The 144,179-nt window shown below is 43.8% G+C and overlaps 2 protein-coding genes across 10 annotated transcripts in view; both read left to right on the top strand.

Moving 5' to 3' along the window:
* Positions 1-18,428, top strand: part of LOC138649071 (F-BAR domain only protein 1-like) — a 227,733-nt gene extending 209,305 nt beyond the window's left edge. For 5 of the 8 annotated variants that reach the window (XM_069739189.1, XM_069739199.1, XM_069739225.1 and 2 more), the window contains 3 exons: positions 7,428-7,486; positions 7,656-7,820; positions 17,781-18,342. In XM_069739189.1, coding sequence (XP_069595290.1) covers positions 7,428-7,486; positions 7,656-7,820; positions 17,781-17,800 — 244 coding nt within the window. In that variant the 3' untranslated portion in view covers positions 17,801-18,342. Of the gene's footprint in view, positions 1-7,427; positions 7,487-7,655; positions 7,821-17,780 lie in introns of all 8 variants that reach the window. The other 3 variants (XM_069739216.1, XM_069739178.1, XM_069739206.1) reach the window with 1 other exon arrangement.
* A 7,994-nt stretch (positions 18,429-26,422) lies between these two features.
* USE1 (unconventional SNARE in the ER 1) lies at positions 26,423-115,282 on the top strand. Of its 2 annotated transcripts, none has more exons than XM_069739162.1 (8): positions 26,423-26,572; positions 31,909-31,958; positions 71,281-71,359; positions 80,681-80,833; positions 86,605-86,623; positions 94,492-94,522; positions 110,839-111,001; positions 111,112-115,282. In XM_069739162.1, exons 1-8 carry the CDS (start codon positions 26,471-26,473, stop codon positions 111,292-111,294), a joined length of 780 nt encoding a protein of 259 aa, XP_069595263.1. In that variant the 5' UTR covers positions 26,423-26,470; the 3' UTR covers positions 111,295-115,282. The 2 variants fall into 2 exon arrangements, with proteins under 2 accessions (XP_069595263.1, XP_069595271.1); XM_069739170.1 differs by having other exon boundaries at positions 26,458-26,572; positions 31,909-32,170.
* Positions 115,283-144,179: the final 28,897 nt, after the last annotated feature.

Here is a 144,179-nt window from a genome sequence, read left to right as displayed (position 1 = left end):
GAAAAAAAATGCTTCACCTTACAAAACAGTTTCTATTGAACCAAAATAATTTCATATGCAAAATAGAAACCAAAATATGAGCAGAAATTAAAAGTGCTTGACATTAGACTGTCGTGGACACGATTTTTCAGGGTTGTCCCTATATAACATCCAACGGTAAGCTTCCATCACGGAGTCATTCCAAAAACCCTGGTAGTGGTGTTCCATTACTTTAATGTCCTGGTAAAACCGCACACCTTGTTCATCGCTTACATCCCCAAGATTTTGAGGGAAGAAATCCAAATGTGAATGCAAAAAGTGCATTTTCAGAGACATGTGACATCCAAGACACTGGTATGCATTTAGCAGTTTTGACGCAGCTTCTTTCCTGCCAAGATGATCAGGTTTTGCTGCAGAAAAAAATACGCAGCAAAAACATCCTGTGTGAACTTACCCTTAGAGTTCCTTCAAACACATTAACTCTCATAAGCTCTCTGATCTGAGGACCAACAAATACCTGTGGAATTTCTGTGAAATGTACTGGAACCCTTGTGAATTTGTCTTTGCTATGGCTTTCACAAACTTTTTACTCAATCCCATCTTTATATGTAGTGGCGGTAGAAAGATTTTTGTTGGAGCAACTAAAGGATTATGCTGAACATTGTCTCTACCTGGAGCATAAATGTTTCTGTCCCCAATCACGATGAACATAATGCTATACTGTATTTCTACCATCCCATGAACACAAGAAGCAACAATATTTTGTGAAACCTCCTTACATTCCCATTAGCAGACCAATCGCTTTCAAATCTCCACAGATATTCCATTGATTATGCTTAATCAGAGGCGCAGCTACGGTTGTGGTTCAGGGGGGGCGAAGCTTCTGAGTGGGCCCCTAACCAGGTAACCTTGATTACAATTCGGTGACGCGCCATAATAGTGGAGGAGGACCTCAGCAGATGACCGCGCTGTTACTGAAGATAATCTCTATATAAAGACCAACATGGATATTACCGCCATATGGTCAGTGGTAGATACCAGCCCTACAGAACATATAAGAGATAACTGCACAGTTATAGATGGTGACTTACCGTTGACTTCCTTTCTGATGGAATCGTTCATTTTTCCCCGTCTTTTCCATCTGGCCCAGACCAACATGACAACTTCTTCCAGCTACAACTCGTCTGCAGAGAGTACAACAAAGACACATTTGACTTGTCATATTCCAGCCCCATCACCATCTATTACCAACCTGCACAAACTCCTTATCCTGCCGATACCCCAATACTGAGCCACTGCTGCCGTATGTGTCCCTATTATTGCCCCTGATACCCCAATACTGAGCCGCTGCTGCCGTATGTGTCCGTATTACGGCACCGGATATCCCAATACTGAGCCGCTGCTGCTGTATGTGTTTCTACTACTGCCCCTGATACCCAATACTGAGCCGCTGCTGCCGTATGTGACCCTATTACTGCCCCTGATACCCCAATACTGAGCCACTGCTGCCGTATGTATCCCTATTACTGCCCCTGCTGTGTGGTTCTCTGTGCCCTCTAAATTCTAAAGCACCCCTCTATAATATAGTAATGCCGGATGCAAGTGCCCTAGAAAACAGTGCCAATATTTGCCACCTAGAAAGTAATAATGGCCTGTGTGCCCTTTTGATAGCTACAGTAACCATGAGTTCCACTATAACAATAAGTGCCCACTTTACATTTAATAATGTCCCGAGTCTCCCCCCCTGTACAGCTCCCCTATACACAGTATGATGCTCTCTTATACACAGTATAATGCCCCCTCACTGTATAGTACCACCCACACAGTATACTGACCCCTTAGTAGCCTCCAAACTGTTTGATGGCTCCAACAATGTATAATGACCCCCACACTGTATGATGGCCCCCTACATAGCCTCCATATACAGTAGCATAATGCACCAAATAGTCCACAATATGGTATAATGCGCTCCCCATTGGTAGACTATAGCATAAGGCAGCCCCCATAGTGAGACCCTGTAATAAGGCAGCCCCCATAGTCAGACCCTGTAATAAGTCAGCACCCCCATAGTCAGACCCTGTAATAAGGCAGCACCCCTATAGTCAGACCGTGTAATAAGGCGGTTGAAACCCATGGGCAGACCCTGTAATAAGGCGGCAGATCCCCATAGGCAGACCCTGTAATAAGGCGGCAGATCCCCATGGGCAGACCCTGTAATAAGGCGGCAGATCCCTATAGGCAGACCCTGTAATAAGGCGGCAGATCCCCATAGGCAGACCCTGTAATAAGGCAGCAGCACCCATATAAAATAAATAAATACCTCTCTTCTTCCTGGTTCCTGCGCTGCTCCCGCTGATCTCCTGACAGCGGGCGCCGGGCAGTGACGTCATCGCGCCCGCTGTCAGTGTCGGCTACGTCAGACACTGACACTGACAGGGGGATGATGGGAGAAAGAGCGCAGCGATCTACTCCCATCAATGCGAGCAGCTGTATCGGCTTAATGCCGGTACAGATGATCTTCCGATGATGGCGGGGGGCCCACTGCTGGCATCGGGCCCCTCCGCCTGCTCAGGGGCCCCATAGCGGCAGAGCAGGGAGATCGATTCTCCCTGCTCTGCCGCAGAATGTAACTGTATGGGCGCGCGCAGCGCGCCGATACTGTTGTAGCGTAGCTCCGGGTGGGCCCCCTCAGAGCAACGGGCCCGGGGCGCCCGCACCCTCTGCCCCTCCTCCCCCCCGGACGTTACGCTACTGCTTATAATATATAGCATCCAAAACAACCGACAGATTTTCATAACTTTCCTTTTAGATGACATGAGTGAGCAATAGGGTTTGATGGTTTTATTTCAAACTTCTCTGGGATGAGTCAATAAACAATTGCCAATCTGCAACAAAATACACTTGATTCAGTTCTTCAAAAGAGGCCATTCACATTGTTACAGTACACCATTGGTCCATCAACTGTGAAAAATTGTGTTAGTGTTACTTCTGTTTCAGTAGTAACACACTTTGACATCATCATGAAGAAGATTCTTCTGTTTCAACCTAGATGCAAGAAGTACAGCTTTATCTTTTGACAATGAAAGGTCTCTGATGAGATAATTTATTTCCTGTTGAGTAAAGCGTTCTGGCTGCTCCAGCAGGTACATACTCATCTTGACTTGAAGTCTCCATGTCTTCGCCAGTAGCTTAAGCTCCACAAGTTTCATATTCTACTTCATTTTCATCCAATCCAGACAACGGGGGTACAGGAACTGGCAAGGTACCATCATGTGGAACTGGCCTAATCGCAGATTCAAGTTCAGGGTAATTAATCTTATGCTTGTTCATTGTAGAAAAGCCCTTCAGTTTGACAAAAGTGGCAGTCATCGCTATGATTTTTGTGTTCTCTCCAAATCATGGGAACAGCAAATGGCATAGCCACTTTCCTCATATTCAGCCAGTCACGAAGACCATTTGAACAACTTGAGCATATAAGAATCTGTTTGGATGATTGATACACTGTTGGGGCATTTTTCTCCTTTAAATCAGATCAAACAGTAGAGTAAGTTCAGGTCAATGGTGGTGACAAACTCAAAAAAAAAAAATGCGATGAGCCGACCGACTATAAGTAGATATTTCCCCAGAGATGATAGAGGCAGCTTGTATTTAGAACTGATTTTACTGGAGGTAATCTGGTAGATACCTATATACAGTTGTGAGGTAAACGGGTCAGCCTATTCCTTACAGATGAACATTTGCAGACTGACAGTTTCTCAGTGTGATATTGGCTGCTTTCAGGTTCTCTCTCTGTGGAGACCCTCACTCAGTTACACCTCTGTGGCTGAGCTGTTTTCTACCCTCTGAGGTAACTTGCCCTCCCGGAAATGCAGTGAGAATCCTCTCACAATGGCGGCTGTCCGTTGCCTTCCCTTCTATCTCCCTGTGGCAGGGCTCAGATCCCTGCAGAGGCCAGTCTCCTGTCAGAGTCTCACATACCAGCCCTTGCTGCCATCACATCCTTCTCTGACTGACTCAAATCTTACCGCCTAATAAGTTAGCTCCTCCCCTTAACATGTGACTTTCCGAAAAGCAGTCATTGGTTGTCTGCACTGTCAATACTCCATAAAACCTTTACTGATGTTGTCCCTGTAAGAAAATTCATAATTAAGACAAGCAAAGAAATTGGAATTACATAGGAAAAACCACATACATTGAAAATGCAGAAATAGCGTAATAACAAAAATACTTATATCTCAGAAACCTTATGTGATAGAGCAAAACTAAGCATATTTTTTGAATCCGCACATCAAACTCCATAAAACATACAGACATATTACCTTTGCTGATGTTTTTTTGTGTTGACGTGTGAATTGACTTGTAAAATTGCTGCTTCCAACAGGCGGCGCTATAAAGTCTAGTGATGAGCGAATGTAAACAGATAACGTCTGATCCAAGAAAGCTTGGGTGTTGTCAGAGCATTTTAGAGTGCTCATATATTATATTCGAGTCTCTGATGTTGCATGATGCAGCTGTTAGACAGCCTCAACACATGTGGAGATTCCCTAACAAATCATGCGGCCGACAGGGACTATAACATAATATAGGAGCTCTGCCAGATGCTCGGATAACACCCGAGCGTGCTCGGATAAGAAGTTATCCGAGCACGTTAGTTCATCACTGTTCAAGTCCTCTTCCCCTCTGAAGAGGTAATTTGCATATTAAATTGCCCAGAGGAGCATTGCACGTGAATAAGCCTCCTCACCTTGGCATACCAGAGCCGGTATGTCACTCTCCACAAGGAGATACATTACCCCTTTGCATAGTACTGACACTGAATTTTATGGTGAGGACACAGTTGAGGTTTTCTTCTGATGACTTTTCCATGAAAGCCATATTTGTGCAGATGTATAATGTACCATAACGCTAAATCTTTCTAAAGATCTTTTGCTGTCAAGCAGGGTTTCTTATTTGCCGCTATAGCAATCCTATGAGTAGCTCTTGCTGAAATATTGGTTTGTCTTCCAGACCTTATCTTGACCTCCACTGTTCCCTGTTCCTATTAACTGTCATTTCTTAATTGCCCTTTCCTCAGTTTGAAATGTAACTTGAAAACGCTTTGCTATCTTCTTATGGCCTTCTCCTGCTTTGTGGGCCTTCACCATTTTCCTTTTCAGAGTGCTAGACAGGTGCTTAGAAGAACCCGTGGCTACTTTTTAGTAATAAGCGAGCGTGCTCAGGTATGGTGTTATCGGAGCATGCTCGATTGCTGAAAGAGCATCTTTCTTCTGTGTGCTGTAATACTATGTTTGTGTCGCCATGGCTGTTCGACAGCCGCAGCACATGCAGGGATTTCCTGTTAGACAATCCTTGCATGTGTTACCGATGTCGACCAGCCACTGCGACTCAAACATGGTATTAGAGCACACAGAAGATGCTCTTTCAGCATATGAGCATGCTCTGAAAACACCTTATCCGAGCATGCTCGCTTATCTCTATTGCTGTTTTTTGGCACAAGGTTGGGTTTTTATAAAGCTGGGAAATTTGCATCACCTGGCCTTTCCTAATGATGATGGTGAACAAGCCATAACCCTAACGGGCTAATTAAGGTCTGAAACTTGGGTCAAAGATATGTGAGCACTAGTGATGAGTGAACGTGCTCAGATAACATCTTATCTGAGCACGCTCTGGGGTCATCAGAGCATCTGGCCGTGCTCATATATTATGTTCAAGTCTCTGTGGCTGCATGATTTGCAGCTCTTCGACAGCCTCCACACATGTGGGGATTGTGAAACAAACAGGCAATCCTCACGTGTTGTTGCTGTGTAATCTCCTAAGGGTGCCCAAGTTTTGCATTGGCCCATTTTCCTTTTTGTAAATTTTAAAATGTAAAAAATGACAATCTATGTATTTTTGCCTAAAATACGCAAATTATGAAAATTGTCTCTTCAGAGAAGAAGAAGCTAGAACTCTAGTGCCACCTATTGGAAGGTAGCAATCCTACAAGTCAATGTTGACCCTTTAACGAGCCTTGTCACATGCCTGAAATACAAATGAAATGTCATCTTTAACTCTTTTAGAGATCATTTCACCTTCAGCTTGCTTAACAGTTTCCCAATAACAGTGTGGTAATACAGCATACAGATAAAAATATGTATGTCAGCCACCCAGGGTGGGGAAAAAATTCTGTGTTAAAAAAAAAAATAAAAAAATTGCGCTAATAATAATTAAAGAAAAACACATTGGGACTGATTCATCTAAGTGTTTCCTCCAGAAAACTGGACCAAATCTGGACCAAAAGTCACAAGATTCTTGGGCATCTCAGAGTTGTCCCAAAACTTTGCGACATTTGACATATTCACACTACAGGTAGTTCAGGCAAAATGAGCGGAGCTGGGTTTGGGGTTTGACAGTGTTAAACCAGAAATGTTGCTACAGTCCCTGACAAGGGGCACGTCACTGATGAAGTGCAGTGAATTTATTAAAGGGAACCTGTCACCCCGTTTTTTGAGATTGAGCTATAAATACTGTTAAATAGGGCCTGCGCTGTGTGTTCCTATAGTGTATGTAGTGTACCCCGATTCCCCATGTATGCTGAGAAATAACTTACCAAAGTCGCCGTTTTCGCCTGTCAATCAGGCTGGTCAGGTCGGGAGGGCGTGGTGACATCGCTGGTTCTTCCTCAGCTTTACGTTAGTGGCGTAGTGGTGAACAAGCAGCGCGCGATCTGCGCTGTCATCCCTTTCGTCGGTGGGGGCGGCCATCTTCTTGGGGCCGCGCGTGCGCAGATCGAGTGCTCTGCTGCACGGGGCTTCAGGAAAATGGCCGCGGGATGCCGCACATGCGCATTAGAGATCGCGGCGGCCATTTTCCCAAAGCCGAGATGCAAACTCGGCTTTGGGAAAATGGCCGCCGCGATCTCTAATGCGCACGCGCGGCATCTCGCGGCCATTTTCCTGAAGCCCCGTGCAGCAGAGCACTCGATCTGCGCACGCGCGGCCCCAGGAAGATGGCCGCCCCCACCGACGAAAGGGATGACAGCGCAGATCGCGCGCTGCTTGTTCACCACTACGCCACCAACGTAAAGCTGAGGAAGAACCAGCGATGTCACCACGCCCTCCCGACCTGACCAGCCTGATTGACAGGCGAAAACGGCGACTTTGGTAAGTTATTAATCTGCATACATGGGGAATCGGGGTACACTACATACACTATAGGAACACACAGCGCAGGCCCTATTTAACAGTATTTATAGCTCAATCTCAAAAAACGGGGTGACAGGTTCCCTTTAAGTTGTGTGCATTTCTTAGTTTGGCACCACTTATTCCTGCACACTCATAATTAGGTAATAACTGTTAGTGAATCTGGGCCATTGAAAGGTGCAGAGGTCTAAATCTGCATCCGTGTCCTGGCAAAGTAATGTAACATGTATCTGGCAACAAACAAATTAGTTTTCTTTGTTTTCCCAGCTCGGAGAGAAGACTGCTGTGGCAAATACCCAACCCGTCACCTGGCAAGGAAAAAGATGGTAAAGGGATATTAAACAGACAATACGTAAAATAATGGGGCATTTGGGTAACTTTTATACAGTTATCCGCTCTGCTAGTTTGCCGTGAACATGTGCATTTTTTGTAAAATACTTCCTGAAAAAACCCTGTATTTGGTACATGTGTGTGTTGACCTTGCTCAATCTTCAGGCTTCGGGAAGCTGTATGCCCGCTGGCAGCCTCATCGTAGTTGCAGCACTCCCTCTCCGGCTGCGGCACAGTTCACATGTGAGGGTCGCACATTGTCTGGGGTGGACATAGAGCTTGTTGGATCAGGGTATAGGATGTCACTGGTCAAGAAAAGGTTTGCAGCAGGTAATGATTTTTTTCAGCATTTTGCACTTTGAAGTTTCCTAAAATTTCTTCTTGATTTCGTGCACTAAATAGTTAACAAAGAATATAGATATGATTGCTGTTATATTCTATGCTTCCTTAAAAGGTATATATGGAATATTCCATCCTCAATATATAAAAAAAAATGCTGCAGACCAACATATGGCTAGCTCATGGCAACAGAAAAGGATGCAATGTATTTTGTATGGGCTACTCCTATTTTTCCTTATGTCTTTTATACATTTTATTTTATTATATTATTTTTTTACATTTTATGACTTTCCTCATATTAGTCAAGCACAAAAAACTGGATTGTTAGATGGTGTACACTGGGGGTATACAGAATGTAAGGTGGACAGAGGTGTATGCCAAAGATAACCTTGTAAATGGACGACCATTTCTAATAACGTTATCCTGATATGACCAGCCATGAGTCTCTTTTTTTAAATGGAGTGGCCAGCTTCATGGGCAGTTGTGTTTTTCCATTACAATTCTAAACCAATTGGCTTCTATAATCTCTGCATCAGTCAGTGAGCTCATTCTGACATTAGTTTGTAACTCTTGTCTCATATCTACTGAGCTCCTCTATCTCATATCAATACATCAAAAGTGAGCTTAATGGCCACTCACCTGAAAGGAATCTCACATTTGGCTTCTCTGTGGGCTTATAAAAAAATGGCCAGCAATAGAGAAGCTATGGTTAGCGCCTATTCATGCAAACTCCTATTAATGGTCTGGCCGGTTACTTATGATGTCTACTCCGCTTCTGGGACCAATGCAGGTTACTAGAGATATCTGGCTCGCCTACAGAAGATGTTTTAATCTTTCATCTCTGAATTTCCCTATGGCATCATTCATCTACCAACCCTTATTACCAAATAGCTTAGAATTCTCAATGGTTCCCCTGTGGATTTCAGCCGGTCTGTTAAGGTTTGCGGATATGGTCGATGGGAACTCATTGGCGATTGACTCATTTCAACATATGAAACCTCATTTTGCTGTTACCAACCGTGAATTTTTCCCATGCATACAGATCAATCATTTAGCAACATCTATCTTTGGCTTCTTTAAAGTTTCATCCCAAACTGAGTTTGAACTGATATACAAGAGGCCCGTCCACTAAGTTGAGATCTGATATTTCTAGGATAATGAACTTATCTCAAGGGGCCTCATTTGTCAAACATTCCTATATGACTAGATGGCAGTCCTCCTTTGGTAGAGAACTGACACCCCAGCTTTGGCAGACTATTTGGACTATAATATTCCCATGTCATGGTACCACTCCTCCATAACTTCTTAATAAGAGGAATCCCCAAATTCTGGGTACCTGCTGGGTCTTCAGTGGGTTCTCTATTACATGACCAGAAGATATTTAATTGTCTTCATTTTGGGTGATAGTCAAGTCAGATTTCAGGCGGTGTTATTAAGTGGTTCCCTTAGGCCCATCAGTCTATCTCCTCAACATTTCTCTTAGACGCATGGGTAGAATTTCGTTCATCCTTCTCTTGCATTTATTAATGGCTGCCAGGTGTTTGATAGTTTGTTGCTGGAGGCAGGTATTCCCTTCCTCTCGCCAAGAGATCTCAGAAGAATTTGCAATATTTTCACATGGAACACGACTCGTATAGTGAAACAGGAAAGAAATATATCTTGGTACTGTGTTAGCCAGTAGATAGAAAAATATTTAGAATTGAGAGTCCTCAGTGGTTGATACCATCTTTTCAGTTAGTCATTAAAAAGGTAACAAACTGCAAGCTTTCAAGACTACACAGGTCTCTTCATCAGGCATAGACTAAAATAAATTCTGAAGAATCACATATTTATGCACAACATAGCACAGAAAAAAAAAACACGGATAAGACAGGTGACATGAAGCAGAATTACCATGAGTGATAAACAATTATGTCCATATGTCATCACAACAGAACCAGACCCCAATCAGAGGACAATAAAACATTCCTTATCTAAGAATTGGTCCAATATTTATGGACATAACTGTTTATCACTCATGGTAATTCTGCTTCATGTCACCTGTCTTATCCGTGCTTTTTTTTTCTGTGCTATGTTGTGCATAAAAATGTGATTCTCCAGAATTTGTTTTAGTCTTTGCCTGATGAAGAGACCTGTCTGGTCTCGAAAGTTTGCAGTTTGTTACCATCTTTTCAGTTAGCCATTAAAAGGTATCAACCACTGAGGACTCTCAATTCGAAATATTTTTGCATATTGAATGCATTTGAGACAATTTTGGCACCTTGGGACCATTTCTGGGCACAACAAGACTTCTTGTTCGTTTTTTTTTTTTTTACCTCCCTCTCAGTCCTCTTGTGTCTTGGTCCTTTGTATTGTGTACTGTTAGCAGTGTATGTCAATACCACAAAACTGAAGTAGAGTAGCTCCTTTTATAGGAGACCATACGGTGCGAGGGGCAAAGTAAAGAGAGGAAGCCAGGGAGAAAGTAGTTTAGGATGGATGCGATGTGGATTGTATATTTTGTTATAATGAACAAAGAAGGCTTTAAACTCAAGGTGTCCATATTTTAAGGAACTGGATTGGTGTAAAAAAAAACACCGAGAGGGCTATAGCAAATGAATATTGTTTATCCAAGAGATTCACTGCTGGGCATGCACATAAAGTGCAGCACAGATTCATCTCGGCTAAAAGCAGAGATCCTCCGATCCAGAACAGAACAAACATATATAGGACAGTTCATAACTTTCCCAAATTACTATGAAAAAATATTCAGCACTTACTGCATTGTGTGACTGTACCCAATTTATTATATACTAGATGGTGGCCCGATTCTAACGCATCGGGTATTCTAGAATATGCATGTCCACGTAGTATATTGCCCAGCCACGTAGTATATTGCCCAGCCACGTAGTATATTGCCCAGCCACGTAGTATATTGCCCAGCCACGTACTATATTGCCCAGCCACGTACTATATTTCCCAGCCACGTACTATATTGCCCAGTCATGTATGTAACAGGTTAAAAAATAAAAAATAAACATATACTCACCTTCCGAGGGAGCCCTTGTAGTCATGTCGCCTGTGTGCGGTGCACTCTGCAGCTTCCGGTCCCAGGGTTGGTAGCGCAGGACTCGTGATGACGTCGCAGTCACATGACCGTGACGTCATGGCAGGTCCTTGTCACATACCATCCTTGAACCTGGAACCCGGAACCTGCCGCTTGCATGGAGCGGTTACCGGAGTGTCGCGAGAAGCGGGAAAGGCGGCGGAAGGTGAGTATATAATTATTTTTTATTATTTTTTACATTAGATCCTTTTACTATTGACGCTGCATAGGCAGCATCAATAGTATAAACTTGGTCACACAGGGTTAATAGCGGCAGTAACGGAGTGAGTTACCCGCGGCATAACGCGGTCCGTTACCGCTGGCATTAACCCTGTGTGAGCGGTGACTGCGGGGAGTATGGAGCGGGCACTGACTGCAGGGAGGAAGGAGCGGCAATGTTGCCGCCGGACTGCGCCCGTCGCTGATTGGTCGTGGCAAGACGCCCACGACCAACCAGTGACTTGGATTTCCATGACAGACAGAGGCCGTGACCAATGAATATCCGTGACAGAAGGACGGACAGACAGACGGAAGTGACCCTTAGACAATTATATAGTAGATTTTAGGAGTCTGAGTCTATCCATATTATATCGACTGCACCAAAATGGACACTGACTCCCGATTTCACAGCATTGGTGCATAGCTAGATCGGCTCTGGCAGTGATGCATAGCAAAGGGGCTGCTTTCCCTTGTAACTGTGGCTCCTGCGGATGCCCCACTTAGGCTACGTGCCCACAATCAGGATTGGTAGCGTTTTGAACTCCACGTGTTTTTGCTGCATCCGCTCTTGTTTGATAGTACATGCAGATTTACTGCATGTAATGACATTCTATTGGTCAAAATACACGGCAGAGACTACCATCTCCGCTACAGAAATTGACATCCTGCGGATCACAAACCTGCACTGTGTTTACGCAGCGTTAAATAGACTCGGCGCAAATGCATTGCGTCTTAGGGTACCGTCACACTATATGATTTACCAACGATCACGACCAGCGATACGACCTGGCCGTGATCGTTGATAAGTCGTAGTGTGGTCGCTGGAGAGCTGTCACACAGACAGCTCTCCAGCGACCAACGATGCCGAGGTCCCCGGGTAACCAGGGTAAACATCGGGTTACTAAGCACAGGACCGCGCTTAGTAACCCGATGTTTACCCTGATTACCAGCGTAAAAAAAAACAAACAGTACATACCTACATTCCGGTGTCTGTCCCTTGCCGTCTGCTTCCCGCACTCACTGACTGCCGGCCGTAAAGTGAAAGCACAGCACAGCGGTGACGTCACCGCTGTGCTCTGCTTTCACTTTACGGCCAGCAGACGGCAAGGGACCTGACGGACACCGGAATGTAAGTATGTACTGTTTGGTTTTTTTTTTACATTTACGCTGGTAACCAGGGTAAACATCGGGTTACTAAGCGCGGTCCTGCGCTTAGTAACCCGATGTTTACCCTGGTTACAAGCGAACGCATCGCTAGATCGGTGTCACACACACCGATCTAGTGATGACAGCGGGAGATCCAGCGACGAAAGAATGTTCCAAACGATCTGCTACGACGTACGATTCTCAGCAGAATCCCTGATCGCTGCTGCGTGTCAGACACAGCGATATCGTATGGATATCGCTGGAACGTCACGAATCGTACCGTCGTAGCGACAAAAGTGCCACTGTGTGACGGTACCCTAACACGCTACTATTTGATTGTGGGAACGCAGCCTTACAGTGGGAAACGAGCACAACAAAGAAAAAATGTTCACTAGAGATCTTTAATGTAGGAGGAGTTGAGTCGGGTATTGATGTCCATGGCTAATGGGAAGGCGCCTGGGGTCGATGGGCTACCCGCTGAGATCTATAAAGGGTTGGCAGAAGTGTTGATTCGTAGATTAAAAATGGTACTGGAGGAAGCTAGGTCCTGTGGGTGTTTGCCAGCCTCTATGAGAGAGGCCATAATAGTGGTTATTCCAAAGAAGGATAAGGACTTGGGGAAACCGGAGTCGTACCGCCCAATTTCTTTACTAACAATTGATGTCAAGCTTTTGGCCAAGGTGTTGGCTCTCCGACTCTCTAGTGTTATTGCGAGTCTGGTGCATTCGGACCAATCTGGCTTTATGCCTGACAGATGCACGGCGATCAATTTGCGCAGGTTGTATGTAAATTTGCAGGTAGAGTCTGATAACGGTGGTCGTAGAGTGATTGTATCGCTGGATGCACATAAGGCGTTTGACAGTGTCGAATGGGGATACCTCTGGCAGGTGCTGGAATGTATGGGGTTTGGTCCGCAGTTTGTGGCCTGGATACAGCTGCTGTATTCATCACCGTCGGCTAGAATTAGAGTGAACGGGGAGCTGTCTCGACCTATAGGGCTGGCTAGGGGTACTAGGCAGGGATGCCCGCTCTCACCCCTCCTGTTCGCGCTGGCTGTAGAACCTCTTGCCGCTAAGATTCGGCAGTCTGATAGGGTCCCTGGGTTTAGGTATGGGAAAATAGAGGAAAAAATAGCGCTATACGCGGATGATGTTTTGCTGTTCCTGGCGGATCCAGACGATTCACTAAGAGGGGCCATTGAAATTGTTGAGAGATTTGGTGCTGTGTCAGGATTGACAATTAATTGGGATAAGTCGTTTCTTTTTAAGGTGGATGACGTAGGTGAGAATGTAAGTGAGGATGTTGGTGATGAAAGGCTACAGGTGGTTTCCAAATTTAAATACCTTGGAATATATGTCTCGGTGCCAATTGCGGAGTACCTACAAAGAAATTTGGCTCCTGTTATGGGGGTACTCAAGGCGAAGGTAGATGCCTGGAATAAATTACATCTATCGGTCGTCGGTAGAGTAAACCTTATTAAAATGGTCCTGATGCCTAAAATCCTATATGTTTTACATAACGCACCAATTTGGATCCCTAGGGGGAAGTTCAGGCAGATTAATGCCCTCTTTAGAAGTTTGATATGGGGTAGACAATATCCACGTATTAGCCTGGAGACGCTTCAGCGACCCAAGGAGGATGGTGGTTTGGCTTTGCCCAACCCGGAAATATACTTCCTTGCGGCCCAGAGCCAGCATTTGAAGGGCTGGGCGCGAGGGGCGTCATCCAGTGCAGTACAACATCTAATGGAAGAGGTGACGGACCGACGACCGATGGTCAGGTGTTTGGAGGATGGCTCTTTGGGGAAAGTATACCCAACCCTGTTCCTGATTCGAAAATTATGGAATAGACTAAGGCAGATTCATGGGGTTACAGGGTTGACTAAATTCACACCGATATGGTCTAATAACAATTTAAAGGAATTCGAGGCTTTGGGAGGACTGATGGAATGGCAGAATAAGGGAATTTGTTTTGTTCACCAGATAACTCAGCAGCAAGCATTGAAGTCCTTTTCTCAATTGCAGGAAGAATTTGGGCTGCGATCCACAGGGGTATATCAGTATGCGCAGATGAGGCATGCCTTTAGAGCTCAGAAGAAGAAGGTGGATTTCAGAATTCAGGATGATATTGTGTTGGAGTATGTGTGTGGTGACGGGACTACAAGGGGAGTTATTTCCACTCTGTATAAGGACCTAATGCACACGTTTTTACTAGATTTCCCTATAAAGGCGAGAGCTAAGTGGGAGAGGGACGTAGGACTGATGGAGAAGGAAACCTGGGAATCGGTGATGGAGTGGATTCCGCGATTATCCTTGAGTGAACCATATAGACTCTCGCAGTTATATATTCTGCATAGAGTATATAAATCTCCGGAAGTGCTATACAGAGCGGGATTGCGTGCCAATTCTGAGTGTCCGAGGTGTGCGAGTGAGAATGCTGGAATATATCACATGATGTGGACGTGTCCTAGGCTGGCTGCTTTTTGGGTGGTGGTTTTGAGCCGGGTTGAAGTAGCGTATAAGTGCAGAGTTCTTAGAGACCCGATGGTATGCGTGCTGGGATATGTGGAAGAAATTGGAGTTGATAATACTTGGAAGGTTGCAATTGCTAGGCTACTCTACATGGCAAGGAAAGTGATAGCACGAAATTGGATTAATGTGGAACCACCTACGAGAAGGGAATTTCTCCAATATGTTCAAAATGGTTTAAAATTGGAAAAGGGGTGTACAAAAAAAGGGGGAAAATAGATATGTATAATAAGATGTGGTCTCCTTGGCTTGAATTGGAATGAGGAGTATAGACGTCGAGTTTCTTAAGATCTGGATTAGGATAAACTACACGAGGCAGATAATACCTCAGTGGGGTATAGATTGGGAATGAGCTGTCTTAGGGGGGTGGGAGGTAGTTGGGGTAATGTTGGGGTGTATTGAAATAAGAAAACGTGCATGTGATATAATGCAATGTAAATGACATCCGGATGTTCTTTATTTTGTTAATAAAAATTTATTTAAATAAATAAAAAAAAAAAAAAAAAGAGATCTTTAATGTATAATATGATTATTGAAATTGCAACACCAAAAAGGAAAAGTCATGGAATTATAGAAATTACAGGATGAATGGACATGGTAATAAGCAAATCAAGAAAACAAATGGAAATAACCTTTTTAAAACATCTCAATTCATTCAGTAATGAGTATGATCACCATGCTCAGCACACGCGCTTGCACACATCTTGGCATGCTATCAACGAGGTTTTTAAATGGTTGCCTGAGGATTTTACCAGCAGGGGATCTTCATAATTTGCCTGCCCAAGTACATTCAGCGTGGCAGTAGATTCCTCACACAACGATTAATGCACTCATTGATTAGCAAAATTAGGATTATTTAGTCTAGAAAAAAGACTGAGGGGCGATCTAATAACAATGTATAAGTATATAAGGGGACAATACAAATATCTCGCTGAGGATCTGTTTATACCAAGGAAGGTGATGGTCACAAGCGGGCTTTCTCTGCGTCTGGAGGAGAGAAGATTTTTCCACCAACATAGAAGAGGATTCTTTACTGTTAGGGCAGTGAGAATCTGGAATTCCTTCCATGAGGAGGTGGTGATGGTGAACTCAGTCGAGGGGTTCAAGAGAGGCCTGGATGTCTTCGTGGAGTGTAACAATATTGTATCTTACAGTTATTAGGTTCTTTAGAAGGACGTAGATCTGGGGATTTATTCTGACGGAATATAGACTGAACTGGATGACAAATGTATTTTTTCGGCCTTGCTAACTATGTTATTATGATAGTATGCCAAGGTATGTAAATGCATGTGCTTCTTAATGTGGCGCATCTTTTCATGTAGTAACACTAACTACCGTATATACTTGAGTATAAGCCGAGATTTTCAGCCCAAATTTTTGGGCTGAAAGTGCCCCTCTCGTCTTATACTCGAGTCACGGTAGCGGTGGGGTCGGCGGGTGAGGGGGTGAGGGCGCTGAGGCATACTTACCTAGTCCCAGCGATCCTCGCGCTGTCCCTGCTGTCCCACGGTCTTCTGTGCTGCAGCTTCTTCCCCTCTTCAGCGGTCACGTGGGACCGCTCATTAGAGAAATGAATAGGCGGCTCCACATCCCATAGGGGTGGAGCCGTCTATTCATTTCTCTAATCAGCGGTAACTGTGACCGCTGATAGAGAAAGAAGCTGCAGCACCGAAGACAGCTGTGACAGGCGGGGAGCGCCAGGATCGCTGGGACTAGGTAAGTATGTCATATTCACCTGTCCGCGTTCTAGCCGCCGGGCGCCGCTCCATCTTCCCAGCGTCGCCGCTCTGACTGTGCAGGTCAGAGGGCGCGATGACACATATAGTGTGCGCGGCGCCCTCTGCCTGATCAGTCAGTGCAGAGACGCCGGGACCGGACGCTGGGAGCTGCAAGCAAGAGAGGTGAGTATGGCTTTTTTTTTGTTTATTGCAGCAGCAGCGGCCATGGCACAGATTTATGTGGAGCATCTATGGGGAAATATGAACGCTGCAGAGCACTATATGGGGCACAGCTATGGGGAGATATGAACGCTGCAGAGCACTATATGGCACAGCCAAGGGGGAATATGAACAGTGCAGAGCACTATATGGGGCACAGCTATGGGGAGATATGAACGGCGCAGAGCACTATATGGCACAGCTATGGGGAAATAATGATCTATTTTTATTTTTGAAATTCACCGGTAGCTGCTGCATTTCCACCCTAGGCTTATACTCAAGTCAATAGGTTTTCCCAGTTTTTTGTGGCAAAATTAGGGGGGTCGGCTTATACTCGGGTCGGCTTATACTCGAGTATATATACGGTACTTTACATTGCATGAAAGTGTCATCTTCAATGTACAACTGTGTAAATTTTGTGTGTCCTCTAAGTAACTTCACACACAGCCATTAATGTCTAAACTACCCCTAAGTGACAATGGCCAAATTGTGCCCAAAGTGACAATACTTTGTGTAGCCACTCTTATTTTCAAGCACTGCCTTAACTCTCTTGTGCATGGAGGTCACTAGAGCTTCACAGGTTGCCACTGGAATCCTCTTCCACTCCTCCATGGCGACATCATGGAGCTGGTGGATGTTAGAGACCTTGCGCTCCTCCACCTTCCGTTTGAGGATGCAGCACAGATGCTCTACAGGGTTTAGGTTGGAGACATGCTTGCCCAGTCCAGTGCCTTTACCCTCAGTCTCTTTAGCAAGGTATTGGTAGTCTTGGAGGTATGTTTGGGGTCGTTATCATGTTGGAATACTGTCCTGCGGCCCAGTTTACAAAGTGAGGGGATCATACTCTGCTTCAGTATGTCACACTACATGTTGGCATTCATGGTCCCCTCAATGAACTGTAGCAGAAGGATTGGTGAAGAGCATTCTAAAATCAGCTGATCATTATTGGGGGAGTCATGTACGGTGTGTGTGCATTTTCAGAGGTGACAAATTATTTTTCCTTATTACGGAGTTATATTTTTGTGTTTTATTTTAGGTAAATATCTTGTTTGCTGAGACCAGATCAAGTTTACTTGGGAAACTGCAGTTTCCAGTCTTTACTGGAGAGTGGCTGTGCTCAGAAGATGGTGGAAGATTCACATAAAGGGATGTTGCCTGTAAACGTAGTATGGATTGTACAAGCACTTTAGAATTTTTAAGGAGATTGTTCGATATTTTTGTGGCATTTGGCACTGGTGTGAGCAGTTCTACTCGGACTGCACAAGAGCGCGTTCCAGGGCACTTCTGAAATCATCATTTAATTAGTATTTGCAGTTTGATCATTTTCATCAGAGGTTTAGTAGTCCCCTAGTTCAGTTACAGGGGTTATACAGTATTTTCTTATGTCTGCTGAAGCTAATGCATTGTGTATGTGAGAATGATGCCTAGAAACTCTACATTTATAAGAATACATTGCACATGCGCACTGTATGTACATATTTGTACTGTTTCCACCATTTAGTTTTGTCTTTCTGAAAGGTTATGTATTAGAAAAAATATATTATAAAGGTATATATATTGTGTGTACATATCCAATAAAAATGATGGTTGTCAAGATAGAGAAGTGGTGCTGATTTGTTCGAGATCGAAGCAAAAGTGAATGGTGTTTCTTGGTGTATGTAACTTTTTTCCTTTTTTAAAATTTAAACACAAAATAAAGAAAAAATCAAACCAATAAATATATACTGTATAGTTATGTACAAATAAAATAATCAACAAGCACGTACTCATATGAATGGCCGAGAGCATATTCGATAATTTTAGCTCTCCCAAACGTAAAAAAGAATATATGTACATAGGTGCACTACTCCAAATTTAGAACATTGAAAACCAGCGAAAGGAATTATACACACCAAATTATAATAAAATATAAACTTTAATTCTGATATTAAAAATATAATACAAAAAAGTTTTTTACACATGACAGAATATATAAAAAAAAATCCGACATGAAAAAACCAACCGATACACTAGAGGTAGGACATAGGTCCACAGTATGACCAGGGTGAGTAAGCAGAACTGCTTAAATATCATTAGTCACAAAGCAATGCTCCATCTATCAAACACCGTGAATCCATATTGCAATCTGATCTCATATATCCCATGTTCACATATGTTGATTGAAAAGTATATGCTCACTCATAGTTGGTCCGGACTACTATGTGGCCTTCCCACAGCCCCTGACGCGCGTTTCGCCTGATCGCTTTCTCAAAGGCTTTGCAATATGGGTTCACGGTGTTTGATAGATGGAGCATTGCTTTGTCAGGTGAAACCAAAATAGAACTTTTTGGTATCAACTCCACTCTCCCTATTTGGAGGAAGGAGGAGGATGAGTACAACCCTAAGGGTATGTGCACACGTAGAATGATCCTCTGCGGATTTTTCCACGGCGGATTTAATAAATCTAACCCCTTAATGACCACCGATACACTTTTTAACGGCAGCAGTTAAGGGTACTTATTCCTCAGCGTCACTTTTTAACGGCGCTGAGAAATATGGTTATAGTGCCCCCCAGCGTCAGAAATTCTCTGGGGTCTCAGCTACGGGGGTAGCTGAGATTCTGGAGAACATGATTCGGGTTGGTTTTTACCGACCCCAGTGTTGCGATCAGTTATTCACGGAATAACAGCGACCGCAAAAAAAGGTCTGATTTTCCATTTAGTTTCTCTTTCCTATGATATGATCAGAGGCACATCAGAGAGATCTAGCACATCAGAGGAGAGAGAAACAGGGGTCCCGCAAGCTCGCCCCCCCCCCCCCCCCCCCCGGTATCCCCCTATCCTGTCACCCAGCCGTAGGGCTTCTTCAGGGAAGAAAATAGTGGCCGCATGGGCAATGTGCCCGCCGAGATCAGCCGGCCGGCACCTGGCAACAATAAGAAATTTTGCCTATTGGTTCATTTTGATCACGATGATAGGGTCTATCATAGTGATCAAAATAAAAAAAATAGCAAGTCAAACTCCCCTTTATCACCCCCTTAGTTAGGTAAAAATAATAAAATAAAAAAAATTGATTTCCATGTTTACATTAGGTTTGGGGCTAGAGCTACGGTTAGGGCTCTTTTCCATTTGCGAGAAACACGTCCGAGTCTCGCATGTGAAAACCAAGCTCTGGCGCCGGCACTCCTGAGCGAGCGTGCGGCCGCATAGCAATACATGGAGCCGCACGCTCCGCTCCCAAGTGCCGGCGCCAGAGCTTGGTTTTCACATGTGAGACTCGGACGTGTTTCTCGCAAATGGAAAAGAGCCCTTAGGGTTGTGGCTACGGTTAGGGTTGGGCCTAGGGTTAGGGCTGGGATTAGGGTTGGGGTTGGAGTCAGAATTGGGGGGGGGTTCCACTCTTTAGGTACATCAGGGGCTCTCCAAACGCGACATAGCACCCGCCATTCATTCCAGACAATTTTGCGTTCAAAAAGTCAATCGGTGCTCCCTCCCTTCTGAGCCCTGCCAAGCACACAGTGGCTTTCCCCCACATGCGAAGTATTGGTGTACTCAGGAGAAATTGCACAACAAATTTTGTGGTCTATTTTCTCCTGTTACCCTTGTGAAAATAAAAAAAATTTGGTTCCAAAGTAAATTTTTTGTGAAAAAAGTTAAATGTTCATTTTTTTTTTCCTTCCACATTGCTTTAGTTCTCGTGAAGCACCTGAAGGGTTAATAAACTTCTTGAATGTGGTTTTGCGTACCTTAATAGGTGCCGTTTTTAGAATGGTGTCACTTTGGGGGGACAATATAACAGAAAATACCCAAACCTAACTTCAAATGTGAGGTGGTCCATAAAAAAAATGGTTTTTGTAAATTTTTTGGCGTGGGACAGAATGAGGGATATGGTTGCTTTTATTTTTGTTTTATTACAGGAGACGAGGGATTCAATTGAATGGACGTTTGGTGAATATAACTGTGTGTTTTATTTTTAAATAAAAAAGGAAAACTGTGTTTAGTCTTATTTCTAATACAGGACTTTATTCTGGCTGTGTCTTTATTTACCATATAACTATAGGATCAGTAATGGATAGGTATATTGTAGACGCCTCTCCATTACTAAGCTGTGGGCTTGATGTCACTGAACACTACAACCATACAGACGTCAGCCCCACCGCCACAGGGCAAGTGGAAAGAGTTGGTCAAAGTGCCATAATTGGTGCACCTAATAGTTGTGCCTTTTCTGGGTGGCTGCGGGCTGCTATTTTTAGGCTGGGGGGGGGGGGGGGGGGAAACGCTAATATCCATGGCCCCTTACCAGCCTGAGAATACCAGCCCCCAGCTGTCTGCTTTAGCAAGGTTGTTGTCAAAAATGGGGAGGACCCCGAGACGGGTTTTAAATTTGTTTAACCCTTTCATGACCATAGGGATATTCGGTTTCGTTTTTTGCTCCCCTTCTTCCCAGAGCCATAAGGCTATGTGTACATGTTGCTAAATAGTGTGTGGATTTTTCCGCACTGATTTTGGTAAATTTGCAGGAAATCCGCACTGCGGATTCCTGTTATGGAGCAGGTGTAAACCGCTGCGGAATCTGTACAAAGAATTGACATGCTGCAGAATAAACGCAGCATTTCCGTGCGGTTTCTTCTGCAGCATGTGCACTGTGGATTTTATTTTCCATACGTTTACTTGGTACTGTAAAGCATGGAAAACTGCCAACCCGCTGCAGATCTGCAGCAAAATCTGCAGCGTGTGCACATACCTTTACTTTTTAGTCAAAATGGCCATGTGATTTTTTTTGCGGGACAAGTTGCACTTTTGAAAGACACCATTGGTTTTAACATATCATGTACTGGAAAACAGGGATGGGGGGGGTGGGGGGGATTCCAAGTGCGATGAAACTGCAAAAAAGTGCATTTCCACAGTTATTTTTGGGTTTATTTTTACCATGTTCACTAAATGCTAAAACTGACCTGCCACTATGATTCTCCAGGTCATTATGAGTTCACACACAGCAGAAACATTTGCTAGATCCGTTTTATTTCACAAAATGACGCATTGTGACGGAAAAAGCATACCTCCCAACCGTCCTGGATCTAGCGGGACTGTCCCGATTTTGACAGTCAGCCCCGCGATCCCGAGTGGGACATTAATTGTCTCGCACTAGTTGGGAGGTGTGTATATCACCCAGTCAGCTCCCTAAGTCCCTGCAACCGCAGAGCAGCACACCACATATTGGCTGCTCTGTGCGCACAGGACCTGTGATGAGGTCACAGGATGGGAGGAGTCAGGGGGTCACATGATCGGGAGGACCTCCGTGTACAGGACTCTGCTGTTTGCCATGGCGCCGGACGAGGGTAAGCGTATGTGTGAGGTCAGGAGGTGTTTACAGTGTGGATGTAGCAGAGCCGTGTGTGTACGAAGTGTATTGATCGGAGCAGCATGTGAAAGGTGTATGGAGCGGTGTCGTGTGTAAGAGGTGTACGGAGCCGTGTGCATAAGGTGTACGGAGCGCAGCCGCATGTGTACGAAGTCTACGGATTGGAGCAGTATGTGAAAGGTGTACGAGGTGTACGGAGCAGAGCTGTGTGTGTGTGAGGTGTGCGGATCGGAGCAGTGTGTGAAAGGTGTATGGAGTGGAGCCGTGTACGAGCAGAGCCGTGTGTGTGAGGTGTGCAGATCGGAGCAGAGTGAAAGGTGTATGGAGCTGAGTCGTGTGTGTACGAGGTGGGTGGAGCAGAGCCATGTGTGTACAAGGTATATGGAGCAGCATGTGCAATGTGTATGGTGCCGTGTGTGTACGAGATCTATGGAGAGGAGCCATGTGTGTGCAAGGTATACGGAGCAGAGCAGCGTGTGCAAAGTGTATGGAGCAGTGCTGAGTGTACGGAGTGGAGCCGTGTGTGTATATGAGGTGTACGGAGCGGAGCCGCATGTGCAAGGTGTATGGAGCGCAGTCGTGTGTGTACGAGGTGTATGGAGTGGAGCCATAGGTGTATGAGGTGTACGGAGTGATGCCATGTGTGTACGAGGTGCATGGAGCAGACGCTGGCTGCGTTGGATCAGAGCAGATATTGCTCCTTGCTCTGACACTGACTGGCACAGGAGACACGGCGAGGTCTTTATCAGTGGCGTATTACAGCTGCAGCGACGTGAGCAGTCAGTGGTGCAGCTGGATGACACCATTCTGTGCCGTGGAAGCTGTTGGCTGCTGCGAGGGTGCGTGGTGAAAGGGGTGTGTGAGTACAGTGATGGAGGGGGTGGGGGTAACCATGTGTGGCCATTATACTGTACCCAGCATTGTGTGGGGCCATTGTACTGTATGGACCATCACGTGGGGCAAGTATAATGTACGCAGCCTCATGTGGGGCCATTATACAGTATGGAGTATTATGTTTGGCCATTATACAGTATGGGGCACTGTGTGGCCATTATACAGTATGGAGCATCATGTGGAGCCATTATACAGTAAGGAGCATCATGTGTGCCCATTATACAGTACGAAGTATCATGTTGGGCTATTATACAGTATGGAGCATAATGTGGCCATTATACAGTATGGAGCATCACGTGGGGCCAATACACTGTACGCAACATCATTTGGGGCCATTATACAGTATGGAGCATCACGTGGGGCCAGTACACTGTACGCATCATTTGGGGCCATTATACAGTATGGAGCGTCATGTGTGGCCATTATGCAGTATGGAGCATCACGTGGGGCCAGTACACTGTATGCAGCATCATTTGTGGCCATTATACAGTATGGAGCGTCATGTGTGGCCATTATACAGTATGAAGCATCACGTGGGGCCAGTACACTGTACGCAGCATCATTTGTGGCCAGTACACTGTATGCAGCATCATGTGTGGCCATTATACAGTTTGCAGCATCATGTGTGGCCATTATACAGTATGGAGCATCATGTGTGGCCATTATACAGTATGGAGCATCATGTGTGGCCATTATACAGTATGGAGCATCATGTGTGGCCATTATACAGTATGGAGCATCATGTGCGGCCATTATACAGTATGGGGCATCATGTGTGGTCATTATACAGTATGGAGCATCGATTGTGGCCCGATTCTAACGCATCGGGTATTCTAGAATATGCATGTCCCCGTAGTATATGGACAATGATGATTCCAGAATTCGCGGCAGACTGTGCCCGTTGCTGATTGGTCGAGGCAACCTTTATGACATCATCGTCGCCATGGCAACCATTATGACATCTACGTCGATACTGTGCAGGTCGCTGAATCAGAAACGTGGGATTTCTACGTCCTTTATGACATCATCGTCGCTGTGCCCTTTGCTGATTGGTCGAGGCCGCCAGGCCTCGACCAGTCAGAGACGCGGGATTTCTACGTCGATACTGTGCCCGTCTCTGATTGGTCGAGGCTGCCAGGGATTTCCAGGACAGACAGAAAGACAGAGACGGAAAAACCCTTAGGCAATTATATATAGATGGAGCATCATGTGCGGCCATTATACAGTATGGAGCATCATGTGCGGCCATTATACAGTATGGAGCGTCATGTGGGGCCATTATACAGTATGGAGCATCATGTGAGGTCATTATACAGTATGGAGCATCATGTGTAGCCATTATACAGTATGTAGCATCATGTGTAGCCATTATACAGTATGGAGCATCATGTGTGGCCATTATACAGTATTGAGCATCATGTGCGGCCATTATACAGTATGGAGCATCATGTGCGGCCATTATACAGTATGGAGCATCATGTGGGGCCATTATACAGTATGGAGCATCATGTGAGGTCATTATACAGTATGGAGCATCATGTGGGGCCATTATACAGTATGGAGCATCATGTGCGATCATTATAAAGTATGGAGCATCATGTGTGGCCATTATACAGTATTGAGCATCATGTGCGGCCATTATACAGTATGGAGCATCATGTGTGCGGCCATTATACAGTATGGAGCATCATGTGGGGCCATTATACAGTATGGAGCATCATGTGAGGTCATTATACAGTATGGAGCATCATGTGGGGCCATTATACAGTATGGAGCATCATGTGAGGTCATTATACAGTATGGAGCATCATGTGTAGCCATTATACAGTATGTAGCATCATGTGTGGCCATTATACAGTATGGAGCATCATGTGTGGCCATTATACAGTATTGAGCATCATGTGCGGCCATTATACAGTATGGAGCATCATGTGCGGCCATTATACAGTATGGAGCATCATGTGGGGCCATTATACAGTATGGAGCATCATGTGAGGTCATTATACAGTATGGAGCATCATGTGGGGCCATTATACAGTATGGAGCATCATGTGCGATCATTATAAAGTATGGAGCATCATGTGTGGCCATTATACAGTATTGAGCATCATGTGCGGCCATTATACAGTATGGAGCATCATGTGCGGCCATTATACAGTATGGAGCATCATGTGGGGCCATTATACAGTATGGAGCATCATGTGAGGTCATTATACAGTATGGAGCATCATGTGGGGCCATTATACAGTATGGAGCATCATGTACGATCATTATAAAGTATGGAGCATCATGTGTGGCCATTATACAGTATGGAGCATCATGTGTGGCTATTATACAGTATGGAGCATCATGTGTGGCCATTATACAGTATGTAGCATCATGTGTGGCCATTATACAGTATGGAGCATCATGTGTGGCCATTTTACAGTATGGAGCATCATGTGTGGCCATTATACAGTATGGAGCATCATGTGTGGCTATTATACAGTATGTAGCATCATGTGTGGCCATTATACAGTATTGAGCATCATGTGTGGCCATTATACAGTATGGAGCATCATGTGTGGCCATTATACAGTATGTAGCATCATGTGTGGCCATTATACAGTATGGAGCATCATGTGAGGTCATTATACAGTATTGAGCATCATGTGTGGCCATTATACAGTATGGAGCATCATGTGTGGCCATTATACAGTATGGAGCATCATGTGTGGCCATTATACAGTATGGAGCATCATGTGTGGCCATTTTACAGTATGGAGCATCATGTGTGGCCATTTTACAGTATTGAGCATCATGTGGAGCCAGTACACTGTATGGAGCACTGTGTGGCCATATTTTTTTTTTGTTTATAATTATTGTTTACGAAACATTGAGATCGGAAGTGCTAAATGGGTGTGGTTGGGGCGTCACTAGTTGTGAAATGGGTGTGGTCGGAGGTGTGGCTTAAAATATGCCATAACTTTGTCCCTCTTTCCCTTCCTCAAAAGTTGGGAGGTATGAAAAAGGAAAGACGGAGGTGTGAAAGAGGCCTTAACTGAAAAATACTCTAGACATGTCTGGTGTCTATGAACTCTTACTGATCTGGAGAGTCAGTTTTAGCATTTGGTGACAATGGTGAAAAAAATTTTTTTTGTAGAATTCCATTGCTTTTTGCAATTTCACCACACTGAATGTTTGAGGTTTGCTGACCTTTTGACTGCCATCATCTGTTCTCCTATAGTCAGACATCAATGCAGCTAAAGTCGCTCTCTCAGATAAATATTAACTGTAATGTCGCATAACACAAAGCCCATTCGCCGACATGGCAGCCGTGTACCCTGCTTCACCCAGTACGTGACGTGACGACGGCGGCGGTAGAGACGCAAGCTGCGAAGTGGATGAAATCACGTGAGCGTCTCGGGCAGCTCTGCTAAATGCCGCCTCCTCCAACATGGCCGCCTCCTCAGGCCATGACGTGGCTTTCTACTTCCGGTACAGCTCACAGCTATGGCGAAGTCCAGGCTGGAGCTGAATTTTGTGCGGCTTCTGTCTCGCTGCGAGAGTATGGCGTCTGAGCGCAGGGAGCAGGGGGAGTGGAGGCTGGAGAAGGTGAGAGGGCGGTGCGGGGATATGCTGCGGGGGCGGCCGGCAGTGCTGCCACAGAGGGGCTTCTCCACACTGCTGCCAAGAAAGCGGCTCCTAAGAAAAGTGCTTCACAATCCACTGCTGGACACGCCTTATTGTATGATCTCTGCTGTCAGTAAACGGGGTATCTGATGGAGGATGCACCTTACACGTCAGGACAACTGTGTCACCCGTGGGTGTAACCCTGACTGACCTCAACCATCACTTGTGGTAGGAATGTCATTAATCACAAAGCGGAAGCCTTCCCGCCCCCCCGCGTGGACTCCCATCCACGGTACAAGCCCCTGTCCCCCGCGCGGCCATGTTAAAGGGAACCTGTCACCCCCAAAATCAATGGTGAGCTAAGCCCACCGGCATCCGGGGCTTATCTCCAGCATTCTGTAATGCATTCTGTAATGCTGTAGATAAGCCCCCGATGTATCCTGAAAGAGGAGAAAAAGAGGTTAGATTATACTCACCCAGGGGCGGTCCAGTCCGATGGGCGTCGCGGTCCGGTCCCTCCCATCTTCTGACGATCACGTCCTCTTCTTGTCTTCATGCTACAGCTCCGGCGCAGGCGTACTTCGTCTGCCATGTTGAGGGCAGAGCAATGTACTGCAATGCACAGGCGCTGGGAAAGATCAGAGAGGCCTGGTGCCTGCACACTGCAGTACTTTGCTCTGCCCTCAACAGGGCAAAGTACGCCTGCGCCAGAGCCGCAGCGTGAACACAAGACGAGGACGTCATCCTGCAAAGAGTTTGTATGTTCTTTCCGTGTTTGTGTGGGTTTCCTCCGGGTTCTCTGGTTTCCTCCCACATTCCAAAGACATACAGATGGGAAATATAGATTGTGAGCCCCAACGGGGACAGTGATGATAATGTGTGTAAAGCGCTGCGGAATATGTTAGCGCTATATAAAAATAAAGATTATTATCCTATGAAGATGGGAGTCCCCGGACCGCGACGAATACAAAATACTGTAGATAAGCCACTGATGCCGGTGGGCTTACCTCACCCGCAATTTTGACAGGTTCCCTTTAAGGATGAGCAAATATACTTGCTGGATACTGAAGTCATCCATGCCCTCCGCTCTGATTAGTTGGCCCAGTGCGTGTCTCACCAGAGCAGTAGTGTGCCGGCCTCCTAATCGGAAGAGATACCAGCAGGCAGTCGAAGGTTCTGGCCCAGTGACCACTACTGCCATAGATGATATGGCTGCTGGACCAGCTTCTTTCAAGTCTGCCTACTGGACATGTTGGGGGTAGGTGTACACAGTTCAGAGTTGCTGTGGGTTAAACGCAATGTACTTGTGCAGCATCCAGATATTACAGCATAGTGGATGGGATTCCTAGAAATCCCATACCCACTATGTGTCCAGAGACACCACGGCTCACCCATGGAGACGGACATGCAACACGTCTTTCCAGACTGCAGCACGTCAATTTCTCTTGGGGAGATGCAATCCTCCACATGAGTTGTCACCAATAGAATGTATTGGACGCGGTGACTCCGCACGGTTCAGTAAGTACACACAGATTTACCTTAATCCAAAACGCTGCTAGTTCCGGATGGTGGGCACCCAGCCTTAGGCAGTTATCTTCATACCACCCCCTGGTTGGCTTACTGTACACCTCTATTTTGTGCCAAAGTAATAGCGCACACCATTAAAGGCATGTTCCGAAGCCATAAGTGATTTTCATACTAAGTAATGTAGTAATCTCACTTTTCTAATAAACTTCAATTAAAGATTCCCTACTGTTCCCTCTCTGCCCCGGTGCGTACTGGGATATTTTCATCAGGATGTCATTAGGGGGCTGGCGTTGTGGTTCCTGCACCAGCTGCTGTCGCCACCCTGAAATGAAGCGTCATTGGTGACATATGTTTCATGGTCTGGGCTAGTCAGCGGCGGAGTTATCCTTGGTGCAACCTGTGCGGCTTACAGGGGCCCAACAGGTAAGGGGGCCCACTTCTACCTCCAAAGCAGATGCAGTTTTCCATTTTTAGGAGCTCTTGGGCTGTAAAGTGCCCACCATGGACCCCTTTTTGGTCTGTGCCAATGGGCTAGTCCTTGCTCTACTGGACGTGTGATGAGCTAGCAAGAGAGCTCCCCTTCCGTCTCAGGGTAGTGACTTCTGTTTTGGGGGCAGGTGTCAGTTCTCTCTTCTTGCCATATTCTCTTTTTTTCAGGGCGTAGTGTCAGTTTCTTGGTGGCTTGTCACAAGAGACAGCGAGGGAGCACAGTGTCTGCTCACTCTGGAATATAGCACAAGGTGAGCTTGTGTTACAGGTGACAACCTGCACATGTTCAGTAGAGCAGGGACTAGCCCAGACCTAGAAATGGACGTCAATGATGGCGCCTTATTTTCAGGGTGGGAACGGCTACTGCGGCAGTGACCGTAGCCTCTTTCCGCAGATGAAGTCCTATTTCAGTAATATAGCATGTACTGGGCATTCTTAAAGGAAACGTCATCGAAAAAAACCAAAAAGCGGAAGTTACGGTAGAGCGGGAACAGCAGGAGGTTTTTAATGTACGTGTATTAGAAAAGTGGTTAGAATATTACATTAATTAGGCATTTACTGTTAATATCACCTTTGGTTTCGGACAACTCTTTTAACCCCTTTCTGCTCCGTGATATAATAGTAGTCATAGGGAAATATAACCCTTCTTGACATTGCCAATTTCTGCTTTCATTTTTTCTCCATCTTGTTCAAAGACCTATAACTTACAGTATTTTTTTTTTTTTTTTTTACTTTTCTGTCCACATAGACATATGAGGAATGAGGGCTTGTTTTTTTTTTATGCAGGACGAGTGGTACTTTTGAATGATACCATTTATTTTAATGCATAGTGTACTGGAAAACGGGGGAAAAAATTCCAAGTGTGTTTCAAATTGCATTTTTGGGGGGAATTGTTTTCACAAGGTACTTTTTGTTGTAAAAATGCCTTGGCAATATAATTCTCCTCATTAGTATGTGATACCAAACATGTCCTGTTGTTTTTTTTATTGTATTAGTGGTGGGGGGAAAAAATTAAATTTGTAAAAAAAAAATTTCGGTCAGTAGAGCTGCAGGGCGAAATAACATTTTTATTGATAACCTTTTTAGGATATACAGTATATGTGATATTTTGGTTCCTTCTTACAAAAACACATTTGATGTTTTTATTTATTTTTTATTTTTTCTGTTTACGGTGTCTACCGATCAGGATAATTTTTGTATTTTGATAGATCGGACTTTTATGTATGTGGCAATATCACCTGCATTTTTATCTTTATAATTTTTTTTCATATTTTTAAAAACTTATTTTTTTTTCTGTTTTTATTAGACCCCTTAGGGGGCTTGAACCTGTGATCCTCTGATCGCTTGTGCTATGTACAGACAGCGCTGCCGCAGTATTGCTGAATATAGTAGTAATCATGGTGTCCTTTGAAGACCAGCCACAGGCAGGGTATCACAAGAGCTACATGATGACGGCAAACAAAGCCCCAGCTGGCATAACAGAATTTGTGCCCCACGATCATGTCACTGGGTGCCCATGGATGCCCCCTTGCCGGTGCTCTGTTACTACAGCTGTCAGAGCATTTACTGTTTTTGATGCTTCCTGGTATTGTTCTTCAGATATACTATGGTGCGGAAAACATACGTTAATGTCTAATGCATTGGGAAATGTCCGGAAAAAAACGCAAAAAATGCGTCAAAACCGCGCAAAAAAACGCAGGCGGATTTCATACGGAAATCTGGCAGAAATGTCCGGATTTTCACAGGAATTTTCTGCATGAATTCCTGAACGTGTGCACATAGCCTAAGACGCTGCGTTTTTGACACTGCAAAGATGTCACCCCTAAGTGGGGAGAAATCTGCACCATGCGCTACTGCATTTCTCCTGCCAAGAGATCCACACATAGTGTTTTTGATGTGTTTTTTTTTTTTTTTTTTTTCTGAAGTCAAAACCTGCTCTCTTGGCTGTAAAAAAAAAAAAAAAAAAAACTTGCCTCAAAAAGCCGGTTTTGCTTAGTTTTTGTTGCGTTTCTTTCCTGAGTTGTTTCAGGGTACATTTCTCTCTTGTGCATGCTGATAGTTTAGTGGGAAAAAAAAAATCTGCCTGTACTTCATCGGGTTTTGGCACAAAAAATGATACCTGTGTTTTTTCAGCACTTTTTTCACCACCCATTGCTTTCATTCGGTGAAAAGTGCTGAAAGATGCTTCATTCTGCAAAAACCAAGGTTTTGCACAAAATACAGAGGACCAAAAAAAAAACAAGCTATGTGCATGAGATTTCTGAAATATCGTCCGCTTTGCTGGTACTGTAAAACACAGGTAAAAATTTGCATTAAAAAACGCAGCATGTGAGCATAGCTTACGAGTCAGGTGCTGCCTGTAGCGCGCAGCCGTTACCTGCCGGGTATGGGGCGAACGTACTCCGTGAGCCCACTCCATACACCCACTACCTACTGGCACTGTACATTTATGGCAGATGTCGGTAACACTTTTTGACCACAGAACTTTCTTATATGTGCCTTTGATTTCCCCTCCCTTTCTGCAGAGAGCCATAAGTTGTTTTTATATTTCCATTAGCATAGTCATATGAGGGCTTATTTTTTTTTTTTTTATGTATTTACACTGGAAAACAATCATGCAGACATTGTTACATCTCTCCAGCCCTAAATCTGCTGCCTGTCTTTACTGCAGCCACCACTAGGAGGAGCTCGGTGCATATTCATTTATGTAGTTACTCTTGGACACAATGGGAAATTAAAGCACCACTCCGCTTTTATTTATTTTAGCATTGTAGTGCTGCTAGTAATAGACGTTCACTGCACTGAGTCTTATACTCACCAGCCACCATCTTTACATCTTCCCGGCGCCACTCCAGTCCAACACCACCATCTTGTAGCCGCAAAATTTGACCGACCAGAAGGCAGGGGTAATGGTCACAAGCTCTCAGTGTAAGTCTAGGACAGAGGTCCCCAATGTTTCTGACCTTGAGAGCCACATTCGGCTCCGAGAGAGGGTCTGGAGCCACATCCAGCCTTGAGAGAGGGTCGCGAGCCACATTCAGCTCCCGCCCCCCTCACAATAGTGACAACCAAAGCCCCCATTACAGACATAATGGTAACCAAAGCTTGAGAATTTTAGAGCCAGATCCACTTGTTTATATGTGCCCCATAGCAGTTGCATGATTTGACTTTGTGTATAAATGCTACTTTTATTTGCCTGGGTCCTTATGAGGTTCATTGTGTTGTCAACAGAGAATCTTAAAAATGAGACCAGCCAAATCTAATAATCTATTTCACCTTATCTCACTGCTTCTTCCCTTCAGTTTGTTGGAGCTCTAGAAGAAATGCTTACTTCAATTAAAAAGGACTCCAGGTACGTGCCGCCTCTAATCTACGGACCACTCTCTTCCACGACCAAGGTTCCCAAATGCTGTTCCTGATGGCCCAATCTGTATTCATATGCCCCTGCAGCGCAAGCTCTATAAATGGCAAGGATCTGCATCTCCCGAGGTGCTTGGTGGGACTGTACATTACACTAGTGAATTGTGATGTTACATTTCTGGACAAATCCATTAAATGGCACAGGTACAGATCCGAAAATGTATGCCGCACTTGTTTTCCATGCAATTGGATAGTCTTTTTTTGGCATATGATGCAGATCTCTGGAATGTTTTTTTGTATCGGTAATTAGGTTACATGCTAACACAACTTTAAGTTAGATCTCTCAGGATATTGTGGTTAAGTAGAGTATACTGGCACATTTCTTACAAATAGGCTACACATGACTTATCTTTAATTACAAGCAAAATATTAACTTGCTTTTAAGGAAGGTTGTTTTGAGAGGGTTATTTTTTCTTCTTATCCGTCTTTTAGTTGGACATATCCCATCTCCACAATAGTTCCAGTGCCACTGCTAAATACATTTTTTGTTTGTTTTACTTATATTATATTTGTTATCTAGAACTATAACTTTGATCACTTATGCTATCGGTAAGGGTCCGTCACCTGGAATCCCCACAATCAGCTGTTATCGGCTCTGGCGGCAGCTGGATATAGAGCTGATGGGGCAGGTTCTTGGTACTGTGCTTGGATAGTGCTGTCGTATTCCATAGAGCCTTACAGATATTATAATCACTGTCCCCATTGAGTCTCATAATACGAATTCCCTATCAATATGTCTCTAGCGTATGTGAAGAATCCGGAGGAAACCCACGCAAACATGGGGAGAACATACAAACTCCTTGTAGATGTCCTTGGTGGGATTTGAACCCAGGACCACAGCGATGCAAAGCTGCTGACCACTGAGCCACCATATTATTCAGATAAACCTTGGTAAAAGTTACTAAGTTTCCTAAAGCTGGCACATTAAAAGGGGATTTGCGAGCCGCTGATCTCTTGTCCTGAACTATCAGCCTCACATGCGTATGCCTATGAAGCCATTAGTTCTGGTCAGGACTGTGAAATGAAGGTGAAACAGGAGAGTACTGCTCTCAGCTGAGAAGTGGATACAATTGTGTATCCAATCTATACAATCTTCTGTGTGGTGAATGTATCAGTAGCAGCTTCAGCCAACTCTGGTGGTTTACTGTATGTTTGATTCTGCAGTTCTGATTGTGAAAACTAAATCTGTCTCCACGTTTTTACTACCTTGTTTGAGAGTAGCATGATGTAGGGACAGAGACCCTGATTCCAGCGATATGTCACTTACTGGGCTGCATATTGTCATCTGATACAATCACTGTTTTATCTGCTGCAGATCTAGCAATCCTGCCCACACCACTGATTGGTAGCTTTTTGCATGTACTGTGCATAGTCAGAAAGCTGTCTATCAATGATTTGGCAGGGATATGTGGATATGTGTGATTTGGCAGGGATATGGAAGATTACATAACAGCAGGTTTATTGGTCTAATGAAAATCTCCTGCTGTTAAAACATTAACTTCATCAAAACTACAGCAATCAACACAGTAAGTGATAAATCACAGCAATCAGGGTTTCTGTCACTATATTATGCTGCTCTCAGGTTAGGTGAGGAAAACCTGGTGACAAATTCCTTTTAACTGTGTGAGACCAAACAGTGTGACTGGTTGCGCTGTCGAGACCTCGCCAACTTGAGAAGCCCAGCGGCCACATGACTTTGAAGTAAAATAGTGCATCCCTTGGCCTCCACAGGGCACTGAGTTTCTGCCGTCTTGGGCTGTGTGCTCACATCGTGATTTTGCCTCTTGGATTTGTCACCAAACCAAAATGATTTCCTGATACCAGCAAAGTGAATAAGAATCCTGAAGTGTCATGCACACGTTGCTTATTTGTGACTTGCAGATTTGGTGCAGATTCAAACCGGCAGCATGTCAATTCTTTCAGAGTTTTTGCAGCGTTTATTCACCCATTGAATCCAATGAAGTGAGTTAAAAAGACTATAAAAATGATTGTGAATTTGCTGCTTTTTTTTGTAGTGTTTTCATGTGAATTCTATAGAGATAGATATAGACAGGCATATCATTTCACAACCCCTCAAACATTATAAAATTTCACCCTTTAGAGCGTATTGGACAGCTTTTGTGATTAAATAAATTAATGAATGAAAAAAAGATGCGCAGTCCCCCTTATTTTTTGTAACCAGTGAAGGTAAAGCAGACAGCAGTGAGCTGATATTAACATACTGGGAAGGTCCCTGGTTATTGGGCCCTTCCCAGCCTAAAAATACCAGCCCGCAGTCGCCCCAGACGTCACGCATCACATTAGATTGCCTTGGTAATCGGGGTAATGGGGTTTGGGGTTGATGTCAGCTGTGTAGTGTCCAAAAACACAGTTGACATCAAGCCCTGGTGTTAGTAACGAAGAGGTGTCTATCAGACATTTCCATTACTAGTATTCTATATTAGTTCAAATGGAACTCGGTGTTTCAACCTATATAGCAATTTTTATAATGTCCATAGAAATATTCAGTGAACAAAGAGGAGATTTAAGTCATAATAAAACACTGAAAGGTTCATTAGAGAATTATATTAAAAAACAAAGGGATAAATGTCTAAAAGCAGGTAATATCTCAAGGTACCTAAGCATACCCCCATTACTGTCCTAGTAACAAAAAAGAAAACACACACGCAAAAATATACAACCCCTGACGCTATCCCTCATTGACCAATTTATTAGAAAGAAAAGTTCCCACGCCCGCCCGCCATAGTCCACTGAATGCAACGTAGTCCACAGCACGGCGTGACCAGGAACATCTGTAGAGCAGTTATGTTACTGACGCCACCGTCCTTCAGTGGAAGTCATGACCCGGCGCCTCAGAAGAGCAGTGGCGTCGGTAACGTAGCTGCTCTTCAGACGTTCCTAGGCATGCTGTTCTCTGGACTACGTCGCAGTCAGTGCACTATGGCAGTTCTACGTGGGAACTTTTTTTTTTTAAATAAATTGGTGAACAAGGGATAGTGTCAAGAGGTGTTAATTTCAATAAAGTATTTTGTTCTTGGCAGCACATCGTCCTGTTTAAGAAAGACTTGCATTGCTGCAAATAATAGTAGCCCATGTGTAATGAACGATCTATTACATTTACTGTGCATCTGAAGCTTTTGAGAATTGCTGCTCACTAGAGGAAACCACCTAAGGCTGATTTTACATTTGCGTTTTTTGCCACTGCGTTTTAGCGCAAAAAAAGCATGTGTTTTTTTTTCTATACTTAACATTAAAAACACATGCATTTTTTTGCATGCGTTTTGCTGCGTTTTGACGACGCATGCGTCGTTTCTATGCTTGCGTTTTGTTGCGGAAATGCAACCTGTAGTAATTTCTAGCTGCGTTTTTTTGCCGCAAAAAAAGCATGCAGTTTTTTTGCGGCAAAAAAACGTATTACTGTCTATGTAAACGCATGCGTTTTTAAGCACATGCGTTTGCATGCATTTCAATAGAAAAACACAAGAATACACACTGATAAGCCACCCCCCAACCCTAACCCTAAGGGCTAGGGTTAGGATCCCTAGGGTTATGATCCCTAGGGTTAGGATCCCTAGGGTTAGGGTTAGGATCCCTAAGGTTAGGATCCCTAGGGTTACTAGGGATCCTAACCTTAACCCTAGGGATCCTAACCCTAGGGATCCTAACCCTAGCTATTTCTGTTTATAGTGGGTTTTCTAGTTGATTTTGATGATTGGCATCTGTCACACACTTCTCGTCATGCGTTTCAAAAGCGCAAACGCAGGAAAAAACGCATGTAAACGCGTCAAAACGCCGCGCTTTTTTTTACCACAGGCAAAAACGCATGCGTCTAAAAAACGCAGCGTTTACATGCGTTTTTTGCACCACCTGCGTTTGCGTTAAAAACGCTGCGTTTTTTAACGCAAATGTGAAACTAGCCTAACATGAAGGAGTTGGAGCAGTTTTACCTTGAGGAATGGGCAAAAATCCCAGTGGCGAGATGTGGAAAGCTCATAGAGACTTATCCAAAGCGACTTGTGGCTGTAATTGCCACAAAAGGAGACAATCAGTGGTGGGGGCTGGTTTACACAGAGCAGGAGGACTACATGGCACAAGACAACTACATTACTTCTCTAGTGATAATCTCCTTCTGATAAAAGTGATTTTATTAAAACTACAGCAAGCAGCCCAATAAGTGACACATCGCTGAAATCGAAATCTTTGCCCCTACATCATGCTGCTAGCAGGTTACCTTTAAAACAGTGTCATGCGTCTAATCTTTCTCAATAGCAAAAGTGATCTAATGTTTTTTTTTTTTTTTCTTATATTTTAACATTTTTATTCCAAAATACATAATTAGCCATTGTGTGTAAAGGTGAGAATGTGCTGTTTATAGCTGTTTTAATGGACAACACATTTAATAAAGTTGCTTCAGTTTTCTCTTTTATTAATAAAAAAAAAGAGTGAATAAAATGCCTGCCCTGATAAATCTGCCCCATTTTTGCAAAATTCTGTTTTTACATATAATCTTGCAGGTTTCCAGAGATTTTTTTAAAATAACAATCATAAGACCTCTATGAAACCATTTTTAGTTCTTTCCATGCCTCAGGGAAACACTCGGACATATCTTAACCCCTTAATAAGCCCTCTGTTCAGGACCTGAGCGTCTCTGGATACGGTAACAGCATCTTCCCTGAATGAGAGGATTTCACCTACTCTCACAAATAATACTTTATCTGTGTTTTCATCTGATTTCCGTGCTTTGTACTGAAGAAAGAACGTGTTGTCGTAATTACAGGAACACATGCAGACTCAAATAACAATACACCACGCACCTCATGAGCCGCTTCATGAGCGTTTTCATTATATTACTCATAGAATTGCTCAATTTAGTAATCATTACCTTGAATAGGACATTTTCCAACATTTGCCCTTTAGGCTCCTCCTTGGAATAATTGCCGTTCACATTAAAGCAGAAAAAGAAAGTAATTAAAATTAAGCAAGACCGCTAGCGTTGTCATTTTTGAATGAGCTTCTCAGTACCTGTGATTTCTTGCCATAAATCATACATTTCTGAGAAATAATTTCTAGTAAAACAACCAGTATGGACATTCTTTTGTCAAAATTGCTGCCTAACTGAATAAAAAAAAGTCAGTAATAACATTACTCTGGAATTTTAGCTCTGGCTTCAAAATTTACTAATGTGTGATCATTATTTAAAGGGAATCTGTCAGCAGATCTGTGCTATGTAATCTGAGAGCACTATGTTGTAGTAAAAAATACCCAGTTTCCAGCAATGTGTCACATACTAAACTGTCTTTTGCATGTTCTATACAATCTGTGTTTGGTCAACAGGAGATTATCGCTACATGACAACTTGGCACGTGCCTCCTAGTCCAACCACGCCCCCAGCAATGATTAGCTGTTGTCACTATACAATGTACATAGACAGCTGTGGTGTGGGCGGGGTTATACACAGCTCAACATCTGAGCTCTGCTGGGTCTGCAGCATGGAAGCGTGTGGTTCTATAATAACTGCTGCACACGGTGTACTAAGTGATATATTCTACCTATTCATATGTACAGAGCGGGTGAAGTACACTACCGTTCAAAAGTTTAGGGTCACCCAGACAATTGTGTGTTTTCCATGAAAACTCACACTTTTATTAATCAACTGAGTTGCCAAATGAATTGAAAATCTAGTCCAGACATTGACAAGCTTCAAAAAAGAGATTTTTATTTTAAATAATAAATTTTGTCCTTCAAACTTTGCTTTTGTCAAAGAATGCTCCCTTTGCAACAATTCCAGCATTGCAGACCTTCGGCATTCTAGCAGTTAATTTGCTGAGGTAACCTGGAGAAATTTCACCCCATGCTTCCAGAAGCCCCTTCCACAAGTTGGTTTGGCTTGATGGACCCTTTTTGCGTACCATACGGTTAAGCTGCTCACACAACAGCTCAATGGGGCTGAGATCTGGTGACTGCGCTGGCCACTCTGTTACAGATAGAATACAAACTGCCTGCTTCTTCCCTAAATAGTTCTTGCATAATTTGGAGGTGTGCTTTGGGTCATTGTCCTGTTGTAGGATGAAATTGGCTCCAATCAAGCGCTGTCCACAGGGCATAGCGTTGCAAAATGGAGTGATAGCCTTCCTTATTCAAAATCCCTTTTACCTTGTACAAATCTCCCACTTTACCAGCACCAAAGCAACCCCAGACCATCACATTACCTCCTCCATGCTTGAAACATGGTGTCAGACACTCTTCCAGCATCTTTTCAGTTGTTCTGCAGCTCACAAATGTTCTTCTGTGTGATCCAGTCACCTGAATCTTAGATTCGTCTGTCCATAACACTTTTTTCCAATCTTCCTCTGCCCAATGTCTGTGTTCTTTTGCCTATATTAATCTTTTCCTTTTATTAGCCAGTCTCAGATATGGCTTTTTCTTTGACACTCTGCCCTGAAGGCCAGCATCCCGGAGTCACCTCTTCACTGTAGATGTTGACACTGGTGGTTTGCATGTACTATTTAATGAAGCTGCCAGTTGAGGACCTGTGAGGTGTCGATTTCTCAAACTACAGACTCTAATGTACTTGTCTTGTTGCTCAGTTGTGCAGCGGGGCCTCCCACTTCTTTCTACTCTGGTTAGAGCCTGTTTGTGCTCTCCTCTGAAGGGAGTAGTACACACTGTTGTAGGAAATATTCAGTTTCTTAGAAATGAAGGCTATTCCATGGGAGAAATTGCTAAGAACAAGAATAGACTGTCAAGTTTCGCATGAAAGTTCTTTTTTTCTGGCCATTTTGAGAGTTTAATGGAACCAACAAATATAATGCTTCAGATTCTCACCTAGCTCAAAGGAAGGTCAGGTTTATAGTTTCTCTAATCAGCCAAACTGTTTTCAGCTGTGCTAACATACTTGCACAAGGGTTTTCAAGGGTATTCTAACCATACATTAGCCTTCTTACATAGTTAGCAAACACAAAGTACCATAAGAACACTGGAGTGATGGTTATTGGAAATGGGCCTCTATACACCTATGAAGATATTGCATTACACACCAGATGTTTGCAGCTATAATAGTCATTTACCACATTAGCAATGTATAGAGTGTATTTCTGAATCATTTACTGTTATCTTTACTGGAAAAAACTGTGCTTTTCTTTCAAAAATAAGGAAATTTCTAAGTGACCCCTAAACTTTTGAACAGTAGTGTTAGTATTGAACACATAATAATAATCTTTATTTTTATATAGCGCTAACATGTTCCGCAGCGCTTTACAGGTTGTACACATTATCATCGCTGTCCCCGTTGGGGCTCTCAATCTCCCGATCAGTATGTCTTTGGAATGTGGGAGGAAACTGGAGGAGAACCCGGAGGAAACCCACGCAATACAAACTCTTTGCAGATGTTGTCCTTGGTGGGATTTGATCCCAGGACTCCAGCGCTGCAAGGCTGCTGTGCTAACCACTGCACCACCATGTTGCCATCACTAATTTTCTATGTAAATATATTTCTAAAGGTGCTATTGACACGAAATTCTCACCAGATGTCTGTGACAACCCATCCAATCCACACAGGCAGAGAAATCAAGACGTTGATGTCCAGAAATTGTGTAACATTGAGAAATTACGTAGGGGAAAAAGTATTGAACACATGAAGAAAGAGAGGTGCAAAAAATCTATGGAAAGTCATGACACCAGCTGAAATCTTATCAGTAATTAGAAAGCAATCCTGCCACTTAGTGAAAAATATCAGCTGGTTCAACTGTCTCATTACAAAGGTTCCTCAAAAGAAACATCTCATTATGAAGAAAACCAGTGAGCTGACTGGTGGTATTGGCTGCAGAAGAATTTTCCCTTCATTCATGACTGCACACCTGAGAGGGATCTGCCCACCAAGGAGAGGAAACCTACTGAACTAAAAGGGCGGCACCTCTCCCTCGCTACCCCCTCCCCCCACGCATCAGTTGACAATTGGTTTCCTGTCCTTGATGGGAACCTTGTGTTGAAATCCGCAGTGAAGAAAGGAAATAAAGCTTCTTGCCCAGCCCTTTCCCAGTGTCTGGATCCCTTCAGGGTCCTGGAAGCGCCGTTCACGGGTCCAGAGGGGGCTTTGATGCACATGCGGGAGCGGGCGGCAGAGATGGATATGTGTGCTATGTCTCGGACCACTGCGCCACCCTCCCCCCTAACCGCTCTGTACTGCATGCTGAGGCAGCCGGGACGCACTGCTGACATCGGCGTGCTCAGCTGAGATCACGGGCTCAAGGCACGTTGGAAATGGGCATGTATTGGCAACCAGGGCGTGCATGGGAAAATGGCGCATCCTGGTTGGTTCTTGCAGGAGTGGGGCAGTCATTTGGAGGGACCGGAGGAGGTGAACCCGGAAGCATCGCTGTGGGTCCCACATAAGAAGAGGGAGAGACCACAAAGAAAAGCGCTTATGCTCCACCTTAAGCTTGTCTTCCTGGGTACCCTGGACGATCAGATACAACAGCAGCAACCAGCTAACCACCAGCAGCGTGGACACAGTAAAGGGGGCAGCTGTTCAAGTGTTAGGAGCGGAAACTGTCCTAGCCAGAGGAGCAGAGGGTCTCAGGACTCCTCGGTGTCCAGACAGGATGTTTTAGGTATACTAGACCAGCCTACGGATCCGATACTAGTGATATTTGTGAATGTCACGCTTTTAATAGACCCCTTGTTTTTTGTTTAAATCAGTAGGAGAGACCAAAGCATTAAAATAGTGCACATTCCCGGTTTATGTAAAATTCCGCTCGCAGTGGACTGGCCAAAAAAAATCTCTGCATAGACTGCATCCACAAAACAATTAAGGTACCTTCACACTAAACGACGCTGCAGCGATCCAGACAATGATCCGGATCGCTGCAGCGTCGCTGTTTGGTCGCTGGAGAGCTGTCACACAGACCGCTCTCCAGCGACCAACGATGCCGGTAACGGTAACAGCGCAGGGCCGCGCTTAGTAACCCGATGTTTACCCTGGTTACCATCCTAAAAGTAAAAAAAACAAACGCTACATACTTACCTACCGCTGTCTGTCCCCGGCGCTGTGCTTCTCTGCTCTGGCTGTGAGCGCCGGCCGCTGTGCTCACAGTGAGTGCAGAGAAGCACAGCGCCGGGGACAGACAGCGGTAGGTAAGTATGTAGCGTTTGTTTTTTTTACTTTTAGGATGGTAACCAGGGTAAACATCGGGTTACTAAGCGCGGCCCTGCGCTTAGTAACCCGATGTTTACCCTGGTTACCAGCGAAGACATCGCTGAATCTGTGTCACACACGCCGATTCAGCGATGTCAGCAGGAGAGCCAGCGACCAAAGAAAGGTCTGGCCCTCTAGCCCCGACCAACGACATCACAGCAGGATTCTGATCGCTGCTGCGTGTCAAACTAAACGATATCGCTAGCGAGGACGCTGCAACGTAACGGATTGCTAGCGATATCGTTTAGTGTGAAGGTACCTTTAGTGAAGAGACCCCAGACTTTGCCGCATACCTTAGATCTGTCATCAGGGCGGAGCTGGAAGGTTCCCTAAAAACCCTTAAAAAAAAAAAAAAAAAAAGGAACAAAAAATCTAGGGGAGTTTCTACTGATTCTGATGGTTCTTAGATATCAGAGGGAGAATGCCACAGTGATTCCTCATCCTCTTCGGATAGTTACATGGGGGCAGACAGGCTAGTTATCCTCTTCACATTCGCAGAACATGTACTGCGCATGTCGTGTCTCCCCCTTTTGATGTGGGCTCTGGCGCTGAGCCCACATCTTTCCTGGCACAAGTCAGCTGTTTTGAACAGCTGACATGTGCCCAGAACAGCCGCGGGTGGAATCACAATCCACCCATGGCTGTTAACCCGTTAAATGCCGCTGTCAAACTCTGACAGCGGTATTTAATGCGCGCAATCGCGCTGGAAATGCCACCCATCAGTGACCCAGTCATGTGATCGTGGGTCACCGATGGGTCGGCATGACAACCAGAGGTCTTCTGCAGACCTATGGTTGTCACGGCCGGATTGCTATGAGCACCGCCTGGTGGTCGGCGCTCATAGCAAGTCAGCAATTCTGCTACACACATGTGATCTGATCATCGTGTGTATGTAGCAGAGCCAATCGGATTATGGCAGCTTCTAGTCTCCCATGAAGACTATTGAAGCATGCCAAAAGTAAAAAAAAAAAAAATTTTAAATATTAAAATAAAAATAAAAGTTCAAATCACCCTCCTTTCGCCCCTTTCAAAATTAAACAATAAAAAAAAATCACATATTTGGGCGATTCTGAACCAATCTATCAATATAAAAAAAAAATTAACCCGATTGCTAAATGGCATAACAAGAAAAAAGTCAAAACGCCAGAATTACGTTTTTTTGGTCGCCACAACATTGCATTAAAATGCAATAACGGGCGATCAAAAGATCGTATCTGCATCAAAATGGTATAATTAAAAAGTCAGCTCGGCATGCAAAAAATAAGCCCTCACCCAACCCGAGATCACGAAAAATGGAGACTAGAGACACTAGGGGTTTCGGAAAATTACACATTTTAAAAAATAAATAACAAACTTTTGAATTTTTTTCCACCACTTAAATAAAAAATAACCTATACATGTTTGGTGTCCATGAACTCGCAATGACATGGAGAATCATAATGGCGGGTCAGTTTTAGCATTTGATCAACTTGGTAAAGAAAAAAATCCAAAAACCAGTTGTGAAATAACGGAAAAATAAAAGTTATTGCTCTGGGAAGAAGGGGAGTGAAAAACAAACGCAAAAACGAAAAAGGGCTCAGTCATAAAGGAGTAAAAGCCTTTATTTCAACAATGGACTTAAAAGAAGAGAAGATGGCTAATCTTGCCTTGCGCAGGCGTGTACTACGGAGGACATAGAATGAACTTCAATCCAATATTGCAGCCAGCATGCAGCCAGCGGGTAAGGAAAGGGTGAATCAAACACCCAAAAACTCCGCCCATATGACCGAAAACCGATCCCGCCAAATTCAGGTGACCGGTTCCCTTTAAAAAATTTGGTTTTGTGCGAAGGTCCAGAGAAAGAAAGGGAGGGGGATTTTATTCCTCCCTCTTTTTGATTTAAAAATAAATGGTTTATTCAGCACCATCATCAATCTGGTTTAACCGGTAGATTAAAAAAAACACCTTCAAGATGGAATCAGTGAGCACGGCCATAACATTGCTCCATCACAATTGTTTCATGGCGGCTATCGATAATAAACTATGCTTATTACCACATCCTGATTCAGAGGTGCCTGAGAGTATCCCTGTATGTACAGGGGGAAATCAACCATTACCAATTCAGAGCCTTTCCATTTGGGTTGTTGGTGACTCCGAGGATCTTCACCAAAATAGCCGGAATGACTGCCTACCTTCGCATCCAGAACACCTTTATCGTACCTTACCTAGACTACTTTCTGATAGTGGGGAAAACCTGAAGACCACTGCGCAGTATAGCTGAGAGATGTGAATCATAGTAACATAGTTAGTAAGGCCGAAAAAAGACATTTGTCCATCCAGTTCAGCCTATATTCCATCATAATAAATACCCAGATCTACGTCCTTCTACAGAACCTAATAATTGTATGATACAATATTGTTCTGCTCCAGGAAGACATCCAGGCCTCTCTTGAACCCCTCGACTGAGTTCGCCATCACCACCTCCTCAGGCAAGCAATTCCAGATTCTCACTGCCCTAACAGTAAAGAATCCTCTTCTATGTTGGTGGAAAAACCTTCTCTCCTCCAGACGCAAAGAATGCCCCCTTGTGCCCGTCACCTTCCTTGGTATAAACAGATCCTCAGCGAGATATTTGTATTGTCCCCTTATATACTTATACATGGTTATTAGATCGCCCCTCAGTCGTCTTTTTTCTAGACTAAATAATCCTAATTTCGCTAATCTATCTGGGTATTGTAGTTCTCCCATCCCCTTTATTAATTTTGTTGCCCTCCTTTGTACTCTCTCTAGTTCCATTATATCCTTCCTGAGCACCGGTGCCCAAAACTGGACACAGTACTCCATGTGCGGTCTAACTAGGGATTTGTACAGAGGCAGTATAATGCTCTCATCATGTGTATCCAGACCTCTTTTAATGCACCCCATGATCCTGTTTGCCTTGGCAGCTGCTGCCTGGCACTGGCTGCTCCAGGTAAGTTTATCATTAACTAGGATCCCCAAGTCCTTCTCCCTGTCAGATTTACCCAGTGGTTTCCCGTTCAGTGTGTAATGGTGATATTGATTCCCTCTTCCCATGTGTATAACCTTACATTTATCATTGTTAAACCTCATCTGCCACCTTTCAGCCCAAGTTTCCAACTTATCCAGATCCATCTGTAGCAGAATACTATCTTCTCTTGTATTAACTGCTTTACATAGTTTTGTATCATCTGCAAATATCGATATTTTACTGTGTAAACCTTCTACCAGATCATTAATGAATATGTTGAAGAGAACAGGTCCCAATACTGACCCCTGCGGTACCCCACTGGTCACAGCGACCCAGTTAGAGACTATACCATTTATAACCACCCTCTGCTTTCTATCACTAAGCCAGTTACTAACCCATTTACACACATTTTCCCCCAGACCAAGCATTCTCATTTTGTGTACCAACCTCTTGTGCGGCACGGTATCAAACGCTTTGGAAAAATCGAGATATACCACGTCCAATGACTCACCGTGGTCCAGTCTATAGCTTACCTCTTCATAAAAACTGATTAGATTGGTTTGACAGGAGCGATTTCTCATAAACCCATGCTGATATGGAGTTAAACAGTTATTCTCATTGAGATAATCCAGAATAACATCCCTCAGAAACCCTTCAAATATTTTACCAACAATAGAGGTTAGACTTACTGGCCTATAATTTCCAGGTTCACTTTTAGAGCCCTTTTTGAATATTGGCACCACATTTGCTATGCGCCAGTCCTGCGGAACAGACCCTGTCGCTATAGAGTCACTAAAAATAAGAAATAATGGTTTATCTATTACATTACTTAGTTCTCTTAGTACTCGTGGGTGTATGCCATCTGGACCCGGAGATTTATCTATTTTAATCTTATTTAGCCGGTTTCGCACCTCTTCTTGGGTTAGATTGGTGACCCTTAATATAGGGTTTTCATTGTTTCTTGGGATTTCACCTAGCATTTCATTTTCCACCGTGAATACCGTGGAGAAGAAGGTGTTTAATATGTTAGCTTTTTCCTCGTCATCTACAACCATTCTTTCCTCACTCATCTTAGAAAATCTTGCATGGATAGTGTACACTCTCAAATCAAGTAAAAAATCAGTAAGAGTACAGTCTTTCCTGGGCCTTGTTCTAAATTCTGAACTTCAAACTTGTCTCTTACCCAAAGACAGAGTGGACAAGGTAGTAAACCTTGCCTCAGCAGCGATAGCTCATTCAAAAATTACACTAAGGAAAGCAGTGTCCCTGCTAGGAACCCTGACATCCTGCATCCCAGCAGTGAGATGGGCCCAGGTTAAGTGGGAAATTCTGTCTGCACAGTGGTAAAAAGACATTTAGAAGCGAAGGTGGAACTTTATTTAAAAGTCTGAAACTCCTTCTCGTGGTGTGCTGACCGGACAAATTGAACATCGGGGATCCAGTGAGTAAAGCCTGTAAACGACAGTCACAACGGATGCTAGCAGCTCTGGCTGGGGGGCACACCTGAGTGATCATACAATTCAGGGGTCTTGGTCTCTCTCAGAGAGAGGTCACTCATCAAAGCTAAAGGAACTGTGGGCCGCCTTCTCTTCCTCCTGAGTTGCCACGTCTGGGTCATGTTGGACAACTGTGCTATGGTGGCGTATATCACCCACCAGGGGGGGGACAAGGTCCCAATCCCTAATGGAAGCGGCAGGCAGACTCTTCCAGCTGGCAGCACAACACCTCTTGTCCCTAACAGCACTGCACATAAGGGGGGGAGGGCGAAGACCACCAAGGCAGATTTCTTTAGCCGTAACAGCCTAAAACAAGGGGAATGGACCCTGAGCTCCCAGGCGTTTCAGCGGATAGTACTCTCATGGGGGTTGTCAGAAGTAGACAGAACAGAACAAGAAGGTAAAAAAGTTCTGTTCGCTAAACCTAAAGGAGGGCACATAAGCAGTAGATGTCCTTCAGATCCTCAGGAGTTTTAGGATGGCTTATGCCTTCCCTCCGATAGTGATGATTCCAGCACTCGTGAAAAAGATCATGGAGGATCAGGCGAGAGTGATTCTGATTACCACATTCTGGCCAAAAAGACCATGGTTTTTCCTATTGAGGGCAATATCAGTGTGAGATCCATGGATCCTGCCAGAGATCCTGGACCTTCTTGCTCAGGGTCCAGTATTCCACTCTCAAGTGAAGGGCTTCCATCTAACAGCGTGGAATTTGAAAGGGCAATGCTAAGTCAGAAAGTTTTTTTTTCCTCCAAAGTTAGTCTTCACCTTGTTAACCCCTTTCCGACATTGTAGTAATAATACGTCCACGCGCCCTGGGCCATATTGACAAGTGATGTAGGCTGTGCATGCGCGATCACCGTCAGGTGATAGAATCAGCTGACACTCAGCACTTAGTGCCAGGAGCAGTCCCACACCGCTCCTGGCACTTTAACCCCCTAAATGCTGCGATCCAACTCGATCATAGCATTCCAGGAGCCGGCAGAGGGATGGCAGCCCCTATACCCTTGGATCACAGATCCCTTGTCTTTTTGAGGGGTCCCGATCGTTGCCTTGGTTACCCGATTTCGTCTTAACGAAATACTGGTCACCAGAGCTAGGAAAGTTGCTAGATCATGCTCAGAGCATGATCAGCAACTTTCTCTGTCAGCGCAGAGCTATACAAGCGATCAGCCTGCCAAAACAATATAGTCCCATATGCAGCTCAATCAGTGGAAAAATAAACGTTATAGCTCAGATGCAAAACTGATTTTTTTCTATAAAATAGGTTTAATTGTGTAAAACTGCCAAAATATAATAAACTATAAATGAAGTATCGCTGTAATAGTACTGACCCGAAGAATAAAACTGCCGTATCAATTTTACCACACATGGAATGACAAACTCTACCCCCCTCCAAAAAATTTACTGAATTGCTGGTTTTTGTTCATTCTGCCTCCCAAAAATCGGAATAGAAAGCAATCAAAACATGTCATGTGTCTGAAAATGGTACCAATAAAAAAGTCAGCTCGTCCTGCAAAAAAACAAGCCAGCACATGACTGTGGGACAAAAATGGAAAAAATTATAGCTCTCAAAATAAGGCGATGCAAAACACTAGTTTTTGCAATAAAAACCATCTTTTAGTGTGTAACAGCAGCCAAACATAAAAACCAGATATAAATCTGATATCGCTGTAATCGCACCGACCCGAAGAATAAAGTCACCTAGTCACTTATATAGTACAAGGAACGACGTAAAAAATAAATAAAACCAATTCTTCACCTGCTGTTGTTTTTTTTAAAATTCTGCCTTGCAAAGATCGCAGAAAGGTTTTCGCACGCAAGACAAAATTAACCTCAGTTAATTCCATTTAGCCCTTAGAAAAATGTAAAACTTGGGGCTAAAGCAACATTTTAGTGGTATAAATGTGCTTTATTCCTCTCCGCTCAATGGTAAAAAAAAATTCTGTCAGGGCATTGTCTGGTGTCAATATAACTGCACCCCTAGATGAATTCATCATGGACTGTAGTTTGTAAAATTAGTTCACATTTGGGGGTTTCTGTTGTTCTGGCACTTCAGGGGCTCTGCCAATGTGACATGGCACCCTCAAACCATTCCAGCAAAATCTGAACTTCAGTATGCCGCTTTTTTCCCTTCTGAGCTTTATACTGTGCCTCAAAAGTAGTATTCCCCACATATGTGGTATCGGCGTACTGAGGATAAATTGCATTACAAATTTTATGGTGCAATTTCTCCTGTTATCTTACGAAATAACATTTTTGTGGGGAAAATGTGATTTTATTATTTTCACGGCTCAATGTTATAAACGTCTGTGAAGCACCTGGGGTTCAAGGTGCTCATCACACATCTAAATATATTCCTTGAGGGATCTAGATTCCAAAATGGGGTCACTTGTGGGGGGTGTCCACTCTTTAGGCACATCAGGGCCTCTCCAAATGGGAAATGACATCCGTTAATGATTCCAGGAAATTTAGCATTCAAAAAGTCAAATGTTGCTCCTTCCCTTCCAAGCCTTGTCGTGCGCCTAAACAGTAGTTTTCTCTCTCATATCAGGTATCAGCGTACTTAGGGGAAATTGCACAGCAAATTGTTTGGTGCAATTTCTCCTGTTACCCTTTGGGGCTAAAAACATATTTGTGGGGAAAATATTGTTGGTTTTTGTTTTGTTTTTTCACGGCTCAACGTTATAAACTTCTGTGAAGAACCTGAGGGTTCAATGTGCTCACCCCACATCTAGATCAGTTCCCTGAAGGGTCTAGTTTCCAAAATAGTGTCACTTTTGGCGGCTTTTTACTGTTTAGGCAGACAGAAGCTCTCCAAACGCGACATGGTGTCCGACAATTTTCCAGCAAATTTTGCATTCAAAAAGTCAAATGGCGCTCCTTCCCTTTTGAGCTCTGCCGTGTGTCCAAAAGGTGGTTTTTCTCCTTCATATGGGGTATCGGCGTACTCAGGAGAAATTACACAACACAACAGTGGTTTTCTCCCTCATATGGGGTATCGGCATGCTCAGGAGCAATTACACAACACATTTTGGGGTCCATTCTTTCCTGTTACCCTTGTCAAAATAAAAGGATCTGAATTAAATTTTTTGTGAAAAAAAGTTAATGTTCATTTTTTTTCTCCATAAGGAGAAACGATACCCCTTAGACCCCAGTCCAGAGCCTCTCACCTAGCCAAATCAGTTCTCATGCTTCGCACTGACTAGGGTCAACAGCCCGAAACACCGTGTCTGCGAATTGAGATATTGATTTGGCTTTTATCCTAAGTCATATTGCACGACACGTTAAAGGGTTGATTGTGACTTGTAGGATCGCTACTTCCAACGGGTGGCGCTATAGAGTTTGTCCTCTTTTTCTCAGAAGAGGCAATTTGCATTTTTTTTTCGACATTCTAAAAATTCCTGATAAGCATCTGAAGGGTTAATAAACTTCTTGAGGGGTGCCGTTTTTTATAATGGTGTCATTTTGGGTATCTTCTATTACATAGACCCCTCCAAGTGACTTCGCATGTGAGGTGGTCTCTAAAACAAAAAAAATGGTTTTGTAAATTTTGTTGAACAAACTAAAAATCGCTGGTCAACTTTTAATCCTTATAACTTCCTAACAAAAATTGTGCTGATGTAAAGTAGACATGTGGGAAATGTTATTTATTAACTATTTTGTGTGATATATCTCTGTGATTTAAGAGCATGAAAATTCAGTTTGAAAATTACAAAATTTTCGCCAAATTTCAGGGTTTTTCACAGATAAACACAAGTCATATTGAAGAAATTTTACCACTATCATGAAGTACAATATGTCACAAAAAAGCAAACTCAGAATTACCGGGATCCGTGGAAGCCTTCTAGAGTTATAACCACATAAAGTGACAGTGGTCAGAATTGTAAAAAGTGGCCCGGTCATTAACGTGCAAACCACCTTTGGGAGTAAAGGAGTTAAAGGGAACCTGTCAGCAGGATTGTGCTGAGGAACCTACCGACACTGTCAGGTTGGCGCCGTTATACCAAATAACATGAAATCTGTCTTGTGGTGGTTTAATCTTTATTTTAAGTTTTAAGTTAATGATATGCTCGTGCTCTGGGTTGGGGGGGGGGGGGTCTTCATGTGGTGCCCTGCTTAGGTATTCAGACTGATAGCTTCTGACAGTCACTGATCCCTCAGTGACCTGCCCCCAATTTTAAATACTGAATATTATATGTAATAAAAAAATTAAATAAAATTGCCTTTAGCAGGCAGGTGTCACCACTGCAGCATGATTGCATGTGTAATGTGCATTTAACTATTTTATTATTAGTATAAATAAATTAAAAAAAAAAAAAAAATTCTGTCAAAATGGTGCCGGCCGCGCCTAAGCGGTATCATCTATCGGCTCGCTGTTGGATGCTACTGCGCAGACATGGCCTGCGCCATTTTGAGACAGAATTTTTTGTTTGATTTCTTTATTTGTAGGACTGTAAGAGAAAACAAAGTACATATCTTGGTAAATTTCCAGGTAAGGAGCTAAGGTTGAGCATACTCACTGGCACTCGATTCAGACGGAGCACTTTAGATCCTCCTTCTTGAGATCACTGAATTGCGTAATACGGATAGTAGATCGCTTTCAAGTTGTCAGAACACCCCTTTAAAGGGAAACTGTCACCAGGTTTGGCCAATGCGAGTTACGGTCACCCCCTTTCAGGGCTGATATACAGCATTCTATAATGATCTTGATCAGGCGCCTCCAATCTTCTTGCGATGCTGCCCTCCTGTTTGCTTTGTGTGGATGACGTGCCTCCTCGGCACCACGCTCAGGCGCACTTCTCTGGCCTGTTGAGGGCAGAGCGAAGTGCTGCAGTGCGCAGGCTCCAGAAAAGGTCAAAGACCCCCATAGTGGACATAGCTTGGAAGCTGCAGTTATCAATAATGGCAGCTATGTGGTGGGGGAAATATTTTACTGCTGGCTGCTAGACGTGGAAGGTGGCATTACATGGCAGCCATGCTTGGCTAATTGCTGCACTTTTGATATTTGCTCTCTAACCTGTTTACTGCTTGTTACTGAATTTGGGACAGAGGTCCAGTTATTCACTGCCCAGAGTGTATTCCATGAAAGCGTCCTTGTAAATAGTGGTGTTGTGTATCTTTCCTAGATACAGCACACATAAGGCCACTATTGTCCAGCTTTATTTATGTGGAAATAAAACCCTTGTTTTGGTGTAATAATCCACGTTCCCAAGAGCCATAGGCCAAGTATTTTATGGACAACAGGATGAATGGTAAAAATAGAACAAATAATGATTTCCTGAGCAACAGGGGGGGAATATACAGTGCTGATATTGACGTATTCAGATGCCTTTATAACAGTTCCTGCTTCCTGCTGCTAACGCAAATCGTTGGGAGGGTGGAGTATGAAGATTGGGGTCACTGATTAGCTGCCCATTAAGACCATGTTAGTGTACATGCAGCGAAAATTATAAGGAGAAGGTTTTATTTCAGGTTTTCATCTTAAAATTAAGTGAACGGATGTACCAATTTATAGAGGTCTGTGAAATCAGGAAACCTTCCTGGAAAGAAGTGATGGCTCAAAGGTTATCACAAGTGGAAACTGGATATGTGCAAGAGTGTTCTAGTAAATCCGATTACTGCAGTCTTCTCCGAAATGGTGTTTAAATAACTTGTGACCTCACAGATTGTCCTAGAACAGGATTTCCCTTTATTGGTATAGTCTCATAGAAGGGTGTAAAAGTTACTAGGATACCGCTAAGTCCAGCAGAGATTCCCAAGCTTTACCGTGAGAGCCACATTCCGTTACGAGAGAGGGTCGCAAGCCACATCCAGAGGCCTCAAAACCAGTATGACAGGCACAGCTTCCCTACAGAAATCACATCCAGGGGTTCCCACCTTACCCATTATATCAAGCTGCAAGCACCATCTCTATCTGGCAGTATCATCTCCAGCTTACTAGATTTGCTCTTCTGTGAAGGGCTACTCCCAATTGTCACCATCTGGAGACGCACTCTCCACAACTTTGTTAGCTTGGTGCATGAGCACCAGGTCTGGCACATAGCCGCCAGTGATACATAATGGGCTCCCGAGTCACAGATTACACAGTGTATCACAGCTTGTTACTTACGGGGCTGCAAAACTACATAGGTAGACTATTCATAGTGCCCATGCTGAGCCGTGCCTACAGCACACCTGAATAGCCGAACTGGACAGTGTCCCTAGAATGCACTATGGGAAGAAGGCAAGCTGATAGAACCAGTTTATTGCTTTAAAGGGGTTTTCCTATGAACAAAGTACATTTTAATTACCGTATTTTTCTGACCATAAGATGCACTTTTTTTCCTCCAAATTTGGGAGGAAAGTGTGGGTGCGTCTTATGGTACGGATGTAGCATGTGGGGAGGGGGGCAGCAGTGAGTGGGATCGCACTGTTATCCCACTTCAGGATGTCCCCACTGCCCAGAATCAGTTCTGGGGAAACCATGTGGTCCCGATGATTAAGTGCAGTGAATATTCATTAGCTACTCCCCGCCCACCTATCAGCTGAGCAGTGAGCTGGGAGAGGCAAATGAATACTGCACTTAAGCAGGGACACACATGGCTTCCCCTGCGCTGATTCCTACAGCAGCTGGGGAGATCTGTGTGTCCGGGGCAGGAGGAGGCAGCAGCAGTAGGGTCCGGGGGAGAGGAGATCGCTGTACCTTCCTGGGCTGGAGCTGAGTGCTGTGCAGTGTGCACAAGGAGGACCTGTGATGATGTTAGAAGTGGGCGGGCTGGAGCATCACATGGCAGCACAGAGCCCTCCCTCTTCTTGACATCATCACAGGTGCTTCAGACTCCAACACTAGAATCTGCCGTCTTCCATTACCTGTGCTGTGGAAAGGCAACAAGAGGGAGGACTCTGTGTGCAGTCATGGGATGCTTTTACCTCACTACAGTGTGGCTGGATGCCACAATTAAGAGGTTAGTCTTTCCAAAACACAATAAAGCACTCTGCCACTTCTTTAGTGAACTATAACTCCCAGCATGTCATAGGATCTGCAGGACATGCTGGGAGTTATAGTTCTCCCATTGGATTTTAAAGCAGCACTCCAGTGTTATTTTGCAGTGCTGGAGTGGTGCTTTAAATATAAGCCCTGTGCCCCCATTCTTATACTCACCCTCCAGCATCTTCATATAGTACTGTACAGACACCACACTGGTCCCGCAGCTTCCAACATAATAACATACTATTATATGTAGTGTTATTATGTATAATAGTATGTTATTAAATATTTTACCACATTTTTTGCTTCAAATATTTTTTTCCCTATTTTCCACCTCTAAAACCTGGGTGCGCCTTATAGTCCGGTGCGTCTTATAGTCCGAAAAATACGGTAACTAGATCTCGGAATTAATTTAATTTCCATAATTGGTTGTGTTAGGCTAGGTTCACATTGCGTTAGGGCAATCCGTTAAGCGCATAGCGCTAGCGGATTGCGCTAACGCAATGTTTCTTTTGCTGCCGCGTTCGCCGTCCCCGCTAGTGCAGATCCCCGATCTGCGCTAGCGAGGGACGGACCTCGGACGCTGCAAGCAGCGTCCGAGGTCCGTCACAAAAGAACAGTACATCGCTAGCGCGTGCCGAAAATGGCATGCGCTAGCGATGCGCTACAGGCAGAAATCACATTGCTGTCAATGGGTGCGCTAACGGACTCGTTGCACGGTGTTAATTGCGACATTTTCGCCGTGCAACGCAGTCCGTTAGCGTTAACCCATTAACGCAATGTAAACCTAGCCTTAAAAAAAATGTTCTTGTGCTGAGATAATCTTATATATGTGCCCCTGCTGTGTACTGTGTAATGGCTGTGTCTGATCGTGCAGGAATATGACCTGATCATACCACATCTCCTGTGCAAAGGAAGGAAGCAAGAGCATATACAGATAGGACAGCACAAGATCACAGCTGATTCTTTCTGTGAGGTAAAACATTTCACTGCCTGTTTTTAAGCAATATTTAATCTCACAAACAGAATCAGTTGTGATCCCATGTTGCACTCTCTGTATATGCTCTTTTGCTTCCCTCCCTTGCCCAGGAGATGTGGTATGATCAGACCATGTTCCTGCACGGTCAGACACAGCCATTACACAATACACAGCAGGGGCACATTTATATCGCAGCACATGAACATTTTATTTAAACACATCCAATTGTGGAAATGATTATTATTCAAAGATCTAGTGATTAAAATGTAGTTACTTTGAGTGACAACCCCATTAAGTTTTGTTCTGCTAGGGCACCTTGGCTATTGGCATTTATCTGGGTGTTAGGCTCGGTTCATGTTGTATTTGATTGCCACATCAGTGGTTCTGTTTGGGCTTGCTTCTGAAGCCCTGGAAAACCTAGAATCGGGCTTGTGCGCTGATGGGGCCACTGACTGTAATGATGCAGACAGAGTCAATGTGTGCTCTGATGGACATCGTTTTCAGCTGTATTGCCCTTTTTAGGACGGCACCAAAATATGGTCGACTATTTTTGTGCCTGCCTAAAATACAGATACAGATGAAAATTATATCTGACAGATCACAAAGTGACTTCTCTCTGCATCAATAGTCAATGACCCATTCGGCGGATACTTCTGACTGACATTTTCCAGGACTTCAGACGGAGCAACTAACATGGGGATCAAATGCGAAATGTATATACAGGTGCTTCCCACTAAATTAGAATATCATCCAAGTGTTAATTTATTTCAGTTCTTCAATACAAAAAGTGAAACTCATATTATATAGAGTCCTTACAAACAGAGTGATCTATTTCAAGTGTTTATTTCTGTTAATGTTGATGATTATGGCTTACAGCAAATGAGAACAAAAAGGTCATTATCTGAGTAACTAGATGGTGGCCCGATTCTAACGCATCGGGTATTCTAGAATATGCATGTCCATGTAGTATATTGCCCAGCGACGTAGTATATTGCCCAGCCACGTAGTATATTGCCCAGCCACGTAGTATATTGCCCAGCGACGTAGTATATTGCCCAGCCACATAGTATATTGCCCAGTCACGTATTGCCCAGCCACATAGTATATAGCAGAGCCACGTAGTACGGTATATTGCCCAGTCACGTAGTATATTGCCCAGCCACATAGTATATAGCAGAGCCACGTAGTATATTGCCCAGGCACGTAGTATATTGCCCAGCACAGAGCCACATAGTATAGAGACTTAAAAAAAAAATAAACATATACTCACCTTCCTAATGCCCGTTGGAAGTCCTGCTATACTCACCATCCGCCGCCTTTGCCGCTCCTCGCCACGCTCCCGGGACCGCTCCATTGCAAGCGGCAGCTTCCGGTGGTCCCAGGGCTGGTGTGAGCAGGACCTATGATGATGTCGCGGTCACATGATCGTGACGTCACGGCAGGTCCTTGTCGCACACCAGCCCTGGGACCGGAAGCTGCCGCTTGCAATGGAGCAGTCCCGGGAGCGTGGCGAGGAGCGGGAAAGGCGGCGGAGGGTGAGTATAGTAGGTTTTTTGTTTTTTTTTAATTATTTTTAACATGACCTATTTTTACTATTGATGCTGCATAGGCAGCATCAATAGTAAATAGTTGAGGACACACAGGGTTAATAGCAGCGGTAACGGAGTGCGTTACACCGCGGGCCGTTACCGCTGCCATTAACCCTGTGTGAGCGGTGAGTGGAGGGGATGATGGAGCGGGCGCCGGGCAGTGAGAGCAGGGGAGTAGGGGAGGGACTAATCGGACTATGCCCTTCGCTGATTGGTCGCGGCAGCCATGACAGGCAGCTGCCGAGACCAATTAGCGAACGAATTACCGTGACAGAAGGACAGACAGACGGAAGTGACCCTTAGACAATTATGTATATAGATGGAGAACCAGTCTAATTGCTGAATGTAGAGTATATAAGGAATTTTTCCCCTAACATGAGGCAATTAGCATCTGCCTCATGGTATGTTTGTCTTCTTCTGGATTAACCCCTTCACCCGAAGCCTGTTTTGAACTTCCTGATCATGGCCATTTTTTTCAATTCTGACCATTGTCACTTTGAGGTCATAACTCTGAAACGCTTCAAAGGATCCTGGTGATTCTGAGACTGTTTTCTCGTGACATATTGTACTTTATTATAGTAGTAAAATTTCGATATGACTTGCATTTATTTGTGAAAAAACTGAAATTTGGCAAAAATTTTGCAATTATTAAAATTTTTGTTTTTATGCCCTTAAATTAGAGAGTCATATCATACAAAATAGTTAATGAATAACAATACCCACATGTCTGCTTTACATTAGCACAATTTTGGAAACATAACTTTTTTTTGTTAGGAAGTTATAAGGGTTAAAATTTGACCAGCGATTTCTCATTTTTACAACAAAATTTGCAAAACCATTTTTTTTGTGACTTTGAGGGGCCTACATGACAGAAAATGCCCAAAAGTGACACCATTTTAAAAACTGCACCCCTCAAGGTACTCAAAACCACATTCAAGAAGTTTATTAACCCTTCAGGTGCTTCAAAGGAATTTTTGGAATGTTTAAAAAAAAATTGAACATTTACCTTTTTTTTTTTTTTTTTTCACAAAATTTTTACTTCAGATCCAATTTGTTTTATTTTACCAAGGGTAACAGGAGAAATTAGACCACAAAAGTCGTTGTACAATTTGTCCTGAGTACGCTGATACCCCATATGAGGGGGTAAACCACTGTTTGGGCACATGGCAGAGCTCGGAAGGGACGGAGCGCCATTTGACTTTTCAATGCAAAATTTGCTGGAATTGAGATCGGACACCATGTCGCGTTTGGAGAGCCTCTGATATGCCTAAACAGTGGAAACCCCCACAAGTGACCCCAATTTTGGAAAGTAGACCCCCTAAGGAACTAATCTAGATGTGTGGTGAGCACTTTGAACCCCCAAGTGCTTCACAGAAGTTAATAATTTAGAGCCATTAAAAAAATCATTTTTTTTTTACAAAAATGATCTTTTCACCCCCAATTTTTTATTTTCCCAAGGGTAACAGGATAAATTGGACCCCAAAAGTTGTGCAATTGGTCCTGAGTTCGATGATACCCCATATGTGGGGGTAAACCACTGTTTGGGCGCATGGCAGAGCTCGGAAGTGAAGGAGCGCCGTTTGAATTTTCAATGCAAAATTGGCTGGAATTGAGATCGGACACCATGTCGCGTTTGGAGAGCCCCTGATGTGCCTAAACAGTGGCAACCCCCCACAAGTGACCCCATTTTGGAAAGTAGACCCCCTAAGGAACTTATCTAGATGTGTGGTGAGCACTTGGAACCCCTATCTGTTTCACTAAAGTTTATAATGTAGAGCCGTGAAAATTAAAAAATCTTTTTTTTTTTCACAAAATGATCTTTTAGCCTGCAATTTTTTATTTTCCCAAGGGTAACAGGAGAAATTGGACCCCAAAATTTGTTGTCCAATTTGTCCTGAGTATGCTGATACCCCATATGTGGGGGGAACCACCGTTTGGGCGCATGGCAGAGCTCGGAAGGGAAGGAGCGCTGCTTTGGAATGCAGACTTTGATGGAATGGTCTGCGGGCGTCATGTTGCGTTTGCAGAGCCTCTGATGTACCTAAACAGACGAAACCCCCACAAGTGACCCCATATTGGAAACTAGACCCCCGAAGGAACTTATCTAGATGTGTTGTGACAACTTTGAACCCCCAAGTGTTTCGCTAAAGTTTATAACGCAGAGCCGTAAATATAAAAAAATATATTTTTTTCCACGAAAATGATATTTTAGCCCCCAAATTTTTATTTTCACAAGGGTAACAGGAGAAATTGGACTGCAAAAGTTGTTGTCCAATTTGTCCTGAGTGCGTCGATACCCCATATGTGGGGGGGAACCACTGTTTGGGCGCACGGCAGAGCTCAGAAGGGAAGGAGCACCATTTTACTTTTTCATCGCAGAATTGGCTGGAATTGAGATCGGACGCCATGTTGCGTTTGGAGAGCCCCTGATGTTCCTAAGCAGTGAAAAAACCCCAATTCTAACTCCAACCCTAGCCCCAACGCACCCCTAAGACTAATCCCAACCATAACCCTAACCACACCCCTAACCCGAACACACCCCTAACCCTTATCCCAGCCCTAGTCTCAACCCTAACCATAGCCCTAACCACACCCCTAACCCTGACACACCCTTAATCCTAACCCCAACCGTAAACATAATCCTAACCCTAACTTTAGCCCCAACCCTAACCACTTTTGACAGCTATGATTTATCCATATTTTGGCCCACATAGTCATGTAAGGTCTTTTTTTTTTTTTTTTTTTTTTTTTTTTTTTTTTTTTTTTGCGGGAGGACTTGAAGTTTTTATTGGTACCATTTTTGGGCACATTACTTTTTTGATAGCTTTTAATTCTGATTTTTGGGTGGCAGAATGAACAAAAACCTGCAATTCCTGAATTTCTTTTAGGGGGGCGTTTATACCATTCCGCGTGTGGTAAAATTGATAAAGCAGCTTTATTCTTCGGGTCAGTACGATTACAGCGATACCTCATTTATATCATTTTTTTTATGTTTTGGCGCTTTTACACAATAAAACCTATTTTATAGAAAAAATAATTGTTTTTGCATCGCTTCATTCTGATAGCTATAACTTTTTTATTTTTCTGCTGATGATGCTGTATGGCGGCTTTTTTTTTTTTGCAGGACAAGATGACGTTTTCAGCGGTACCATGTTTATTTATATCCGTCTTTTTAATCACATTGTATTGCACTTTTTGTTCAGCTGTTCTGTCTTCATACACGTTGATACGGTGTGTGATCCGACATACGGCATAAACCACTTCTGTCTCCCAAATAAGCAGACTGTTCTCTGTAGTCTAACTTGTTTATTGGTAAACATGAGCGCAGTAAAACTATAAGAATACAAATGATTTGAGTAAGTATTGGGCAAATAATAACATGACTGCAACTAACAGGGAAAGCATACAGGATGATGCAACTTCTATAATAACTACATACAGCAGGTAACTGAAATCACATTTCCTGTGTACTGGCTGCTATACAGTTAATCACACTCTGTACAACATTACATAGCAAGAACAGGGATAATGGTCTTACCGGATAATCTTAACCGGAATGGCAAGTAAGTGAGGTAGTTCAACACAGCAGATTAACACGTGTGTCCAGGGAAATACACAGAGAGAAAATGGAGTTTCCCCTTCCCATGATACCTTGGTGAATCCCAGAATGCAACACTCTAATAGTTACTGAAAAACACAGGTAATAAATGTAACCACCACTGGGTGGTGCTATAACACAGCAAAACCAAAACTATGGTATTAAACCTTTTTAATACAAGATATGAACCTGTCCTTCGCTAGAAAGGGCAGAACACTCCCCGCTTGGCATCAACTGATGCCACCCACAGGTTCCTTTGGTGAAAACAGTAAGACAAGTTCCGCAACTGGTCTGAGGAATAGTTTACTCTCCCCGGACTTGCCTACTTTGACCTCAACCTTACGCACTTTCCCATCTTTGCTTGGGAATATTTTAGTGATGAGGCCTAGTGGCCACTCATTACGGTGAGACTGGCTGTCTTTCATGAGAACGACATCGCCGGTTTTGATGTTTGGTTTGTCGGTCTGCCACTTCTTCCTGGGTTGTAAGGTGGAGAGGTACTGCTTCCTCCATCTGTCCCAGAAGGTATTGGAGAGACTTTGGACTTGTCTCCATTGTCGTCTGTAGAGGTCTTTGTTGCTAAATTCTCCAGGTGGAGCGCTGAGAACGCTGGCTTTCTGAGTAAGTAACATGGCAGGAGTGAGAATGGTCGGATCCTCAGAGTCACTAGAAAGTGAAGTCAATGGTCTAGCATTAATGATCGCCGAAACTTCTGCCAGGAATGTGGTCAAACTTTCATGTGTGAGTCTTGCGCTACCTGCTTGCAAGAAGATGGAGTCAAGGATTCTGCGTGCCATTCCTATCATCCTCTCCCAAGCACCTCCCATGTGAGAAGAGTGTGGAAGATTGAAAGTCCAGGTGCATCCCTGCTCGTTCAAGTATCTTTCCACACTGGTGGTGTCTAGGTTGGAAGGAATTTGAAGTTCTTTCACTGCTCCTACAAAGTTGGTACCTCTATCGGAGCGTATGTGCTTCACGGGCCCTCTGATGGAGATGAAACGTCGGAGTGCATTTATAAACCCTGAAGTGTCCATGGACTCAATTACTTCGATGTGAACTGCTCTGATGGACATACAGGTGAACATAACCGCCCAGCGTTTGGCGTTGGCTTGGACTCTTCTAGTGTGCCGTGCAACCACAGACCATGGCCCGAATACGTCCAGTCCGACGTTGGTAAAAGGAGGTTCTGTACTAAGTCTGTCTGGTGGGAGATTGGCCATCTTTGGCTTTTGAGTCCCACCACGGAGTTTGCGACAAATCACGCAGTTGTAAATGAGTTTACTCACGCATCGCTTTGCTCCAACTATCCATAATCCAGCCGTTCGTAGATTTCCTTCGGTAAACAGTCGGCCCTGATGTTTCACCAAGACGTGGTGGTGTTGCACAAGCAGGGTCGTGACATGATGATGTCCAGGAATTATTATAGGGTGTTTCTCCCCAAATTCCACTTCAGCTTCTTGAAGACGACCTCCAATTCTTAACAGCCCATCTTGGTCGATGATTGGATCAAGCTTCTTCAAGACACTGTCTCTAGAGACAGGTTGGTTTTTATTGAGGTTATCTATTTCTTTGGCGTAACATTCACGCTGTATGGTACGAATTATAACGTTCTTGGCATTTTCAATGTTTGGAACGGTAAAGGCAAGCTTGCAGTGGTGCCAACCTTTGCAAGGTTTCTGGATGGCGGGTGACGTTGACTTGTAGGATCGAGCCACATGAATTAAACAAACGAGGGCACGAACAAGCGAGTTCCAAGTTGAGAACCTATTGAAACGGTGGGATTTGAGGTGATTGTCTTTAGTCACCGTACGTAGGACGGATACCTGAGGGCGGATTTCCTCATCTGCCACCGGATCTACCAGTTCAAAGATGTTTGACTCGTCCATGTATGGCGTCGAACGGTATAAGAATGTAGGGCCAGTAAACCAGGTTGTGTCCTTAAAGGGAACCTGTCACCTGAATTTGGCGGGACTGGTTTTGGGTCATATGGGCGGAGTTTTCGGGTGTTTGATTCACCCTTTCCTTACCCGCTGGCTGCATGCTGGCTGCAATATTGGATTGAAGTTCATTCTCTGTCCTCCATAGTACACGCCTGAGCAAGGCAAGATTGCTTTGTGCAGGCGTGTACTATGGAGGACAGAGAATGAACTTCAATCCAATATTGCAGCCAGCATGCAGCCAGCGGGTAAGGAAAGGGTGAATCAAACACCTGAAAACTCCGCCCATATGACCCAAAACCAGTCCCGCCAAATTCAGGTGACAGAGTCCCTTTAAGGTGACTTGCTTCAATGGATCTGGTTGCGTGGTCCGCAGGATTGTGGTTTGTGGACACATAATGCCACTGTTTAGGGTCGGTGGATCTCCTGATCCTTAGCACCCGATTGCTGACATAGACATAGAAACGACGAGTTTCATTGCAAATGTACCCCAACACTACCTTGCTGTCGGTGTAGAACTCGATTTCTTTGACCTCCAGGTCCATTTCTGTCGAGATAAGCTCAGCTAACTCTACTGCTAACACAGCTGCACAGAGTTCCAGTCTGGGTACTGTGTGTTCACGGAGTGGGGCCAATTTTGTCCGGCTCATAACAAGCCTCACGTGGCATTGTTCATTGATGTCAGTAGTTTTCAAATACGCCACTGCTGCAATTGCTTTGGTTGAGGCATCGCAGAAGATACAAAGCTTTTGCATCTTGATTTCTGTTGATGGCACAGAAGCATATGGTCGTGCAACGTAGAGACTTGACAGGGCTTCTAAAGAGTTCTTCCATCTTACCCACAAGTCTCTTTTCTCACTGGGAAGCGGATCATCCCAATCGGACGTCTCTTGGGTGAAGTCTCTCAACATCATTTTACCTTGGATAGTTACGGGAGTTACAAATCCCAGAGGATCGTACAAGCTGTTCATAACGGACAGGACGCCTCTATGCGTGAAAGGTTTCTCTTCTTCGCTGATCTGGAAGGTGAATGCATCCTTTTTCAAATCCCAAAGTAAACCCAGGCTCCGCTGCATAGGAAGGGAGTCCGTGCTTAAATCCAAGTCTTTTAAATCGGTTGAGTAATCTTGAGAGGGAAAGGCTGCCATTAGTTTTTGGCTGTTGGAAGCAATTTTGTGCAACCTCAAATTGGATGAAGTGAGCATTTCTTGTGCCCTTTTCAGGAGACTGACTGCCGACTCATCTGTGGGTGTGGATTTCAGGCAGTCATCTACGTAGAAATCCTTTTCCACAAAAGATCTTACATCCGATCCATACTTTGCTTCACCCTCTCTGGCTGAATGTCTAAGCCCATAGATAGCGACAGCAGGGGAAGGGCTGTTCCCGAAGATGTGTACCTTCATACGATATTCCACGATGTCCTTGTAGGGGTCATTATCGCGGTACCAGAAAAACCTCAAGTAGTTTCTGTGTTCTTCTTTAACAAGGAAGCAGTGAAACATCTGTTGTATGTCGGCCGTAAATGCTACTGCATCTTTGCGGAAACGAAGGAGTACTCCCAGAAGTCTGTTGTTGAGGTCTGGACAAGATAGAAAGACGTCGTTTAAAGAAACACCTTCGTATCTGGCACTTGAGTCAAATACCACTCTTATCTGACCAGGTTTCTTCGGATGATACACGCCGAAAATAGGTAAGTACCAACATTCCTCGGAATCTTGAAGTACAGGTGCAGTTTCCGCGTGGCCACTCTGGAATATTCTCTCCATGAAGGTAAAGAAGTGTTCTTTTGTCTCTGGTGACTTCTGCAGTTTGCGTGTAAGGGAGACAAATCGACTGTACACAAGTTCTCTGTTGTTGGGTAAGCGTTGCCTCTGTGGTTTGAATGGTAAAGGTGCGACCCAACTCTTTGATTCATCTCTTACTATCTCTCGCTCCATGATGTCCAAGAACAGTCTGTCCTCTATGGACGTTGCTACCAGGTTGTCTCCTCTTGTCCTGTGGAAAACTGTGCACCCTATATGATCTTGCTCACCGTCGCATGCATGGTCTTCACAGGAGGGATCAGCTAACGGACAAGATGGAGGGGTGTTGTGTGGCAATTCTTTAATCAGGAAACTGCTCTCGCATGGTTGGAAGAGAGACGGGCGTCCATTCTCGAGGGTATTGGTGAGCATGCTGTTGACTGATGTCGGCCTGTGTGCTCCACCCAAACAGACGTCTCCCACAATGACCCATCCTAGGTCAAGTCTCTGAGCATATGGGGCATTTTGTGGGCCGTTGATCTGTCCTCTAGCCTTGTAGACCCGTAGAATGTCTCTTCCGAGGAGTAAGACGATAGGGGCTCCTTGGTCAAGCTCCGGTATCAGGTGAGCTATACGTCTCAAGTGGGTGTGATGAGCTGCTACCTCCGGTGTAGGTATCTCAGACCTGTTGTCCGGAATTTGATTGCACTCTAGTATTGATGGTAAGGATAACCAGGTTTGACCGTCCATAGACTCTACTTTGAATCCGGTCGCTTTTCTCCCCGCCGTCTCGACAGTACCTGCACATGTCTTCAAGGAGTACGGAGAGCCGGGACCAGCAATGTTGAAGGTGTCGAAGAGAAAGGGCTTAGCTAGAGACCTGTTGCTCTGATCGTCCAATATTGCATATACCTTGATTGCCTTATCCCGTTGACTCACTGGGAATACTCTGACAAGACAGATCTTCGAGCAGGATCTCCCTGCTACAAATTCCTTGCAGATCTCTGTACACTGAGAAGTGACCACTGGGGTGTCAATGTCAGTGTCCGTCTGTTTTTCGGCAGACTCTTCTACTCGTGACGATACCCCTGAGGGTGGTCCAGGGTGTAAAGCCGTGTTGTGCTCCACACTACTGCATTCTGCGCATTTCACACTGGTTTCACAGTTCTTGGCGAAGTGTGAGGTAGTCGCGCAGCATCTGAAGCATATCTTGTTTTCCCTTAGGAAGCTCTTACGGTCTTCTAGAGGCTTCTCCCTGAAGGCTCTACATTTTAGTAGAGGATGAGGTTTCTTGTGTAGGGGGCAGTGTTTGCTGGGATCCTGAGGTTTGTCCTCCTCTGGAGAGGACTTACTTGCCCTGTAAGGAAAACCTGTGGAGGTAACATTAGTTTTGTGTACTGCCACTGGTGTTTTACTGGGTTTTACACCGGAGGCAGTGGTACATGACATAGTGAAATCGAAACTGGGGTCATTTCTAACTTTAGCCTGCTGAGCAACAAAGTCTACAAACACCCTGAAAGGAGGAAATGGCACCTTATGAGCCTGTTTGTAACGGGACCCGTGACTGACCCACTTTTCTTGTAAATTGTAAGGGAGCTTTTGGACAATCGGGTTGACACCTCTGGCAGTGTCCAGGAATGCCAACCCTGGTAGGTCACCTTCTGCCTGAGCAGCATGTACCTCCATTAACAAGTCGCTCAGTTCCCTGAGCTTTTGATAACCCTTATTTGCTATCTTGGGGAAATCATCAATTCTTTTATACAAAGCATTTTCTATAGCTTCTATTGACCCATAACATTCTTCGAGTCTCTCCCACACCATGCGAAGTCCTGTGTGTGGGTACTTTATGTTAATGTTCCTGATTCTTTTGGCGTGTTCAGCTGACTCGTTCCCAAGCCACTTAACCAGTAGATCTAACTCTTCACTACTGGAAAGATGCAAGTCTCTGATGGCATTCTGGAAGGAGGCTCGCCATGCTCTGTAGCTTTCAGCTTGATCAGTGAACTTTACAAGTCCCTTGGTGACCAGCTCCCGGCGGGTAAAGAACCTTGCAAAGTTCATAGTGGCTGAGTCAGTGCCAACATGAGCTGGTGTGCTGTTGTCATGCGGTGTGTGTGTGGTGCATCCTCATACCTGGTAGGAGCTTCTGGCTTAGGAAAGTCTGTATAAAACCGTTCTGAAGCGAAGGGTGTCCCTGTCAGTCTGGGAGGAGGCCGTACCTTCTGTTCTGTAAGACGGTAGTGGTGGTCGACGTCGTTTCGCAGTATACCTTCCTGCTTCCAGTACGGTGTTTGGAGGAAGGATCTCTGGTAATCTGTATAGGCTGGTTGGTGTAACGGATCAGAGTTGTCTTCTATTCCGGGATGTTGGTGGACATATTCTGAGACGCGTTGAGCAGGGTCCTGACGATCAAGGTCTGGTCCACGTACGTCGCTGTCACGCTCAGATTCGGGAAACTCCACGGCTTCTAAGAACTCCGCTTTGGCTATTGCGGCTGCTGCTTCTTTTTCAGCGGAAAGCCTTTCTAAGGTCGCTCGCAGGCGTGCTGTATCTGCGTCTCTATCGGCTTGCAGGCGGGCTCTTTCTGCTTCTTGGCAGGCTCTTTCTGCTTCTTGGCAGGCTCTTTCTGCTTCTCTATCTGCTTGCAGGCGGGCTCTTTCTGCTTCTTGCTCTGCTTGTCTTAACTTTAACTGCATCTCTTGTGCAGCGAAGGAGGATCTTACCTTCGCCGCCTCAGCTTCTGCTCGGGCGAGGGTGACAGACCTTTTCGAGGAAGACTTGCTAGAGCGGCTTGTTTGAGACCTCGTCCTGACTGAGGATGCTCGACTTGCAGACATCGTGTGTTCGTTTGCAGGCTGTAGGACGTCTCAGAGCGGGTAGGAATGACTTCAGCGTAGACTGAGACGTGTAGCGCTTGGCGGGCAATATGGCGGCCGCTGCGGTATCTGCAGGCTGTGCGCTGAGGTACAAGCGGCTGTGTAAGTGGTCTTGTTATTGCTGGCGTCTAGCCTGGTTTTGCTAGCCTCCGCTGGTATTTAGCTTCTGTTTTACTGCTTGCTGGTATCTAGCCTGCGTTTTACTGGCCTCCGCTGGTATCTAGAATCCGTTTTACTGTTCTGTCTTCATACACGTTGATACGGTGTGTGATCCGACATACGGCATAAACCACTTCTGTCTCCCAAATAAGCAGACTGTTCTCTGTAGTCTAACTTGTTTATTGGTAAACATGAGCGCGGTAAAACTATAAGAATACAAATGATTTGAGTAAGTATTGGGCAAATAATAACATGACTGCAACTAACAGGGAAAGCATACAGGATGATGCAACTTCTATAATAACTACATACAGCAGGTAACTGAAATCACATTTCCTGTGTACTGGCTGCTATACAGTAAATCACACTCTGTACAACATTACATAGCAAGAACAGGGATAATGGTCTTACCGGATAATCTTAACCGGAATGGCAAGTAAGTGAGGTAGTTCAACACAGCAGATCAACACGTGTGTCCAGGGAAATACACAGAGAGAAAATGGAGTTTCCCCTTCCCATGATACCTTGGTGAATCCCAGAATGCAACACTCTAATAGTTACTGAAAAACACAGGTAATAAATGTAACCACCACTGGGTGGTGCTATAACACAGCAAAACCAAAACTATGGTATTAAACCTTTTTAATACAAGATATGAACCTGTCCTTCGCTAGAAAGGGCAGAACATTCAGCAGTATGATGATAAAGTATTGTTTTTTGCCTCGTTTTTTATTTTTTTTGCGGTGTTCACTGAAGGGGTTAACTAGTGGGATAGTTTTATAAAGCGGGTCGTTACGGATGTGGCGATACCAAATATGTGTACTTTTATTGTTTGTTTTTTTGTATTTACATAAATGGATCTATTGGAAAATATATATTTTTTTCTTTATTTGGGGATTTTTTGTATACTCTATATATATATATATATATATATATATATATATATATATATATATATATTAAAAAAAATATATATATATATATATATTTAAAAAAAGAAATATATATATATATTTTTTTTTTATATATATATATGTGTGTATATATATATATATATATATATATATATATATATATATATGTGTGTGTGTGTGTATATATATATATATATATATATATATATATATATATATATATATATATATATATATATATATATATATAGTATTCAACCCCCTGCAGGTTTAATAAGATGCAAATAAGTTAGAGCCTTCAAACAAGAGCAGGATTTATTAACAGATGCATAAATCTTACAAACCAAAAAGTTTTGTTGCTCAGTTAAATTTTTATAAATTTTAAACATAAAAGTGTGGGTCAATTATTATTCAACCCCTAGGTTTAATATTTTGTGGAATAACCTTTGTTTGCAATTACAGCTAATAATCATCTTTTATAAGACCTGATCAGGCCAGCACAGGTCTCTGGAGTTATCTTGGCCCACTCCTCCATGCAGATCTTCTCCAAGTTATCTAGGTTCTTTGGGTGTCTCATGTGGATTTTAATCTTGAGCTCCTTCCACAAGTTTTCAATTGGGTTAAGATCAGGAGACTGACTAGGCCACTGCAACACCTTGATTTTTTGCCTCTTGAACCAGGCATTGGTTTGCTGTGTGCTTTGGGTCGTTGTCTTGTTGGAAGATGAAATGACGACCCATCTTAAGATCCTTGATGGAGGAGCGGAGGTTCTTGGCCAAAATCTCCAGGTAGGCCGTGCTATCCATCTTCCCATGGATGCGGACCAGATGGCCAGGCCCCTTGGCTGAGAAACAGCCCCACAGCATGATGCTGCCACCACCATGCTTGACTGTAGGGATGGTATTCTTGGGGTCGTATGCAGTGCCATCCAGTCTCCAAACGTCACGTGTGTGGTTGGCACCAAAGATCTCGTTCTTGGTCTCATCAGATCAGAGAACCTTGAACCAGTCAGTCTCAGAGTCCTCCAAGTGATCATGAGCAAACTGTAGACGAGCCTTGACATGACGCTTTGAAAGTAAAGGTACCTTACGGGCTCGTCTGGAACGGAGACCATTGCGGTGGAGTACGTTACTTATGGTATTGACTGAAACCAATGTCCCCACTGCCATGAGATCTTCCCGGAGCTCCTTCCTTGTTGTCCTTGGGTTAGCCTTGACTCTTCGGACAAGCCTGGCCTTGGCACGGGAGGAAACTTTCAAAGGCTGTCCAGGCCGTGGAAGGCTAACAGTAGTTCCTTAAGCCTTCCACTTCCGGATGATGCTCCCAACAATGGGGACAGGTAGGCCCAACTCCTTGGAAAGGGTTTTGTACCCCTTGCCAGCCTTGTTACCCTCCACGATCTTGTCTCTGATGGCCTTGGAATGCTCTTTTGTCTTTCCCATGTTGACCATGTATGAGTGCTGTTCACAAGGGGAGGGTCTTAAATAGTCAGAAAAGGCTGGAAAAAGAGATAATTAATCCAAACATGTGAAGCTCATTGTTCTTTGTGCCTGAACTACTTCTTAATACTTTAGGGGAACCAAACAGAATTCTGGTGGGTTGAGGGGTTGAATAATAAATGACCCTCTGAAAAGACTTTTCACAATTTAAAAAAAAAATAAACAAAGAAATAACATTCTTTTTTGCTGCAGTGCATTTCACACTTCCAGGCTAATCTACAGTCCAAATGTCACAATGCCAAGTTAATTCCAAATGTGTAAACCTGCTAAATCTGCAGGGGGTTGAATACTACTTGTAGGCACTGTGTGTGTGTGTATATATATATATATATATATATATATATATATATATATATATATATATATATATATATATATATATATATATATATATATATATAACAATTTATTTTTTTCTTTTCTACTTTATAACATTGTCCCAGGTTGGGACATCACTATATTACATCAGATCGCTGATCTGACACTTTGTGCAGCGGGCTTCCCGCATCACGTTGTTCCTGTGGGAGAGCGCAGGGAGCCCCCATCCCTGCGTGATGCCCCTCTGTCGCTGTCACTACTGACAGCGGCATCATAGGGGTTAAATGCCCTCGATCGGCGCTAGCGCCGATCGTGGGCATTGCTTCAGGGTGTCAGCTGTCACATACAGCTGACACCCGCACTTGATCGCCGTTGTGCTCACCGTGAGACGGCGCGATCGTGCCGCCATACTAATACTGTGGTTTGCGGGAACGCAGTTCCCGCAGAGCAGTACTAGTACAGCGCATGTCAGGAAGGGGTTAACATTTTAGGCTATATGTTGAACTTGATGGACTTCAGTCTATGTTCAACCTGGTTTAAAAACAACAGTATCGCTGTGCTTGATTGGCCAGCAAACTCGCGTGACCTTAACCCCATAGAGAATCTATGAGGTATTGTCAAAGGAAGATGAGACACCAGACCTCACAATGCAGATGAGCTGAAGGCTGCAATCAAAGCAACCTGGGCTCCCATAACCCCTCAGCAGTGCCACATGCTGATTGCCTCCATGCCACGCCACATTGATGCAGTAATTGATGCAAAAGTAGCCCGACCAAGTGTTGAGTGCATTTACTGAACATACATTTCAGTAGGCCAACATATCGGATTTTAAAATCATTTTTCAAGCTGGTGTTAAAAGTATTCTAATTTACTGAGATAATGTCTTTTGGGTTTTCATTGGCTGTAAGCCATAATCCTCAACATTAGCCGAAATGAACACTTGAAATAGATCACTCTGTTTGTAATAACTCTATATAATATGAGTTTCAATTTTTTGTATTGAAGAACTGAAATAAATTACCTTTTTGATGGTATTCTAATTTAGCGAGAAGCACTTGTAGATTATTTGTGTCAAATTAGGGCTGTCTAAAGATTGTTGCAGGGCAAGTATACCCTTTAATGTCAGTGGTATTTTTAAGTAGGATAATGTGCCCTGGCACTCTGCAAAAGTTATTCAGGAATGGTTTGAAGATGAACATGACAAAGTGTTTAAGGTGTCAACTTCTTCAGGTCTGTTATTTAATTTGATGTATGATCTGCTGAAAAAGTCCAGTCCATAGAGACCCCAGTTCACGACTTTCAGGCCTAAGGCTATGTTCACACCTTGCGCCGGGTCCCTGCGGGTTCTCCCGCAGCGGATTTGATAAATCTGCAGGGCAAAACAACTGCGGTTCTCCCTGCAGATTTATCGCGGTTTGTTCCGCGTTTTCCGCTGCGGGTTTCCGCCTATACTATTGATGCTGCATATGCAGCAATATGCAGCATCAATAGTAATGTTAAAAATAATAAAAATTGGTTATACTCACCCTCTGATGTCCGGATCTCCTGGGCGCTGCACCCGGCGGTCCGGTTCCAAAGATGCTGTGGGAGAAGGACCCTTCGTGACGTCACGGTCATGTGACCGCGACGTCACCGCAGGTCCTGGTCGCACAGCAACTCTGACCGGACGGCCGCGTGCAGCGCCCAGGAGCTCCGGACATCAGAGGGTGAGTATAATCAGATTTTTTATTTTTTAACCCCAAATATGGTTCCCAGGGCCTGGAGGAGAGTCTCCTCTCCTCCACCCCGGGTACCACCCGCACATTATCCGCTTACTTCCCGCAACGTGGGCACAGCCCCATGCGGGAAGTAAGCGGTTCAATGTATTCCTATGGGTGCAGAATCGCAGCGATTCTGCACAAAGGAGTGACATGCTGCGGGTTGTAAACCGCTGCGTTCCCGCGCGGTTTTTCCCGCAGCATGTGCACAGCGGTTTGCGGTTTCCATAGGGTTTACATGTTACTGTAAACGCTATGGAAACTGCTGCGGACCCGCAGCATCAAAATCGCTGCGGTTCCGCGGTAAAAACCGCTAAGTGTGAATATAGCCTAACAGCTTTGGACACTTGTGATTTTTCTGGGTTCATTTTTTTTTTTTTTAAATGCATGTATTTTTTTGCTAAAACATAGTTTTGTAGTTTTTAAAGGTGAATGTATACTGAAGTCTATCAAGTTCAACATGTAGCCTAACATATTAATCCAGAAGTAGACAAACACACAAGGCAGCTGCTAATTGCCTCATGTTAGGGGGAAAATTCCTTATCGATTGCACATTCAGCAATAAGTCTGGTTTCCCATCACAGAATTTAGTACCCATAACCTGTGACATATTTTTAAAGACTGGCATCCTTGTCGTACTTTTGTAGTGAATCGACCGTACTGCATCATGTGGCAGAGAGTTCTATAATCTCACAGTAAAGAATCGCCTCCTGTGATTGTGATGAAATCTTGTTTCCCCTAGATGTAGAGGATGCCCACTTGTCCCTGTCGCAGATCTAGGTGTAAGAAGATCATTAGAAAGATCTCTGTTCTATCCCCTCATATATTTGTACATTATATTAAGATCTGGAAGATTATATTAAGATCTCCAAGTGATTAAGATTTGGAGATGTAAACTCTCCAAATACTGGAAGTGTGAACATGGTCTTACACACCGGAGACCAAAATTGTAGACCGTTTTGCCTCCATGCAAAAGTCACTAGTGTGGCCCCACTTGGAATACTATGTTCCTGTCATAAGCATAGTTTTGAAATCTGGTTTTATTAAAAATGTTCAATTGAAACGCAATCCCCCAGCCAGCTTAATAATGTTCTTCCAAGAGGATGCATGGAGAAAAAAAATAACGCCACTAATGTAGTACTATAACAATAATGTGTTGGTTTTGAAAGGGGACGGGTGTGCATATGGTTACCTGAGCCTGCTTTATTTTTTTTCATTCACAATTTTAAATGTGAAATATTTTTTCTCTCTTTCAACAGTAAGCCTTCTCCAGAGCTACTAATTGAATACTGCAGAAAAGTGGATTTTTTGAAGGGTCTGTTAGAAGCTGAAAAATTGGTAAGTGGGATTGGAGACTGTATGAAATTACCAAACCGAAATCGCAGCGTACATGTGACACAGCAAATCACGTCACTTTCTAAGAACAGCAGTGCCCACGTTACAGTGATCATTGTTTTTAGCTGAATTGGGATCCTGAATTGTTGTTGTCCTTCTTTTAGCTCTGTTGTACTGGCACTCACCATACACACACAAACACCACACACTGTCTAGCTGCTGGCTAGATGGAAGGTTAAGAACTGTGAGTGGACAACTGCAAATGTGGTTATAATGAGACAGAATTCAGCTCTGCTATACTGTATTGGTACAGCTGACGGCACTATGAAAAGACAGTTGTAGTGCAAATGTGTTTGTAATGAGACAGAATTCAGCTCTGCTGTACTGTATTGGTACAGCTGACGGCACTATGAAAAGACAGTTGTAGTGCAAATGTGTTTGTAATGAGACAGAATTCAGCTCTGCTGTACTGTATTGGTACAGCTGACGGCACTATGAAAAGACAGTTGTAGTGCAAATGTGTTTGTAATGAGACAAAGTTCACTTCTGCTGTACTGTGATAGTTCCACTATCAATGCAATCAAACGCTTTCTTCTTCCCTACACTGACGAGGAACGTTCAGTTTGTTAACATAGGTGAAATGTTTGTTAGGCTAGTTTCACATTAGCGTTTTGCTTAGCTGCTGAGGGCTGCAGACTTCCTCCGTGAAGCCCTGCCCACGGCCGCACCTCTGCCGCTCAGCTCCGCCTACGTCCGCATGCGGCCTGCGTGCTTATCTTTAACATTAGGTACGCAGGTCGTGCGGATGTATGCGGATGCCTCCGCATGCGTCTTTTTGAAGATGCAGAGAAAAAAAATTCCAACTAGTTGCGTTCCATGCGGGTCGCCGCATCGTCAAAACGACGCATGCGGCGGCATCTGCATACATCCGCACGACCTGCGTACCCAATGTTAAAGATAAGCACGCAGGCCGCATGTGGACGTGGGTGGGGCTTCATGGAGGAATACTGCAGCCCTCCGCAGCTCAGCAAAACGCTAGTGTGAAACTAGCCTTACCTGTGCATAGATGACAGGTGTTACTTGTTGGAACACCTCTTTTTGCTTTTTAATCTTAGAGCAGCATGATGTAGGGCAAGTGAGCCTGATGCCAATTATGTGGCGCTTATTTAGCTGTATTGTAGTTTTAATACAATAAGCATTTTATCAGCAGGATATTATTACTGCTTGACTAAGTCTCACTTTCGGGGCTGTCAGGCTAATCTGAGTAACCCAGCTTCCCACTTGCAATTAATGTACACTGTTCACAGGAAGCTGCCAGTCAGGGGTGTTGGTGGGGTTGTACACAGCTTAGCATTATGTCCACATCTACAAAAGATAAAACAGGATTTCTATCAAAACTGCACCAAGCAGTCCATGGGGTCATAGAGGTGCTTCTCACAAAATTAGTATATCATCAAAAAGTTAATTTATTTCAGTTCTTCAATACAAAAAGTGAAACTCCTGTATTAAATAGTCATTACTAACAGAGTGATCTATTTCAAGTGTTTATTTCTGTTAATGTTGATGATTATGGCTTACATCCAATGAAAACCCAAAAGTCATTATCTCAGTAAATTAGAATAACAAAAAACACATGCAAAGGTTTCCTAAGCGTTTAAAAAGGTCCCTTAGGCTAGGTTCACACTAGCGTTGCGCCGCCCTGCGTCGGCGACGCAACGCGCGACGCACGTAAAAACGCGCGCAAACGCGCGCAAAAACGCGCGCGTTTTGCGACGCGTGCGTCGTTTTTGACGAAAATCGGACGCACAGAAAATGCTACAATGTAGCGTTTTCTTGCGTCCGACGCTAGCGTCGGAAACGACGCACGTGGCAAAAACGCCACCAAAACAACGCACGCGTCCCCTATGTTAAACATAGGGGCGCGTCGCCGCTGCGTCGCCGCTGCGTCGCCGGCGCAACAGCGACGCACATTGGCGGAACGCCAATGTGAACGTAGCCTTAGTCTGTTTCAGTAGACTCCACAATCATGGGAAGACTGCTGACCTGACATGTCCAGAAGGCAGTCATTGACACACTCCACAAGGAGGGTAAGCCACGAAAGGTCATTGCTAAAGAAGCTAGCTGTTCGGAGTGCTGTATCCAAGCATATTAATGGATAGTTGAGTGGAAGGAAAAAGTGTGGTAGAAAAAGGTGCACAAGCAACCGGGATAACCACAGCCTTGAAAGGATTAAGAAAAGGCCATTCAAAAATTTGGGGTAGATTCACAAGGAGTGGACTGCTGCTGGAGTCATTGTTAAAGAGCCACCACACACAGATGTATCCAGGACATAAGCTACAAGTGTCGCATTCCTTGTGTCAAGCCACTCATGACCAATAGACAACATCAGAAGTGTCTTACCTGGGCTAAGGAAAAAAAGAACTGGACTGTTGCACAGTGGTCCAAGATGATGTTTTCAGATGAAAGTAAATTTGGCATTTCATTTGGAAATCAAGGTCCCAGAGTCTGGAGAAAGAGTGGAGACCGGGCCGGCGTTAGGGGCAGGCAGACCAGGCATCCACCTAGGACCCCCACTCCTCCAGGGGCCCCCAGCCAGTGGCTGTTATAGGGCCCCTGAGTGAGAGGGGTGTTGTGAATTCCGCTCTTGGGCTGCCTCCGGTGGTTGTAAGTGGCACTTTTGTGAGTGCTCTTGGACTCCCTTCGGTGGTTTTAAGTGGTATGGCTGCTCCTTGGATTTAGCAGTCTGCAGGTGCTTCCACTGATTGTCTTTCTGCTCGGCTATTTATGCCTGGCTCTTCCCTTCAGCCATTGCCACTTGTCAATGGTTCCTGGTTGGATTCACATCTCTCTTGGATTTCCCTGATATCCTGACCAGTTCAGCAAAGTTAAGTCCTTGCTTTGCTCTTTTCTGTCCACATGTTGTGGACTTATTCGTTTTGTGCATTCTATGTTTTGTCCAGCTTGTTAGTATGGATTAATTCTGTTAAGCTGGAAGCTCTGGGAAGCAGATTTACCCTCCACACCTTTAGTCAGGTGTGGAGATTTTTGTAAACTCTGTGTGGATTTTTGTAGTTTTTAATACTGACCGCACATCTAGCTAGACTGGCCTCCTGTGCTACATCCTGGTTTCATTCTGTGTATGTCTTTTCCCTCTCCACTCACAGTCATTACTTGTGGGGGGCTATCTATCCTTTGGGGATTTTCTCTGAGGCAAGATAGTTTTCCTGTTTCTATCTTTAGGGGTAGTTAGTTCTCAGGCTGTGACGAGGTGCCTAGGGAGTGACATGAGCATCCCACGGCTACTTCTAGTGTTGTGTTGAGCTTAGGGACTGCGGCCAGTACAGGTACCACCTCCTTCAGAGCTCGTCCCATGTTGCTCCTAAACCACCAGTTCATAACAGAGGGGTCTGGCACCGCCCCCTCCCGCATCACTCATTCAACTTATTGACATCATGTGGCACTCCCTCTCCCATCACTGACACTCCCCCTCTGCCTCTGAGTCAGCGTGTTTCAGCAGTGGAGCTGATGAGATACTCTGCAGAAGTCAGGACCTTGGAAACAAGGAGGAGAGGTAAGTATTGTGTGTGTGTGTGTGTGTCTACATTATAGTGTGTATGTGTCTGTCTGCATTATAGTGTGTGTGTCGCTGCACGATGGTGTATGTGAGGATACTGCACTATACTGTGTGTGTGAGGGCTGCACTATACTGTGTATACTGTGTATGTGGGGGGCTGCATTGTACTGTGTTGGGGCTACATTATACTGTGTGGGGGGCTACATTATACTGTGTTTGTGGTGGGCTGCACTATACTGTGTGTTCGTGGGGGATCTGCATTATACTGTGTGTAGGGCTGCATTATACTCTGGGGGGCTGCATTATACTCATAGGCTATGTGCACACGTTGTGGATTTACTGCGGATCTGCAGCGTTTTTTTTCCACGCAGAAACACATCAGATCCACAAAGTGATTTACAGTACAATGTAAATCAATAGGGAAAAAAAATGTTGTGCTAATGGTGCGGAAAATTCCGCATTGAAAACGCAGCGGATTGAAAGAAGGAGCATGTCACTTTTGTGCAGATCTGCAGCATTTCAGCACCCTTCGATTATAGAAATCCGCAGAGGTAAAAAAAAGCATGAAATCCGCAGCAAATCCGCAAGAAAAACGCATCAAAACTGCACCTGTGTTTTCTGCCAGGAGATGCAGATTTTGTGCAGAAAATTCTGCACCCAAATCTGCAACGTCTGCATATAGCCTTGGGGAACTGAAATATGTTGTGTGGGAGGCTGCACTATACTGTGTGCAGGGTTGCATTATACTGTGTGTTATATACAAACTCACAGAAAAGAACATGGGTCCCATATAGTGATCAATTACAGTCAAATTTGACTAGATATATATACCCATATATTGAAAGGACTAGTAGGTGTATACTCCCAAAACATGTATAAACACAGAGAGAAATGGAGTTCCATACACAGATATAATAAAAAGTAAGTAAACTTTATTGAAACGTATAAAAAACATACAACAATATAAATGAAGAAAGGACAAAAAAACACCTAGTTGGAAGACAAGTAAAGCCTCAGCACAACAATAAATATATGTATATTCACACCCAGGTACAAAATATATGCTGCTCAATAATAATTATATAGCACCCAGTTAGTAAATCAACGTGTGTATAAGAGATCACTGAATGCCTGCATATAAACATGCACCCAGTAAGTAAATCAACGTGTTTACAGGGAATCACTGAATGCCTGCATATGAACATGTGCCCTAGTAATTGTCATGGTGACTGGCACACACAGGGAAACAGAGCAGTCTAACTTAATCTAATAAAGAGTTATCTTACCCATGGTGGAAAAAAGTAAGGTGCTGAGGTACCAAGTCAACCCCCCTGACGCGCGTTTCACGTAGGCTTGTTCACAAAGAGGGTAGTAAAGTGAGCCTCTAACACAGGTCCCCCTTTAAATAGTGGCATTCATATGCGGCCCGTCTCATGTGCGCGTGCGTCCCACCGCCGCCACAGGAAGCAGCGTACTCGCACAGCTGGCCCTAATCAGACAAACACGTCAGGGAGAATCCCTTTACCGACGTCAGGAGACGTTTACATGCGGCCTGTCCATAGTGCGCGTGCGCACCACCGCCACCACAGGAGGCAACGTACCCGCGTCGCCGGCATTCATAAAGGACGCATGTCAAGGGAAATCCCTTCATGACGTCAGAGGACATGCGTACTTGAAGTAATGAAGCCGAAGGCGCAGGGCCCCCTCACGGGTGCAGGGCGCACGCGCAAGACACAATCCGCCATATTGGATACTGGAAAGAAGATGGGACATGTGCAGATGAGCTCCAGCCAGATGTAAGTATTCCGAAAAGAGACACACAAATTGTGGCTCAGCCCCACTAGTAATACTAATCGAAATACGCTCCAGTGGGTACAAACCACATGAACTACGGTGGGGACCGGAAAAAATAAATAAAAGAAAAAGAGGAACGCATACAAAACATTAAATACGTAATAAGGTGAAAAGATGCAGTGTAGTGCAAATGCCTACCCTAAATAAAGAAAATCATGTCACAGTACACAAATAGTGCCGGTGTTAATCAAAAGCCATACAGTGCACCATTATGATAAACTATGCCACAATAAATGGCAAGTCAGATACAAAAATAAGATGCACATAACATATAATTCCAAATGAATATATGAAGATAAACGATATGTGAGTAAAGATGCAACCTAGAGCATTATTAATGCAGATAAATATTAATGGATTATAAAACCCATAAACAAGACAGTGTAAAATTTTTGCCCAGGTATCATTATTTTTACCTTGTTGTTAACTTTTCATTAATGAATCAGATGGCTTTAAAGATAAAGTTGTGACATACTAAGTCAGGCATGAAGAATGTCTGGTTAAAGCATTTGAAGATGAGAAGTTAGCAACAATTATTAACAGATCATGTATCTTTATGGAAAAATACAATGTACAGGTCCTTCTCAAAAAATAGTGTTAAATTTCATTATTTACCATAATGTAATGATTACAATTAAACTTTCATATATTATAGATTCATTATCCACCAACTGAAATTTGTCAGGTCTTTTATTGTTTTAATACTGATGATTTTGGCATACAACTCCTGATAACCCAAAAAACCTGTCTCAATAAATTAGCATATTTCACCCATCCAATCAAATAAAAGTGTTTTTTAATAACAAACAAAAAAACCATCAAATAATAATGTTCAGTTATGCACTCAATACTTGGTCGGGAATCCTGTGGCAGAAATGACTGCTTCAATGCGGCGTGGCATGGAGGCAATCAGCCTGTGACACTGCTGAGATGTTATGGAGGCCCAGGATGCTTCAATAGCGGCCTTAAGCTCATCCAGAGTGTTGGGTCTTGCGTCTCTCAACTTTCTCTTCACAATATCCCACAGATTCTCTATGGGGTTCAGGTCAGGAGAGTTGGCAGGCCAATTGAGCACAGTAATACCATGGTCAGTAAACCATTTACCAGTGGTTTTGGCACTGTGAGCAGGTGCCAGGTCGTGCTGAAAAATGAAATCTTCATCTCCATAAAGCATTTCAGCCGATGGAAGCATGAAGTGCTCCAAAATCTCCTGATAGCTAGCTGCATTGACCCTGCCCTTGATGAAACACAGTGGACCAACACCAGCAGCTGACATGGCACCCCACACCATCACTGACTGTGGGTACGTGACACTGGACTTCAGGCATTTTGGCATTTCCTTCTCCCCAGTCTTCCTCCAGACTCTGGCACCTTGATTTCCGAATGACATGCAAAATTTGCTTTCATCAGAAAAAAGTACTTGGGACCACTTAGCAACAGTCCAGTGCTGCTTCTCTGTAGCCCAGGTCAGGCGCCTCTGCCGCTGTTTATGGTTCAAAAGTGGCTTTACCTGGGGAATGCGGCACCTGTAGCCCATTTCCTGCACACGCCTGTGCACGGTGGCTCTGGATGTTTCCACACCAGACTCAGTCCACTGCTTCCTCAGGTTCCCCAAGGTCTGGAATCGGTCCTTCTCCACAATCTTCCTCAGGGTCCGGTCTCCTCTTCTCGTTGTACAGCGTTTTCTGCCACATTGTTTCCTTCCAACAGACTTACCATTGAGGTGCCTTGATACAGCACTCTGGGAACAGCCTATTTGTTGAGAAATTTCTTTCTGGGTCTTACCCTCTTGCTTGAGGGTGTCAATGATGGCCTTCTTGACATCTGTCAGGTCGCTAGTCTTACCCATGATGGGGGTTTTGAGTAATGAACCAGGCAGGGAGTTTATAAAAGCCTCAGGTATCTTTTGCATGTGTTTAGAGTTAATTAGTTGATTCAGAAGATTAGGGTAATAGGTCGTTTAGAGAACCTTTTCTTGATATGCTAATTTATTGAGACAGGTTTTTTGGGTTATCAGGAGTTGTATGCCAAAATCATCAGTATTAAAACAATAAAAGACCTGACAAATTTCAGTTGGTGGATAATGAATCTATAATATATGAAAGTTTAATTGTAATCATTACATTATGGTAAATAATGAAATTTAACACTATATGCAAATTTTTTGAGAAGGACCTGTATGTTAGTAGAATGAATGAACAATTTTGTGTTGTAGTGTGTTTGTAGTGGTATTCTTTTTCATATTCCTTTTGTTAACCTAGAGGAGCAGTTTCAGTACTGGGGGGCTTGTTAGTAAAATGCTATGTAATATATCAATATCTGATGTGAAATGTACTTCTGATCTCAAATTTGGAAAACTATAAAGGGAACCTTCCTGTAGCACTTCAAGGGTCAGACACATGCTGTAATGTACAAGCCAGTGTTCAACAACACTTATATTATCTCGATCCTTTACTTAGAGGGAACCTGTTCCCCCCCCCCCCCCAGGCGTTTGAAACTAAAAGAGCCACCTTGTGCAGCAGTAATGCTGCATTCTGACAAGGTGGCTCTTTTATTAATTGGTGCTGTAACTGCAGAAATAATCCATTTTGTAATTTGTGCTAAATACATTTCTACAGTCCTGGAGGCAGGTCCTTCCCCCCCCTTGCTGCAGACGCCACACAGCCCATGTGAGTTTTATCTGATAGTTCAATGGGGTGTGTACTTCTTCTCCCTGTATGATACTGACCAATCCTAAGCAGGCAACAACACTCCCACAATAGCTTAGAGCAAGCTGTTTAGAGTAAGGATACAGCTATGATCTCCTGGTCTATCCTCATGTATAAGTCAGTGTGCGTGAAGGGGCAGGACAGCTGAGTTTAACTGTGTCACATTACAAACCCTGCTATCAATTCTCTTCTTTTAATAACACTGTCAGTACTGTTCTACTGCCTCTTCTACCAAACTAGCTCACACAGGAGGTTAGACCAGGAGTTCAGAGCTGCTTCATTACATCTCAAACATTGAGAAGCTTGCGCTAAGCTATTGTGGGAACGTGTTATTCTTTCCTTTGAGAGTTGCTTCCCGCTTTTGATTGGTCAGTGTCATATAAGGGTTCATGCCCCCAGTGAAAACTTTCACTTAATCATAAAAAAAACAAATGTATTTAATAGTTACTTCAGGTTTATTTATTTATTTTTACTTCAGGACGTTAAATGTTTACTGTCTTTTCAAAATACCTGGCCCCAATTTACTAGTTTTTGCCAAGATTCTGGTGTAAAATGTATTGAAATGTTGCAAAAATGTGTAAGCATTTTAACGCCAGTCTTGGCCAGCACCACCAACTGTTTGGAAAGTGGGTAGAGCTTATCTACGAGGGGGCATCATTTTTTATGCTACAAAAGTGGTGTGAATTAAGACCGAAATGTACTCACGTTGCTGACAAGAGTATGTTTCTTATGTCAGTGCATGGCTGCTTTCACATGCACCAAATTAATTAGGAGGAACACGCCTTTTCATTCATCTTTCACCATACCTGGCGTACTCTTCATCTTAACTGGTCTACAAATTGCCAGTATTGATGAATCAAGGCCTTGGGCTTTTCTGATAGACAGTGCCGTCACTTAAAAAAAATTGCATAGTTCGTTATTTACCCAGATTAGTTTTCCGGTGTCTTCCTTGTCTACCTTTTCTGTCTAGTGCCTGCTGTCAGGTGTAATCTGTTCCTAGCAGCAGAGACATGAAGATGCAGATGGGTCTTTGTATCTCTGCTGCTGCTCTTTTAAAACTGCATACAAGCATTACCTAGGGGTGGGTTTTCAATGTGTACAGCATATTCTCTGCACTATTAGAAGAAATACATTGTGCACTGTTTTATTAGATTAAGGCCTCACTTAGCTGCTGTCATTTGTCTGCAGTCCTCACCTACTGAAAAAGCCTTGGCTAATCAGTTTCTTGCTCCGGGGCGCACACCTACAATCAGCAAGGAGCGTACACCAGTGACCAAGACTGTCCATCTTCAGACACAAGCACGTTACACTGGGGAGATGAGGAACGAGCTGTTGGAAAAGGTAAGTGCTGGGAGGCTAATGGCAATGGCTGATCACAGGAAGCGTCTTGTAAGCACGCAGCAGCAATACAGAGTATTTAGCCCGCAACACCTATAATTACCAGTGTGTGCTGCGCCATCCATCTGGATAATCTCGCTCTAATCTCATTTCTTGGTGTGATGTCTTTTTACTTTGTCAACTTAGCACTATAAACACAAACTCATTAGATTAGCATGTTCACCTGCAGTCACATTTTGCAAGCTTGGCCTTAAGGTACCGTCACACATAACGATATCGTTAACGATATCGTTGCTTTTTGTAGCAACGATATCGTTAAGGAAATCGTTATGTGTGACAGCGACCAACGATCAGGCCCCTGCTGGGAGATCGTTGGTCGCTGAGGAAAGTCCAGAACTTTATTTTGTCGCTGGACTTCCAGCTGACATCGCTGGATCGGCGTGTGTGACACTGATCCAGCGATGTCTTCACTGGTAACCAGGGTAAACATCGGGAAACTAAGCGCAGGGCCGCGCTTAGTAACCCGATGTTTACCCTGGTTACCAGCGTAAACGTTAAAAAAACAAACACTACATACTTACCTTCTGCTGTCTGTCCCCGGCACTCAGCTTCTCTGCACTCCTCCTGCATCCTGTGTCAACGCCAGCCAGCCGGAAAGCAGAGCGGTGACGTCACCGCTCTGCTTTCCGGCTGACCGGCGCTGACAGTGCAGAGAAGCTGAGCGCCGGAGGACAGACACGGAATGTAAGTATGTAGTGTTTGTTTTTTTAATGTTTACGCTGGTAACCAGGGTAAACATCGGGTTACTAAGCGCGGCCCTGCGCTTAGTAACCCGATGTTTACCCTGGTTACCGGGGACCTCGGGAACGTTGGTCGCTGGAGAGCTGTCTGTGTGACAGCTCTCCAGCGACCAAACAGCGACGCTGCAGCGATTGACATCGTTGTCGGTATCGCTGCAGCATCGCTTAGTGTGACGGTACCTTTAGTCTGCACAGACACCAAGTGCCAAGGAGCGTCATTCGCAGCACGTTGGCATTGTAAATGGGTGTATGTTTACCTACATTATTATTTCACGTCTTATTCCACGGCATCAGTCCTACTATTCCCTTCTGTGTTGTGGGGGTAAATCACAAAGCTGTGACAACATGCACCACATTTTTTAAGTATTGAAGTACAACTTTATTTACCCCTTAAAGGTGTCCTATTTTAGGACCTTAGGACTATGGGTTTTTTCTTTTTTTTTTTCTTTCCAACACCTCATTCCAAGAGTAAAATATTCCCTTCCCCCCAGTCATTCCTCAACATATGCTGTATTTTTCGGATTCTAAGACGCACTTTTTTTCCCCAAAAATTTTTTGGGGAAAATGTAGGTGCGTCTTATAATGCGGATATACCTTACCGGCCGCGGTGGAGCAGGGTCCCAGAGTCGCTGCTGTAGGAGGCAAAAGTGGAGCGATGCTGCAGGCTGGGATGTGGGGGTGTTCGGTGGTGCGGAGGCTCTGCCTACATTTTGTGACGGCCCAGAGCCCCCGCACTTACATGGTTTACTATGTGGTGGACTCCGGGAAAATGGCTGCCGGGGGCGGCGCATGCGCAGATGGAGATCTCTGCACCAAGATCTCGGGAGGTGAGATTTCAGCGCCAAGATCTCCATCTGCGCATGCGCCACCCTCAGCAGCCATTTTCCCGGAGTCCACCACATAGTAAATCATGTAAGTGCGGGGGCTCTGGGCTGTCAAAAAATGTAGGCAGAGCCCCTGCAGTGGTGCGCTGCACACCCGAACACCCCCTCATCCCAGTCTGCAGCCTGTAGCAAGGCTCCACTCCTGCGACCCTGGACCCCGCTTCACCGCAGTCACCACCCCCTGTAAGCAATAAGACGCATGGATTAAAAAAAAAATCCTATTTCTCTCCTCAAAATTTGAGGTGCGTCTTATAATCCGGTGCGTCTTCTAAACCACATAATATGATAATTGATATGCAAACAAGGGTTCGCCTTCATTTGCTGATAGGACTGCAGCAGCTGTAACATTCATGGGCAACTATTGGAGTTGTGACAATCACACCCGTTCAGCTGAGAACGCCATAAATCCCCTCTCATCTGTACCTCTCGCCGTCACCCTATGTGCGCTCGTCTCCCACCCCTTTTTTCTCTATCTGTATTATTTTATCGGTTCCTATTTACAGCGACTATTTTGATACATGCCTTATCTCATGTGCACAGCATTGTATCATTTTATTTAGTCTCAGGAAACCAATAATAAGATGGTTGTTTTCAGAATGATTCCACGTCGTTCTCCGAGTAATCAAGGTCAAGATAGCTGTTGTTTGCTAACAGAAATTAATTGAAAAGTCTCTTCTCCCATGACTAAACACATTTCTGTAACACTACTGCTATACAGCCTTGAACAGCCGGCAAGGTCTCGTTGTTCTTGCCTTGGCGATGTTTGTAGACTTCCCACAATATGTGCAGCATCTGAAAAAGTTTATAATTCTTGAAAAAGCACATTGGGCCTTGTGAAAAAAATAAAAGAAAAATCTTGTTGCCCATACCAACCAATAAGATCACAAATATAGACTTTTGACGCTTTTTTCTCTTTTTAAAGGAAATCGATCAGCCGCTTTCTGCTATGTAATATGAGAATAGCATGGTGTAGAGGCTGAGATCCTGATTCCAGTGATGTTTCACTTATTATGCTTTGTGCGGTTGTTTCAACCCTATTCGTGTTTTATCAGGATATCACTACAGGACTAGTTGTCTTGTGCTGTGTAACCTACTGCGAGAGAACTATAAAGTCACCCCTGAATATGGTAGATCAGTCGCTAATACTCATTCACATACACTGTGTTCCAAATTATTATGCAAATTATATTTTTCTTGGATTTTCCTAAATGGTCGGTGCAAATGACAGTCAGTCTAATAAGTCATCACCCGTTAGAGTATACATCAAATTTTATTGAAGAAACCTCCCAATGATAACAGTATAATCTCTAAAATGAATAAAAACTCAAAATGCACTGTTCCAAATTATTAGGCACAGTAGAATTTCTAAACATTTGATATGTTTTAAAGAACTGAAAATGCTCATTTGTGGAATTTGCAGCATTAGGAGGTCACATTCACTGAACAAAACAGCTATTTAACTCCAAAACCTCCTAACAGGCCAAGTTACATGTTAATGTACGACCCCTTCTTTGATATCACCTTCACAATTCTTGCATCCATTGAACTTGTGAGTTTTTGGAGAGTTTCTGCTTGTATTTCTTTGCATGAAGTCAGAATAGCCTCCCAGAGCTGCTGTTTTGATGTGAACTGCCTCCCACCCTCATAGATCTTTTGCTGCATGATACTCCAAAGGTTCTGTATAGGGTTGAGGTCAGGAGAAGATGGTGGCCACACCATGAGTTTATCTCCTTTTATGCCCATAGCAGCCAATGACTCAGAGGTATTCTTTGCAGCATGAGATGGTGAATTGTCATGCATGAAGATGATTTTGCTCCTGAAGGCACGTTTCTGCTTTTTAGACCATGGAAGAAAGTTGTCAGTCAGAAACTCTACATACTTTGCAGAGGACATTTTCACACCTTCAGGAACCTTAATGTGCCCTACCAGCTGTTTCCCCATGATTCCGGCCCAAAACATGACTCCTCCACCTCCTTGCTGATGTCGCAGCCTTGTTGGGACATTGTGGCCTCCACCAACCATCCACTTCTCCATCCATCTGGACCATCCAGGGTTGCTCGACACTTATAAGTAAATAAGACTATTTGAAAATTAGTTGTCATGTATGTCTGGGCCCACTGCAACCATTTCTGCTCATGAACACTGTTTAGGGGTGGCCGAATAGTAGGTTTATGCACCACAGCAAGCCTTTGAAGGATCCTACACCTTGAGATTCGAGGGACTTCAGAGGCACCAGCAGCTTCAAATATCTGTTTGCTGGTTTGTAATGGCTTTTTAGCAACTGCTCTCTTAATCCGATGGACTTGCCTGGTAGAAACCTTCCTCATTCTGCCTTTAGCACTAACATGTCTGTGCTCAGATTCAGCCACAAATCTCTTAACAGTACGATGATCACGCTTAAGTTTTCTGGAAATATTTCATGTTTTCATCCCTTGACCAAGGCATTGCACTAGTTGATGCTTTTCAGCAGCAGAGATATCCTTTTTCTTTCCCATGTAACCTAAAACCTGTGGCCTGCTTAATAATGTGGAACATCATTTTTAAGTAGTTTTCCTTTAATTAGAATCACCTGGAAAACTAATTATCACATGTGTTTAAGATTGATTTCAGTGATCCATTGAGCCCTGACACACAATAACATTCACGAGTTTATTTGAAAAACAAAACAATTAAATCTTTATGAAACTTAAATCCAATTTGCATAATTATTTGGAGCACAGTGTAGATGTGCCTTTTGAAATACAAGGCTATGGGTAGGTCCATATGTGGTGGAAAAAACCCTTTGAAGATTGTCACTGATCAGCAGCAAAATCCATATGTATTACATGCAGATTTCACACTCTATGCACTGCAAGGGGTGACGTGTATGCTGTAAATCCATAGAACTGACATACTGAGGATTTTTATATCAATCCTGCATATTGGTTTGCACAAGGAAATTTTTTCATCAAACATGGTGGTAAAATGTCTGTGTGAACAAACCGTAGCAAATCCGAATAGATCTCACAGCAATTACAGGTTAGTCAGAGGCGTAGCTAGGGTTTCAACTTAGGGGGGGGGGGGCGAAACATCCGAGTGGGCCCCTAACCAGCTAACCCTGATTACTGCTACGGTTGCGCACTCTAATTGTGAATATAGTGGAACCTCAGAATATGACCGCACTGTTATTGAAAATAAATCTATATACAAAAACAAACATTGACCCACGGAGTATATAGCACAGCCCACAGGGTTAATAGCAGCATTAACTGAGTGCGTTACACCGCGGTCAACGCTGCCATTAACCCTGTGTGAGCGCTGACTGGAGGGGATTATGGAGCGGGCACTGACTGTGGGGAGGAAGGAGCGGCCATTTTGCCGCCGGACTGTGCCCATCGCTGATTGGTCGTGGCTGTTTTTCCACGACCAATCAACGACTTGGATTTCCATGACAGACAGAGGCCGCGACCAATTAATATCTGTGACAGACAGACAGAAAGATAGACAGACAGACGGAAATGACCCTTAGACATTTATATAGTTGATTAGCCTACACTAATGTGTATGGCATATCAGTCTGCTGCTGATTATTATTATTATTTATTTATATAGCACCATTAATTTCATGGTGCTGTACATGAGAAGGGGTTACATACAGGGTTATAGATATCACTTACAGTACACAAATTTAGGATGACAGACTGGTACAGAGGGGAGAGGACCCTGTCCTTGCGGACTTACATTGTACGGGGGATTGACGGAGGAGATGTCGGACGGACAATTTTTTCTTTTTGTCTCTGAGATAATCCGCCGTCAAGCATCTTTCTCGGTAGCTGCTTTCTCAAAGAGAATGCATGAGTGTTTGGCCGATGGCGGACACCTGTGTTTTGGAGAGATGACCAAGGTGACTGTTAACCAAACGATCAGGCAAAGCATCCCTCGACCGACAGCTGTCTAATGTGCATAAATCTGAAAAGGAAAGATATATTATCTCTTATAGATTATCCCTTATATAAATATATTCATGTTTGTTCCACTTTTTTTCTTCTGTCCTTGTAGAATAATATAGGCAATTTTCTGATCCTTTTTTTTTTTTTCTTTTTTCTCGCAGACTACATCACCATCAAACGGTAAGTTGTCTTTAATTTTTTAATCACTGCAATTTTCTTGTGGGGATATATAGATCGATAGACAGATATGTGCGTGTGTATGTACAGTGGGGCAAAAAAGTATTCAGTCAGTCAGCAATAGTGCAAGTTCCACCACTTAAAAAGATGAGAGGCATCTGTAACTTACATCATAGGTAGACCTCAACTATGGGAGACAAACTGAGGAAAAAAATCCAGAAAATCACATTGTCTGTTTTTTTAACATTTTATTTGCATATTATGGTGGAAAATAAGTATTTGGTCAGAAACAAAATTTCATCTCAATACTTTGTAATATATCCTTTGTTGGCAATGACAGAGGTCAAACGTTTTCTGTAAGTCTTCACAAGGTTGCCACACACTGTTGTTGGTATGTTGGCCCATTCCTCCATGCAGATCTCCTCTAGAGCAGTGATGTTTTTGGCTTTTCGCTTGGCAACACGGACTTTCAACTCCAAGGTTTTCTATAGGGTTGAGATCTGGAGACTGGCTAGGCCACTCCAGGACCTTGAAATGCTTCTTACGAAGCCACTCCTTCGTTGCCCTGGCAGTGTGCTTTGGATCATTGTCATGTTGAAAGACCCAGCCACGTTTCATCTTCAATGCCCTTGCTGATGGAAGGAGGTTTGCACTCAAAATCTCACGATACATGGCCCCATTCATTCTTTCATGTACCCGGATCAGTCGTCCTGGCCCCTTTGCAGAGAAACAGCCCAAAGCATGATGTTTCCACCACCATGCTTTACAGTAGGTATGGTGTTTGATGGATGCAACTCAGTATTCTTTTTCCTCCAAACACGACAAGTTGTGTTTCTACCAAACAGTTCCAGTTTGGTTTCATCAGACCATAGGACATTCTCCCAAAACTCCTCTGGATCATCCAAATGCTCTCTAGCAAACTTCAGATGGGCCCGGACATGTACTGGCTTAAGCAGTGGGACACGTCTGGCACTGCAGGATCTGAGTCCATGGTGGCGTAGTGTGTTACTTATGGTAGGCCTTGTTACATTGGTCCCAGCTCTCTGCAGTTCATTCACTAGGTCCCCCCGCTTGGTTCTGGGATTTTTGCTCACCGTTCTTGTGATCATTCTGACCCCACGGGGTGGGATTTTGCGTGGAGCCCCAGATCGAGGGAGATTATCAGTGGTCTTGTATGTCTTCCATTTTCTAATTATTGCTCCCACTGTTGATTTCTTCACTCCAAGCTGGTTGGCTATTGCAGATTCAGTTTTCCCAGCCTGGTGCAGGGCTACAATTTTGTTTCTGGTGTCCTTTAACAGCTCTTTGGTCTTCACCATAGTGGAGTTTGGAGTCAGACTGTTTGAGGGTGTGCACAGGTGTCTTTTTATACTGATAACAAGTTTAAACAGGTGCCATTACTACAGGTAATGAGTGGAGGAAAGAGGAGACTCTTAAAGAAGAAGTTACAGGTCTGTGAGAGCCAGAAATCTTGATTGTTTGTTTCTGACCAAATACTTATTTTCCACCATAATATGCAAATAAATTGTTAAAAAAACAGACAATGTGATTTTCTGGATTTTTTTTTCTCCATTTGTCTCCCATAGTTGAGGTCTACCTATGATGTAAATTACAGACGCCTCTCATCTTTTTAAGTGGTGGAACTTACACTATTGCTGACCGACTAAATACTTTTTTGCCCCACTGTATGTGTATATATATATATATATATATATATATATATATATATATATATATATATATATATATATATATATATATATATATATATATATATATATATATATATATATATATATATATGTATATATATATATATGTGTGTGTATATACAGTCATGGTCAAAAGTATTGACACCCCTGCAATTCTGTCAGATAATACCCATTTTCTTCCTGAAAATGATTGCAAACACAAATTCTTTGGTATTATCTTCATTTAATTTGTCTTAAATGAAAAAAACACAAAATAGAATGAAGCAAAAAGCAAAACATTGATCATTTCACACAAAACTCCAAAAATGGGCCAGTCAAAAGTACTGGCCCCCTCAGCCTAATACTTGGTTGCACAACCTTTAGCCAAAATAACTGCGACCAACCGCTTCCGGTAACCATCAATGAGTTTCTTACAATGCTTTGCTGGAATTTTAGACCATTCTACTTTGGCAAACTGCTCCAGGTCCCTGATATTTGAAGGGTGCCTTCTCCAAACTGCCATTTTTAGATCTCTCCACAGGTGTTCTATGGGATTCAGGTCTGGACTCATTGCTGGCCACCTTAGAAGTCTCCAGTGCTTTCTCTCAAACCATTTTCTAGTGCTTTTTGAAGTGTGTTTTGGGTCATTGTCCTGCTGGAAAAGACCCATGACCTCTGAGGGAGACCCAGCTTTCTCACACTGGGCCCTACATTATGCTGCAAAATTTGTTGGTAGTCTTCAGACTTCATAATGCCATGCGCACGGTCAAGCAGTCCAGTGCCAGAGGCAGCAAAGCAACCCCAAAACATCAGGGAACCTCCGCCATGTTTGACTGTAGGGACCCTGTTCTTTTCTTTGAATGCCTCTTTTTTTCTCCTGTAAACTCTATGTTGATGTCTTTTCCCAAAAAGCTCTACTTTTGTCTCCTCTGACCAGAGAACATTCTTCCAAAACGTTTTAGGCTTTTTTAGGTACGTTTTGGCAAACTCCAGCCTGGCTTTTTTATGTCTCGGGGTAAGAAGTGGGGTCTTCCTGGGTCTCCTACCATACAGTCCCTTTTCATTCAGATGCCGACGGATAGTACGTTTTGACACTGTTGTACCATCGGACTGCAGGGCAGCTTGAATTTGTGTGGATGTTAATCAAGGTTCTTTATTCAACATCCGCACAATCTTGCGTTGAAATCTCTTGTCAATTTTTCTTTTCCGTCCACATCTAGGGAGGTTAGCCACAGTGCCATGGGCTTTAAACTTCTTGATGACGCTGCGCACGGTAGACACAGGAACATTCAGGTCTTTGGAGATGGACTTGTAGCCTTGAGATTGCTCATGCTTCCTCACAATTTGGTTTCTCAAGTCCTCAGACAGTTCTTTGGTCTTCTTTCTTTTCTCCATGCTCAAAGTGGTACACACAAGGACACAAGACAGAGGTTCAGTCAACTTTAATCCATGTCAACTGGCTGCAAGTGTGATTTAGTTATTGCCAACACCTGTTAGGTGCCACAGGTAAGTTACAGGTGCTGTTAATTACACAAATTAGAGAAGCATCACATGATTTTTCTAACAGTGCCAATACTTTTGTCCACCCCCTTTTTTATGTTTGGTGTGGAATTATATCCAATTTGGCTTTAGGACAATTATTTTTGTGTTTTTTCATTTAAGACAAATTAAATGAAGATAATACCAAATAATTTGTGTTTGCATAAATATGTGATTCTTCAGAATTTGTTTTAGTCTTTGCCTGATGAAGAGACCTGTGTAGTCTCGAAAGCTTGCAATTTGTTACCATCTTTTCAGTTAGCCATTAAAAGGTATCAACCACTGAGGACTCTCAATTCTAAATATTTTTGTGTTTGCAATCGTTTTCAGGAAGAAAATGAGTATTATCTGACAGAATTGCAGGGGTGTCAATACTTTTGGCCATGACTGTGTGTATATGTATATATATATATATATATATATATATATATATATATATATACACACAAATTTTTTTTATATATATATATATATATATACACTCGCCACCCGGGCGTAGAATGGGTTCAATAGCTAATATAAATATATATATAAATATAATATAAATATATATATTATTATATATATAATATAAATATATATATATTAGCTATTGAACCCATTCTACGCCCGGGTGGCGAGCATTTATATTGGTATATTATGGTCTCCATCCTGCGCCCTATTCCTGTCATGTGCTGCTACCATCTTGCACCCCCATCCTGTTTTGTGCGCCATGTTGTCATGTCCTACTCTCTTTCTGAGCCCTCATACTGTCATGTGTTCCCATCCTGCACCCCAATCCTGTCATGTGCTGCTCCCATCCTGCGCCCTCATCCCGTTTTGTGCGCCTCCATCTTGTCATGTGCTACTCTCTTCCTGTGCCCTCATCCTGTCATGTGCTCCCACCCTGCGCCCCAATCCTGTCATGTGCTCCCAACCTGCGCCCCCATCCTGTCATGTGCTGCTCCCATCCTGCGCCCCCATCCTGTCATGTGCTGCTCCCATGCTGCACCCCCATCCTGTCATGTGCTGCTCCCATCCTGCGCCCCCATCCTGTCATGTGCTGCTCCCATCCTGCGCCCCCATCCTGTCATGTGCTGCTCCCATCCTGCACCCCCATCCTGTCATGTGCTGCTCCCATCCTGCGCCCCGATCCGGTCATGTGCTGCTGCCATCCTGCGCCCCCATCCTGTCATGTGCTGCTCCCATACTGCGCCCCCATCCTGTCATGTGCTGATCCCATCCTGTGCCCCATCCTGTCATGTGCTGCTCCCATCCTGCGCCCCCATCCTGTCATGTGCGTGCTGCTCCCATCCTGCACCCCCATCCTGTCATGTGCGTGCTGCTCTCATCCTACGCCCCCATCCTGTCATGTGCTGCTCCCAGCCTGCGCCCACATCCTGTCATGTGCTGCTCCCATCCTGCACCCCCATCCTGTCATGTGCGTGCTGCTCTCATCCTACGCCCCCATCCTGTCATGTGCTGCTCCCAGCCTGCGCCCCCATCCTGTCATGTGCATGCTGCTCTCATCCTACGCCCCCATCCTGTCATGTGCGTGCTGCTCTCATCCTACGCCCCCATCCTGTCATGTGCTGCTCCCATCCTGCTCCCCCATCCTGTCATGTGCATGCTGCTCTCATCCTACGCCCCCATCCTGTCATGTGCGTGCTGCTCTCATCCTACGCCCCCATCCTGTCATGTGCTGCTCCCAGCCTGCGCCCCCATCCTGTCATGTGCTGCTCCCATCCTGCGCCCCCATCCTATGTGCTGCTCCCACCCTGCGTCCCCATCCTGTCATGTGCATGCTGCTCTCATCCTACGCCCCTATCCTGTCATGTGCTGCTCCCATCCTGTGCCCCCATCCTGTCATGTGCTGCTCCCATCCTGCGCCCCATTCTGTCATGTGCTGCTCCCATCCTGCGCCCCCATTCTGTCATGTGCTGCTCTCATCCTGCGTCCCCATCCTGTCATGTGCTGCTCTCATCCTGCTCCCCCATTCTGTCATGTGCTGCTCCCATGCATATGCCCCGTACACTGCTCCATAAAGGTTGATGGCCCCATAAGATGCTCCATAGTAAAATATGCCCCGTATGCTGCTGCGATTTAAAAAAAATAAAAATTACATACTCAGTCTCGCCTCTTGTCGCTGGGCGCCAAGTGCCGGGGGCCTGAGCAGGCGGGACACCGGCGCGCTATGGGGGTCAGGTGCCAGTCGCCGCTGGCTCAGGCCCCTGGCACTTACTATATTCACCTTTCCCCGTTCCACCGCTGCGCACCGCTCCGTCTTCCGTGTCCTGTGGCTGTGACTGTTCAGGCAGAGTGCGGCGCGCACTATTCACGTCATTGCACCCGCTGACCTGAACGTCACAGGCATTGGACGCGGAAGACAGAGCGGCGCGCAGCTGTGGAATGGGGACAGGTGAATATAGCATAAACTCACCCTCCTGGCACATCCCTGGTTCTCCGTCGGAGATCGCCGTATGCGTTCAGTGCTTATACATACCGTGATCTCCTGGGCTGCGTCACCGGTAAGCGTGGACTGCGCAGGCGCTGATTGCTGCAACGTCATGAGAGGGCGGGATCGTGATGCAAAAATCGGCGCCTGCGCTTTCCGGCGCCATTTTCTTGAAGACACGCTGCAGTGTCTCTTCAAGAAAATGGTGCGGGAAATCGCGGACTGCGCACTCGCCAATTCCGGGAGCAGGAGGACATCGATTGCGGGAGCAGGGGGACATTCATGCGGCAGAATCAGGGGGCGATATCATGATGCCGAAATCAGTACCAGGGCAGTCAGCGCTTTCCGGCTCCATTTTTCTTTAACAGACACTGCGGCTATAATGTAACGCTGGAAGCGTCTGCGCATGCGCTTGCGCCATCTATAAAGTGGTGGGACAGAGTGACGCTCCCAGCATTATATTATAGATATATATGAGAGAGGTCCAGCACATCCAAGCTAGTCTGAGCAGGTGGCAACCAAAAAAAGCATATAACTTGACGACGATAAAGGTTGCACCATGATTTACCAAGAATGATTACTCTAGAGAACATTGAAACTTCATTACTGCCATAGAAAATGGGGGGGGGGGAAAGCGCTACATAATGTATATATGAAATATTCATCTACAAAATTATGAAAAATACAGTAAAAAAAGAACGTACTCAGTGCATAGATTTGCCGATATATGTGAGCCCAACTGCCATGTCAAGGCGTCCTTCTAAAGTTGGATCCCTGTCCTGATATGTCACCTCTCCTGAGCAAAAAAGTCTACAATTTATGGGGCACGAATGGACCAGCTAACTACTTAAAATCACCTGTGACTGATGGCAGTGAGAGTGCAAATAGAGAAAAGGTTAAGTTTTAATAATGCGGTTAAGTGTATATTATTGGGATTTTATGTGACATACCAACACAAAGTGGTAAGTTTTGTGAAGTGTAAGGGAATTGATGCATGGTTCTCTAAATTTTTTAAAAATATAAATCTGAAAATATTTTAAAAAATGTAAATCTGAAAATAGTAACGTGCATTTCTATTCAGCCCCCTTAGTCAATACTTTGTAGGACCAGCTTTTGCTGCAATTATTGCAGCAAGTCTTTTGGGGTCTGTCTCTACCAGCTTTGCACTCCTAGAAGCTGAAATTTTTGCCCCATCTTGTTTGAAACTAGCTCTAGCTCGCTAATTAGATGGAGAACGTTTGTGAACAGCTTCAAGTCTTGCCACAGATTCTCAATGGGATTTGGGTCTGAACTGTGACTGGAAGGTGAACCTACACTACAGCCTCAAGTCTTTTGCAGCCTCTGGCAGGTTTTCCTACAGGATTGCCCTGTATTTAGCTTCATCCATCTTCCCATCAACCCTGACCATCTTCCCTTTCCCTGCTGAAGAAAAGCATCCCCACGGCATGACGCTACTACCATCACCATATTTGACGGTGGGAATGTTGTTTTCAGGGTGATGTGCAGTATTAGTTTTCCACACACGTAGTGTTTTGCAGTAATAGATGTCCTGTGGACACATTCTCCCACATGAGCTTATGGGTCTCTGCAGCCTCTACAGAATGACCATGGGCCTCTTGGCTGTTTCTCTAATTAGTGCTCCCCTTTCTTGGGATGTCAGATTAGGTGGACGGCCATTTCATGGTAAGTTAGCTTAGCAATACTCCTTCCTTGGACAATGCATTGAACAGTGATCCCTGAGATGTTCAGAGCTTGGGCTATTTTTTTTCTAACCTAACCCTGCTTATTTTTCAGGATGCGTCTTATAGTCCGAAAAATACAGTAAATCCTAAATCACATTGCCATGTATTAAATATCTGAGCTAAACATCTTCTGTATCAGCACTGTATGGGCGATCTGTTTACAGCTGATATTATGCATAAGTATATTACATTTTTATGTACACTGATATATGTGACCATAACTTCTCTACAGAATCCTCTGTACAAATTTGGCACTGGTCCTCTTGATCTAGGTTAAGGTGCCAGGATGAGGGTATTGAATTTCAAGGTTATAGCCCATATGGTAAAAAGTAAACCTCTCAGGCTGCAATTGCAATTGATTGTAAGTGTAATATTTCAATTTAGAAATATGGTCATCATCTATGAATAGTTATTACATTCTGCAATTTATTTAAAGTAATTTCAAGCATCTTTTATATTTGCTAGGTTCGGTGGAAGTATATCCAAGAAAAAGGAAGTAAGTAACGGCAATAGCGTTAATAGCGTTAAGTAAACTCTTATTACTTGAGAAATAATTGCAAAACCTTGAAGATAAGCCTCCCCCTCCCAAAAGAAAAAGAAATTCATGAATTGGTCGTTTTTTGTTCATTCTGCCTAACCAAAATTGGAATAAAAAGTGATCAAAAATGTCATGTGCCCAAAAATGGTACCAATAATAACGTCACTCTGTGCACCAAAATATGGAAAAATCATAGCTCTCAAAATGTGATAATGCAAAAACTATTTTTTGCAATAAAAAGCATCTTTTAGTGTGTGACAGCTGCCAAACATAAAAACCCGCTATAAAAAGCCGCTATAAATAGTAAATCAAACCCCCCTTTATCACCGCCTTAGGGAAAAATAATAAAATGAAAAAAGTATTTTTCTATTTTCCCGTTAGGGTTAGGGTTTGGATTACATTTACGGTTGAGATTAGGGTTAGGGGTGTGTTGGAGTTAGAGTTGAGATTAGGGTTAGGGGTGTGTTGGGGTTAGGGTTAGGGTTAGGGGTGTGTTGGGATTAGGGTTAGGGGTGTATTGGGGTTATGGTTGGAGTTAGAATTGGGGGGTTTCCACTGTTTAGCACATCAGAGGCTATCCAAATGCGACTTGGCGTCCAATCTCAATTCCAGCCAATCCTGCGTTGAAAAAGTAAAACCGTGCTCCTTCCCTTCTGAGCTCTCCCGTACGCCCAAACAGGGGTTTACCCCAACATATGGGGTATCAGTGTACTCAGGACAAATTGGACAACAACTTTTGGGGTCCAATTTCTCTTGTTACCCTTGGGAAAATAAAAATTTGGGGGCTAAAATATCATTTTTGTGGGGAAAAAAGATTTTTTTATTTTCACGTCTCTGCGTTATAAACTATAGTGAAACACTTGGGGGTTCAAAGTTCTCACAGCACATCTAGATAAGTTCCTTGGGGGTCTAGTTTCCAATATGGTGCCACTTGTGGGGGGTTTCTACTGTCTAGGCACATCAGGGGCTCTCCAAACGCAACATGGCTTCCTATCTCAATTCCAGTCAATTTTGCATTGAAAAGTTAAACGGCGCTCCTTCCCTTCCGAGCTCTGCCATGCGCCCAAACAGTGGTTTACCCCCACGTATGGGGTATCTGCGTACTCAGGACAAATTGGACAACTTTTGGGGTCCATTTTGTCCTGTTACCCTTGATAAAATAAAGCAAATTGGATCTGAAGTAAATTTTTTGTGAAAAAAGTTAAATGTTCATTTTTTTTTTTTTAAGCATTCCAAAAATTCCTGTGAAACACCTGAAGGGTTAATAAACTTCTTGAATGTGATTTTGAGCACCTTGAGGGGTGCAGTTTTTAGAATGGTGTCACACTAGGGGATTTTCTATCATATAGACCCCTCAAAGTGACTTCAAATCTGATGTGGTCCCTAAAAAAAAATGGTGTTGTAAAAATGAGAAATTGCTGGTCAACTTTTAACCCTTATAACTCCCAAACAAAAAATGTGGTCCCAAAATTGTGCTGATGTAAATTAGACATGTGGGAAATGTTACTTATTAAGTATTTTGTGTGACATATCTCTGTGATTTAAGGGCATGAAAATTCAGAGTAGGAAAATTGCAAAATTTTCAACATTTTTGCCAAATTTCCGTTTTTTTCACAAATAAACGCAAGTAGTGTCAAGGAAATTTTACCACTAACATGAAGTACAATATGTCACGAGAAAACAGTGTCAGAATCACCAGGATCCATGCAAGCGTTCCAGAGTTATAACCTCATAAAGGGACAGTGGTCAGAATTGTAAAAATTGGCCCGGTCCATAACGTGCAAACCACCCTTGGGGGTTAATGAGTCAAGAGTATGTGCACACGTTGAGTATTTGGATGCAGAAATTTCTGCATCTCATGGCGTGAAAAACACAGCTGACAATACGCGCATTTGGGAATTGCGTTTTTAACGGGTTTTTGTTCAATGATTACTATCTGTTGCTTATACAGCTATTTGGAGATTAAAAAAAAAAAGCAAGCTTGTATAAAGATACGCATAAAGTATATCACAAAAATGAGAACACTCACATTTTTTTATAGGACAGCACTGAAGACTAGTGATGAGCAAATATACTCGATATTTCTCGAGCATGCTCGGGTGTCCTCCAAGTATTTTTTAGTGCTCGGAGTTTTAGTTTTTAGCGCCGCAGCTGAATACATCTTTTAGCCAGCATAAGTACATGTGGAGATTCCCTTGCAACCAGGCAACTCCCACATGTACTTATGCTGGCTAACAGATGTAAATCATTCAGCTGTGGCGCTAAAAACTAAAACTGAGCACTAAAAAATATTTGATGACACCTGAGCATGCTCGAGTATATTCGCTCATGACTACTGAAGACATGACACTTTCATACAATCTCAATGTACAGCTTGTATAATGGTGTAAATTTGGTGTGTCCTCTAAGTAACTCAACACACAGCCATTAAGGTCTAAACTGCAACAAAAGTGAGTACACTCCTAAGTGACTGGCCAAATTGTGCCCCAAAGTGTCAATACTTTGTGTGGCCACCATTATTTTAAAGCACTGCCTTAACTCTCTTGGGCATTGAGGTCACTAGAGCTTCACAGGTTGCCACTGGAATCTTCTTCCACTCCTCCATGGCTACATCATGGAGCTGGTGGATGTTCGAGACCTTGCGCTCCTCCACCTTCTGTTTGAGGATGCCTCACAATAGGGTTCAAGCTTGGAGACATGCTTGGCCAGTTCAGCAACTTTACTCTTTCTTTAGCAAGATTCTTTTAGCATGGTCGTCTTGGAGGTGTGTTTGGGGTTATCATGTTGGAATACAGCCTTTCTGCCCAGTTTCCGAATGGAGGGAACATACAATTCTGTGAAAAAGTGTTTGCCCCCTTCCTGATTTCCTAGTTTTCTCTTACCCCATGACGGCACTAACGAGAGAGAGAGGGATCCGCCCTCAGGGACAGGAAACCCACAGGTTAAAAAGGCGGGACCTCTCCTCCACCTCAGTTCGGTTTCCTGTCCCCGACGGGGATCCCACAGCTCACCATCCAGGAGTCCAGGGACCATCGGGCCGAGTTCAGGCAGCGGGGGGCCCTGCCACGGTCTCAGGTGGATTCCTCCCTGAAGGCGCGTTCCGGGGTCGGCGGGCCTCGTGCATATGCGCGGAGGGGAGGCAGTGAAGAGGAGAAGACAGTCTGCCTCTTCCCTTTTCAAGGAGTTGATCGGTAATAGGTAGCGGCGGCTACCTGGAGGTTTCCTCCGCCGGTCCATGAGGCGCACAAGGGGTGGTGACGCCGGTCACCGACAAGCGGCAGATCGCAGGGAGCAGCAGCGGCTGCGTAAGCTCCGTCCCTCCTGTGAGCCGGTAACTAGTGAGCGCGCGCGAGGTTCAGCGTCTTACTGCACAGGCGCGGGGGTCACTTCCGGGGCGGCGCAGGGCACCTCTGGGTAAACCGGAAGTTACCTGGCGCCGCTCTGTCAGTATATATCCGGAAGGAAAGGGGCATACCGCTGCTCAGTGATTACCACCATGAGTGGAATAGAGCAGTCGGTGGAAGAAATTTCACAGGCCCCTGTGACAAAGAATCCGAAGGAGCGCCATTCGTCACGGAAACCTACGCAGCGCAGCAGCTCAGGATCCCAGCGCAGCAGAGGCTCTGGTGGATCCAGGAGGGAGACGGTGGTTCAAGTGGAGGAGGCATCCTCAAAGCCACAACCGGTATCTTCCTCACATTAGGAGGGTAAGTGACCTCCGTGAAAGTGTATATTCTAATAGGGGTTTATTGTTTCCTAGGGAAAGAAATGCCAAGGGAAAAGTAAACATAAAGTGTGCCCACTTTGTTCAGCAGATTTGCCAGATTCATGGGTTAAAAAACTCTGTGCGTCATGTATTAGGAACACCATTAATGAGGAGACGCCGAGTTTCACATCTGAATTAAAAGACTTAATTAAAACCCAAGTGGCAGACGCACTAAAAAGCGTGAAAAACCGTAAAAGAAAACGTAAAGAAAAAACTCCAGATTACAGCTCCAGCGAGGGAGATGGCACGAGTGAGGATTCAGATAGCTCTACAGCTTCAGCATCCTCCTCCACATCTTCAGAAAGCGGTCGCAACTGTTTCCCAATAGATGAAACGGATGCGCTGGTAAAAATGGTTAGGGCGACAATGGGTCTGGCAGACACTCGTTCCAAAAAATCTGTACAAGATCTTATGTTTAGTGGCCTGGAACAAAAGAAGTACAGAGTGTTCCCATTAAACGAAAAAATTCAAGCCCTTATAAAAAAGGAGTGGAAAAGGCCAGACAAAAAAGTACTGTTAACACCCAAAAGGAAATACCCATTTGACGGCCCAGCCTGCGCATCATGGGGAAAGGCGCCAAAGTTAGACGTCGCCATTGCGAAAGCATCCAAAAAATTCGCTCTGCCTTTTGAGGATATGGGGACCCTCAAGGATCCTATGGATAAAAAGGCCGATGTCTTTCTAAAGGGGTCCTGGGAGGCCGCCAGCAGGGGGCTAAAACCCGGTATAGCTGCTACTTGTACAGCGAGAGCTCTGATGGTCTGGCTGGATCATTTAGAAACTCAATTAAAAAATAAAACCCCGAGAGAGTCTATACTGGACTCCGTGTCAGCAATGAGAGGTGCTGCTGCGTATCTAGCAGATGCTTCAATAGACTCAGTTAGGCTGACGGCAAGATCTGCTTCTTTCTCAAATGCGGCTAGGAGAGCACTATGGCTGAAGTGCTGGCCGGGGGACCTGCAAACTAAAGCCAAGTTGTGTTCCATACCGTGTGAAGGTGAATATTTGTTCGGTCCCACCCTAGACGATGTCCTCGAAAAAGCAGTGGATAAAAAGAAAGCCTTTCCAGGATTCCCAAATCAGTCTTACAGGCGGCCCTTTCGAGGGAGGAGGTTCACACAAAGACGCCCCCCAAAAAAACAAAAGGAGGGGTGTGAAGACAGAAAATTCAAAAAAGGAGGTTTTATGTTTAACAAACCGGATAATAAAAAACAGCCGCAATGAGGGTGCGCCCCAGGTAGGAGGGAGACTGACCCACTTTCTTCAAACCTGGGAAAAAATTTCTGGAAGTGCCTGGACTTTAAACATCATAAAGACGGGCCTAAAACTAGCTTTTCACACAATGCCACATAGTCAGTTTGTGGTTACACCACAAAGAAAGTCGGAGATCGAGCAACTGAGTATCCAGAGGGAAGTTCTCAGTCTTCTGGAAAAGAAAGTCATACAGGAAGTTCCGCGACAGGAAGAGACGAGGGGATTTTATTCTCCGCTTTTTCTTCGAACGAAGCCGGACGGAACTTTCAGGGTGATAATAAATTTGAAACAACTAAACAAATACCTGGTGATAGAAAAATTCAAAATGGAAACAATAAAATCATGTGTCAGATCCCTTATCCCGTCTTGTTTCATGACTGTTATAGACTTAAAAGACGCGTATTATCATGTGCCAATCCATCCGGAGTTCCGAAAATACCTCAGAGTGGCAGTATTGATACAAGGGAGACTAAAACATTACCAATACAGGGCTCTTCCGTTTGGTCTAGCCATTGCCCCAAGGGTATTTACAAAATTAATGGCGGAAGTAATGGCCCATATAAGGGAACAAAACATATTGATTGTGCCTTATCTGGACGACCTCCTAGTGATTACATTGCAGCCAGCAACTAAACAGAGTGATGGTAGCCCTATCGAATCTAGGATGGTTTTTGAACCTGGAAAAGTCCAGGCTTATCCCGTCTCAAGTACAGCTGTACTTAGGGATAGTAATAGACTCAACAAAGCAAGAGTGTCGTCTGCCGGAAGAGAAAGTATCCAATATGATACATCTAGTGAATCAGTTGAGCGTCTCTCCTCTGATCACTCTAAGGAAAGCCATGTCTATACTGGGGTCAATGACATCCTGTATCCCAGCGGTCCAGTGGGCTCAGAGCCACTCGAGAGATCTCCAGTGGGAAATACTAGAGGCGGTATCCCACGCAGGAGGAAATTTAGAGACGCAATTAAAAATATCCTCTCGGACAAAAACTTCCTTAGCCTGGTGGACAAATCCGTCCAATCTCAGGAGGGGGGTTCCATGGGTGTGGCCGGTCTCGATAATCCTGACCACAGACGCAAGTCCTTGGGGGTGGGGGGCCCACCTAAACAGGCAAATTGCCCAAGGTTGTTGGTCAGGGCAAGAAAAAGACCTTACTTCGAACATGAAAGAGCTTTTAGCAGTTCAGTACGCCATCAATCATTTTTTAGCATCCCTCCGTTCCCACCACGTGAGAGTACTGACGGACAACAGGGTGGTAGTAGCATATTTAAATCACCAGGGAGGGACAAGGTCTCAATCCCTAATGAAAGTAACAAATTTCATCATGTCACAAGCAGAAGCCAACTTGTCCTCCCTGACAGCCCTTCACATAAAAGGGTCAGAAAATCAAACTGCAGATTTTCTAAGCAGAACCCAATTAAAACAGGGGGAATGGGAGTTAAATACAAAAATATTCAAACGCATAGTGGATCTTTGGGGGGCCCCGGACATAGATCTATTTGCAAACAATCAAAATCTGAAAACGGAGGCCTTCTGCTCGATAGATCCTCGGGGGAGTCCAGTAGCTATAGACGCGTTGTTAATTCCATGGAAGTTCCATCTAGCTTATGTGTTCCCTCCGATAGCTCTAATTCCCTTAGTCTTGAAGAAGATCAGGGAGGACAGAGCCAATGTGATATTGATAGCTCCGTTCTGGCCGAAAAGAGTATGGTTCCCATGGTTACGCCTAATGTCTATAGCAGATCCTTGGGTACTCCCGGAGATCCCAGACCTTCTGCATTAAGGGCCAGTGAATCACCCACAAATAAAAAGTTTGCATATGACAGCCTGGCTTTTGAAAGGGAACTGTTAACAAAAAGGGGGTTTTCTTCAAATTTAATCTCTACCCTGCTGGCCAGTAGAAAACCAATAACCACCAGAGCATACGGGAAAGTCTGGAAAAAGTTCCTCTCCACGTCAGGGGTTGTCCTATCGAATCAGATGCCAATTCAGGAAATCCTAGAATTCCTGCAAAAAGGATTAGAGAAAGGCCTGGCAACAAACACCCTGAAAGTTCAGATTGCAGCATTGGGTGCCCTTTATAACCAGGATTTGGCAGGGAATCACTGGGTAAAAAGATTTATTAGAGCATCTACTAGGTCCAGACCAGTTATACATCTCACCGCTCCTCCCTGGGATCTGAACTTAGTCCTCTCAGCACTAACTAAGGCGCCGTTCGAACCTTTATCTCAGGCTTCACTGAAAATAATATCTTGGAAAACCTGTTTATTGGTGGCCCTAACCTCAGCTCGCAGGATTAGTGATCTGCAGGCCTTATCAGCCTACCCACCTCTAACCCAAATATTAGATGACAGAGTAATCCTTAAAACTGACCCTTCTTACCTTCCCAAAGTGGCGTCAAAATTCCACAGATCTCAAGAGATAGCGTTACCATCTTTTTGCCCCGATCCAAAAAACAAAAAAGAGGAGGCTCTACACACACTAGATGTAAAGAGATGTCTAACACACTATCTATCAGCCACAAGGGAGTGTAGGAAAGGGAGGGCTCTGTTTGTCTGCTTTCAGGGACCAAATAAGGGTCACAAGGCATCGAAAGCCACGTTGGCAAGGTGGGTAAGAGATGCCATCAAGATGTCATATACCTCTTCCGGAGAACAAGCTCCGGACACAATTAAGGCTCATTCAACCAGGTCGGTGGCAACCTCTTGGGCTGAACGTGATGGAGCATCAATAGATCAAATATGTAGAGCAGCCACTTGGTCTTCCCCCTCTACATTCTTCAAGCACTATCAGCTTAATCTATCTTCTCCCTCAGACTTAACTTTTGGTAGGAGAGTTCTTGAGGCAGTAGTCCCACCCTAAACTTTCATTCTTTGAAATTCTCTCGTTAGTGCCGTCATGGGGTAAGAGAATATCGTAGTTACTTACCGATAACGGTATTTCTCTGATCCCATGACGGCACCTGTATATTCCCTCCCTTCACGTATGGGTGTCCACACTACTAATAATTTAAGTCACAAGGTGTGCATAAAAAAAAAAAAAAACTAAAAAATATGTATATATATATAAAGGAGCTTATATAAGTTATATAGTTATATTTTGTTGTGTAAAAATAACCAATTAAGTTACAGCAGAAATTCCCTGCAAGGCTCTGTAAACCAACTAAGGTGGAGGAGAGGTCCCGCCTTTTTAACCTGTGGGTTTCCTGTCCCTGAGGGCGGATCCCTCTCTCTCTCGGTAGTGCCGTCATGGGATCAGAGAAATACCGTTATCGGTAAGTAACTACGATATTTTGCATGTTTGTCACACTTAAATGTTTCAGACCATCAAACAAATTTAAATATTAGACAAAAATAACACAAGTAACAACAAAATGCAGTTTTTAAATGAAGGTATTTATTATTAAGGGAAAAAGAAATCCAAACCTACAGGGCCCTGTGTAAAAAAAAAAAAAAAAAAAAATTGCCTCCTAAACCTAATAACTGGGTAGGCCACCTTTAGCAGCATTTACTTTCCAGCGGACGATAGAGTAATAATGGTCAGTATGGGAAGAATGAGGGCCAGACGCCATTTTGAAGTCACAGGGGCGTTCTCTTACGATGAACCCCTGATACAAAAGGATGGAAGTTCATTGGGGATGTACATCAGAATACGAACGGTAAGTATCTTTTATAGGCATCATTTACATGTCTTTTATGGACTGTCAGCTATGAGCTTTGGGTCTTGGGACATATCTATATTGTGGAATTGTTTAAGGCCATTGGGCAAGTGCAATATACATTTATATGTCCCCTAAGAATAATACAGGATCAAAATCCAGACCTTAACTAGTCTGGTTATCTTAAATAGTGCTCACAATACTAACTGTTCGGATAATAAGGCGTATCTGATGTATTTACTATTTGTTTGGCTAATAAAACATGTGATATACTTATAATTTTTGATAAGATTATCTCCCTGAATGTATTGTCTTAAATTTGAATTTTATTTAGGTCAATTGTAGGTAACAAATGCCTTTTTATTTGATTGTTCACGGTGGTGCTACTTTTCTGTAGGGTATAACAGGGTCATTGAAAGCAAGACGGTGTTGAGTGGGGGTGCCATATCGCTTTCTAGGGTTCCAACCTCTGAGGCGAGGCAGGCCCAAGCTAAGACCAGAATTCCTATCCATGTATGTGACCTACCCGTGCTTGATAAAGCTCCTCCCCCTTTTACACATTTATTAAAGGGAACCTGTCACCTGAATTTGGCGGGACTGGTTTTGGGTCATAGGGGCGGGGTTTTCGGGTGTTTGATTCACCCTTTCCTTACCTGCTGGCTGCATGCTGGCTGCAATATTTGGATTGAAGTTCATTCTCTGTCCTCCGTGGTAAACGCCAGCGCAGGGTAATCTTGCCTTGTGCAGGCGTGTACTATGGAGGACAGAGAATGAACTTCAATCCAATATTGCAGCCAGCATGCAGCCAGCGGGTAAGGAAAGGGTGAATCAAACACCCGAAAACTCCACCCATATGACCCAAAACCAGTCCCGCCAAATTCAGGTGACAGGTTCCCTTTAACTAAAGCTGTTGTAAATAGTTGATGGGTGTTTTTTAAGTCTTTTTGATATATTTGGGGCCTGTTTAGTTATTTGAGTCATGGGTTTTCAAGCAAGATACACTTGTCTTTGTACTCCTCACCTGGTAACCATCACACGCTTGACACCATCTGAACCAAATAAATTTATCTTGGTCTCATCAAACCACAGTACATGATTCTAATAATCCTTGTCTTTAGTCTGCTTGGCTTCAGCAAACTGTTTGTGGGTTTTTTTGCGCATAATATTTAGAAGAGGCTTCCTTCTGGAACAACAGCCATGCTGACTAATTTGTGTGCTGTTTATGGTCTAAGCACTGACAGGCTGACCCCCACGCCTTTAACCTCTGCAGCAATGCTAGGAGAACTCGTATGTCTATTTTGAAAAGATAACCTGTGGATATGACGCTCAGCACATGCAATCTTGCCTTGCGCAGGCGTGTACTGTGGAGGACAGAGAATGAACTTCAATCCAATATTGCGGCCAGCATGCAGCCAGCGGGTAAGGAAAGGGTGAATCAAACACCCGAAAACTCCGCCCATATGACCGAAAACCGGTCCCGCCAAATTCAGGTGACAGGTTCCCTTTAAGAGCTCAGGACACTACCAAGTTAATATAGGGGAGGGGGCTTGACCGTTGCACTACTGAATAAACCAATGCAGTGCTCTGTCTCTGCTTCCTGTATGACACATGGCAGGATACATTATGCACCATCCTGGATTTTACAGCAGAGGATCACAGCATGCATTTGTATATTCATGTTTACATGACTGCTACTAGATTGGAGCATGCCTCAATAGAGACCGATATCATGGGATGGGCATTTAGGAGCAGTGAAGAGCAGCTGCTGTTATACCATGGCTTTGGAGTCGGTAGAGAAACCTCCAACTCCACAATTTCAATGACTCCGACCCCACAACCCTGCCTCACTACTGAGCCTGTACATAAAGTGCAGCACAGATTCATCTCACCTAAAAGCTGAGATCCTTAGATCAGGAACAGAACAGACATTTATAGGACATTTCAGAACTTTCCCAAATTATGAAAAAGTGTACAGCACATCCTGCATTGTACTACTGAACCGAATGTATTATATATTTTAGAAGTCGTAATTGGTCCATTTTATACCGACTCCACCAAATGGACACCGATTCCACAGCCCTGTGTCACACTGAATTACAAGAGTTATAAAGATAATTAAAGTGCATTAGGCATCTCATCTTTATAGTGCGAGTGCAGGAACAGTATATTTTTTTTATCTCCCTGCAGTACCCCTTTAAAGGTTGGAAAGGTAGATGCATGTTTTGCTGTAATATAAAAAATGTGGAGGATCGAGTGCATTTTAATAAAGTTTAGACAATTATGCACCAATCAGCCATGACATTAAGACTATTGACCGTGATTGGCCAGTCTGAGTGCTCACGAGCAACGTCAAGGCAAAACTTTCTCTGATGAAACCCTATTATTTCTATCAGATATGTCTCTCCTGGGACAAAACCTTAAAGGGGTTGTCCGGTCCAAACTTATAAGCCTGAAGTCACTCTGTGTGACTGCAGACTTATGAATCCCACCAGCACACGCACTGTGTGCTGCGGAGATTTGCCGGTTTCACACCTAGGATCAGAGTGTATGTATGAGTTATACATACTCCCGGCCAGTGTGCGCAGCCTGACTCCATACACTTGGATTGGCAACTGTATGAAGAGCGAGGCTTCACCTACTGGCCGGGAGTATGTATAACTCATACATACCCTCCGATTCTGGGTGTGAAACCTGCGAATCTCCACAGTGCGTGTGCTGGTGGGATTCATAAGTCTGCAGTCAAAAAGTGACTGCAGACTCATCAGTTTGGACCGGACAACCCCTTTAACAGTTTACAGGGTAGGTAGGATCCAATTTAATTAAAAACTGCCTCGGACTGATGGGAGGAGTAAAAATGGAACAAAAAACAAATGATAGTCACATGTACCAATAAAAACTTGAAAAAACCCTGAAGGAATTAATTTCCTACTAATAGATAAAAGCATTACCATTTATTGAATCCGGGCTCCTCCTGCCAGTTTCTAGACCACTTTGCCACCTGGCTTACTCGCTTTCTATCCTGTGACATTCCCGCCCTCATCATGGGAGACTTTAACATCCCCATCAATGATCCCCTCTCCCAATCTGCCTCTCATCTTCTTTCTCTAACTTCTTCATTCGGCCTCTCACAGTTTACTAATTCTCCTACGCATGAGGACGGAAATACTCTGGACCTGGTTTTCTCCTGTCCTGGCTCGCTGCATAACTTTACTAACTCCCCTCTCTCGCTCTCGGACCACAACCTTCTTTCCTTCTCTGTCAAGAATTGTCTCCTCACCCGGCACACCCCCACTTACCACACTTACCGGAATACACGTACCATTAATACCCAGCAGCTTGTGGACAATCTCCACACATCTCTAGCCCCTATCTCCTCCCTCTCCTGTCCAGACTTAGCATTGTCACACTTCAATAATACACTGAAGAATACCCTAGATCAGTGTTCCCCAACTCCGGTCCTCGAGAGCCACCAACAGGTCATGGTTTCAGGATCTCCTTTGTATTGCACAGGTGATAATTGCATCACCTGGCCAGGCAAGCATTCAGTCACCTGTGCAGTACTAAGGAAATCCTGAAAACATGACCTGTTGGGGAACATTGCCCTAGATGAAGCAATACCTTCTACACGCAGTAAGACCCGACACAGACAACGGCAGCCCTGGCACACTATGCAAATACGCTTTCTTCAGCATTGCTCAAGGTGTGCAGAGTGGCAGTGGAGAAAATTTCTCTTAGCAGAAGACTTCATCCACTATAAGTTCATGCTCAAAACCTATAACTCTGCCCTTTATCTGGCCAAACAATCCTACTTGACCACCCTCATCACCTCACTATCCAACAACCCAAAACGACTTTTTGAAACCTTAAACTCTCTCCTGAAACCTAAAGTACAGGCCCCCATCACCAACCTCAGCGGTGAGGATCTGGCTACTTATTTCTCAGAAAAAAATCAACCACATCCATCAGAATATCTCAGCGCAATCTCCTCAGTGCCTGGATCCCCTTCTCTGCTGCACCTCAAGCTCACTAGACATCTTTGAGCCTGTTTCAGAAGAAGAAGTTTCCAAGTTCCTCGCTTTTGCTCGGCCCACAACCTGCAACAGTGAGTCCATTCCTTCACATATCCTGCAGTCTCTCTCACCAGTGGTCACCACTCACCTGACTAGAATATTTAACCTCTCTCTTTCTTCAGGTATCTTTCCCTCCTCATTTAAACATGCCATCATTACCCCTTTACTTAAAAAGCCAACCCTGGACCAGAACTGCACTGCTAACTACAGACCTGTCTCTAACCTTTCCTTCATCTCTAAACTTCTGGAACGCTTGGTCCACTCCCATCTAATCCACTATCTCTCAGATAACTCTCTTCTTGACCCCTTACAATCTTGTTTCCGCTCTTTACACTCCACTGAAACTGCCCTTACTAAAGTCTCTAATGACCTAATAACAGCTAAATCCAAAGGTCATTGTTCTCTGCTTATTCTCCTGGATCTCTCTACCGCATTTGACACTGTGGATCACCAGCTTCTCCTCACTATGCTCCGCTCTATAGGCCTCAAGGGGACAGCCCTCTCCTGGTTCTCCTCCTGCCTCTCTGACCGCTCATTCACTGTATCTTTTGCAGGCTCCTCTTCCTCTCCTCGTCTCCTTACTATCGGGGTTCCGCAAGGCTCAGTCTTAGGCCCCCTCCTCTTCTCTTTTTACACGGCCCCTATTGGACAAACAATCAGCAGATTTGGGTTCCAGTATCATCTCTATGCTGATGATACCCAATTATACACTTCTTCCCCCGACATCACCCCTACCCTAATTCAAAATACCAAGGATTTTCTGTCTGCTGTCTCTAACATCATGTCCTCCCTCTACCTGAAACTTAATCTCTCCAAAAGGGAACTTCTTGTGTTTCTCCCTTCTACTAACCTCACTCTACCAAACATTGAAATTACCCTGGAGGGTTGAACCATAACTCCCAAGCAGCATGCCCGCTGTCTTGGGGTCATAATCAACACCGAACTTTCCTTCACTCCCTATATCCGATCACTCACTCGCTCTTGTCACCTGCATCTTAAAAACATCTCCAGAATCCGACCTTTTCTCACCGTTGAAACTGCTAAGACTCTTACTGTCGCTCTCATTCATTCCCGTTTGGACTACTGCAACTCTCTTCTGATCAGTCTCCCTCTTACCAAACTCTCTCCTCTCCAATCCATCTTGAATTCTGCAGCCAGTCATATTTCTGTCCAGCCGCTTCACCGATGCCTCCATCTTGTGCCAGCCATTACACTGGCTACCCATTCGCTACAGGGTCCAGTATAAACTCATCTCTCTCACCCACAAAGCTCTCCACAGTCCTGCACCACCTTATATCTCCTCTCGCATCTCTGTCTATCGCCCTACACGTGCCCTCCGTTCTACAAATGACCTAAGACTAACATCCCCTGTAATCCGAACCTCACACCTCCATCTCCAAAACTTCTCTCATGCTGCGCCAGCTCTCTGGAACGCACTTCCCCAGATGATCTGACTGATACCTAGCACCGACCTATTCAAGCCCGCTTTGAAAACCCATCTCTTCAAACAAGCCTACCACATCAACTACTCAGTAAACTAACTTTGCCCTGTTCCCTCCTTCCAAATATTACTCTGAATCTGCACCCTACTATTCATCTGTCTCCACACCCTCCATACACATAACTGCACTTGATACTTGACTATTGCACTTAAACACACGGGCTGATGACCGGATCATGCAGCTTTGTATGAAAATTCCTATTTATTATAATTGCCAGACCTGAAATAACAATGACTTTTCACATATTGTGTCCCCCCATTTCCTTGTAGATTGTAAGCTTGCGAGCAGGGACCTCACCCCTAATGTCACTGTTTAAATTGTCTTAACTCTTACCGAATTTATTGTTTGTACATGTCCCCGCTTAATTGTAAAGTGCTGCAGAATATGTTGGCGCTATATAAATAAAAATTAATAATAATAATAATAATAATAATAATATTAAATAATCCAGATATAAAAAAGAACCATTAAAAACAGGATATCCTTGAAAATATAGCAATGTCTAATTAACGGGAAATGATAATTATGCAGTGTAATTCCTCTATAAGAGCATGTGAACGATGATTAGTGCATGGCATCATGGTTACTGTCTGTGCCCATAACTGGTGGGAGGTAGTGGGAATGGTGATTTGGCATATGATTAATGGTGACTTCAAATTATTCTTACTCTGTTAATAAATTTAGGTGGGATTTTGGGTAAGTACTGCAGTGATTATAATATGGGGGATGTATGATCGCTACAATATTTACTGTGACTAATGTGGTTTATTCACTATTGCTTCCTGATCTATATTGGTGCATTCATTGCATCTTTGGACTGGAGGTGCGGGGGAAGCATAATTTCAATTTTATAATCTGTTCTAAAAGTGATAAATGCCAAATTTGAATATAAATAAAACAAATCTTCCACTTTTTTTTTTTTTTGCATTTTAAATTTTTTATGATTAACTGTGCTCCATAAATAAATGTTTTTGTGATCAGTATAAATATGGCAGTAGAGATTTATAAAGGTGTATGTATTACTTTTGTACTATTATTATGTTTTTTGAAAAAAGAAATCACTTGATTTTTGGAAGCCAAATTCTTAGAGACATAGGTTTCACAATATTCCGCCAATGGAGCGGTATAAGGGCTTATTTTTTGAATGACAAGTTGTAGTTTTCATTGATGCCATTTTGGGGTACATGTGACTTCTTGATCACTTTGGGAGTCAAACAAAATAAAATAATAAAAATAAAAAAAAAGTTGTTTTTTTTTTTTTTTACAATATTCACTGTATGGAATGAAAAATAATATTGTTTATAGTATGGGTTGTTACGAACACTGATACCAAATGTGTTGTTTTTTGCCTGGGGTTGTTTTTATCAAATGACTTTTTATTATTAAAACTGTAGTTTTGTTCATTTTTTATGTTTTTCATAACACTTAACATTATTTTCTTTTCACCATATTTGAGTCCTATTAGGGGTCTTGATCCTCTGATTGCATTGATAATACATGCAGTGTGTGTTGTACAGGGCATTATCTAACTGGTCAGTGTTTCACTGACAGCTTATGAGACCCCACTTCTGATGGGAGTGATATCATCTGATAAACTGAAGGATATGGCAGACGTGGAGGTTATTGTCAGGCCTTAGGTTACCATAGCAGCCCGCGATCATGTTGTAGGGGAGCCAATGGGCTGACAGAGAGCGATCTCTTTGACAGACTAAACAGGTGCCACTGTCACTATTGACAGTGGCATTTGAGGGGTTGAAGTGCTGGGATCACCAATATGCCCAGGTTGAGGACACAGTGAGACCTTTTATGTGTAGAGCAGCTGGCTCATGCTGCACATAGCACAGGCACAACTCCATCCATCAGACGTAACTGTACAGCCATGTGCAGAAACCATGGCTGCTTAACTAAAGTAATAATTTAATAAAAATATATCCACTGGAATGCGATAGTAAAGCAATGATTAAAGAAAAAGGCTTGTTACAAGTCTGGCAGCAATAGGTAACGAATTGTTTACTTCTTGCAGGGGTTCAATTTCAGATGACAAACAGTCCTCGGCAGAGCTTGATGCAGTGCTACAGCATCACCACAACATGCAGGAGAAGTTGGCCGAGGAGATGTTACGTCTTACTCAGAATCTTAAGAATAACACCTTAGCAGCACAGAATGTCATCAAACAGGACAACCAGGTAAAATGCTTGTTGAAGGCAACAAATATTGCATTTGCGTAAACCTGGACACATACTTTGAGATGGGAATGTTTTTTACACTGCTTTCATGTATCTCTCTATTCATCTAGACACTTACCCAATCTTTGAAACTGGCAGACCAGAACTTTGAGAAGCTGAAGACTGAATCAGACCGTCTGGAGCAGCATGCAAAGAAATCGGTCAACTGGCTCTTATGGCTCATGCTCATCTTTGTCTGCTGCACCTTTATCAGCATGATACTCTTTATCAGACTATTTCCCCGGCTGCGGTGACGACCCTAGCTGGGCAGTTATATTCTCCCTTCGTGATCTGTAATATCCTGAAACTTGTGTGTATAGGATATGTATACCGTTTGCACACTTATCTCCTGGCTTGTCACTCCAGTCTTGTGCAGTTAGCTCCTTTACTTTCATGGTTTTTCACAACATAATAACTTGTGTTCTTTATACAATTACCAGACATACAGTTCACAAAGGCATTGACCATAGAATCTGCATTTTTTGGTGGACTTTTATGGATGACCCAGAACCAAGCATTATTTAACTGAAATATGTGACAATTCCTTCCCATCGATTTGGCTACAATGAGAGTGCATCTTGAAGAGCTCCAGGAGCAAATATGGCAATGTCTTCTGAAATCTACATTGCAGATTATTCCACTTTGCAGATATTTTGCCTTTCCATGGACTCACTACAAACGGCCATTTTCCTATTAAAATTACATGATGGTAAAGTGTTTGTGTGGGGGTGAACTCTTAAAGTGAGATCTCGGTGATTGCCGGTCCCTGACCTGAGAAATATGAGCCAAGAGCGTGCATAGAGGAATTACATCGGTCACGGAAGTCAGATATGTGCTCCTCTCTCAGCAAAAGCTGCCACACAACTGTTTTTTATTAGTACAGACAAATGTAACAGGCAAAAAGAGGGGCATCGAACAACTTCTGAGCAACTATCATGTCTGTGATTGGTCCATGTTAGGTCTTCCATATATATTCTTCAGTGTTATCTACTTCACATTCCAAGGATTCTTTCCAGGGCGTTGTTCCAGGATGCAGACGCCATCTTGCCATGCCACATCTCAACTAGCTTATGTAAGGTTAATAATTGATTTCATTAGCCATTCTCTCCTTCACATTTCTTTGTTAAAGTCTTTACACCCCAATATTTGTTGCACTATTGGTTTAAGATATTTTACCTTGTGGAACTATTTTCATGTTTTGTGTTCCTTTTGCTATTTTCAAGTAACTTTCATTTGGAATTGAATCAGTGTAAAAACTGAAACTGCAAGGAGTGCACTAACCAATCAAATTCTATGTAGTTTAGCATACGGATGGCCTCTTGTTTGTCCAGTCAGATACTAATTCTCACTTTAAGAGGACTTGACAGGGGTAGGACTCCTAAAGAGTATTATTCAGTGGAAGTCCAGTAAAACAGCGAAATAATCAGGAGACTTTCAGTGTAATTGCTTTCACTCTGCATATGCAATATGGGTCAAGGAAACTCCCAGCATATGTCAACTGTTTCATTTTAATAATAATAATTTGTATTTCTTTAATGCCAATATGTTTTATAGCACTTTACAAAGCAGAGGGGACATGTACAAACATAGTTTTTAAGGTTGAAGGTAGACTTAAGTCCTTGGAGTTCAACCTATAGCCTAATGTGGGAAGGCAAAAACCCCATGAGGCAAATGCGAATTACCCCATATTATGGGAAAAATCCTTCCCAACTCCACATACAGCAATCAGACTAGTTCCTTGGATCAAAGTCTCAGCTCAGAATCTAGTGCCCTTAACCTGTATAATTATATTTAACAATGGCATCCAGGCCTTGCTCGCATTTTTTTTTTTAAATCAGATTTTTTTTTATTAAAGGTTTTCAAAAGTAACAACATTACAGTGTCACATACCCCAAACCCTTCCCATCAATAGAGTACACCACAGTAGGTCAAGTACAGTAGTAAATATCACAATACAGAAACAGAAACTTTTACACTGAAGAATAATCTTCCAATTGTTGGTTCATACTATACGCAAAACTAGCTACACTTAACATGGAGAGCCTGCCATAGCTCTTAAGACCAGTACATAAGCATCTATTTCTAGCGATCAGAAGACACCCAAGCATTACCGCTGTAGTTCTCTTGATGCCAGACCCGATCTGCCAATCTATGAGGTCGAAATTTTTGAAACTTAGTAATGCGATTCCATTTCTGATAAATACCTTTTTCAAATGTAATAACCAATACGATAATAGTACGGTAATACGAAATCCAGTATTGGGCTATTACTTTTCTGTCCATAAACAACACGTGGGACATTGCATATTGCCTTACTCATTAGATAAGAAGAGATTTCAACAAGAACTAATATAAAAACATACTATTTTATAAATTGTGTAAAAAAAGACCAGTGGGGATATCAAGATATAAAGCCAATGGAATGTACTATACAATGTGCAATAATCGACATGTGTATAATAGAGAAAGTTCCCGAGGCACCTGACACCCCCCCGGAAGAAGCGAGAGACGAAACGGCGCCTGTTAGGTGTGAGGGGAACACCACTTATCCAACAGTCTCCTCACGCATTCTAACTTCAGGTAATACAACCTTGCTATGTTTACCAAGTTTGGTATGTGTGCAGTAGCTTCATTGGGAAGCCCTCATATGTATGACCACTAAGTGTCCAGAACAGGCAATGGCACCTCTGTTATGTCATGCTCTTCACTCTGCTTCTCTCCTTGGTAGCCTGTGATAGAGGATAGAAATTCCTTGTGTACATTTACCTTCTTCCATTTATTAACCTGTCTTTAGCGTGCCTCAGGATCTTTTCCTATTATGAGGGTATGTGCACACGTTGCAGATATCCTGCGGATCAGCAGCAGGGTTTTTTTCTGCGCAGAAACGCTGCAGATCCGCAAGTGATTTACAGTACAATATAAATCAATGATCTGCTACTTTTTTGCACCCATTCCATAATAGAAATCCACAGGGGGTTAAAAAAAAGGAAGAAATCTGCAGCAAATCTGCAAATAAATGCACAAAAAAAACGCAGATTCTGACCTGCGTTTTCTGCCAAGAAATGCAGAGTCTGCACAGAAAATTCCACAGTCAAATCCGCAACATGTGCGTCTAGCCTAAACCTCTGTGTAGGTTACTGCTCTTTTCGTTGGTTATTGCACACTGTATAGTATTTACCATTGGCGTTATATCTCCACTGGTCTTTTTTACATATTTATGCTGTGTTTTTCCCCTCCCTTTTTGGAGATCTTTGCCCTGTCTTTTTAGATTACTTTTATGTTTTGTGAGGCAGTGACCGGTGTCATATGCGAGGGTCGCTATGTATCCCCCAGGATGTGCTTAGAAGCATATTAGATCCACTGGAGTGCCCTGTGCTCACAGCAGGTTGCCTGTGAGATACAGGGAAGAATAAAGGTACCTTCACACTCAGCAACTTTACAACGACAACGATCCGTGACGTTGCAGCGTCCTGCATAGCGATCTCGTTGTGTTTGACACGCAGCAGCGATCTGGATCCCGCTGTGATATCGCTGGTCGGAGCTCGAAGTCCAGAACTTTATTTGGTCGTCAGGTCGGCGTGTATCGTCGTGTTTGACAGCAAAAGAAACGATGCCAGCAATGTTTTACATGGAGCTAACAACCAGCTACAACGATAAGTGAGTCGCCGTTACGTCACAGGATCGCTCCTGCATCGTTCTGGAGCTGCTGTGTTTGACGTCTCTACAGCGACCTAAACAGCGACGCTGCAGCGATCGGCTCGTTGTCTATATTGCTGCAGCGTCGCTGAGTGTGACGGTACCTTTAAAGTGAGTGTGAACTGGGTCAAGTTATTTGATCCAGAAATTATTCAGGAAAACCCGGTATGGGCTTTTATTTTTTAAATGGACTGCAGGAAGGTAGTGGGGCCGGTCCGTTTCCTCCAGCCCAGATCTTATAGTGGCCCATGGCCATAGAATCTGGAGGAAAGAAAAAAAAACCCTGCAAGTGAGTTTGGGTGTGTCAGTATTGGTCTGGGAGTCAGACCTAGCAGGAGGCTTATGAGGAGCTCTTTCCGTGTGGAGCAACACGGGCTAGTCAGAGCCTAAAAAGCCGGACACCCCAACGTACACGGTGTTTACGATCACGGCAACGGATTGTGGACTAACTTTATTTTCCCGGCTGCATGCCGAAGGACTTGTTTGCTTATTTTTTCCGGTTTGTGGTTATGCGATAAAATAAACAAGACTTTATTTTGAACTTTATATGGGCCACTGCCTTTTCACTGCACAGCAAGGACATCGCTGCATGACCGTTTATAAATTAATAAAATGTATGTACAGTTGAAACTAGAAGTTTACATACACTATATAAAAAGACACATATGCATATTTTTCTCAATACCTGACATGAAATCAGAATAAACCTTTCCCGTTTTAGGTCAATTAAGATTACCATAAATATTTTAATATTTGCCAAATGCCAGAATAATGAGAGAGAGAATGTTTCAAGACATTTTTATTATTTACAGCAAAGTCAAAAGTTTACATACATTTCATTAGTATTTGGTACCATTGCCCTTAAAGGTAATCTGGCGGGATATGTAAATGCCTTTTTTCCGGTTCAATGGTCAGCGTTTCATCTTCATTTCTCCACCCCACCTGTCCCTGTTGTCCGCAATGTGATCGAGAATTAGAGCACTTGTCCTACTTAGTTTGCGCGTCCGCAATGCAATCTTCGCTCGCGCATGTGCAGTATGCTTTGCCCAACTGCGGGCAAAGCTGAAAAGCATTACTGCGCATGCGCCCATGCTCTATGTCCCAGAACACAGCAAAATATTTCCGGGACACAGTGCGCGGGCGCATGCGCAGTAATGTTTTTTGGCTTTGCCTGCAGTTGGGCAAAGCATACTGCGTGTGTGCGAGCGAAGATTGCATTGCGCACGCGTGAACTAAGGAGGAGAAGTACTCTAATTCTCGAACATACAAAACGCCGCCCATCGGACCGGAAAAAAAGGCATTTACATATCCCGCCAATTTTAGGTGACAGATTCCCTTTAAACTAAATGATTCGGTTCAAATGTTTGGGATATCCGTCCACATGCTTTTCACAATAGTTGGTCGGAATTTGGGCCCATTCTTTCTGATAAAACTGGTGTAACTGACCCAGGTTTGTAGGTCACTTTGCTCGCACCTGCCTTTCCAGCTTTGCCCATAAATTTTCAATAGGATTGAGATCAGGGCTTTGTAATGGCCACTCCAAACCATTGACTTTGTTATCCTTAAAGGGAACCTGTCACCCCCAAAATCGACGGTGAGCTAAGCCCATCGGCATCAGGGGCTTATCTACAGCATTCTGTAATGCTGTAGTTAAGCCCCCGATGTAACCTAAAAGATGAGAAAAAGAGGTTATATTATACTCACGCGGGCGGTCCGATCCGATGGGTGTCGCGGTCCAGGGCCTCCCATTTTAATAAGATGGTGTCCTCTTCTGGTCTTCACGCTCCGGCGCAGGCGTACTTTGTCTGCCCTGTTGAGGGCAGAGCAAAGTACTGCAGTGCGCAGGTGCTGGGAAAGGTCAGAGGCCTGGCACCTGCACACTGCAGTACTTTGCTCTGCCTTCAACAGGGTAGACAAAGTACGCCTGCGCTGCAGCCGCAGCATGAAGACCAGAAGAGGACGTCATCAGATGAAGATAGGAGGCGGTGGACCACGACACCCATCGGACTGGGACCGCCCCTGGGTGAGTATAATCTAACCTCTTTTTCTCATCTTTTAGGATACATCGGGGGCTTATCTACAGCATTACAGAGTGCTGTAGATAAGCTCCTGATGCTGGTGGGCTTACCTCACCCTCGATTTTGGGGGTGACCGGTTCCCTTTAAGCCAATTTACCATTTTGGCAGTACAGTTAGGTCCATATATATTTGGACAGAGACATTTTTCTAATTTTGGTTATAGACATTACCTCAATGAATTTTAAACAAAACAATTCAGATGCAGTTGAAGTTCAGACTTTTAACTTTCATTTGAGGGTATCCACATTAAAATTGGATGAAGGGTTTAGGAGTTTCAGCTCCTTAACATGTGGCACCCTGTTTTTAAAGGGACCAAAAGTAATTGGACAGATTCAATAATTTTAAATAAAATTTTCACTTTTAGTACTTGGTTGAAAACCCTTTGTTGGCAATGACTGCCTGAAGTCTTGAACTCATGGACATCACCAGGCGCTGTGTTTCCTCCTTTTTGATGCTCTGCCAGGCCTTCACTGCGGTGGTTTTCAGTTGCTGTTTGTTTGTGGGCCTTTCTGTCTGAAGTTTAGTCTTTAGCAAGTGCATGCTCAATTGGGTTGAGAGCAGGTGCCTGACTTGGACATTCAAGAATATTCCACTTCTTAGCTTTAATAAACTCCTGGGTTGCTTTGGCTTTATGTTTTGGGTCATTGTCCATCTGTAGTATGAAACGATGACCAATCAGTTTTGCTGCATTTGGCTGGATCTGAGCACACAGTATGTCTGAATACCTCAGAATTCATTCGGCTGCTTCTGTTCTGTGTCACATAATCAATAAACACTAGTGACCCAGTGCCACTGGCAGCCATGCATGCCCAAGCCATCACACTGCCTCCGCCGTGTTTTACAGATGATGTGGTATGCTTTGGATCATGAGCTGTACCACGCCTTTGCCATACTTTTCTCTTTCCATCATTCTGGTAGAGGTTGATCTTGGTTTCATCTGTCCAAAGAATGTTATTCCAGAACTATGCTGGCATTTTTAGATGTTTTTTAGCAAAGTCCAGTCTAGCCTTTTTATTCTTGATGCTTATGAGTGGCTTGCACCATGCAGTGAACCCTCTGTATTTACTTTCATGCAGTCTACTCTTTATGGTAGATTTGGATATTGATATGCCTACCTCCTGGAGAGTGTTGTTCACTTGTTTGGCTGTTGTGAAGGGGTTTCTCTTTACCATGGAGATTATTCTGCGATCATCCACCACTGTTGTCTTCTGTGGGCGCCCAGGTCTTTTTGCATTGATGAGTTCACCAGTGCTTTCTTTCTCAGGATGTACCAAACTTTAGATTTTGCCACTCCTAATATTGTAGCAATTTCTCGGATGGGTTTTTTCTGTTTACGCAGCTTAAGGATAGCTTGTTTCACCTGCAGGGAGAGCTCCTTGGACCGCATGTTTACTTCACAGCAAAACCTTCCAAATGCAAGCACCACACCTCAAATCAACTCCAGGTCTTTTATCTGCTTAATTTAGAATTACATAACGAAGGGATTGCCCACACCTGTCAATGAAATAGCCTTAGTCAATTGTCCAATTACTTTTGGTCCCTTTAAAAACAGGGTGGCACATGTTAAGGAGCTGAAACTCCTAAACCCTTCATCCAATTTTAATATGGATACTCTCAAATGAAAGCTGAAAGTCTGAACTTCAACTGCATCTGAATTGTTTTGTTTAAAATTCATCGTGGTAATGTCTATAACCAAAATTAGAAAAATGTCTCTGTCCAAATATATATGGACCTAACTGTATGCTTCGAGTCATTGTCCATTTGGAAGCCCCATTTCTGCCGAAGCTTTAATTTCCTGGCTGATGTCTTGAGATGTTGCTTCAAGTTAGATGGCACGTCACTCCTTAGAATATAATGGTGATCGTATAAGGGTTACCAATCCCTTAATCATATAAATTCAAAAAATCTGGCACTCAGAGTTAATGCTGACCAAAAATATTTTATTGGGTACATACCGTATATACTCAAGTATAAGCCGAGATTTTCAGCCCATTTTTTTAGGCTGAAAGTGCCCCTCTCGGCTTATATTCGAGTCATTGTCCCAGGGGGTTGGAGGGGGAGCGGCGGCTGTGACATACTCACCTGCTCCTGGCGCAGTCCCTGCATCTCCGATGGTCTTGGCGCGGCAGCTCTTCCAGCTGTGAGCGGTCACATGGTACAGCTCATTACAGTAATGAATATGGACGTGACTCCACTCCCATAGGGGTGGAGCTGCATATTTTATACTGTAATGAGCGGTACCAGTGACTACTAAAGCTAGAAGAGCTGCCGCGCCCGTAGAGTCCATCAGAGAAGCTGCCAGGGATCGCGCCGGGAGCAGGTGAGTATAATGGGGAGGGTGAGCACGGAGATATTCACCTCTCCTCGTTCCACCGCCGGGCTGCGTCTTCTGTGTCAACTGCCTGTGACGCTCAGGTCAGAGGGCGCGATGACGTGGTTAGTGCGCGCCCTCTGCCTGATTGTTAGTGGCAGTGTGGAGGACGGGGAAGACAGCGATGCCTGGCGGTGGAATGGGGAAAGGTGACTATATAGCAAGTGTCGGGGGCCTGAGCGATGAGAGGTAAGTATGGCATTTTTTTTTTAATCGCATTAACAGCATATGGGGCATAATAGTCTATGAAGCATCTTATGGGGCCATAATCAACATTTGTGGAGCATTATACGGGGCAAATGTGTCTATGGAGCATCTTATGGAACCATAATTAACATTTGTGCAGCATCTATATATATAATTGTCTAAGGGTTTTTCTGTCTGTCTGTCCTGGAAATCCCGCGTCTCTGATTGGTCGAGGCCACTAGGCCTCGACCAATCAGCGACGGGCACAGTATCGACGTAGAAATCCCGCGTCTGATTGGTCGAGGCCGCCAGGCCTCAACCAATCAGCGACGGGCACAACGACGATGATGTCATAAAGGACGTAGACATCCCGCGTCTCTGATTCAGCGACAGGCACAGTATCGACGTAGATGTCATAATGGTTGCCATGGTGACGATGTCATAAAGGTTGCCTCGACCAATCAGCGACGGGCAGAGTCTGCCGCGAATTCTGGAATCATCATTGTCCATATACTACGGGGACATGCATATTCTAGAATACCCGATGCGTTAGAATCGGGCCAAAATCTAGTATTTTAATATGGAGCATCTTATGGGGCCCATCATAAACTTTATGGAGCATTATATGGGGCTCCTGATTCAATATGGATATTAAAAAAAAACACTTAACCTACTGTTACCTCAATTTTACTTTTATTGGTATCTATTTTTATTTTTGAAGTTTACCGGTAGCTGCTGCATTTTTCTTCCAAAGAACTTTATTGGAATTTTGTGTCTTAACCTGGAGAGGAGGGGCAGGGAATAGAAGGAGGGGGGGGGGAGGGAGGAGGGGGAGGATATGAGTAAGGGGAAATAGGGGAGGGCAAAAACAATACATGACACGTAGAACTTTGAAGAGTAATAACAATTCAACGTAGAGTAATGCAAGGTACGCAGCCCTTGAAAGGCATATAGACAGAATATGAATCAACAACGATCTATCTAAATAATGCAAGGGGACGGCCCTTGTAGAAAACTTGTTAATATCAAGCAACTACAACTGCAAAACCAAAGTTTAATGTGGGAAGGGAAGGAGAGAGAAGATCTTGTGAACAATTATGTAGACATAAACCAATTTAAGAGTGTTGGTTGTTCAAGGAGGATAATGCCGCTCCCATATATGCCACTTTTGGTAGAATCTGCCAAACTCATTATTGAGTAAGGCGAATTTGAGCTCAAGCTCTCTGTGTTGCATCATAAGCTTGATGACGAAGGCTGCATTGGGCAGAGTGGCCTTTTTCCAATGACAGGCAATGGATTTTTTAGCTACCAAGCAGATATGCAAAATTATGCGCAATAAGGATCTGTCGATAAGGTTGGTGTCCAAGGAGAGAAGGGCTAGTTGCGAGGAGAGTGTAAAAAGGGATCCTGACAATTTAGAGATGATTGAAGAGATTTCCAGCCAAAAGAGGGCCGCAGTGGGGCAGCTCCAAAAAATATGTAATAGGTCGCCTTTACGACCACAGTTTCTCCAACATAGAGGGGAGTTGGATGGGCTGATGTGGGACAGTCTTGCTGGGGTGTAATACCACCTGGAGCACACCTTGAAGTGCGACTCCAGAAGGGACATTGAAATCGTTGATTGGTATGATGCCGAAAAGGCCTCCTCCCAATCGTCTGTAGAGACGGAGAGACCTAGGGATTTCTCCCAGGTTATGAGAGCTGCGCTTTTCACCAATGATTCATCTTTATTGAAACTATTGTAAATGAACTTGTGACTCCAGAAAATTAAGTGGTTTGGATTGGATAGAATTTTTGAAGAAGACTCCGAGAGTTTCAGTTTGAGGTTAAGAAACATGCTTAGGTTTTCCCTCAGGATCATGTATTCAAGGAAAAGAGATGAGGGGGCATTAAATTTATTTTTTAGTGAACTGAAGTCCATGGGTTTAGACCCAGTGTAGATATCGCCAAGTGTTTGAATTTTTAAGTCCGCCCATATAGGGGGTAGGACAGGATTCAGAATTGAGTAGATGAATGACAAGGATAATTTGAGATGAACGGGGCTGTTTTGAGCACTATCCCCCTTTATTAAAGTTGAAGACCATGCAAGAGAAATCGCCTGAAAAATTGGGTGGTTGTGGGTTTTGTTGGGGGAACTGGAGATAGCTTTGAGAATGATGGATTTAAGGGGTTTTCTTCCGTTGATCTCTTCCTCCAAGTCGAGCCATGCAGGCTCATTCTGGTCTGACCACCAGGGTGAGCTTTGTTTTAGTAGGAGTGTATTATAGTGAGCCGTAATATTTGGGAGATCCATTCCTCCGTGGATTTTAGTTTTGTAAAGGGATCTGGTATTTGTTCTGGGCTTTTTATCATTCCAAATGTATTTATTTAGTTTTGATTGGATCTTCAGCAGGGAAGATGTGGGGATGGGAAGGGGAATACATCTAAGGATATACAAAATTTTTGGTAGTGTAAACATCTTAACTGTTAGGTTTCTCCCCCACCAGGACAAACTATTATCATTAAAAGTGGTGCAATCCTTTTTAAGTATTTCATCTATCTTTCTCAGGTTTGAGGAGGCAGTCTTATCAAGGTTTTTGTTAATTATGATCCCTAAGTATGGGAATTCTTCATTGCACCACTTGAATGATATTACTTTTTTCAAGGAATTGATTTCCTTTTTGCAGAGGTGGATGGGTAGGATGTTAGATTTTGAGCCGTTGATTTTGAATTTGGAAAGAGATGCAAAGTTTTCAAGTTCTTTGATAGTTTCTGGAGTGGAGATAACTGGGTTGGTTAGGGTTAAAATTGTCATCTGCAAATAAACTGAGTTTATGATGGCGTTTGTTAGTGGATATGCCTGTGATGGAAGAATTTTGTCTAATGCGTTCCGCCAGGGGTTCAAGAGCCAAATTAAAAAGTAAAGGAGATAGAGGGCAACCTTGTCTAGTGCCGTTGTTAATTTGGAAGGGGTCAGAGATATGGTTATTGCAGGTGACTTTAGCTGTAGGGCCTTGATATAATGTCATAAATGAGGAGATAAGTTTATCATTAAAACCAAATTTTTGAAGGGTGTGTTTGAGGAAGCTCCAATCTATACGGTCAAAGGCCTTTTCAGCGTCTAAGGAAACAAAAACTGTAGGGGTTTTGAATTTGTTAGTGAGTTTAATTTGGTTCAGAATCCTTCTGGTGGCGTCAGCTGGTTGCCTATTTTTAATAAACCCCATTTGATCGTTGACTATCAGTCTGGGGAGGATGACGCTAAGTCTATTGGCCAAAATTTTTGAGAACAATTTGATGTCTGTGTTCAGAAGAGATATAGGCCTATAGCTACTAGTAGCCATAGGGTTGGCCGCTTGCTTTGGGATAAGGACGATTGAAGCCTCCAACATTTCTGGAGGGAAGAAACCCGAATTAGATGCATAGTTAAATAATTTTACCAGATGAGGTATTAAGTTTGTTCCGAAGGCTTTGTAATAAGAATTACAGAAGCCATCTGGCCCTGGGGATTTCTGCGATTTAAGGTGGTTGATGGCCTCTTCAACTTCTGAGGGGGAGAAAGGAGCTGATAGAGATTCAATTTCTTCCTTTGTAAGGGAAGGAAGGTTGATATTGGCGAGATAGGCTTTGATGTCCGAATCTTTTGGTGGGGGGGATGATGGGTCTAGATTTAGGTTATATAATTTAGAATAATATTTGGAAAATTTGTTAACTATATCTTGGGGATGAGACAAGGTGGTATTGTCAGAGAGGGAAGAAATTCTGTTAATTTTGTTGTGTATTCTAAATTTTTTTATTCTATTTGCCATATATTTGGTTGGCTTGTTCAGGGAGTAATATACCTTAAATTTGGAGGAATTGAGGGCTGCTTCGTAAGGTGAGAAGAGGAGGGATCTTAGGTCTTGTCTAAGGGAGTTTAAGTCTGTTTGGAGTTTAGATGAGGGGGAAGGGAGGCTAATTAAGGATTTTTCCAAGTCACGAATGTCTTTTTGAAGTTTTTTGATTTTTGCCCTTTTTTCCCTTTTTATTTTTGAGGATATGCTTATTAGGGTGCCTCTAATAACAGCTTTGTGGGCGCACCAATTGGTTGCGGGGTTGGTGATTTCTGGAGGGTTTTCATTAAAGTAGTGGGAGATATTATTACGAATCGTTGTCGCATGGATGGAGTAATGGATGATAAATGAGCTGCATTTCCATGCTTTAGAATTTTTTAGGGAGGGGCCAAGGCTAATTTCTCCAATGACAGGGGAATGATCCGACAGTGTCCTGTCCCCTATGTCCACCATTTTGAATTTTTCGAGAGAGAAAATGTCTGATAATATCAGATCAATCCTAGATGCTGAATGGTGGACCGAAGAAAAGTGAGTGTATTCTCTTGATGTGGAATTAAGACATCTAAAGGTGTCGTAGAGCTCACTTTTATCCAGCCACCAATTCAGGTCCTCTGAGGCTGGTCTCAGGCCAGAGGAAGAGTCAAGCGTTTTGGCAGGGGTGGCATTAAAGTCACCTAGGAAGATGAGGTTGCCCTTCTTAACCTTGTTGATTTTCTTCAGAAGCTTGGACAAAAAGCTAATCTGGTTTTTGTTTGGGGCGTATGTGTTGATTATAGTACATTCTTGGCCGTTAATATTGCATATCAGGATGTGGTATCTGCCTTTTGGATCAGCATATTCCTCAGTGAACTCGAAAGGTACACTATTCCTGATCAAGGTAATCACCCCCGCCTTTTTGCTGGAATTACAGGCCTCAAAAATATGAGGAAAGCTACGATGATTAAAGTAGGGGTGATTCCCCGCCAGGAATTTTGTCTCCTGTAAGCATGCAATGTCTGTCTGAAGACTGATCAACTCTCTCCACAAAGCATGTCTTTTTTGTGGGCTATTCAGCCCTCTAACATTATAGGAGAGTATCTTGAATGACATATTTACCAAGTAGAACAAAAAGGGCTGATGTAACCTAGGAGGAAACAAGCATAAATCACAATAGGTATACAAGGACCTAGATAGAACTCTTCCCTAGTATATCTATAAATCAGCCAAAACTTGGTGGGTACCTAGGGAGAAGAAAAATTAGAACAAAACTGGTAGGTCGGCAGAGCTACCTAGAAGAAAAAGAAAGGGGGTTAGTACACGTGGACGGGAATAAGGGGTTTATCCCAAAATATGGTGAGGAAGGGAAAGGGAGACCCCTTACAATAAAGCTTAACCACATATATGGAACATAAACGATCAACGGCCCAATGATCTGACGAAGTCCATTCCTTCCTCGACCGAATAGATCGGGATGATTTTTTCCCGTAAGGAGACTAGAAGTTTGAGCGGGAAGCCCCATCTATATTTAATGCCTCTGTCGCGGAGGGCTGATGTGACAGGCCTGAACTCTCTGCGACCCTCCAGGGTGTCTTTGGAAAAATCGGGAAAAACCTTCAGATTTTTGTAAGGGTCTGGGAAGGATTTTTTGTCCCTCAGGTAAGAGAGAATGGCTTCTTTAGTCTTGAAGAAATGAACTTTGAGAATGGTGTCTCTTGGTGAATCAGCGGAGACTTTAGGAGGCTTTGGCAGTCGGTGGGCCCTGTCAATTGTTAGGTCTAGGTCTGTTAGATCAGGTAAGGCTGATTTAAATATGTCTTTTAAATGTTGAGATAGCTGGTCCTGAGGCACGTCTTCAGGGATACCCCTGAATTTTAAGTTATTACTTCTACTTCTGTCCTCCAAGTCGGCCATCTTGGAGCGTAAGTTTTTCAACTCAATGTTAACTCGGTCGAGTTCGTCAAATGAGATTGATGACCTGTGTTCGAGCCTGTTGATCCTTTCTTCATGTTTGGATAGTTGTCTGTCTATGTTGTCTAATTTGTCACAGTATTTTTGGAAGTTATTATCCATTTCGGTTTTTAGAGTTTTGACGACGATATTTAATTTTTCGTCCATTTTAGATGCTAGTTTGTTGAGTAAATCTTCGTAATCTGGCGGATTAGGGCTTACGAGGGGGCCCGGGTTATCGTATTTAGTTTTGCTTTTCATGGGAGTTGGATTGGGAGAGGTGTCACTAGAGTCAATCTCGTCCTCTACTTCTGAGTAATTTCCAGTGGAGATGTATTTTTCGCTCGTTGCCCCAGGGTTCATTCTCTTTAGGCTGGACGATGAGTCCATTTTTACTGGAGAAGATTTACTGATTGGAGACTTGCTAAAAGATTCGTATTCTAATAGGTTTGGTAGGTCTCTCCTGGGAGACCTGGATCTGGGCCTGGGAGAGGAGAAGGAACTATGTCTGGTTTTTTCTTGATCTCTGCGACCTAGGGTTTTTTCCTGTTTCTGGCTATACTGAGATCTTAGTGACGAGGTTGGGACGATTTTTCCTTTGGTTTTAGTGCTGCTCATAGTGACCGGTAATAAGCGTAGGTACCCTGGTAGAATTTATTCTGGTGAATTGAACTTGAGTGCAGTGACACTGTATTTCGGCCTTTACTCTTTGTTATCTGTTATTGTAAGGAATGATACTCCTTGTTTCTTATGGGTTAAAGTTTATGCTCCTTACTTTAAGTAAATCGTTATGCAGTTATAAAATAGGCAATATGAAGAAATATCCTTAAGTAAATTTTCAGTAATGAGTGCAGTGGCCCGGTTTTTTTTAATTGAGTTCAGTGACCCGTAATATCCGCCTCTGCTATCTGTTGTCTGTCCCTTGGCGTAGTAATTCCTATATATGACGACCAGATCTACTTCTCATAGGCAAGATTAGTGGATGTAGATGGTTTGCCTTATGAAGTAGTGATTATGCTCCTTTAGATAAATTTTTATGCGTTTATTGTGAACGCCATATGTGGATGATATCCTTAGGTGGATTTTTAGTGTTGAGTGCAGTGGCCCGGCTTTGTCCTCTGCTATCAGCTTCTTATGTGGTGAAGCAAGATGGCTCCGGCGGATTAATATGAGTAGGAGCGGCCGGAACTATTTCCTGGAAGGCTTTAATGTGAGGGCTGAGAATTGCCTTATAAAGTAATAATTAAGTGATTTCCTCCAAGTCTATTTTATTGGTGGTGGAATATATGGAGGACAAGGCAGAAGTAAACCTTATATATTCGTTGTTGTTCGTTTTAATAGTGCCTGGTTGAGGGACTACTTTTCTTTTATTAAGTTTCCAATGGTTACTAGTGTGAGGCTAGAGGTATGAAGAATATTACTAACCTCTTATTAAGATGTTGCAGTTGCTTTCCTCTTGATGTCCGAGGCTGCAGCGGAGGAGGGGATGAGCCTGGGAGAGGTATCTGTCTGCTCTCCTGCAGAGCCGCCTCTGTTGGTTCCCAGGAGAGGAGGTCCGGAGCTGGAGTAGATCTCTGACGGCTCTCCTGCTGAGCCGCTGCCAGCAAAACTCCTGGAGAAGAGGTCCGGTGCTGTAAAGGACTTCTGTCGGCTCTCTTGCAGAGCCGCTGCCCGCCTATTAGCTGAGGAAGATGTGAGGAGGTCCGACGCTGAGGAGAGACTCTGACTGCTCTCCTGCTGAGCCGCCGACTGCCGGTGTCCCAGGGAGGAGGTCCGGTGCTGGGAGCGTCTTCTGACGGCTCTTGTGCAGAGCCGCTTCTGCAGAGCCGCTGCCCGCCGATTCACTGGGGCTTTGACAGCTTCTGCTTTGGGCTGCTGACCGGGACCTCCTACCTAGGATGACCACCAGGGAGTCCCCGACTTGTGGCTGAGGGGGCTTCCTGCGAGTCGGGAGGCGCCGCTGCAGCTCTGCTCCCGCCGTCTGTGTCAAGCGGCCGCTTGGATCTCCTCTGGTCTCCGGCGGAGTAGCACAGCTGTGAAGCGGCAGCGCCGCTGCGGCTCCTTGCTAATAGGTCGCGCCCGACCGGCGCTGATGGAGGAGCCTCGGCGGCTGTGTGGGCTTCTTGCCTGGGTGGCGGCGCCGCTGCAGCACCGCTCTCCCTGCCCGTGTAAAGCGGCTGCTGAGGGCGGATCTCCCGCGGCGCTGCTTGTCTGGGGGGGAGGGTTACTTGGGCTGCGGTCTTCGGATGGTGCTCCGGTCCCAGAAGGTTGGGGCTGTGATCTGTGCCGTCCTGCACAGGGGGGTCAGTCAGAGGGCCCTTGTAGGGGGAATGAGCCTGTTTTGGGATTTATCCCAATATGCAGGAGGTAGAAAAGGAATGTAGATAAGGAATGGCCTCCTGTGCACAGCGCGGATGGATCTATCAGTCAGAGGGCCTCCAGGCCCAGTCAGGCTGGTGCAGCTGGTGCAGCTTTGGAGCCTCAAATGTGGTGAAATTGCCCCCAATCTTAGTTAAATGGGTTTCCAGATGGGTCAGGGGTTGATCGAAGAGGTCTGTGTGGCAAGGGGTCCCCTTAAAATGCGTTGATAGTAGCTTTTTAGGGATATTTCCCCGGGAGCTCCCTCTTCAAGTGTGCTTCTTCATCAGCACCGAAGCCACGCCCCCCGCTGCTGCATTTTTCACCCTTGGCTTATACTCGAGTCATTAAGTTTTCCCAGTTTTTTGTGGCCAAATTAGGGGTCTCTTCTTTAACGTTTCGGTCGTTTCATTGACCTTCATCAGACTAGAATACACAAACAAATATAATAGAATCAGTATCTGTCATAAGTAGAATCAAATAGTAGATACAAAAGTATAATAATATACAAAGATATATCGGAAAACATAAGTAATGAACACTAATCTCAAAAGTGATTGGGAAGAAATAATGAAATATGTACATGGTGACATGTCAAAAAACTAGCTTCATACTAAGTTACACAACAACACTGTAACCATAGCAGATATAACACATAAATGTAGACAAATTGTCATGAAAGTAGTAAATGTCTAATCCAGGGTTCCCCAACTCCGGTCCTCTAGAGCCACTAACAGGTCATGTTTTCAGGATTTCCTTAGTATTGCACAGGTGATAATTGCATCACCTCTGCAATACTACGGAAATCCTGAAAACATGACCTGTTGGTGGCTCTTGAGGACTGGAGTTGGGGAACATTGGTCTAATCTCTTAAAGAAAGGGAAAAGAAGGGAAAGATAACTAACTCGCTTACCGGATTATGATAGTGGGACATAATCATGGAGTGATCTGAAAATAATAATAATGGACCGCCTGTGTGATGATCACACACCAGTTATAATAGGAGTCTCATATTAATCATATGGGTGAGTCTCGGTATCGCATGAAAGTTCAAATTAAGCTTCTTATCATTGGTGTGTTAGAAAGACAATCCCAGAGGTCAAGCGCTGTATGAAACAAGTTAGGTAAGTATCAGAAAGAAAAAAATAAAAAATCATGACCTGACCTAGGAGACATTAAAAACAATTATATTAAATACAGTACATTTTAAAATAAGGCATAATAATCAATTACATCAATTACATAAGACAAACTGAAATAAATAGAAAAAAATGTCTATGTTGAAATAAGACAAAGTACTAGAGCGTATATTAAAGATGAATACACTAAAGGGAATACAGTATATATCTTAGGGCTTATACTCGCCGACGGCACTTGGGAGCGGAGCGTGCAGCTCCATGTATTGCTATGCGGCCGCACACTCCACTCTGGAGTGCCGGCAGCAGAGCCGGGTTTTAACATGCGAGAATTGGCCGTATTTCACGCAAGTATGAGCCCTTACTAATATATTGGACATATTACTAACTGCTAAGCTATATAAATTAAAAAATTTAAATTGAGGTTAAACATTATAAATCTACAGAGCAGTTAGTAAGATATATATTCCCTTTAGTGTATTCATCTTTAATATGCGCTCTAGTACTCTAGTCCCAGTGACACACTTCCGGTGAGCCGACTCACATGCGTTCCACTTGTGCTCCACAACTATGTTATGAGCTATTTCTGGCGCATTACTTCCGGAATCGCCACTATTTTAGAACGCACTCGTGCACTGATCCCTAGAGAGCGCAATTCTACCGGCTCCTATCCGTTTCATATAGCGCTTGACCTCTGGGATTGTCTTTCTAACACACCAATGGTAAGAAGCTTCATTTGAAATTTCATGCGATACTGAGACTCACCCTTATGATTTATATGAGACACCTATTATAACTAGTATGAGATAATCACACAGGCGGTCCATTACTATTATTTTCAGATTACTGCATTATTATGTCCAACTATCATAATCCGGTAAACAAGATAGTTATCTTTCCCTTCTTTTCCCTCTCTTTAGGAGAATAGACATTTACTACTTTCATGACAATTTGTCTAAATTTGTGTTATCTCTGCTATGGTTACAGTGTTGTTGTGTAACTTAGCATTATGCTAGTTTTTTGACATGTCACCATGTACATATTATTTCATAATTTCTTCCCAATCACTTTTGAAATTAGTGTTCATTACTTATGTTTTCCTATATATCTCTCTATATTATTATACTTTTGTATCTACTATTTGATTCTACTTGTGACAGATACTGATTCTATTATATTTGTTTGTGTATTCCAGTCTGATGAAGGTCAATGAAAGGACCGAAACGTTATATTTTTGGATTATGTTTCCCAATAAAATATTTTTGGTCAGCATTAACTCTTTGAGTGCCGTATTTTTTTAATTTATATGATTAACGGATTGGTAACCCTTATCCGAGCACCATTATATTTTAAGGAGTAGCGTGCCATCTATCTTGATATTGCTTTACCTTGCAACAGTAGCATCCTTAGTTAAGTCTTTTTCTCTTTTTTTTTCTATTTACAATTTTTATATACTTTTTTGTTTTTTCTCGTATAGTGATACTCAAGTGGCTGAAACTTTAAAAAGTCACAACATCTAATGACTTTTTACAAATTTCGGGCAGTGAATTCAAATCACGTGATCTTGAACGTGAATCCCGCCGTTTGTTGGGCCTGGAGTTACATAGTATCACCAATAGCCGAATATATCGAAACCCAAAGTATTCCAAGGGGTCTTCGTGTTTCCTTGAGGCCAACACTCTTTCAAGGTAACTCAGATTTTTGTCAGAAATTTGAGCAAATTTTAAATAAATGTTCATTGGAGCATATGACATTGACTTTGTAAAATCTGAATAAGGATATTAAGAGTTGTCAAGAGAAAGTATTAAATGTTGAAGTACAATTGAATTATTTGTCCAAAGAAAAGTTTGACACAAAATCTCGTACCAAGGAAAACGTGGACACCTTCAGAAAAGAAACAGAAAGACAAAAGTTCATCCGAGATTATTTACATAAGAGGGTATATAAATGGCAAGGCTACTCTTCCTGCCCAAATTATCCTTATTACAGAAATATGGATGGAATTTCAGCTTCCAACTCCGACAGCGAACGTACAGACTTCAATCGGCCATCTTTTTTAGGCTCCAGCAGTCAGTGTTACAGAAACCAATCGGCAAGGGATGCATACCAGATCCCAGGTAATGCCAATTTAGTTGTTAATGTGACGCCCAAGAGACCGGGATACCCAGCACCGGACCAATGGGGTCTGTCTCTTGAGGGGGATGTCACGGGTGGCTTGACCCGGTGCTGTGGCCTCAGGCAATGCACAGTATAAGGGGTATCGTGAGGGGACAGGCACTTACTTGATCAGCAGCAGGTTCTCCCAGCGGCGATGATCCCGATCCTGGATAGATGGCTATTGTCCAAATGAAAGACTGAGGCACTGAAACGTTTAACCAGTTTACTTTAACATAAAAGGATTTACAACCAGTCCTGTCACCGGAGTCTGTATGGGAACTCTGAGTTACTTTGACCCTGCCGGGGTCTTCGCCTCTTATTGTGCGCAATTTCTGTGTGGCCCTGCTGCTGTATGTGAACTGGCTGCCGGCCCAATCTGTCCCCTCCGGGTCCTGGTTCGACGGGCAACCCGAGTCCTTTTATCGGCTTACCCCCTCCGGGAGTACCGCTGAACCCTGTGTCTGTTGCTACGTCCGGCCCTAGTGAAGCTGATATCACCTCACGTTTTTCCGGTTGCTGTATTATATATAATGAATACAGCCACGGATCCGGTATCCGTCTTTGCGCCTGTTCTGGGTAGTCATTAATGCTACCCGGTTCTCATAATGTCCCTTTTCTCTGTCCCTCTTCTCCTCAGGCCGGTGATTTGGGCCTGGAAACCGTCATAGGGCTGTTAGAAATTCAGCTGTATGACCTCTCACTTTCAGCTCCTTAGCCCAACTGCCATTTCTTCTCTCAGACCAGAATGGATTAAGGGAAGTCTCTGGAGCTCCCCCTTCTGGCCGGAGGTGGTAGTGCAGTTTTGCTATTTTAGTATTTGTGTCTAGTGTCAGTAACTATTTTTGTGGCAAATACCCCTAGGGGTGCCACATTCACATCTCTTCTAAATGTTTAAATGGCTCAGAAATATGTCTGTTACAGAAAGGTCTTTCTTTCTTCCCGACATATAGGTTTAATACTTTTCAACTGGAGATTGACCTACAGAAATTTATGACTTAGCCCCTTCATGACCCAGCCTATTTTGACCTTAATGACCTGGCCATTTTTTGAAATTCTGACCAGTGTCCCTTTAGGAGGTAATAACTCAAGAACACTTCAACGGATCCTAGCGATTCTGAGATTGTTTTTTCGTGACATATTGAGCTTCATGTTAGTGGTAAATTTAGGTCGATAATTTTTGCGTTTATTTGTGGAAAAAAACGGAAATTTGGCAAAAATTTTGCAATTTTCAAATTTTGAATTTTTATTTTGTTAAACCAGGGAGTTATGTGACACAAAATAGTTAATAAATAACATTTCCCATTTCTACTTTACATCAGCATCATTTTGGAAACAAAATTTTTTTTTTTGCTAGGAAGTTATAAGGGTTAAAATTTGACCAGCGATTTCTCATTTTTACAACAAAATTTACAAAACCATTTTTTTAAGGACCACCTCACATTTGAAGTCAGTTTGAGGGGTCTATATGGCTGAAAATACCCAAAAGTGACACCATTCTAAAATCTGCACCCCTCAAGGTGCTCAAAACCACATTCAAGAAGTTTGTTAACCCTTCAGGTGCTTCACAGCAGCAGAAGCAACATTTTGGAAACTAGACCCCCCATGGAACTTATCTAGATGCATAGTGAGCACTTTCAACCCCCAGGTGCTTCACAAATTGATCCGTAAAAATGAAAAAGTACTTTTTTTTCACAAAAAAATTCTTTTGGCCTCAATTTTTTTCATTTTCTCATGGGCTACAGGATAAAATGGATCTTAAAATGTGTTGGGCAATTTCTCCTGAGTACACCTAAACAGTAGAAACCCACCAAAAGTGACCCCATTTTGGAAACTAGACCCCCCAAGGAACTTATCTAGACTTGTGGTGAGCACTTTGAACCCCCAAGTGCTTCACAGAATTTTATAACGCAGAGCCGTGAAAATAAAAAATATTTTTTTTCCCCACAAAAATAATTTTTTAGCCCCCATTTTTTTTTATTTTTCCAAGGGTAACAGGAGAATTTAGACCCCCAAAATTGTTGTACAATTTTTCCTGAGTATGCTTATGCCCATATGTTTGGGTAAACCACTATTTGGGCACACGTCGGGGCTCGGAAGGAAGGGAGCACCATTTGACTTTTTGAATGCAAGATTGGCTGGAATCAATGGTGGCGCCATGTCATGATTAGAGACCCCCTGATGTGCCTAAACAGTGGGAACACCTCAATTCTAACTCCAACACTAACCCCAACACACCCCTAACTCTAATCCCAACTCTAACCATAACCGTAATCACAACCCTAACCCCAACACACCCCTAACCACAACCCTAACCCAAACACACCCCTAACCCTAATACCAACCCTAACCACAACCCTAACCCCAACACACAACCAACCCTAATCCCAACACTAACCATAACCCTAACCACAAGCCTAACCCTAACCTCAACACACTCCTAATTCCAACCCTAACCCTAATTCCAACCCTAACTCTAGTTCCAGCCCTAACCCTAAGGCTATGTGTCCATGTTGCGGATTCGTGTGCGGATTTTTCTGCACCGTTTTTGAAAAATCTGCAGGTAAAACGCACTGCATTTTACTTACGGAATTACCTCAGATTTCCAGTGTTTTTTGTGTGGATTTCACCTGTGGATTCCCATTGAGGAACAGGTGTAAAACACTGCGGAATCCGCAGTTCACTGAAGGGGTTAACTAGTGGGACAGTTTTATAGGTCAGGTCGTTACGGACACGGCGATACTAAATATGTGTGCTTTTATTATTTTTTTTTTTATTTAGATGAAGGAATGTATTTATTGGAACAATATTTTTTTTATTATTATTATTATTTATTTAGGAATTTTTTTTACTTTGCCCCAGGGGGGGAGATCACAGTAAAGTGACAGATCGCTGATCTGACACTTTGCTGTGCACTGTGTCAGATCAGCGATCTGACGTGCACTCAGGGAGGCTTCCCGGCGCCTGCTCTGATCAGGTGATGTGAAGTCACCTCTCTGCAGGACCCAGATGTAGCCCCGTGGCCATTTTGGATCCGGGCCTGCTGCAGGAAGGAGGAGGTAAGGAACCTCGGAGCAATGTGATCACATCGCGTTGCTCCGAGGATCTCAGGGAAGCACGCAGGGAGCCCCCTCCCTGCGCGATGCTTCCCTATACCGCCGGATCACTGCGATCATGTTTGATCGCAGTGTGTCGGGGGTTAATGTGACGGATGTCAGCTGCGATAGTCAGCTGACACCCGGCCGCGATCGGCCGCTCTCTCCCCCGTGAACGCGGCTGATCGCGCTGGACGTACTATTCCGTCCTTGGGAAATAGGGCCCACCTCACATGGACGGAATAGTATGTCCAATGGCAGAAAGGGGTTAAAATTTAAGAGGGGACTGAATGCCTTTCTTGAAAAGCATAATGTTACAATGTATATACGCTAGTTTCCTTGATAGGGCGTTGATCCAGGGAACTAGTCTAATTCCTGTATGTGGAGTCGGGAAGGAATTTTTTCCCCCAATGTGGAGCTTACTGTTTGCCACATGGTTTTTTTTTGCCTTCCTCTGGATCAACATGTTAGGGCATGTTAGATTAGGCTATGGATTAAACAAGATGGACTTAAAGTCTTCCTTCAACCTTAATAACTATGTTACTATGGTACTATGATTCGCCATCTCTAGTCTGGAACTTAAAAACTTGAATGTATAAAAATCTGAAATGTGACGACATACACAATGGTTTGTTTCCTTTATAAAATACTTAATTGGTCTGAAGTTTTTTATAATACAGTATGCCTTCCTGTTTACATTGTACCAGGAAAATTATCATACTCGAGGACTTTTTTTTAGAAAGAAGGGTTTCCCTGGGAAAACATTTAATTATGCTTCTCTGGGAGGCAAAAGGAAAGGAAGTCATGGGAGTTTATATGACAACAATTTACAGATGGATTTATTTAGATGAAAAAAAAAATTATTAATAAATGGAAAAATATCTGAAAATCTCTCCACTTGCACAGAGCCCATGGCATCTGTACTATGAAACAGATCAGTAGGACCATAATATGCTTTTGCGGAAAGGCTGCCGTAGATGTGCATACATTTTCTCAAACCTTTAGGCTATGTATACACGATGCGGATTTTGCTGCGGATCCGCAGCGTTTCCGCTGCTGCGGGTCTGCAGCAGTTTCCCATGCGTTTACAGTTCAATGTAAACCTATGGGAAACAAAAACGCTGTGCACATGCTGCGGAAAAAAACACGTGGAAACGCAGCGGTTTACATTCCGCAGCATGTCACTTCTTTCTGCGGATTCCGCAGCGGTTTTACAACTGCTCCAATAGAAATTCACAGTTGTAAAACCGCATCAAAAAAAGACATCAAAACTGCACCAAGAACTGCATCAAAACTGCACCAAGAACTGCATCAAAACTGCACCAAAAACTGCATCAAAACCGCACCAAAATTGCATCAACACTGCACCAATACCGCACCAAAAACTGCATCAAAACTGCACCAAAAACTGCATCAAAACCACGCAAAAAACGCACCAAAAACCGGACCAAAAACTGCATAAAAAAACGCATCAAAAACTGAATCAAAACCGTGCAAAAAAACGCACCAAATACTGCAGCAAAAACTGAATCAAAACCGTGCAAAAACCACAAGAAAAACTGCATCAAAACCGCATCAAAATCGCACCAAAAACGCATCAAAACCGTGAAAAAATGCAGCTGCGTTTTCTGCAAGGAGATGCAGATTTTGTGCAGAAATTTTGCACCCAAATCTGCAATGTGTGCACACAGCCTAAAACTGACCTGCCATTATGATTCTCCAGGTCATTACGAGTTCATAGACACCAAACATGTCTGGGTTCTTTTTTTATCTAAGTGGTGAAAAAAATTCCAAACTTTGCTAAAAAAAATAAATAAAATAATTGCGCCATTTTCCGATACCCGTAGCGTCTATATTTTCTGAGATATCGGGTTGGATGAGGGCAAATTTTTTGCCTGCCGAGCTGACATTTTTAATGATACCACTTTTGTGCAGATACGTTCTTTTGATCACCCGTTATTGCATTTTAATGCAATGTCGCGGCAACCAAACAAAACATAATTTTGGCTTTTGATTTTTTTTCTCACTACGCCGTTTAGCGATCATGTAATTTTTGTTTAAATTGAAAACAGCTGACATGTTGCGGCTTTGAAGTGGGCTCACCGCCAAAGCCCACCTCAAAGCGGGGGATACTGCCAGCTGACCAACTATTCTGTCAGCTGGCAGAAAGGGGTTAATGAACAATATGCTTCAGCTAAAAAAAATGAAAAAAAAAAAGGCGTGGGCTCCCGCGCAATTTTCTGCACCAGATATGAATATCAGCCCACAGCTGTCTGCGTAGCCTTTACTGGCTATTAAAATAGGAAGACCTCACAAAAAAATGACGTGGGGTCCCCCTATATTTTATAGCCAGAAAGGCTACGCAGATACGCTGATATTCATAGCCTAGAGAGGGGCCATGGATATTGCCTCCCCCCCCCCCCTCCCCCGGCTACAAATTCCAGCTCGCAGCTTCCCCAGAAATGGCGCATCTGTAAGATGCACCAATTCCGGCACTTAGCCCCTCTCTTCCCACTCCCGAGTAGCGGTGGGATATGGGGTAATAAGGGGTTAATGTCACCTTGCTATTTTAGGTGACATTAAGCCCAGTTAATAATGGAGAGGCGTCAATATGACGCCTCTCCATTATTAATCCTATAGTAGTGAAATGGTTAAAAAAATAAAGACACAGTCAAAAGAAAGTATTTTAATATTCTTAATTTAACTATACTTACCATACTCGATCACCTGCAAAAAATTAAAAATAATAAACCGTATAATCACTTTTCGCCGTAATCCGATTAATAACGAGTGTCCCACGACGATCTCCCCTATAGAACAGTGACATCGGGTGATGTCACTGCTCTATAGGACCTACAGTGACACACTGACATGAGACAATGGCTCCTGCAGTGCATCACTGAGGGTACCTCAGTTCAGGGTCTCACTTTATGGCAAAGCTGTGTGAGAATTTTTCCACACAGCAGTGCCAGAAGTGAGACTAGGGACTATTTTCTCACAGGGGCATAGGAATACATTGTGGGGAATACATTGTGGAAGAATACCCCTCCATCATTGTATTCTTGTAGCCCCTGGAGAGCGGTCACATCAGCTGATCTCCACGGGACACTCGTTTTAATTGGATATCTGAGGATCAGGGAATATAGTGTTTGTTTATTATTTTAATATTTTTTACAGGTGACACTGGCTTCGGAATCAAGGTGACAAGTGATGGTGAGTATGTACTCTATGTTTAATGTACTGTATGTCTATATGTATGTTGTATGTATGTACTGTATGTATGTACTGTTTGTGGCATGTTGTATGGTGCATGTCACATGGTGCATGTCGTATGGTGCATGCCGCATGGTGCATGTCGCATGGTGCATGTTGTATGTCGCATGGTTCATGGCGCATGTTGCATGTGCATGTTGTATGTCGCATGGTGCATATCATATGTTGCATGACGCATGGTGTATGTTGCATGTCGAATGGTGTATGTCGTATGGTGCATGTTGCATGGTGCATGTTGTATGTTGTATGTTTGCATGTTGTATGTTGCATGTCGCATGGTGCATGTCGCATGTATGGTGCATGTCGCATGGTGCAAGTCATATGGTGATTGTCGCATGGTGCATGTTGCATGTCGCATTGTGCATGGTGCATGTCATATGTTGCATGTCGCATGGTGCATGTCACATGTTGCATGTCGCATGGTGCATATCAAATGGTGCATGTCGCATGGTGCATGTCGCATGTTGTATGTTGCATGATGTATGGTGCATGGTGTATGTTGCATGTTCTGCATGTGTGTAATGTATGTTGTATGTATGTACTGTATATGTGTGTATGTGTTTTGTTTTTTTTTTACATTCAACACATTAACCGGATGATGGGACTACTACTGTCCCATCATTGGCTATTGTGTCACTCACTGTCACTGTAGCAGGCAGAGCACGATGGGACTTGTAGTCCCATCGGACGATGCCTGCACACAGAGACACACACACCAATGACCCCCCGTCCGAAGCAGACCGACCGCACAAAGCAGAGCCACTGCACAGCCCCACACACTCCAGCACCTTCCACAGACCCACCGCGCAGAACCCCCACCGCCAGCAGATCCACCGACGGCAGATTCACCGCACAGACCCCCCGCCGCCGCACATCCCAGCACATGAGCGCGGCCGGCCAGCAGACCCCAGAACATAGGAACGGCCAGCAGACCCCAACCCCTCTCGCAGATCCCAGCACAGCCCCACAGGCAGACCCCAGCACCGCCCACAGCCCAGTCATTCTTGATGAGTGACGGCTGTCTGTGGATGCTGAGTCACGCCTGCTCATGACGTCACTTCAATTTCCAGAGTCTGGAAATTGACGTGACGTCGGCGGAAATTAGTGGCGGCTGCAGCCTGGGGGTCACGTGACCCGGACTCAGCCACCGCCATAGCGCCGCTCACAGGCGAAAACGGCAACATAAGGTATTTAGAAAATTCAATAGGGGCCCCGGAGGGATACATTGGGGGGTTAATTGAAAGTAGTGGACAACCCCTTTAACTTCTTTTAGTGACAGAGCCAATTTGCTGCTTAGTGACCAATCCAATTTTTACAATTCTGACCACTGTCACTTTGTGGTTATAACTCTGGAACGCTTCCACTGATTCTGAGATTGTTTGTTCGTGACATATTGAACTTCATGTTAGTTTTAAAACTTCTTCGATATGACTTGTGTTTATTTTTGAAAAAAGCAGAAATATGTCAAAAATTTTGAACATTTTGCAATTTTCAAACTTTGAATTTTTATGCCCTTAAATCAGAGAGCGGTGTCAGACAAAATACTTAACCCCTCTCTGACCTTAGACGTACTATCCCGTTGAGGTGCCCTGGGCCTATCTGACCCTCGACGGGATAGTACGTCATAGCGATCGGCCGCGCTCACGGGGGAGCGCAGCCGATCGCGGCCGGGTGTCAGCTGCCTATCGCAACTGACATCCGACACAATGTGCCATGAGCGGTCACGGCACAGCCCCTGGCACATTAACCCCCGACACACCGCGATCAAACATGATCGTGGTGTGCCGGCGGTATAGGGAAGCGTCGCGCAGGGAGGGGGCTCCCTGCAGGCTTCCCTGAGACCCCTGCAGCAACGCGATGTGATCGCGTTGCTGCGAGGGTCTCCTTACCTCCCTCCCTGCAGCAGGCTCGGATCCAAGATGGCCGCGGCATCCGGGTCCTGCAGGGAGGGAGGTGGCTTACCAAGTACCTGCTCAGAGCAATAAAAGTGCACATATTTAGTATCGCCGCGTCCGTAACGACCCCACCTATAAAACTATTTCAGTAGTTAACCCCTTCAGTGAACACCGTAAAAAAAAAAATGAGGTAAAAAACAGCGCTTTATTATCAAACCGCCAAACAAAAAGTGGAATAACACGCGATCAAAAAGACGGATATAAATAACCATGACATCACTGAAAACGTCATCTTGTCCCGCAAAAAAAGAGCCGCCACACAGCATCATCAGCAAAAAAATAAAAAAGTTATAGTCCTCAGAATAAAGCAATGCAAAAATAATTATTTTTTCTGTAAAATAGTTTTTATCGTATAAAAGCGCCAAAACATAAAAAAAATATAAATGAGGTGTCGCTGTAATCGTACTGACCCGAAGAATAAAACTGCTTTATCCATTTTACCAAACGCGGAACGGAACAAACGCCTCCCCCAAAAGAAGTTCACGATTAGCTGGTTTTCGGTCATTCTGCCTCACAAAAATCGGAATAAAAAGCGATCAAAAAAGGTAACGTGCCCGAAAATGTTACCAATAAAAACGTCAACTCGTCCCGCAAAAAACAAGACCTCACATGACTCTGTGGACTCAAATATGGAAAAATTATAGCTCTCAAAATGTGGTAATACAAAAATATTTTTTGCAATAAAAAGCGTCTTTCAGTGTGTGATGGCTGCCAATTATAAAATCCGCTAAAAATCCTGCTATAAAAGTAAATCAAACCCCCCTTCATCACCCCCTTAGTTAGGGAAAAATAACAAAATTAAAAAATGTATTTATTTTCATTTTCCCATTAGGGTTAAGGCTAGGGTTAGGGCTAGGGCTAGGGTTAGGGCTAGGGTTAGGGTTAGGGCTAGGGTTAAGGCTACAGTTACGGTTGGGGCTAAAGTTAGGGTTAGGGTTGGGGCTAAAGTTAGGGTTAGGGTTTGGATTACACTTACGGTTTGGGAATAGGGTTGGGATTAGAGTTAGGGGTGTGTCTGGGTTAGGGGTGTGGTTAGGGTTACCGTTGGGATTAGGGTTAGGGGTGTGTTTGGATTAGGGTTTCAGTTATAATTGGGGGGTTTCCACTGTTTAGGCACATCAGTGGCTCTCTCGTAACGCGACATGGCATCCGATCTCAATTCCAGTCAATTCTGCGTTGAAAAAGTAAAACAGTGCTCCTTCCCTTCCGAGCTCTCCCGTGTGCCCAAACAGGGGTTTACCCCAACATATGGGGTATCAGCGTACTCAGGACAAATTGGACAACAACTTTTGGGGTCCAATTTCTCCTGTTCCCCTTGGGAAAATACAAAACTGGGAGCTAAAAAATAATTTTTGTGGGAAAAAAAGATTTTTATTTTCTCGGCTCTGCGTTATAAACTGTAGTGAAACACTTGGGGGTTCAAAGTTCTCACAACACATCTAGATACGTTCCTTGGGGGGGTCTAGTTTCCAATATGGGGTCACTTGGGGGTTTCTACTGCTTAGGTACATTAGGGGCTCTGCAAACGCAATGTGACGCCTGCAGACCAATCCATCTAAGTCTGCATTCCAAATGATGCTCCTTCCCTTCCGAGCTCTGCCATGCGCTCAAACGGTGGTTCCCCCCCATATGGGGTATCCGTGTACTCACAACAAATTGGACAACAACTTTTGGGGTCCAATTTCACCTGTTATCCTCGGGAAAATACAAAACTGGGGGCTAAAAAATAATTTTTGTGGGAAAAATGTTTTGTTTTATTTTTATGGCTCTGCATTATAAACTTCTGTGAAGCCCTTGGTGGGTCAAAGTGCTCACCACACATCCAGATAAGTTCCTTAGGGGGTCTACCTTCCAAAATGGTGTCACTTGTGGGGGGTCCTTTTTCTTCACTTACCCTTGGGAAAATAAAAAATTGGGGGCAAAAAATGATTTTTGTGAAAAAATATTTTTTATTTTTACGGTTCTGCATTATAAACTTCTGTCAAGCACTTGGTGTGTCAAAGTGCTCACCACACCTCTAGATAAGTTCCTTAGGGGGTCTACTTTCCAAAAAGGTATCACTTGTGGAGGGGTTTCAATGTTTAGACACATCAGTGGCTCTCCAAACGCAATATGGCGTCCTGTCTCAATTCCTGTCAATTTTGCATTGAAAAGTCAAACGGCGCTCCTTCCCTTCCGAGCTCTCCCATGCGCCCAAACAGTGGTTTACCGCCACATATGGGATATCAGCGTACTCAGGACAAATTGTACAGCAAGTTTTGGGGTCCAATTTCTTCACTTAAAAAATTGTGGGCAAAAAGATGATTTTTGTGAAAAAAATGATTTTTTATTTTTACGGTTCTGCATTATAAACTTCTGTGAAGCACTTGGTGGGTCAAAGTGCTCACCACACCTCTAGATAAGTTCCTTAGGGGGTCTACTTTCCTAAATTGTGTCACTTGTGGGGGTTTCCACTGTTTAGGCACATCAGGGGCTCTCCAAACGCAACATGGCGTCCCATCTCAATTCCTGTCAATTTTGCATTGAAAAGTCAAATTGCCCTCCTTCACTTCTGAGCTCTGTCATGCGCCCAAACAGTGGTTTACCCCCACATATGGGGTACCGGCATACTCAGGAGAAATTGTACAACAACTTTTGGGGTCCATTTTCTCCTGTTACCCTTGGTAGACAACACTGCCAGGCAACATAATAGAACAACGGGGAAATTAGAGCACAAGAGTGGTGCTGTAAAACCCACAGCCAAAGCGGCAAACCAACTCCATATAAATAGAAAGAAAGGAGTACCAACAGAGCATAAAGGTAGTGCAAAATATAACAAATTTTATTAATTTGACAAGCATAAAGTGCATAGTAAGTCAGTACATGATAAAAAAGGATGGTTAAAAGGGAAAGTGAATCTCCACCGGTGCAGACTGCCACTATATACCATTCATACGTAATACCAAAAAAGGGGGGAAGCAACCATAGATACATAATAGGAACCAGCTTGTGAGTGAAGAGTATATCACAGCTTAAAGTCCTAATAAATGCGGTGCTTACCAATGGATTTGTATAAGGGCAGTGTGGACCGGATCCAACCAGCGGGAATCCCCGATGCGCGTTTCGCCTACCGCGAGTGTCAGCTTTATCAAGGGGAAGAGACTCTGAACCGAAAAAGGACCTTCAAATACGGCGGATTGCAGCCCATGTGACGTATCACATGGTGTATCCCGGCCAATGACAGCCGCGTAGCAGGCGCATGCGTGCATGGGGCGCCCAACTCCGCGTCAGAGGCGGCGTCAGGCGTCGCACAGACGGTATGGGTGGCCTGCCCACAGCGCATGCGCGAGACCAAAATGACGCCGCTCAGACGGGGAGAACGAGACAACCGCACGCAGCGCATGCGCACCACAGCTGTGGCGGGGAAGAATGGTACATATACAGCTATCAAAGCACAGAAAGCACATAAAGGCATACCAACAGCGTGGATAGAAGTATGAGAGGTCAGCAGTTAAATCACATCAAATAATACTGCATACGGAACCATCACATAGTGGCAATACATTAATTACTATAGAGTAAAATTATCAAATGGCCACTCGGATCCCAGCATCTCATTCCACAAATACATAGTGCTAAATCCATCATACAGCTAAATTCAAGAGATCCATATATGAGATGCTGATTAGGAATTTTGCTTGTAGGAGATGCTGTATTTAGAAAGCTTTGAAAGTGTAGCCGGCTCTTATATGATGTCCATAACGTCAGAGCGAAGTGAGGAGAAGAATTAAAAAAAACTAAAATAAGAATAATGAAAAATTAATATACAATACAAAACAATTAAAAGCACCAGGAAAGAATCCGGGTGAGGAGCTTACACACCAGGAACGAACATGCGGGAAATGCAACAAGTACCAAAGTTACTAGATATTTTATACCCAATAGGACAAGAGTTTAATAGGATGTAAAGGAAGGGTATATCAATTCAAAGAAATGAGGAGAAGCTGAGAGACTCATTGAGCCCTTTTGGCGCCATAGTGTCAAGGCGCACAATCCAGGCGGCCTCGCGTTGCGCCAAAACTTTTTTATAGATGCCGCCTCTGACTCCCAAATGGATGCTTTCTATGCCTCTGACCTGAAGAGTCCCCAGATCACAATTATGAAACTGTTTAAGGTGTCGGGGGAGTGTCTTCAGGTCAGAGTCATCAGCAACCTTATGAGTCGCGCGGATATCCCTGACGTGTTCACGGACACGCACCCGAAGTTCCCTGGATGTGAGTCTCTCATATATCAGGGAACACCTGCACATAGCATAGTATATGACATTAGACGTGTTGCATGAAATATGCTGTCTAATGTCATATTCCCTCGAGCCATCTGATGATTTAAATGACAAGGTTCGTAACATGTTAGTGCACGCAAGGCAATGGCCACATTTAAAAGAGCCAAGAAGAGGACCCCTAGTGCCAAATGGATTAGCAAGCGGTGGAACATAATGGCTACGAACTAATAGGTTACCCAAATTAGGTGACCTTCTGGCGGTCATTGAGGGAAAGTCACCCAGCGCAGAGGCTAGTGATGGCTCGGTCAACAGGACTGGCCAGTGTTTATTTAAAATATCCCTCATATGGGACCACTCATGATTATAGGTAGTAATAAATCTGATCTTATTCTCTTCTGTTCGTGTCTTGCGTTTATTGCCATTTGAGTACAATAAGTCCCTCCGGGGCGTCCTCCTAGCTCTCTCGAAACCCCGCTTAATAGTCCTGCGACTATATCCTCGTGCCTCAAAACGTCCCCTTAAATCTTCTGCCTGTGTGAAGAACCTATTGTCGGTGGAGCAGATCCGCCTCATCCTTAGGAACTGTCCGACCGGGACGGCCCTAGCGGTGGTAGGATTGTGTGCTGAATCAGCACGAAGGAGAGCATTAACTGCAGTCGACTTCCTGAAAACGTCTGTCTGGATCCGATGAGTGTCATCAATCTCCAGTGTGACGTCCAGGAAGTCAATACGTTGAGGATCAAACTGGTATGTCAACGTAATGTTGAACAAATTCTCATTCAGCTGATTCATAAAGTCCTTGAGCTGCTGGGCCGTCCCCCCCAACAAAAATAAAACA

This window comes from Ranitomeya imitator, chromosome 1 (assembly GCF_032444005.1).
Source record: "Ranitomeya imitator isolate aRanImi1 chromosome 1, aRanImi1.pri, whole genome shotgun sequence".
NCBI lineage: Eukaryota > Metazoa > Chordata > Amphibia > Anura > Dendrobatidae > Ranitomeya > Ranitomeya imitator.
Note: the sequence above shows the minus strand (reverse complement) of the source record. Positions and strands in the feature narration are given on the sequence as shown.

What these genes read in the sequence shown, in the direction of transcription:
- USE1 (XM_069739170.1), top strand. Translation starts at nt 32,013, where the DNA reads ATGCTGTTCCTGATGGCCCAATCTGTATTCATATGCCCCTGCAGCGCA. An exon ending in GTATATCCAAGAAAAAGGAA is followed by an intron (nt 94,523 to 110,838) that starts GTAAGTAACGGC and finishes TACTTCTTGCAG; the next exon opens with GGGTTCAATTTCAGATGACA. An exon ending in TCATCAAACAGGACAACCAG is followed by an intron (nt 111,002 to 111,111) that starts GTAAAATGCTTG and finishes CTATTCATCTAG; the next exon opens with ACACTTACCCAATCTTTGAA.